This window comes from Metarhizium acridum (genome assembly GCF_019434415.1).
Source record: "Metarhizium acridum strain ARSEF 324 chromosome Unknown scaffold_13, whole genome shotgun sequence".
NCBI lineage: Eukaryota > Fungi > Ascomycota > Sordariomycetes > Hypocreales > Clavicipitaceae > Metarhizium > Metarhizium acridum.
Window position 1 is genome coordinate 463,265 of NW_027094016.1, and position 109,743 is coordinate 573,007.

At 47.3% G+C, this 109,743-nt stretch overlaps 24 protein-coding genes across 25 annotated transcripts; 10 read left to right on the forward strand and 14 right to left on the reverse strand.

The window, feature by feature from the left end:
* The first annotated feature begins 1,034 nt into the window (after positions 1–1,034).
* Positions 1,035–4,899, forward strand: J3458_002758 (uncharacterized protein). Its single transcript, XM_066117363.1, has 2 exons — positions 1,035–1,511; positions 1,567–4,899. Exons 1-2 carry the CDS (start codon positions 1,326–1,328, stop codon positions 4,525–4,527), a joined length of 3,147 nt encoding a protein of 1,048 aa, XP_065977147.1. The 5' UTR covers positions 1,035–1,325; the 3' UTR covers positions 4,528–4,899.
* A 1,300-nt stretch (positions 4,900–6,199) lies between these two features.
* Positions 6,200–9,855, forward strand: ADE3_1 (tetrahydrofolate synthase; the record flags this gene model as incomplete). Its single annotated transcript, XM_066117364.1, has 5 exons — positions 6,200–6,827; positions 6,944–6,964; positions 7,051–7,088; positions 7,162–9,689; positions 9,747–9,855. 5 exons carry the CDS (start codon positions 6,200–6,202, stop codon positions 9,853–9,855), a joined length of 3,324 nt encoding a protein of 1,107 aa, XP_065977148.1.
* A 198-nt stretch (positions 9,856–10,053) lies between these two features.
* Positions 10,054–10,398, forward strand: J3458_002760 (uncharacterized protein; the record flags this gene model as incomplete). The annotated part of the gene is made up of 1 exon (XM_066117365.1): positions 10,054–10,398. One exon carries the CDS (start codon positions 10,054–10,056, stop codon positions 10,396–10,398), a length of 345 nt encoding a protein of 114 aa, XP_065977149.1.
* Positions 10,399–11,110: 712 nt separating this feature from the next.
* Positions 11,111–14,361, forward strand: J3458_002761 (uncharacterized protein). Its single transcript, XM_066117366.1, has 3 exons — positions 11,111–12,129; positions 12,245–12,341; positions 12,412–14,361. Exons 1-3 carry the CDS (start codon positions 12,009–12,011, stop codon positions 14,147–14,149), a joined length of 1,956 nt encoding a protein of 651 aa, XP_065977150.1. The 5' UTR covers positions 11,111–12,008; the 3' UTR covers positions 14,150–14,361.
* Positions 14,362–16,518: 2,157 nt separating this feature from the next.
* Positions 16,519–16,941, reverse strand: J3458_002762 (uncharacterized protein; the record flags this gene model as incomplete). The annotated part of the gene is made up of 1 exon (XM_007815891.2): positions 16,519–16,941. One exon carries the CDS (start codon positions 16,939–16,941, stop codon positions 16,519–16,521), a length of 423 nt encoding a protein of 140 aa, XP_007814082.2.
* A 730-nt stretch (positions 16,942–17,671) lies between these two features.
* Positions 17,672–19,359, forward strand: J3458_002763 (uncharacterized protein; the record flags this gene model as incomplete). Its single annotated transcript, XM_007815892.2, has 3 exons — positions 17,672–17,969; positions 18,293–18,523; positions 18,648–19,359. Exons 1-3 carry the CDS (start codon positions 17,884–17,886, stop codon positions 19,357–19,359), a joined length of 1,029 nt encoding a protein of 342 aa, XP_007814083.1. The 5' UTR covers positions 17,672–17,883.
* Positions 19,360–20,792: 1,433 nt separating this feature from the next.
* Positions 20,793–23,205, reverse strand: J3458_002764 (uncharacterized protein; the record flags this gene model as incomplete). The annotated part of the gene is made up of 2 exons (XM_007815893.2): positions 20,793–22,662; positions 22,724–23,205. The coding sequence occupies 2 exons, from the start codon at positions 23,203–23,205 to the stop codon at positions 20,793–20,795; spliced, it is 2,352 nt and encodes a 783-aa protein (XP_007814084.2).
* A 2,522-nt stretch (positions 23,206–25,727) lies between these two features.
* Positions 25,728–27,393, reverse strand: J3458_002765 (uncharacterized protein; the record flags this gene model as incomplete). The annotated part of the gene is made up of 2 exons (XM_066117367.1): positions 25,728–26,760; positions 26,858–27,393. 2 exons carry the CDS (start codon positions 27,391–27,393, stop codon positions 25,728–25,730), a joined length of 1,569 nt encoding a protein of 522 aa, XP_065977151.1.
* Positions 27,394–28,402: 1,009 nt separating this feature from the next.
* J3458_002766 (uncharacterized protein) lies at positions 28,403–29,878 on the reverse strand (the record flags this gene model as incomplete). The annotated part of the gene is made up of 1 exon (XM_007815895.1): positions 28,403–29,878. The coding sequence occupies one exon, from the start codon at positions 29,876–29,878 to the stop codon at positions 28,403–28,405; it is 1,476 nt and encodes a 491-aa protein (XP_007814086.1).
* A 345-nt stretch (positions 29,879–30,223) lies between these two features.
* J3458_002767 (uncharacterized protein) lies at positions 30,224–31,361 on the reverse strand. 2 transcript variants are annotated; one of them, XM_007815896.2, is made up of 2 exons: positions 30,627–31,361; positions 30,224–30,571 (listed from the first exon to the last, which is right to left on the reverse strand). In XM_007815896.2, the coding sequence occupies exons 1-2, from the start codon at positions 31,294–31,296 to the stop codon at positions 30,396–30,398; spliced, it is 846 nt and encodes a 281-aa protein (XP_007814087.2). In that variant the 5' UTR covers positions 31,297–31,361; the 3' UTR covers positions 30,224–30,395. The 2 variants fall into 2 exon arrangements, with proteins under 2 accessions (XP_007814087.2, XP_065977152.1); XM_066117368.1 differs by having other exon boundaries at positions 30,224–31,361.
* A 1,910-nt stretch (positions 31,362–33,271) lies between these two features.
* On the reverse strand, positions 33,272–34,150 carry J3458_002768 (uncharacterized protein; the record flags this gene model as incomplete). Its single annotated transcript, XM_007815897.2, has 1 exon — positions 33,272–34,150. One exon carries the CDS (start codon positions 34,148–34,150, stop codon positions 33,272–33,274), a length of 879 nt encoding a protein of 292 aa, XP_007814088.2.
* Positions 34,151–34,252: 102 nt separating this feature from the next.
* J3458_002769 (uncharacterized protein) lies at positions 34,253–34,702 on the reverse strand (the record flags this gene model as incomplete). The annotated part of the gene is made up of 1 exon (XM_066117369.1): positions 34,253–34,702. One exon carries the CDS (start codon positions 34,700–34,702, stop codon positions 34,253–34,255), a length of 450 nt encoding a protein of 149 aa, XP_065977153.1.
* Positions 34,703–44,189: 9,487 nt separating this feature from the next.
* On the forward strand, positions 44,190–46,408 carry J3458_002770 (uncharacterized protein). The gene is made up of 3 exons (XM_007815898.2): positions 44,190–44,462; positions 44,516–45,073; positions 45,136–46,408. Exons 1-3 carry the CDS (start codon positions 44,195–44,197, stop codon positions 45,333–45,335), a joined length of 1,026 nt encoding a protein of 341 aa, XP_007814089.2. The 5' UTR covers positions 44,190–44,194; the 3' UTR covers positions 45,336–46,408.
* A 6,412-nt stretch (positions 46,409–52,820) lies between these two features.
* Positions 52,821–53,570, reverse strand: J3458_002771 (uncharacterized protein; the record flags this gene model as incomplete). The annotated part of the gene is made up of 2 exons (XM_007815900.1): positions 52,821–53,369; positions 53,424–53,570. 2 exons carry the CDS (start codon positions 53,568–53,570, stop codon positions 52,821–52,823), a joined length of 696 nt encoding a protein of 231 aa, XP_007814091.1.
* Positions 53,571–57,846: 4,276 nt separating this feature from the next.
* On the forward strand, positions 57,847–58,230 carry J3458_002772 (uncharacterized protein; the record flags this gene model as incomplete). The annotated part of the gene is made up of 1 exon (XM_066117370.1): positions 57,847–58,230. The coding sequence occupies one exon, from the start codon at positions 57,847–57,849 to the stop codon at positions 58,228–58,230; it is 384 nt and encodes a 127-aa protein (XP_065977154.1).
* A 3,216-nt stretch (positions 58,231–61,446) lies between these two features.
* On the reverse strand, positions 61,447–63,206 carry J3458_002773 (uncharacterized protein; the record flags this gene model as incomplete). The annotated part of the gene is made up of 4 exons (XM_066117371.1): positions 61,447–61,754; positions 61,808–61,926; positions 61,990–62,747; positions 62,808–63,206. The coding sequence occupies 4 exons, from the start codon at positions 63,204–63,206 to the stop codon at positions 61,447–61,449; spliced, it is 1,584 nt and encodes a 527-aa protein (XP_065977155.1).
* A 4,965-nt stretch (positions 63,207–68,171) lies between these two features.
* J3458_002774 (uncharacterized protein) lies at positions 68,172–68,882 on the reverse strand (the record flags this gene model as incomplete). The annotated part of the gene is made up of 1 exon (XM_066117372.1): positions 68,172–68,882. One exon carries the CDS (start codon positions 68,880–68,882, stop codon positions 68,172–68,174), a length of 711 nt encoding a protein of 236 aa, XP_065977156.1.
* A 4,419-nt stretch (positions 68,883–73,301) lies between these two features.
* On the reverse strand, positions 73,302–73,673 carry J3458_002775 (uncharacterized protein; the record flags this gene model as incomplete). The annotated part of the gene is made up of 1 exon (XM_066117373.1): positions 73,302–73,673. The coding sequence occupies one exon, from the start codon at positions 73,671–73,673 to the stop codon at positions 73,302–73,304; it is 372 nt and encodes a 123-aa protein (XP_065977157.1).
* Positions 73,674–76,898: 3,225 nt separating this feature from the next.
* ABF1_1 (Alpha-L-arabinofuranosidase) lies at positions 76,899–78,542 on the reverse strand (the record flags this gene model as incomplete). Its single annotated transcript, XM_066117374.1, has 1 exon — positions 76,899–78,542. One exon carries the CDS (start codon positions 78,540–78,542, stop codon positions 77,004–77,006), a length of 1,539 nt encoding a protein of 512 aa, XP_065977158.1. The 3' UTR covers positions 76,899–77,003.
* A 6,872-nt stretch (positions 78,543–85,414) lies between these two features.
* On the forward strand, positions 85,415–86,130 carry J3458_002777 (uncharacterized protein; the record flags this gene model as incomplete). The annotated part of the gene is made up of 2 exons (XM_066117375.1): positions 85,415–85,480; positions 85,528–86,130. 2 exons carry the CDS (start codon positions 85,415–85,417, stop codon positions 86,128–86,130), a joined length of 669 nt encoding a protein of 222 aa, XP_065977159.1.
* A 199-nt stretch (positions 86,131–86,329) lies between these two features.
* Positions 86,330–86,821, forward strand: J3458_002778 (uncharacterized protein; the record flags this gene model as incomplete). The annotated part of the gene is made up of 1 exon (XM_066117376.1): positions 86,330–86,821. The coding sequence occupies one exon, from the start codon at positions 86,330–86,332 to the stop codon at positions 86,819–86,821; it is 492 nt and encodes a 163-aa protein (XP_065977160.1).
* A 4,191-nt stretch (positions 86,822–91,012) lies between these two features.
* J3458_002779 (uncharacterized protein) lies at positions 91,013–92,879 on the reverse strand (the record flags this gene model as incomplete). The annotated part of the gene is made up of 2 exons (XM_066117377.1): positions 91,013–92,640; positions 92,702–92,879. 2 exons carry the CDS (start codon positions 92,877–92,879, stop codon positions 91,013–91,015), a joined length of 1,806 nt encoding a protein of 601 aa, XP_065977161.1.
* Positions 92,880–93,907: 1,028 nt separating this feature from the next.
* On the forward strand, positions 93,908–97,238 carry J3458_002780 (uncharacterized protein; the record flags this gene model as incomplete). The annotated part of the gene is made up of 3 exons (XM_066117378.1): positions 93,908–94,785; positions 94,855–95,421; positions 95,489–97,238. 3 exons carry the CDS (start codon positions 93,908–93,910, stop codon positions 97,236–97,238), a joined length of 3,195 nt encoding a protein of 1,064 aa, XP_065977162.1.
* A 1,010-nt stretch (positions 97,239–98,248) lies between these two features.
* Positions 98,249–98,617, reverse strand: J3458_002781 (uncharacterized protein; the record flags this gene model as incomplete). The annotated part of the gene is made up of 1 exon (XM_066117379.1): positions 98,249–98,617. The coding sequence occupies one exon, from the start codon at positions 98,615–98,617 to the stop codon at positions 98,249–98,251; it is 369 nt and encodes a 122-aa protein (XP_065977163.1).
* Positions 98,618–109,743: the final 11,126 nt, after the last annotated feature.

Sequence of the window (109,743 nt, forward strand, 5' to 3'; positions counted from 1 at the left end):
AGGTAAATAGGCTAATAAAAGTAAATTAAAATTATTTTTAAACGTGTTTTTAATATATACTTATTATAATTATATATAATATAAAGACTATATTATTAGCTATCTTTTAAGTTAATATACTATTATATTATATTATAGTTTTAAGTACTATAAATAAGATAAATTAAAGGAGTACTAGTAATTTAAGAGTAATTAAAAAATCTAATAGAATTAATTTAAAATTAATTTTAAAGTACTTATTATTAAATTATTTAAGATAAATATAAAAGTACGTAATAAAGAAGGGAAATTACTTAATATTATAAATTAAGAGTAATAATTAATCTTACTTATTAATTAAGAAATCTATTATAAGCGGTTATTAATTAAAAGTTTATAGTACTAGCCTATTATTTAATAAGTTATTATAAATTAATTTAAATTCTATTTATAATTATTTACGCGTAATTTATTTATTTAATAAACGTTAATTAAAGTTAAATAGCTTATTATTAAAATATTAAGTATAATTAATTATATAATAATTATAAAGAGATACCTTAAATAAAAATTTTTAACTCTATAAAAGTAAATAAGAATTAAATTTTAATTAATTTTAAAATAATATTACCTAATTATAAAGTTATTTATTAAAAATAAAGTAATAAAATAATTTATTAGAAATAATTATAACTTTAAACGCTTATATAAGTAAATATATAAATAATAAGAATTAGTTTAAGAATAGTTTAAAAATAATACTATATTATATCCTATAAGTAAAAACTTTATATTAGCTAAGCGAGTATTTATTTCGTACGCTTTATAAATTAAAGACTAATTAAATAGGATAATAAAAGATATAATAGTAATTATATATAATAAGCATTTATTTAAGCTAAAGGCGTCTTAAAGAATTAATTTAAAATTACTTTAAAAGTAATTTAAGAAGAATATTTATGTAAGAAGAAGATTTTTTTACGAGAGGAAATTTTTTTACCTAGTATACATATACCCCGCACTTCGTAAAACGAAATTTCGTAAAATCAATTTAGCGGGGTTTTGCGGAGCTTAGCTAATGTGCCACCGTACTCCTGCACCCAGTCAATAGACCACTTCAGCCTCACGCTCTCAAACTGCGGAATTTATGCGCCCAAACGGGGAAATTGGGCAAAAACGCCTCGCGGGTCCAGGGGTCGCCCTTGTGGCGGTCAGGCATGGCTGCGAGGTTAATAGTTTAAATTGATGCTTGACTGCGCTTACATCGTGGGCTCGACGTGGAGTGCCGCATCGAGACCGGGGGTGCGGAAACCGTAATTTCCTGCCTTCTTTTGCTCATCACGACCATGGATTCCTTCGCAAAAGCATTCCAGAGGGGCCTCGCCAAGACGGTCGCCGCCGGCCAGCAGCAGTTGCAGCAGCGACTGTCCAAGTACGACCAGCAGGATACGAGTGCGAACGCGGCTGGGAACACGTACGGGACAGGCCACCAGGCCCAGGCCCAGTATGCATACCACGAGGGCTCATATCAGGTAGCTATGAAGTCGGTTTCCCACTTGTCAAGCCTGTTCTGATACCATCCAGAAGCCGCCCGCGGCCCAGCAGACGTACCAGTCGACGTACTTCCCGCCGCCGCCGGGAACATCCCAATCTCAACATTACCAGAACAGCTCGTCGTATGGGCAGTATGCGCCGGCTGTAAATAGTTCAACTCTGTCGGCAGCACAGCCTTATAGTAGTCATCTGGGCACACCTGCTGCTCAAGCCGGATGTCATGGATACGGGTATCAGCCTCCGCCGTTGCCTCCCCGGACCAGCCAGCAACCGCCGGTGAATGATGGCCGTCCGTCGGATCATGACAAGACTACATCTTATAGGCCCCAGAATACAAATGCTGACGGGCATTTTTCTGCGGCGACTACGCAGCAAGCATATGGCACGCCTGATCAGCAAACCGCTCATAGTAATCCTGCGCCTCCCGTCTCATCCGCGACACGGTATCCTCCTCCGCCGCCGCCTCGAGTGAATCAACAACAGGGGAGTAATTACCCGCGTGCAGACCACGGTCAGGCTGCAATTTATAGACCCTCGGAGCATTCCGTCAATGTGAATCAGGGGCATTCTTCTGTCATACATGCCGAACCGGTGAATAACCCGAATCAGCACGGCACGACTTATGCTGTGTCTTCGCCTGGGGTTCAACAGCAGCAGAATGAGACCGTGTCTTATTCAGCGGCGAATGCTGCGACTTGGGCATCACTAGCGAACACGCAAACTTCGCCCGTGGCTGCAAATACACCGTCTCTCCAGCAGTATCAACCCGTGGCCGAGACAAGATCGAGCGCTCCGGTTGTTCAAATGGACCAGAACGCATATGGGACTTCAGAGAATGCGCACTCGCATAATGCGCCAACGACAGCATTTATCAACACATACACTCCACTGGAGAATAAACAGGGCTCTCCTACGGCGTCGACCACGGCCCCGGCTCAGCAATATCAGCCTGTACTGTCACAAGAGCCAAGCCTTCCTGTCAACAACACGGGCTACAACGAATACACACGTCCAGTCACTACTCAAGCCCATCAGCCACAGCCTGAGGTCAAACACGCTCTGACACAAGGCCCAAACCCGGACAGCACGGCTCAACATGACCAACGTCAGAATGATGCGGCATCCATTGCTCAGCAGATGAACAATCTCAGCATAAACAGTAACCCGGCCGCCTCGCCAGAAAATCCCCGTGGTCCATTGCAAAGCCCGAAACCTAAACTCCCTCCAGTAGTAGCCAGCGGCTCACCAAGGGACATAGTTCGGCATTGCCCCGAAGATCGTGTCGTCGAGTACTCCCTCTACTGGTACCATCTTACCGAAATACCAGGATTCCTCATCTGCACCAAATGCCACGAGGAACACATCCGAGACACGCCGCTAGCGGGACAGTTCAAGAGAATCCTTGCCGAGGAAGGATCCTCGTCTACCTGTCGATTCTGGTACCCGCGCGTCAAAAACTACCTGTGGAAACGAGCCCTCCAGCGGAACGACCTAGATGACCTGCGCGCCTACGCGTCTCGTCGCCTCACGATCCCCAACTGCAAGGGCAAAGAAGCGACGCTTGGAAAAGAAGGCATCAAGTACTACGGGATGCGGAACAACGAGATTGACGGGTTCGTCACTTGTGAAGCATGCTACCAGGACAAGATCATGGGCACCGCTTTCGAGTCCAGTTTCACGCCGCGCAGCGGCCAAGGCGCCGAGGACAAATGGATCTGCGACACAAATTCAGCGTACATGAATCGCGCTCTTGCGCGTTTCGCCGAGAGGAACGACTGGACCGGCTTCATCGAGGGGGCCACGCGCCGGCTACGGCTGCCAGTTTGCGAGGGCGCCTCCAAGCCCGCCAGCGAAGGGCCCTGGTACGTTTTCCGCCGGAAGCTGGACAACTTCCACGCCTGTGCGACGTGCTTCATGGACAAGCTGGCGCTGACGGCGTTTGAGGGCGAGTTTGACGCCGTGAACCAGAACGTCGGGTTCGACGCGTGGATGGAGATGCTGGGACAGCGCTGGACGTGCGACTTCACCAACTCCTCTCTGCCTGTGCTTGTTGCTCTCGAGACGGCCCTCTACGACGACGACTTTGGCGGGTTCTGGGAGAACGCGCGGACCATTAGCAAGCTTGTGCCGTGCACGGCCAAGGGCATCATACGCGGCAACTGGTGGACGTTATCCGGGGGTTGTGACGATTTCGACATCTGCGAGGCGTGCTACGTGGGTGTTTTCAAGACCAAGGGGCTTGATAAGTTCCTGGAGCCGGCGACCCGGGACCCCGAAGCGACCATCGTGTGCGACTTTTGCCCCGCGAGCCCGCGGTTCCGGCAGTTTGCTAACAAGTACATCGAGGTGCTGGACCGCGGCGTCTTCAGCTACTACGCCGACTGCGTCCGCAAGTTCGCCGGCGTGGCCCCGTGCCCGGGCATTAACCACCGCGAGAACGCCAGGTGGTGGGGATACCCGGAGGCTCTGTTCTGCGAAGACTGCTACGTCGGCTTCGTCGCCGACACACGGCTGGCTCCGCACGTTCCTATCAGGGGGGAGCTCGACCAGCGCGCGCAGATATGCCAGGTGTGGTCGCCGCGCATGCGAGGCATGTGGACGGAGGCGTGTGCCGCGGGGGAGCCCGGCTCCAGCGCGTCCGACGAACAGGTTGCCGCGTTCAGGGCGTTTGGCGACAAGCGGCTGCAGGTGTACTTGCAGACGGTGCCGAGGATCAAGTTCATCCAGCAGATGAAGGAGATGAGGATGATGAACGCCATGCACCAGGGCCAGCTGAGCCTCATGTACTCCGGGATGAACAGCATGGCGGTGCTCTCGGGCACGACGGACGGCAATCTGCATGGGAACAGCTCGCTGGGGTGGTATGAGACGGAGAATGGGGCGACGGGCGCGCAGATGTTCAACAATATGCAGTCTGGGTTTGCGAATGCGAACAGGACAGATGAGTGGATGGAGGTTATGAGGTTGCAGACCTTGTGGTGTGAGGTGGAATGACGAATGACGATTTGATGTGCCGCCCCCCGTCTTGCACGAATCTGTGATGAATGGATTGGATACGGCTCGTTTTCGTAGTTGGCAGTTCGAATGGAACGAGGTCTCTTTGCTTCTGGGACGTATTTGCTGCGTGCCGTGTGAGATGGAGTCGTGTATGAGAATCCCAAGATTGAAGCTCAGGTACTCCGTATTCGACTGGCAAAAGTGTAGAGGGGAGTACAAATGACGAACCATCAGATGGAGCAAAGCTGCGTCCAATGACAGAAGTGCAGAGTTACCGTTTTGGCAGCGTCCAAGTGGCAGGCACCACGCAGAGTTACTTTCCGTTTTGTATCTCGGATGGCGGAACACGTCACATGCCCCGAAAGAACCACTATCAACCAATGTCAACAGCCTTTGATGAGATGGCTACACAAGCGGTTGGAGACTGCCCTTCCAGCATCCACGTCTGATGCCAGCATTGACATGGTGTTGCCACCAGTTCCACGCCAGCATACCACTGCGAAGCGTCACCCACGAATCGGTTAGTTCCTGTTAGCTAACAGCTGCTGCGGCTCCCGACGCCACCTCATAGCGTGGCGACAACCCCTCGCCGTCGTGCTTGCAAGCGTCAGTTCGCGGCCGAATTGGCACCTCACCTTGGCCTAGTTTTGTCTGGATGGGCCGATATGGCCGGCAGGTTTGGTAGCTGGATGAAAGTGGTGTGAGGGGGAGAGCTTGGCTTGGCTGGCAGCTCCTTGCAGACTGGAGGGGTGCCCGGAGGGTAAGGGGATCTGAGATATTCTGGCATCTCAGATCACCGACCACGGTTTCATCAAAGGGTTATGAGAACGTGTACGAGAGGGAACTGGGGGGTAGCGCTGCAGGCTCACCGATTTTAAAATACGTAATGAGCTTCCTTTCCTGACAACCATGCGTGGCCCGATACGTTGACAGTCGGCCCATGTCTGGAGAATCTGAGGGAAGTCTCGGCATCATGGACCGTGGACTTTACTTCTTTTGTGCGCCAATGCACTATTGCTACTCATGCGGAGTGCGGGCGGGAGCCTCAGGTCTTAGGTAGTGGCCGCCTTCTCATCATGTTCATGGGCAAAAGCTGGGGTAGTCCGTGGTCGCCCCCGCGCTGGCGATGCGAACTTGTTGGTCATCAGAATAGACCCATTGGTCGACGTGTCGAGTGTTGCAGGCACAGCGTCGAGTATGAGCCAAGGACCTGCCCGGTCTGTCGCTAGTAGATGAAGACGGTCGGGTCCTGCGACATAATATGAGAGAGGGGGGGGGGTTCTGGGGCACTTGGGAAATCGCCAAAGGCCAAAAGCGAAGTCAAAAGGGAGCACTGAGGTTTAAAAAAGGAACCCCAACCCACGACCTGCTTGGAGGAGTACCCGCCAGACCTGGATTGCACGACTGGGCTGACCTTGGCCGACCTTGGCTGAGCCTGGAAATCGCCTCAGGCCAGAAAAAGTCAAATCCCTGGCGTGGCTCCTGTCGTCGTTTGGCCATCTGCCGGGCCGTTAGTTCATAACAGCGTGTCTCTCTGCCCTGCGAATGGTCTGATTTTGCTTCTTGAGCCATAAGTGCAGCATACGGATCACCGAGCACGAGCACATTCCGGCCTTGTGGCCGTCAAACGGCAGACCTGCAGACCTATATGGAAGATTGAACCGCAGCCATGGCTCCTCGGAAGCTGTACCGTGTGTGCTCGCAACGGCACAAGTTGATGCGGTGTTGCACGGTTACGGGGCCACACGAGACGCACTCGACGACGACGATTTCGGCCAGCATGCTGAGCTCAACCGGCTCACAGAGGCCGTTGCAGACTACAGCAAGAGATCTCTGTTCGACTTGCTCGACTTGCTCGCGGTCCTCTCGAAGTCCCACGTGCACATCCGCAGCCGCAGCCGCAGCCGCAGTCGCAGTCGTCCGGGTCACCCAATGCGGTCACCAGCAGGCTGTAGGCCACTCGCTTAGCCCCGGCACCGGCCTCCTGCCGCTGGCTCTAGCACATGTCAGCGGCATAACACCGCTGTCGTCGCCGCTGTCATCGCCTCTGTCATCGCACTCGCGCTTTCACTCCCCGACTTCTCTTCCACGTCAGCCCGTCCGCCCGGGTTCTTCGCCTCTCATCATCCATCCGTCTTTGCATCGCCGTCAAAGATTCGCCACAAGTGCAGCCATGACTGCCCGGATACTGGATGGCACCGCCATCGCCAAGAGCATCCGTGAGAGGATCGGTGCAGAGATTGTCGAGAAGCAAAGGCTCAATCCCCGCTACAAACCTTCTCTCAAGATTATCCAAGGTACGCCCCTGCATCCTGCAGTCCTCAGTCTTCAATCCACCAGACGCTTGCTGCTGCCTCTGCATTTCTCTTCTCAATTGGACATTGCAAATTGGTACTGACTCTGCATTCCACAGTTGGTGATCGCTCAGACTCTTGTTCGTCCCCTCTCACCCGATTTTTTTCTTGACCCCTCCCCCGCCATCGTCGGCTTACAGCTAACCGGGGAATCCCGTTTCTACAGCCACCTATGTGCGCATGAAGCTCAAGGCCGCCGCAGAGGTACGACACTCTTCTTCATGTGCTTCTACATGTGCCGGGTAGGGTACATTTCTAACGCGTTATACAACTTTAGGCTGGCGTCGCTTGCGAACTCCTCCAATTCCCAGTCGATATCTCCGAGCCCGAGCTGCTGGACCAGATCCGTCGCCTCAACCACGACACCACTGTGAATGGCATTTTGGTTCAACTGCCCCTTCCCGCCAACATTTCCGAGTACAACATCACTTCTGCTGTGGCCGACGAAAAGGATGTCGACGGCTTCGGAACGAACAACATTGGCGAGTTGGCCAAGCGTGGCGGCGCTCCAATTTTCACGCCGTGCACCCCCAAGGGCGTCATGTACATGCTCAAGGAGGCAGGCATCCAGATCGCTGGCAAGACCGCGGTTGTTCTCGGCCGAAGCAACATTGTTGGCGGACCCGTCAGCTACCTCTTGCGCCATGCTGATGCCACCGTCATTGTCTGTCACTCCAAGACCCAAGGACTGGAAAACTACCTCAGGCACGCTGACATTGTCATTGCCGCCATTGGACAAGCTCAGTTTGTCAAGGCCGAGTGGTTGAAACAAGGTGCCGTTGTCATTGATGTCGGCACCAATTTCATCCCCGACGCCTCCAAGAAGAGTGGCCAGCGCATGGTCGGCGATGTTGACTTTGAAGGTGCCTCCAAAGTTGCCTCCGTCATTACCCCCGTCCCCGGCGGCGTGGGCCCCATGACTGTTGCCATGCTTCTGCAAAATGTTGTCGAGGCCACTAATCTCTTCTTTGAGAAGGAGAAGATCAGAAAGACGATCCCTCTCCCGCTCAAGTTGAAGACCCCTGTACCGTCCGACATCGCCATTTCTCGAGACCAGAATCCCAAGCAAATCACTCGAATTGCCGCCGAGGTTGGCATTGCTCCACATGAGCTGGAACCCTACGGTGCCTACAAGGCCAAAGTTGACCTTGATCTGCTGAAGCGCCTCGACCATCGCAGGAACGGTCGTTACGTCGTGGTTACCGGTATCACGCCCACACCCTTAGGAGAGGGCAAATCAACCACCACTATGGGCCTTGCCCAGGCTCTCGGAGCCCACGTGGGACGGCTCACGTTTGCCAACGTCCGGCAACCTAGCCAGGGCCCTACCTTTGGCATCAAGGGTGGCGCTGCAGGCGGTGGCTACAGTCAAGTCATTCCCATGGATGAGTTTAACTTGCATTTGACTGGTGATATTCACGCCATTACTGCTGCCAATAACCTTTTGGCCGCGGCTATTGAAACTCGCATGTTCCACGAAAACACCCAAAAGGACGGACCTCTCTATAGACGACTTGTACCCGCCAAGAATGGAGTGCGAAAGTTTGCGCCCGTCATGTTCCGCCGCTTGAAAAAGCTGGGTATTGACAAGACCGACCCCGATGCCCTCACCGAGGAGGAAATCCGACGATTTGCCCGTCTTGATATTGACCCCGACACCATTACCTGGAGACGTGTGCTAGACGTCAACGACCGCCATCTGCGAGGTGTCACTGTTGGCACTGCCCCAACTGAGAAGGGCCAGTCCCGTGAAACTGGCTTCGACATCTCTGTTGCCAGCGAGTGCATGGCTATTCTCGCCTTGAGCACAAGCTTGGCAGACATGCGCGAGCGCCTGGGACGCATGGTTGTTGCTACTTCCCGCAGCGGCGACCCCGTCACTTGTGATGATATTGGTGCCGGCGGTGCTTTAACGGCCTTGATGAAGGATGCCATTAAGCCCAATCTTATGCAGACTCTGGAGGGAACTCCTGTGTTTGTCCACGCTGGCCCGTTCGCCAACATCAGTATTGGACAGAGCTCCATCATCGCCGACAAGCTAGCATTGAAGCTGTCCGGTACCGAGCCTGACGAGAACCATAGCGAATCAGCTGGATTCGTCGTCACCGAAGCCGGCTTTGACTTTACCATGGGCGGTGAGCGCTTCTTCAACATCAAGTGCCGTACATCCGGCCTTGTTCCCGATGTAGTCGTCGTCGTAGCTACCGTTCGCGCCCTCAAGGTCCACGGCGGCGGCCCCCCCATTGCTCCTGGCGCTCCCCTAGACGCCGTCTACACGCAGGAAAATGTAGAAATTCTGCGCGCTGGCTGTGTCAACCTCAAGAAGCATATCAGTAACGCCAGGTCGTTCGGTATTCCCGTAGTTGTCGCCATCAACAAGTTTGCCACCGACACGGATGCTGAGATTGCCGTTGTTCGCGAGGAGGCCTTGTCTGCTGGTGCCGAGGATGCTATTCTGGCTGACCACTGGGCTCAAGGTGGCCGGGGAGCCGTTGACCTGGCCAAGGGCGTTGTCGCCGCTTGCGAAAAGCCCAAGAACCTCACCCTTACCTACGGACTGGACGGCACTATCCAGGAACGTATCGAGGCCATTGGACAGAAGATGTACGGTGCTGCCAAGGTCGAGTTCAGCGAGCTGGCCCAGAAGAAGGTCGACACATACACTAGACAAGGATATGGCAATTTGCCTATTTGCATTGCGAAAACGCAATATTCTCTCTCTCACGACCCTGACCTGAAGGGTGCTCCTACCGGCTTTACCGTTCCGATTCGGGACGTCCGTATGGCCGCTGGAGCAGGGTACCTGTAAGTTAATTGACGAGGATTTTGCCACGCGGACCCAAGCTAACATGAACAATGCAGGTACGCATTAGCCGCTGATATCCAGACAATCCCCGGTCTCCCCACCGCTCCAGGATATCTGCATGTGGATGTCGACACGGAAACCGGCGAGATTGATGGGCTGTTTTAGAAAGGGAAAATATGATCTAATGAAAGGGTGGCTTCATTAGAAGTGCATGGGGTTTTCTTGGGTGCATCATGATAAACACATTGTCTTCAACTCAACGTGGTATGGCAAGCAGAATTACGGACAGCAAAGCAGCGTCTTTTTTTGATCTTCAACATATGGCGCGGACGGGGAATGGGTTGGTGCATTGCACCTGTGTAAATGGCTTTAGATGAGAATCCTCTTACAATAAAGCACTTTGATAATGACCATTACATGGTTGTCAGCTTAGGCTATTACCCGACGATGGAACATGAGGTGACTGACAGTGGCGAAGCATCTAATTTCTTGCGGAGAATGGGAGCATCGCCAGAGAGGGACATCGTGATGAGAGCCAATTTCTCCTTCTCATCACCAAGGCATTGTTCTACCCTCCGTCTCATAAGTAGAGACATGTCTATACACACTACGCCTGTGTGCGTTAAGCACTATGCACCCCCAACTATGCGAAGACAATCTAGTGGAGTATTCTACCCAGATCCCACGGAATATCGGCACCAGGACTAACTGGGATCTGCCGAGCTTCTGGAACCCCTAAATCTATGGTTTTGAACCTATTTTTTGACGTTTTCCCGTGCTATTTTGGTGAGATGAGGGAGACGCGGTATTTTTGTTACAAAACGCTGTGGTCACGGGGTTTTCAAACTTCAGTGCCGGTTGCTGTTGAGAGGTGGAGTCGTTGCGTGGAGCTGCTGAACCAAATTTGCTTTCCAGAGAATGGGCGCTGGGAAATTGGCTTGTCCGTGCGAGAAGGCTGGAGAATGGCAGCAGAAGACGGCGCCGTGTGGCACAAACCAGCTGACATTTGAAGTGAAGGCTTGTGGCATCAAAAGAATAGGGAGCTGCAAAGGCGGTGAAATGCCAAATGTGAAGAAGGTGCCACTGCTAACCCGTGTTGACATCTCTCTCCAGCAAGGCAGGAAGGAACAAGGGACCCCCAAGACCATACATGCGTGCATGTGCCATTTTGACGATGATCGAATGTTTATTCTCCCCTTTTGTCAATGTGGTCACACTGACTCTTGTTGACGGACAGCGCACACGCCTCCATCTCGGATGAGCTGGTGTCCGACGCCAAAGGCAACCGCCCGCAGCGTTTGTCCAATGCCGTGATTCCAGTGACTCGGGCAGGCTGGCCACTGGCGCCGGGATCGAAACCACCCGAGGTCTTTTTTGTGGACGTTGCCATTTTACACGGCGCGCCTCCCCGCGACCAAATGCCGATTCGAGGCCTGCCATTTGTCGGCACGCTCAATGGATCTTTATTGTTTGGCCATGTTGTCCGTCTTTTGTTGTTTGGACATGTTTGGACATGTTTGGATTCGCGGTGAGTCTTGTGCTGTCGACTCTCGGCAAAGCTTACAAGTTGAAACACGGCACGGACGAACCAAAATAACAACAAGAGCCGCTTCGATATTGCTCCAACGAGATGCCTTCCAAAGAGCTTTTCCCATGTGCCAGGCAATTGACAGTGCGTTGCTCATTGGATCTTTACCACAGGCCAAACACCCCGACTTGTGGCCACGAAGGGCTCGGTCCACATACTCCCTCGTAGTACTGCCGACTCGAACCAACCTGTTTACAGGTATCTGTGCCCCGACGATTGGCCCAAGTGGGAACGGATGTTTCCAAACCGAGACCAGTTTCGAGGTCTGGGAAACGCCTCCCCATCGGCTGCCAGTGGCCCGAGGACACGAGTAGCTAGCTAGCTGCTCTGTTTGAAATATATGCTGGCGCGCCCTTGGCTATTCTCCTGACGTTTTGCTGAATTTGGATTTTTCAACTACTTTGTCACGAATTCTCTCGGCCTCTGTTCCTGTATTTTATCAACGCCGAGGTTCTGCTTAATTCTCTTCTAACAGCAGAACGTCTGAGAGATCAACGCCCCTTGACTTGTCGCACACCAATCGTTTCGCCCACTGTTTCATGTACTCAACTTGCCAACTTCTTCTCTTCAAGCTCTCTCCAACTTGAATTGTAGTACTCGTTAAATTTTGCAATTCATAAATTTCATTCGACTCTAGGGAGTTCTTAAATTGGACTTTAAAAAACGAGCACATCTGCACTGGACGCGTGGTTGACCTACGAATTGGGGGAACTGCCTGCGCGCCGTGACCATGCAGAACGTCCTGCTAGTCATTGGAGCCGCTCTTTTCTATGGCATTTTTCGTATTATTTGGGGCCTCAGGCGGAACATTGCCATGGCCAAAGCAAGCAACTTGCCCTATCTTGTTGTTCGTAAGTCAAGACCCTTGTGCTGCTACTCCTTGTTCCCCCATTGTTTCTCGGTCATTCAATTCTTCAATGGGATCATGTTTCTGACTTCAGGCGGCGTCGCTCGTTTGATATTCAGCATGTGAAATGCTAGCTAGACACTGGCTGGTACTAGCTCCCTTGTATGCAAAGCTGATAAGGCTGTTGCCCAAGTCTTGGTGGGATGACTGGCTAGAGTAAGTTTTCAATTTGCTTGATGGATAAGCTTAAACAATTTAGTCTTGATTTCTAACCTGGAACCAACAGCCTCATGATCCCCGACGCCGCTTACAGGCTGGACAGAAAGCGCTATACACGGCATGGCGACACGTTTGCCCTGGTGTCTCCTGGTGCCATTATGATACAGACAGCCAATCCCGAGGTGATCCGGCAAATCCTTGCTCAGCGAGAAAACTTCCCCAAGCCGTGCCAGATTTATCGCATGTTGAGATTGTTTGGCGAAAATGTTGTCACAACCGAAGGGTGCGTGTGGAAAGCTCATCGCAAGGCTACAGCACCAAGCTTCAATGAGAAGAATTCCGCCCTCGTCTTTCGCGAAATCATTGAGCAAACGAATGGCATGATCAGCACCTGGGTGGACAGCTTCGGCAACAGGAGTGAACCCCTGACAACTATCTCGGCTGATATTACGCGACTCACCATCAACGTCATTAGCTATGTTGGATTCGGCCTGCGACTTCTCTGGCCAGGCCAAGTCTTGCCACCTGGGTCAGACATTGCCGCTGCAAAGTATGCCTCACTGGACCCGCCACCTGGTTACTCATTGTCCTTTGTAGACACGCTGGTTCGGCTACTGAACAACATTTTAATTGTCCTATTGTTTCCTCACTGGATGTTGAAACTATCGCCATGGAAGGGTCCCCGCCTGGCTGCGGCAGCTTACCAGGACTATGTCCGATACTCAAACGAGATGATGAATGAAAAATTGGATGCTCTGCAAAATGGGACACAAGCCGAAGAGGGTATGGATTTCATGGGTGCGCTGATCAAGGGGTCATACGGATTGGATGCAAAGGGCACTGCAGACAAGCTTGGAAAGACACTGGTCCTCAACCGAGAGGAGATTCTTGGGAATGCATTCATCATGTTTGTTGCAGGCCACGAGACTTCGGCAAACACAATCCACTTCACCCTCATTAATCTTGCCACGAACCCGGCGGCTCAACGGTTGATCCATAAAGACATGGACGAATTGGTCGGCAACTCGGACCCCTCGACCTGGGATTACGAGCGATTGATTGGGCCCATGACAGGCAGCGCAATCGCGGCGTGTATGAACGAGACCCTTCGCCTTATTCCGCCCGGACCTGCAATCCCCAAGCAGGTATCCCGGGATCGTGACCAGGTGGTCAACGTTGGTGGAAAGGAATGTTTACTGCCAAAGGGGAGCATGATTATGCTTCAGGTTTTGAAAGCTCATGAAGACCCTCGCCATTGGCCGTACGGAGAAAGCCAATTGACTCCAGGACAAGACGACCTACGAGACTACAAGCCGGAGCGGTGGTTTGAGACGGTGCCTGGCCCCCGTTGTCAAAGGGAGACAAACCAGACAGACGAGGAACGGGCGCGCTCAGATTCGTCAGACGGCGGCGACGACGAAAGCGATGAGGGCATCGACCGCAAGCCCGACGGCAACGTGCGCTTCTTCCGCCCTCGTCGCGGCGCATACCTCCCCTTCAGCGATGGAGCCCGATCCTGCATCGGACGACGCGTCGCGCAAGTCGAAATCATGACGTTTCTCGCCGTCTTGTTCCAGCGGTACAGCGTGGAACTAGCGCCAGACCAATGGGCCAGCGAAGGCGAGATACAAAGAATGGGCAGGGAAGCCAGGGCTGACGTATACCGAAAGGCGCAGGCATGCAGCAGAAAGACTCTGGCGGAGGCCGAGTCTGTGATTACATTGGGCTTGCAGGGCAAAACGGTACCAATGCGACTCGTCAAGCGGGGGGAAGAAAAGTTTATCAACTGGATGTCGGATGCATAGTATAAGGTGAAGATGAATTATTATCATGGTGGCGAAATGGGAAAACGGAATAGGTGCATTTGTTTTTTTAACACACATGGGGGCAGAACTTGGGCTAAATGGGTAACTTGGCAATACATAATCAGGAGAGTAACCGGTGTGAGGCAGCATGAGCAGAGGCCAGCGGCCAATGAATAGTGAGCCATGTAAATTGGCTAAAAGGAATACAATGCAGTTTCTGAAATACGTCATTGGTCGAAGGCACGTTGTAAATGGACTAGGCGTGAGGAGTGCTCGTCATATTGGTGAGAGTGAGCTCCAGTGGGTGATGGTGTTTGCGGTTCCATTACCAAGCGTCGAGAGAAACTGGCCATGATGAATGATCTGGCGAGAACGTTGGATGGAGCTGCCGACTAGACACCTAGTTGAGAGTTGGAGTCGGGCACGCAGCAGAGTTTCGGTGTGTCAAACCCTCGTACCGCGTAATTAATCAGCTTTGGCTCTGTTGAGTCCAGTTACCCTATTAGCGGGTGAGACACCCGTATTCTCCAGGTTGAGGCAAACTCGTGGATAATCTTCAATATAGGCTAGTGGATTTTTGACGTTTTTCTTCCCCTCGCGCTTTGCGATGCGTGTTTGCGGTGTTTCCTTTGGTATATCGCGGCGGTTCTCTGGTTTGGGTACGACCAGACACACGGTGTTTATATCAGTAGGCCCTTACCTGGTGTGGTGCCGGCACGAATATGGGACAGATTGAGAAATAGGTTTGTTTTAAATTTTTTTTTTAACCAATAACTTCTCATCTACAGATATTTTACTAAACGTCGCGAGCTAGCTGGGTGGTCTTGGTTGATTTCGTAGCAGAGTTTACATTGTAAATAAGTGCCAATTAAATGACGATAGGCTATGAGGTGACGTTTGTTTTACCCATATGCCACCTGCTGCAACGACGCTCTGTCCTTCGAATACCATCTTCCGAGACCCTGAGTGTCTTGGTATGGAGGACTTGCTTTATTTTTGCGCAAGGGGACGTGCATGAACTGCTGATATGTCGGGCTACAGACACGATGGCAGGCGTGGTCCTGCTCTACTCGGACGGCAGGGAAGCCAGCCTGGGATAGGATCGTTGGGACTGTTCAAGGATGCTGGAGAAGCTGATAGCTGCAGCATGTATGCGTGTATCGGAGGATGAGGATTTGCCCAAGTGATGGAGTTTGACCTGTTCGCTGCTGCGGCAAAGTGATGTGGGGAGCTGGATTTCACAGAAGAGTGTTGGCTTTTTTACAAGACTGGAAAAGGCTGGCAACACGATAGCTAGGTATGCTTGAGATTGATTTGAGAGGATGAGGAAATCGCATTGGGAAGGCTCTTGGCCGACTTTGGGGTACTATCTAAAGACTCTTCTACCGTTTGGTCTTGTATCCGGCTTCTTTCCACTGAGTCAAGGTGCGTTATATAAACGGATGCCTCTCGCATATCTTCCAGTAGATTACCCCCAAATTGATTCCACTGTGATGGCACCTGTTTCGGTCTGGCCACAGAGCCACGCTCGTGATGGTTTTGGACTTGGTGGGCAAGGTTCGACAGACTGAGGGATATATCTTTTCTTCGTTTATGAACCATGCACGGTATGATGGCTCTCAAATACCGAGCCGAGATTTTAAGCCATCTTGAGCTGAAAGGAAGAGATAAGCATGAAGAGTTAGGAGAGGACGTTGATGCCACCTGGACCTACCCATCGGACAGCAAGCGGAGAGATTGCGAAGCCGTTCAAATTACATGTTGAAAGAATAGCAATTGGATAGCATAGCTATAGCGGTGCCGCTTTTGTGGCACGTATTGTGCAAGTGTACAGAAGTGGCCATGTTATCAAGCCGCGAGACTCGTAATTCGCTCCGTTGTATTGTTTCATGGCACGCAGGTGAAGTTCTGCCATAAAGTCGTGGTTCCTATTTGTCCCCTCTTGCCGCTAAACATGTGCGGCATTTTAATTAGCAACATCTTCCTGTCGTCCGGACCTTATACTTGACTTTTCTGGGGGACTCCATTGGCAGTGGTCACGTCATGATAATCGGCAATCGCTGCTGCCTACAATCACGGACGATTGTACCCAAGGGAGGCGGGGGATTTGTAAGGCGCACCAAACGGAAACCTGAAGACACGGATCTTGCCGTCTACTGAGCCGAGGGTACAGCGATCGGCGTAGGTGTTGAAGGCGATTTCTTGGACAAGGTCCTTGTGTCCGTGTTGGAGATTCAAATCGAAGGCTTGCTTCTCTGAGCCATTGTTGAAGAAAACAAAACCCCAAAGAACATGAAAAAGAAGAGAAAAGGGACGGAAAGAACAAGATGGGACCTGTGACGATTAGTTTTGGCTCATATGTCGGATGGTTACTCTGAGAGCGGCCAGAGCTTCAGGGCGATTGTTTCGAGTTTGTCGGCATGCGCTTCAACCTCGATCATACCGTTAGACTTTGGCGAGCCCCAGACGGATAGACTGAGCAGCGACGTCATTTCATCCCCTCGATCCACCAACTCGCGGATAGGTTTCCCGATGAATAGTCCGACTGCGTCTACACTTGTACGAGATAACTTGAAAGTGCCGCCGCCTTTAAGTTCCACATCAGGACCCTGTTCAACCTGTAGGACCCATCCTGTTGATGTCTCTGCAAGAGTACACCCAAATAGTGTGATTGCGAGATAAGGAATTGCCTTTCGCGAGATTAGGACTTTCAGAGAACATTTCGCAAGATCCGAGGCGCGGTATATCGAAACTCCTGCATGGCCATCTTCTTGCTCAATGCGGTCACACATTCTTGGATGGAATATGTGACGAAGGTGCTTCGTACGTGGTGGGCTCATGCGGTTGACATGTTCTGACACTGATATCTCCATCTTCTCCGGAGAGACAACGTGGTTGGGCGCGTCTTGCTGTCCCTCACTGCGCTTTCGCTTTCGACTGTGTGTAGGAGCGTATTCAAAACCAAGCAGCCTCTGAAGGCTTGCTTCTTTGACCCGTTCTGATGCCTGCGTCAGTTTACCTGCACAACTACTCGATATGTTCACAGCGACCCACCTTGGCGCTGCCTACGAGTAAGAGTCAGTCGCATGCGGTCTTTGGTGGCGGCACTAGGTCGCAGCCCTTGAATGGTTTTGAGAAGTCAAGCGTTTTCTGGTCCTCCGGGGAAAGCTGATTGAAACTCGTACGCGCACTTTTGTAAGAGACCAAGGAGCAAATATAGACTGCTCCAGCAGACGCCTCTCGGGCGACTCTTTAGCAATTTCAGATCAGTTTGACTGACGGCTCCTAGGCCCCACCCCGCACCTGATGGCAGATGGCAATGACAACAGCCGCCGCGCCTTCCTCCCACCTGCCTGCACCTGCACCTGCACCTGCCGAGTCCCCCCTGCCGCTGAGTTGACGTTCAATGTTCTTGAGAACCCTTGGCCGCTCCTGCTCCACCCTCGACCCGCCAAAACAAAACATGACTATGTAAACAACACACCTCAGCTGTCACCCACAACAACGCCCCTCTTACATCTCTTGAGAAACACCATAGTCAAAACCCATCTTTGCTACTTTTAATATTTCCTGGTTCCCCGCTACGGCTCACACTTCGTCAGGGCATCAGATCCTTGTTGCTCAAGACAAACAACCTTGCAGGTCTCTTGGTATTTTACGCCATTACATGGTTGCTTTGCGCGCTTGCATCAATTACACCCAACTTCTGCGCAACAACCGAAACCCAGTCCACCATGTCTTCTTCACAAACCAACGCCTGGCTGCGTGCGCAGCGCAAGCTCGACCTTGTCCAGGTCGCCGACAGTGTTGGCCTAAAGAAGTATGTTATTTTCTTTTGCTTGTACCTGGTCTCTTCTTCTTGCGGGCAAAGACTAGTGGTGTTGGGCTGTGGGCGCGTCGGGTTCGCGACAGCTGGAGCTCCCGCGCGCCAAAACAGCTTGATGCGACCATGGGACATTGGACCATGCAGCATCGCATCATTGAGTAAGGGACGAAGCTGCTGTTTCTGAAGCTGCGCGACATGTGCGGCGCCGGAACGCGCCAGTTTTTGCACCTTCTCAGCGTCGTTGCATGTGGCGAATTGAGCAGCAGACAAAACAAACCGAAAATCATGGTGTGCTAACCAGTCTGCGCATTATCTAGCTATGAGAGTCTCAAGAAGAGCGAGCTCGAGGTCGCGCTCGACGAGTTCATCGCCGAAAACAGCAGCCGCCTGGCCAACCGCTCCGATTTGGCTCCGTATTTCACCAGCCGTTCCAAGGCTCTTGGTTCTCCCGTGAAGAAGGAGAAGGACTCTTCTAAGGATGAGAGCGAGAAACCTCTCAAGATTGCCAAGCGCCGTGCCACCAAGGCCCTTGAGGAGTTGACTTCTGAGTAAGTATCCGATTGCTGTTTGGTCACTTCCACCAGGCCGTCCTGTAGAGGGACGCGACAAACTTGACTCTGGTCTCGCAACAAGAACCTTCATCACAGCTAACCCATTTGCTTGTGTCAACAGAAGCGACGAGCGTGGATCCTCCACTGCCATTACTCGTACTCCTGCTCGCAGCCTTTCTCAAGTTGCTGCTCGCATTCCCCTGCCAGCTACTCCTGCCGACGTGGCCAACGCCTTCGACCGCTCAACCATTGCCATGCGCAAGCGCGTCACCTCCATTTACCAGGAGACTGGCATCACGGAAGCCTCTAATGCTACCCGTGAGACTCTTAGTACCGTCACGAGCATCCTTTTCGTCGTCGCCGCTTTCGAGCTGTACTTCATCCGACCCGAGATACTGGCTAACCGCTATGCCTTCACCATCCCCGCCATTCGCGCCATTGGCACTCCCGACTACCCCATCTACCTGCCTGACATGTTCCTCATCTTGACGTCGAGCTTCTGGTCCCCGGCTCTTACCTGGGCTCTGACCAGCGTTGTTCTCCCCAGCCTGTTTGGTTACTTCTTCAACTTGACCGCCACCAGCCACTCGGGTCCGCGAACCCGCTCCAAGGCTGCGCTCAACGACACAGTGGTCGACCCTCTTACGTTTAGCATCGTCAAGGCCTTGATTTCGTACGTCGTCTACGGCCAGGGCGTCACATTTGGCGGCTTCCTGTCTGAGACGTCCATCGAGCGTCTCAACGGCGCCGTCTATGGTGGCTACAAGGGTATCCTTGTTGGCACTGCCGTCACGGGCATCGTAAGTATCTACGAGGCTGTGTTGAGAAAATAAAGGAGAACCTCGACATATTTTCTCGGCCCCCGGCTTGATACATCGTTGGTCAATACATGTCGCAAACAACACCTGCAATCAACTTTTCAACGCCTTCATGTCACGATTTTACTGGCAGCCGGTTCTCTTTATTTTACGCTTATGACACGACATGTCCTATGCTCTTGGTGCGATGACTTCTTTTTCTCTTCTCATGGGACTCTTATGTATCTCTTTCGAAGTGGCGTTCAGGGCGTTGATGACGTAGCGGCGTGGCTTCGATACCTCTTTGTCTCGCTTTTATTTGACGACCAGCGGTTTCACCTGATCATCTGCTGCTAAAGCTACTATTTAATACCCGCCTTTTTCGATTTCTCCCGATGCCTCTACTCGACGTATTCAGGTGGCCTTGCATGAGGTGATGGCCCATGATGGGCTTGTTTATGTTATTTGGGTTGCCACGAACTGCATACGGAGGGACGGCTGGCGCTCAGGGGTGAGCTTGCCAAGCTGGGGGAGGCTCTTTGGGTTGCTTTTCTTTGGAGACGGCAGTAATCACTTTTTTGTATATCGGGGAACTACTTGCCTTTCTTTTCAACATCCCCCCTCCTGCGGCCACAGCCAGCCCCGATCAATTATCCATTGCATTGCTAGGCGATGTAGTGGGTGGAACCCTTTCAAGGTGGCTATCATTGGTCTATGTGATTTACTTGTCGTGCGCTCTACTTGTCTTTTGCAGTGGCAAGGGTAAGCGAGGTGCTTTTGCGTGTCTTTTTGGTCTTACCATGGTGCGGTATTTTGCTTGGGTTGGGGCTGGGAAGGGGGCGAGGGCCACACGGTTGGGCTCGGTGTGGGATGGTAGAAGATACGAGTCAATGATTGGAAAATATGCCTTTCTTCGTTCTGAATATTCGAACGCTTTGACAAGTGGTGCATGTGTCTTGTGCCGTAGACTGTTGAAAACCAATTACAGCTTGTGAGTTGGGAAATCTTTGATTGGCGACTGCGCACTGGTCTGTACCAGATTCGGTCCTGCACAAGGAACTGCACATTTTAGATGTACGCCAACGTGCACTCCCCTGACTGACGATGGATTAAATCTGTCACGTCGACCGAATCACCGCGTCGTCGCTGACAGGCATACGTGGAGATTCGACTAATTCTACTAGAGTACATGATACGACTATTGAGAAAAATACAAATCCCTGGCTTGCCAAAGCACCCTTTTCCCAACTGACGCAACTCTATCACATCGCGACACGAAAAACACATAGGTTCCGAAACGCCCCCCCCCCCCCTCCAATCTACATGCAAGACGGTGCCGACGCCCAGGCCTCCCATAACGAAAGAAAATTTCCACCAGTCGTGACCTGACGGTGGGTGTGCCTACGCCTTGCTGTCTATGTAACGAGCGGTATAAACAAGGAAAAGAAAGGGAAAACTGCAACAAAAGACTACGTTTCAGGACCCTCCGACTTGATCGGGTGCAGGAGCATGCTCCGCAAACACATGCGGCCGCTGCTGTCACTCCGGCTTTCCTCCTTGTACCCGCCGCGAAGGATGCCGGGGCCGCGGCGGCCCCCGAACGGCCCACGGCCGTCCATCTGGGCGTACCCGAGCCATCGTTTCCACAAGAGGGCGGGGAACTCGCTGTGGTAGTAGAAGCTGGTTCCTTTGTGGATGTGCTCGTTGAAGAAGTAAAAGGGGCTGTTTGGCCCGGAAGTCGAGTGGTTCCTGCCGCCGTTGAAGACGGCGTCGACGGCGGAGCCCGCGGGCGCCCAGGCGCGGTCGAGAAAGACGGGATGGGGGGCGTATACCGCCTTGAGCCCATGGTGGAGGGCCACCGACGCGGGAAACATTTCGGAAAACATGGTGCGGTGGTGGCGCCAGACCTCCTCGTGCATCGACATCAGCAGCCTCCTGCTCAGCCGGCCTGCCGTGACAATGGACGACCGCCGCGGGGGATTCTCGGGCGACGGGCTTTTGTAGCCGACAATGTCGTTGGAGAAAACCCAGCCGGTGTGGGCGACGTCGAAAATGGGATTGAGCGTGATGAGGTCGGCGCCTTCGCCGACTCCGCACTGGTAGGGCTCGTGGCCGGCTCTGCAGTTGTCCGGGAGAGCCCTCTCGCCGCGCTCCTCAAAGTAAAGAGACTTTCTGTCGGCGTGATCGACGGGCCCGAAGACGGTCCGTCTGCCCGACTGGATGACGTTGACTTCAACCGTCTTGGTGAAGTTCTCCCACGTCCCATGGTACGACGGGATGTAGTAGCGTTCGTTTCGCTCCCACAGCAATGGCCGAGGTTGGGCGTCTGCCCACCGGCCGATTCTGTCAAGCAGCTCAAAGTAGTTGCCGAGGTGCCGCAGGTCCATTTCCCAATTCCAAAAGTATTCATACTCTGGGTGTTGAGAGGCAAACACTTGGAGGGGGAAGTGTGCGCTGCGATATACACCGTGGATTGCCGCGCTGCTGGGGTTGTCGTAGGTGTCCTGAAAGTCTCCCGGGTAGAAAAGTTCCATCTGGGCTTCGCTCCAAAGAGTGACCAAGCTTTGAAACTCGGCGGGGATGTGGCTATCGAGAATTCGCTGAACAACCCCGTCATCGGCCCAGATGGGTTCGTCGTTGTCGAGGACGTGGAGCAGGATATGGATTGTGTACTCGCCACCGGACTTGAGTGACAGTTCCGTGATGAGAGCTCGGAAGTTGATTACTGCGAGATCTGTCCACCGGAAGCCGGTATAGCAGCGCACGACAACAGCTTGGCGAGGCTTCTTGCCCCTTCGGTCGCCCGCAGACTTGGGCAGTTGTCCGGATTTCGAATCAGGCGCTAGGAGGCGATGTTTGTTTGCGTCGGAGCATTGGTCTTGAGCCTCGCCCCAATCGACGTGGGTGTAATTAATCTTGCCGCTCTTTGCCCAGATTAACTCGCTGTGTGAATCTTCTGTGTCCTGGCCAACACCCAATCCACCTTCCTCTTTTCCATAGCCCAGACCATAAGGGCCAAATCGCCCAAATCGGTCAAAGCAGACATCGTCTCGCATTCCGAATATCTTGTACGATCCAAGTGCCGCGTCAGGCATATGCTGGGGCACACCATTGTATGCATACACGTCGGGTGCCGGGATCTTTCTGCTCTTGTCAAGATAACAAGTCTTGATACCTTTGCCGGCTGTGGTGTATGGGTTGTACGCCGTCGGCCGAAGCAGACGGCCCTTGTTGACAGGAGGCGCGGGCAAAGGCGCTGCATCTGTGGTACTGGGGTACTCTGGGACGAGGTCTGATGCCTTCACCAGCGTCTTCAACCCATGATAGTAGCCGTCGAGGCTAGATTGCGAAAGGTAAGTCTATGTTTCTACCCTGATACTACAACAGAGAAAGCACCTACTGAGGGAACCGGAGCCAAGGCTTTTCCTTGGCCTCCTTCTCAAATTCTTCTCGTTCCTTTTCATCCTCTTCTCGATTGAGTTCATCAACTTGCACTTCCATTGCGGGCTTCTGGGAGCCGTCATTGACATTGATGATGTCAATGTTGGCAGTTGTATCCTTCCCCGCCCCTACTCCTTCGTTGCTAGCATTCTTTGGAGGATTTTGTACATTTGGAGCCTGGCTCTTGGCGTATTCAACCACGTGTGAAAGTGAAACACGCCGGCTTTGAGACAAAAAAAGAGTGACGAGCACCAGGCTCACCATGGCCCAGACCAGAACCCTTTTGTACAGACAGTGGCTGAAAACTGCCTTGATCCTGGGAACCCGTTTCTGAGGCGGCTTCTCAGAATGTGGTAACAGAGGGTCACCGTTCTTGAAGTCTGGGCCGTTGCGGGTGCCTCCGAGGCTGCCCAAGCCGAGTAGAGGTGCCAGACGCTCCATACCAGATGGAGTCTCCAAACAGAATTACATGTACATGAGGATGTAGGATTTGTTCTCGGAGAAAAAGCACCTAATTGTGTATAGGCATGTGTATATAAAGGAGGGCGTGTCTTGCACCTGTCGTGGTCGGAGTGGGTGGACCGAAAACAATGACGCCGTAAGACAAAAGAAGCAGTAAAGGACTTTGCTGAATGCCGATCCAAGGTGGTAGACTGTAAGCCAATGGATGGCAAGAAAGGAGTCGTAGATATGAGGACAGTCGCAGGAAAGAAGACGTGAACGTTAGGGATCTATCTCCTTAGGTCTTGCCGGTAAAGCCATGCGACGCCGAAACGGGTGTCGAGACTCGAGACCCGAGTAGGCAGAGCGACAGGAATGCAAACCTTTCCGGCTAATTAAGGTGAGAAATGAAGAAACTAATACTTGAGAAAAATGAAATGGTATGAAAACCTTAATGCGACAGGGATAATGACCGCATGGTGGAGGTGAAGGAGGGTTGGGGAGAGACGCTTTCAGATGCAGAGCAATAGCCGCCGAGGGACACATGAGACTAACAGGAAAGGCAAAAGGTAAGACACAGCAAGGAAGGAACCAACAAGATTGACTTTGCGGTCCAAGGATCAACATGTCGTAAAAACCGCCTTTTGGTGAGAAAAAGAGTGGAACTTGATGGCCATGACAACGCCATGATTCGACAGAGGCCTAGCAATGCCCCGATGGATCAGGCATTGGAGGCGAGATTCGTGGTGCCGGGATGGCTGTCAAGATGGCCAAGGGGGGTTAGAAAATAGCAACCGAGCAGTAGGTAAGAGGGCATGGAATGGAGATGGGTTCGTCCTAGCAAGCACAGCAGCAACCAGTGCCCGAAACAAGGTCGATTACGGTCGACAGGAGTGTGGCCGAGACCACTTCTGCCATATCTACGACACTCAGACGTTTGAATCCTATTATTCCTGGTGGCCCGTCAGAAACATACGCAATCCTTTCACCTGTCGGTGCCGTACTACGGTAATGCCGCAGAGCGCCATGTACAACACTTCTACCCTCTCCACACATCCCACTATGCCCTCATGTTTGTCGCTGAGGCGCTTAAGAGGTACGGCCGTGGCTTGAGGCTGTCCTTTGAGACGATTGGCCCTTTCGCTTCTGATGGAGGCCACGACCATCGACCAAGTATCACAGTAACCAGAAGATCCTTGTCTCTGACTAAGGGATCGACTCAGCGACTGTGTTTTTGACGCACAACAGTCGCCCAGGTCTGACAGGAGTGGCCGGAAGCCCTGCAACCGTCTTTTGGCCCTCTGATAACGGCAAACCCGGCCACAGTCCATTGTTAACTTACCCATTCGTTCATTCCTGTTGGACCTCTTGTGGAGCCGCCATTGTACTTTCTAGCCACGCGGCCTTGAACTCAAACGTCATCACAAGGCGTTCGCGCCCCGGACACTAGAAATGACCAGGGGATGGTCATGCCGCCACCTTGGAATGTTCAGACGAACAGCAAATCAAGACGATTATGTGGTATGGCAGTGGCCCGCCAATCCCGACGGCGAAAATTCCAACGCTCTGAACTACTGGTGTAGCTGAAGGGAATACTAATAGCCATCCATGTGCGCATCCATTTGGTTCGGCACGGCATATTTGTTCAGGGTGGTTGTGCCAAGAGGCAACTGGAGCATCATCCGCATGTTTGTCTGCTGTCTGTATCTGCTATCGGTGCTGAGATGGTGGCGAAGAGAAAATACGATTGAGTTATTTCATGCGAGTAGTTGCTCGCGTCGTCATCGCCCTAAATGCAGTGAGTAGTGGAGCGAGGTCGAAAGATGGAGATTGTGGGTACCAAACTACCGTCCATGGTTAATGCAGAGCAAATGTGACCGACTGAATGAAAGACTATCTGCTGGTCGTGAAACTCTAAGGTATGACTCCGTAGGAAATAATATACCTCGTCCCCTTTTTGTCGCATTTCTCCCTTATGCTCGTTCGCCTTCTATGATTCATAGGAGCCAGGCCCACAATTACCCACAGTCGCCAGAACTATCGACAGGGGAGCAAGGAACAGCGTTCAGCGGGAGCCAAGAGCCCATCCGGACCACATGGTGGTTTGTGGTTGCCTTGTTGCTATACCACATGCAGCCAAACGTGACGAAGCCACCGTTGCGTCCCATTGTACCTCGAAACTTACTGCCGCCCCCGAATTACCGTACTATCCGATGGGAAGAACATGCAGGAGACTCGTAAAATGCAAAATGTTAAAAAAAAAGAAAAAAAAAAAAAGAAAAAAAGGCCCGATAAAAATTTGGCTCGGGCAACGTCTAAAGTCTGCTCCGTCATACACACATGTGCACGTGTTCCCCCCTTCCCCTTCTGCCCGCTCCTGCCGCAGGCTCGTTTGTTGACACGTAACTCTTGATGGCGTGGAGCTCTGTACGCCCCATACTCCCTCCGTTCTCCGGCCGTCGGATCCTCAGTGTCTCAACTTCTAGGCTGCATTGAAAACCACCGCAATTCACTTCGACTTGCTATGCTGGCTGTCTGTCATCTAGCACGCCATTCTTTGCCGGCGAATCCTTCTGTTCACGCTTCGGCTCTCCAAGCGCCTGTCCTCCTGAGGCATCGTCCTTTAAGCTCTTTTCCAACTTGGCATCAGTCGCCTTTCTCCACGACTCTCCCCATCTGATGGCCGCCATGACGCCGACGGTAGATGCACCCAGAAACAAGGCCGAAATGGTAGAAAACCAACCGACTCCCACACCTTGAATCGCAGGCAGTACCACGCCTGTGCCCATGCAACCCGCCAGATATCTCACAAAGTAATTGGCTGCAACGACTTCAGCTCCCTGCCCTGGCATCACATCGAGACAGTACGTGTTCAGTGATGGGAAACTGAAGAGTTGCGCGATCCCCTGCACGAACAAGGCGATTACTGGAACGGGAATTCCTCCCACAGACTTTTCCACCGCCCAACCATATATCAGAACACAAGCGGGCATCACAAGACCCATGAACGGAACGGCTGAGCGTAGTCGGTCCTCTGGAACACGAACTCCATTGCGCTTCTTAACCCACATTCTAACCGTCCGATCTGCCCATCTACCGCCCATGAAAGTTCCAAGTATATATCCCATCCCGGGGGCAAGATAGAACAGCCCACCCAACAATGGAGAATCCAGGTGGAACCGTGGGTTGAGGACGTATCGAATGGGTGTAAGCAAGCTGTACATGTTCCAGAGCAAGGCGGAACTAGCACATGCCACGAGAACCTGGTTCCAATACCGAAACAGTTTCAGCACGCGAATGGGACTAATCATGTGCATTATTGCCCTGAGCCGTTCTTTTCTAGACAAATGTTCCAACTCGGTAATTTTCTTGTGTTGCGCAGTCTCGGGAACCAGGAAGAAGACGCCGAGGACGCCGGTCCCCGCAAGAGCAGTTTGCAGCCAGAATATCGACCTCCACGACGAGTATGTGACGATGATGCCGCCTATGAATGGACCCATGGCCGGCCCAATGAGGGTACCAGACAAGAACCAGCCCATGGCTGTCCCTCGTTCGCTAGGACGATATATATCGCTTCTCAACATTAGTCCATCACATTCCATACAAAACAGCGGGGCTCGTACAAGGACCAAAACCCGAGCGATGAACTCACCCCAGACACGCGCTCCCTAGTAGAATAAAGGCCGTTCCCTCAAATGCCGAGAGTGCGCGAAATACGAAAAACGATGCCAGATTTGGCGCCAGGGCCGTCGCTAGACTCAGAAGGAAAAAAAGCACTGCCGTCAACATGATGACCGGCCACCGTCCGAATACCTGGCTCATAGGACCCCATACGATGGGCGACAGGCCCATAAAGACCATGTAGCCCGCGTTGGAGGCGTTGATGACGGACCCTGTCGTGTTGTATTCCTTTGCTACTTCGGGAGTAGCAGCGAGGACGGAGGTACTGGAAATGGGGGAGAGGAAGGCGCAGAACGAGAGGATCGCTACAATAACGGTTTTGCGACGTGGCGAGAGGCGATTGTAGAAGTCGGATGTGTCTTCGTCAACAGTTGCCGTCAAGGCCTGGGGTTGCAAGTCGTGGCCTGACACATGAGAGATGGAACGGTATACCTCTGGCGTGTTGTCGGATTGGTGTGCTATCGACGTGGGACGGGGTGTTGGCCCCGTTGTTTTTGGATGAGCCATTTTGCAGCAGTTGCTCATGAGTATGCCGTCTTGTGTGAGGCCGAGTGAGGCTGGCGCCTTGGGTTCAAGTATTTGGCGGAGCAATATCCGCCACAACTAAACAACCTCATCGAAGTTCATCAAAGTCTTACAGTTCTCTCGTAGGAACAGCCCACTGCAGAACAAAGGTGACTCGAAACACCAATTGAGCGGAGCTAAAGGCTAGAAGAACGGGAGCAAAGCGTAAAAGCGGACGCAGTAGAGGATTTAAATGAAACCCAACTCGTGGACCCCTTCCCCCCGGGTCCTCAACCTCCCAATGGGAAGCACAGCAACCCAACTTCCCCCCCATCGTGGCTCCATCCATGGATGACCAAAGTCGCCGAGCAGTAGATTCGTCCGTGCCGTCTCCGTCCCTCGGCCGCCCGTCCGGAGGAATTCGTCACAACTCCTCGGAATGGGGGGACGGGGAACTTCCGATCAATGTACCAAGGTCTCGACGTGAAACACACCATTGTGACGTTTTCCCGTGTCCGGCTACAGGGTGTTTCTACGGCCGTGTTATATCCGGCATTACCGAGGCATAACTGCGACTTCCAACCGTTGGCGAGGGACCAACATACTCTGACTACCAGGTGTTTTTGCGACTTGGTTTGGAATTTGGAGAGTATGGTCATGTTAGCCTGTGGGTAATAGCCGATTTGGCACACTTCTTGTTCATCGGCGCACTCATCACGGATTTGGCCCATGATCGGCAATCGGAGAGCGGATTGGACCCATTACACAAGGGAACCTGGATCACAGGTCATGGGTCCGTGGAGTTTCCGCGGCTCACCGCCGTTGGCACAGCGATGCAGCTTTACAATTGTTTATTCAACTATATTCGTCCAGACATGAAAATGCGCCCATGCCATGCGATCATCCAACGCCCTGTCAAGTAAAAATGCCTCCTTGTTTTCCCCAACCTCAAAGTTCATGTAAATGCCGCGGGTATCTTGGTGTAGTAACTTGTGTAATCATGCATGTTTGCTCACGCAGCGAGCAATTTCTGCACACGCTCGTGGATGACTCGATCGATGGGCTGGCCGTGTCGCTGGATGACGACGTTTTCTCGGCCGCCAATGGCCACGATTCGCAGCCACTCGGGCGCGACTTCTGTGGCAATGAGGCGCACGCAGGCGATGCCTTCTTCCGCGGAGAGAGGGACGCGCAGCGAGTCCCTGAGCTTGTCTGATATGGCCAGCATGGTGAAGGCCTGTCGGGGAAGAGACAGCGGGTTCGACAGGCTGAGCATGGAGATGGTGGCGGCGACGTCGACCACGCGGTTGAGGGCGGCGCGCCGCTGGAGCTCGGGGCCGGAAGGCGGGAGGGGCTCGTTCGCCTTGGCGAGCTGCTTGTGTCGAAGGCGGTCCAGGAGACTCATCTTGGTGCCGTCTGGGTTGAGCAGCTGGGGTTTTTGTGCCTGCGGCTTTTCGTGCTTCTCCTGCTGCCTGGCTGCGATGCCGTTCTTGAGCTCGGAGAGCAGGCTTTGGCCTTTTGCCATGAGAGGGTTGGCTTTTAACCCGCTGCCCATGGTTGTGATGGCCGCCTGGGGAAGATCCGACAGCGACAGGCCCTGCAGGGGGACATGCACGTCTGTCATTTCGTCCATGGCCTTTTCGGCACACAGGGCCCGGATGTTGTCTTGAAATTGTTTGTTCAGGAGGTCTTCCTTGATGGACGCTGCTTCGACGCCGTTGGCCAGCTCGACGCAGACTCTTCCCCGTCCGTAGTCGGTGATAATGAATGGTGACGCCGAGTTCTCCTTGCCGTAGGACTGAATCGCAATGCACCGCCGGAAGTCCTCCACGGTGACTTGTCGTTTCCCCCATGTTCGTGAGACATTTGGTGAAATCACCCTGATATCGATGGGGGCCGTGCCGCCACTGTGGGCAATCTGAATCAGAATGGTCTTGAGGAATGCCTTGTTGAGGGTAATTAGGTCGGCCAGCTGCGGCGGCAGTGACTTGTCGTCTCCATTGGCCTTGGCTCTGTCGGCTTTCTTCCGGTAGAGGGCATCAATCTTGGTTTGGACCTTCTTCTCTTGTTGTATGGTCTTGGTGATGACAGTTGACTGGCTGGGTCTGTGGGCCGTCTTTGTCCTAGACGGCGTGGCCTTGGCTGTGCGTTTTCCCTTGCTGGGGGTAGAGGCTCGAATGCAGTCGGCGGCGGCAGATGGCTCGGCCCGTCTCGGACGCTTCGAGGAGGTGTGTTCTTGCTCGTCTTCGTCACTGCTTGGAGGGAAAGAAACAGTACGTCGTGCCAGTCGTCTGTCGCTGTCCTGTTCGATGGAGCTTGCTTTTCTCTTGCGTGACGAGCTGGGGGCAGGTATTTCCACGACGACGGCCTTTTTTGCGGCTCCATCGGGCAGTGTTTGCGACTTGGCAACGCGTGTGAAGTTGGTGATGGGATTGGCAGAAGGCACGGGTTCGACGGCCTGCCGCCTTCTGATTGCCGGGCGAGGCATCTTGCGAAGTCGAGGGATGTGCGTCAACTCGTTCGCGAGAAAGGTCGGCAGCGGTGTGCTGGGAAGGCTCGAGGCAAAATAGATGAGATGAAGGCGGCCTTTGTGGTTGTCTTGCCTCAAAAAACGAAGATGCGCGGAAAGTACAATGTGACGCGGTGCGGTGCAGTGCAAGAGCAATGGAAGTCGTGATTGTGCAGGGAAAGGAAAGATGGGAGGTCAAAATGCCCAAGGGCGCCTAGGTAACGGAGTGGAGGTGGGACAAGCCAGGGTCAATGAGCTGGGACGTGCAGATACGCGCCATCGACAATTGCAGACGCGTTTTTTGGTGTTGAGCGCGTAAAGAGCATCGACTGGAGGTGGCACGCGCTTCCGCCCCACCACCTCATCACCATTCACGACCATCATCACGGCCATCATCGTCAATCAACACTCATGGGACAACATTTGTGTATTCTGACTATTCCTATTTCAAGCTCCATGACACCTGACATTGGTAGCTAGATGCATCGGCAATCCGTCAAGCCTTGCGGATAATTGCTTCACCATTCATGATGCCCAAAACTGCATCATCCGTCGCTGCCCACGTCTTCCAAGCATCAATCATTTCCTCAACCTCCTCCCTCTTCACAGTCCCGTCTTCCAGCGCCTTCCTCCACACCGGACCACTTTGCAGACGCTCCACCATGGAATCACCTGGGCAAAAACATATTAGCGGCCAAACTCGATCTACATTGTGTGATACACTCACTCCACGGCTTCCGATCTCCGGCCGAGCCATAACACCAGGTTCCAAAGCTCATCTCGACGTTTTCTCTCTGGGCGCCAGCCTTCAGCGCCCAGGAAAGCAGCTCCCGCCCCGCAGTGCCGCTCGCCCCGTTCGAAATGTGCTGTTGAACGTTGAGCTCGTGAAACTGCTGCAGAGCCGGAATCTCTGGCCAAAAGCACCACATGCGCATATCGGCTTCCCGAAGAGACACAATTCCACCTGGCTTGGTCACCCTCAGCATCTCGCGAATTGCGTCGACCGGCGCATCCAAATGCGTAAGGACCTGATGGGCGTGTGTGACGTCAAAGCTCGATTCGGGAAAGGGAAGCTCATAGGCGCTCGCCCTTTGGTAGCTGATATTCTTGACGCCCTTCTTTTCTGCGTGAAACCGTGCCCGCTGTAGAATGTCATCCGAGATGTCTGTAGCCGTTATTTGGCCCTCGGGCATGTAGTTTGCCAGGGAGGCGGTGATGGTGCCTGACCCAGCACCCACGTCGAGCATTTTGAGATGCGGATTCTGGGACGCGCTTGTTTTAAGGTGCGGTATGAGATGGGCAGCGCTGTTCTCGGCAGTTCGCCATTCATGATGCTGCACCTGGGGGAGAGCATGGCCCGGGCCGTAGGTGTTGTGCTGTGTAGGTGCCATGGTCATTCGTATCCCTTGGTGTATTCTAATTGCTCAGCGTACCAATTGGTGATGTATTTCACTTGTGTGAGTATCTTCTAACCTGAAAATCTTAATAAAGAGGAGGAGGAGAGGAGACTCTTGCAGTTGAATCAAGGGATTTATACTTGGCAGGTTCTTGAGTGTAAGTTGTGGCGACACCCCATCATGGAAGACGCCTTCAACCCTCATTGGCTGGTGATGCCGGCATTGACGGAGTTGAGCGGAGTTGAGCGGAGCTGAATGGCGTTCACGATCAAATCTAAAAATAACCCGCAAGGCAAGCATGGGAGTCATGACGAGTAGTAATAGAATAAAAAAAGTGTAGTTACTATGACACAGCTTATTATTTGAAGTACTTAATAGAGCCTGCTGATACCTCGATTTATATGAACATATTAAGCCTGGCCGTATAGACGCTCGGGTGGGGGTCTATTTACGAGCAATAGCATAGGGAACGTACACTACTCTGCACAGGGTAATGTTACGCTTTCTAAGTATTACCGAGGTACTTGCGCCTATTTATCTAATATTGTTAGAAGCATACAATAAATAGTAGTTTCCTAGTATAATATGCTGTTTTATTCAATTGTTTCCCAACCAACTACTAAATCCACAAGGCACTGTCCTCAGCCAGATGCCAAGTCTCATAAAGCCGCTCAAATATAATGCCAGATCTCCGCAATGCGTATGTGAAAATCAGACTCTTTTCCGATAATGTCTAGTTTCGGACCTGGATCAAGCCATTTGTCTACACTTGCACTGCTGATTCAGCATGGTATGGATTGTGGCGAAGAGATTCCAGAGCTTGAATAACACTGTCAATTTTTTGAACGCCGAATGCCGCCATGCTGAGATTGAATAGTGTATTTGAACGAAGATTTACGTCTGTGCTTGCGAGGGAACCATCTTCGCGCCATGTGGAATGGGGACAGGATACAGTCGGGCACAAATATAAGTGTATCCGACATCCTTATACCTCTTCAGAAGCTCGGGTATCACCATTTTTACATCTCCAAGCAGTTTTCGAAACACCCATAATAATGCCCCCTCGTCTCAAGCCACTGTTCCGTCCTCTTCGTACGCTGCCATTGCACTACAATCGAGTCTTTCAATATCGAGCATTTCATGATGCAAAGAAGTACATCAAGGTCAACGTAAAGGGGTCTCTAAAAACACAACACCTTGACACTTTTTATCAGGGAACCCCATGAGGCCTATATTATACTCCATAGAGGAATTACCTTGACCATGAAATCAGCTAGCTATTATTCAGTAGAAAGCCTGCGCCTCTCTTGAGATCCCGAAAAGATCTCTTTAATATTCTTCCATGAAGACTTTATATTTTGCGTATAGTGAGTAGATTTATTTTATATTAATAACCGCGCTCTTAGTCTCTTTAAAGCCACGGTACCATATGCGCGTATTATTATTGACCGGGACCTTCCACGGCAGAGTGCAACCAATATGGGCCTTGCAACGCTCTGGCTATAAGGGACATCACATTCTACTACCGTGGATGGCACAGCCGATCGTGAGTCCATTGGTGTTCGAGGTAAGATTACCAAGCACTTATTTCAAGTAGATTAGTTTGAGGAGTCCTCACGAGAGAGCAACAGAAGATTAAAAGGAGTTCTCTGAACTCTTGCCAAACAGATACTGCATGAATACATAGGGCTAGTACTCAACCGCATTTGCTGCATCGCTGTCCTCGGCGGCTACGTCATCGAATCAGCTGCTTTCTGCAGTGCCCACCTTGTGCCAGCGCTCTTTAACCGCTTGCAATGCTATTTATCTGGAGTGATTTCCTTACACCATCTTTGAAATATAAAATTTATAGTAAAGCATCAGCATGTCTGCCAGAATCGACGAGAGACGAAAACGTGTGGGGAGACGAATCAATGACACTACAAATGAGATTTCGGAGAAGGAGCGAGGATTAATAATGCACGGCTGCTGCGATTCAAGACGTCTTGCTGCATTTTCCCTGGCTCTTCAAGTACCCCGTGTACTGGAGGTTCCGTTCCGCTATTCCCTGAGCCTCTGAAGCCAGTTGTGGGTTCTGGAAAAGCTTGGCCTCGGCCTCCTCAAGCTGCTTTGCATCTTGTCCTCTGGCGTAATAATTCTGAAAAACATAATTGAGGTCAGAAGGGCAACGGATAATGTGAGCAACGTGAAAAGAGGTGCTTGATGGGTCGCGCCACTCCCGCTTGAGCTGTTTGGGGAGTTGGTCATCAAGAGCCAGGGCGACAGAAAATTGTGAGAGGAATAACTTGGCATAATTCGTCCATATATGGCCGGTGACCCATGCTGGCGGCGTGCAAAGCTGGCGAGGAACTGTGCTTGTAAACTGCCAATCAATAAAGCCTACGATCTTCATCTCTTCATCAACAATGATATTGCTTGGCCGTAAATCTGGGTGGCTAAGGACAAATGGACCATTGTCAAACTCGGGCTTTATAACGCTATTGAAGCAAGGTTTCATGCTGTTGATGCAAAACATGTCGTAGCGAACCTCGTCCTCCGGGTGATCACGTCGCGGCGCAAGTAGATAGCTGGAAATGAGGTCGAATTGGGACTCCACAAATGCCTTGGCGGACACGAATCTCGACAATTCTCGGCGAGCATCGTTTGAGGATTGTGTAAGAAGACGGCCAACTATCGGCTGCGACGCATCGCCGCTTGGCATGAGAGAACCGATGGCGGGCAGCTCTAAAGACCGAATCTCTGCTAAATAGCCTAGCAGTTGGCGGTAGAAATTGGTCTTGATGGTGCTGTGAGCGCGGAGCAGCTTTTCCTTGGCAAGAGGCTTGCCTGGAATGTAGTCCAGGATGAGAAACATTTGCGTAGCCGTGGGACTGGTCGTCAACTTTTCCCCTTTTCCGTATGCGTGGATTTTGGCCACTGGTATACTTGTCTTGATGCGGATGAGACCATGGGAGGGTTAGCTGATGGTTTTGCTGATATTGACCAACACGTACTTTATAGTCGCTACCTCGCTGAGGAGTGTTTGCCATGGATTATAGAGAGCAGGTTCAATCGGAATTCTCACAACCCACTCGTCGTCATTATCAAACTTGACGAAGAAGCAGGCATTATAGCTACCCCTAGCTTGACCAATGATGCGACAAGTCCTATCGCCGTTGTAGCGTGATGCCAATGCCTCAATTTTTCTCGGCAGCAGCGATGCGACGAAATTATCACTGGCCTTGATTACTTCGTCGTCAGTCAACGCAAGGAATTCGTCATTTGGGGCCGTGTCCCCGGCTATGGTCGCGGCAGGCTCCTGGCCTGTGTAGGACGCATCGCCCAGAGGAATTAGGAATCGCCATAAACGAGAGACTAACTCATTGATCCAATGTCGCAGATGCACCAAGAGCTTACGGAGAGACATTTGGAAGAGGCTTCATTCCGCAAAATTGTAGATTAGATTGGAGGGAAGCGTGCGCACGACAGGCTTGCCGAGTGCATTAACCCAGGTGTCACGTGTCGCAACGTCACATGCAGGGTTCTGGTAGCACAGAGTCGACAGACAAGGCCAGCACCAGACAGGACCAAAAGATTCCAGTAGCCGCCCAGGGCACAGCACTAGAGTGTAAAAACGGGTACCCGTGGGCACCCGTGGGTATCCAAGTTTTTCTTGGGTTATTCGTGGGCTACCTATTTTATCATGTAGGTGGTTTAGGTATACCACGGGTAATCTAATAAAATACTACGCCACCCCTTGCACGTTAGAGCTGTGGGTGCAAGGGGTACGATCATCCGAAGGCTGGGAGTCCTTGGGCCAAGCAACTATTAAGCCATTACATTTAGCTAGCTATCTAGTTATGCAGAGCCGTGGTCTGACCTATATGGATTCCGTGTAAGGACCTGTCGTCTTCTATGCCGCTCATCCCTCATCTTCATCTTCATACCCTCTGGTGGAGACTCGTAAAACAGGTGACCACGATCAAAGGGCGCATCCAGCATCAAGCCCTGGAGCGTTTTTACGCGAGAGACAGCTACGTAGCTTAAACCAGTCTGAAAGTCCCGACAGGAGAGATCTGTCACGATGACATCTTCAGTGATGCTCTGCGACTTGTGAACCGTAATGGCGTAGCATACGATCAGGGGAAACTGCGTGCGAGTGCAGAGAGTGCTTCCGATGAGGAAGTCCCTGTCTACTGGGAGAATCGGGACAATCTTTCTGCCATCAGCGGTGGTCAGGAACACAGGTCCACTGTACTTGTCAAACTCCATCATGATAACACAGGGAGGGTCTTGGACTGGGTCAGCCCCCGGTGCCCAGCCGATATCGTAAACGGTACCGCGAGCGCCGTTGCAGAGACCAACTGGCTGCCAAAGGTTAGATGTCAGCATCAGACGGGCGCCAATGCATATAGGGATCTGCTTCGCAAGGTTGCCCGCCTTGTCATCAGGCGCCGCAGCCGCGCCAAGGCCGACATTCTTAGCCTTGACCTGAATGACTGGCCGGCCGAGGCGGTCGAGGTGGTAGTGGTTATATTCGTTCACCCTATCTTTCGTGGCGTATACTCGCAAGGCGTTGGCGAACCTGGCGACCTCCAGATCATCTAGCTTCGCCTGTACTCGACCGGAAAGGAGTTTCCAGGACTCGACTGACAGTTGGAGGAGCCGCAATTCCTCGAGAGCTGTGCGAAACGCCTTCTGATCGTCGCCCCGTTGCCGTTGGACAACCTTCAAGAAGACTGATTTATCGAAGCGTCTATATGCGTTCCTGCCTTTGATCTCCACTCCCTGCACCTCTTTATCGTAATAGAGCGGCTTCTGTAGCACGGGTGGAAGCTGGAAGAAGTCGCCAACCAGAAGGATGTTAAGACTACCAAAGAACTCCTCATTCCTACTCGGGAACGCCTCGCGCAGGCGGTCATCGATCCAAGAAAGCTGTCGCAGTCCCAGCATGCTCTTCTCATCGATGATCAGGTAGTTGATGTCCTTCAGCTTCTTCTGGAGCTGGGCCATGTCAGTGGGCGAGAGGGGCTTGAAGTCCTTGTTGATTGGAAGGTGTAACAGGGAGTGCAAAGTAGTGCCCGATATCTGATTTCCCGCGACGCCAGTGGGCGCGGCACGCCAAACAGGTGTCCCTCTCCCGGCAGCAGCGGCTTGGAGGTGCGCGGAGAGCAAATTAATGAGGTATGACTTCCCGGTACCACCTCCACCATCCACATGGAGCAGCAACTGAGAGGGTTCCTGATTCAGGAAGTGGTCCATCACGGTATCGTATACTAAGCGCTGATCCCGGTTTAGGGAATCTCGAGCTTCCAAGGGCTGATGATCCACATCAAGGTCAAGGCGGTTTGCCGCCTTGCGTTGCTTCCAGTAGTCGCCCTTGAGAATACCGTCATCAGTATACCGTCCAACGTGAGGGGTCCAATCATAATTGATGTCGATGTCTCGGCGGCCGAGCATGTCGATATCCTCTTCCTCCAGCGGGCGGTCGGGAAGCATGCGGGCGAGTTCATGCCAGTCTTCATCCACAATGGGCTCTTCATGGACCTCAAGCTCAAATTCGTCGTCCTCAGCCCTCAATTCATTTGTATCTGGCTCCCCATAATGATCGTCCGCATGGGTGTCACGGTGCTGCTCTCTGCAAAACCTGTACGCAGCCGCGAAGGAATCGAACCGCTGCCCGCCCACGGTGAGCAACTCCTCTGGAGAGCGATGCGGATGAGCCATCATCAATTTAACACGGCAGAAGTCACCAAACTGGGGAGATGCCTCCACGGACCTGTATCGAGGAAAGTAAGACAGGACTCTCTTCTTCGCGTTGGCAGCGAGTCTCCTCCACGTCTTGAGATTATACGATTGCAGGTACTCGAGGTAAGTTGCATCCTCGTGCTGGTCATTTCTCTCGAGATACCTCCTGTAGCTGCCGACGGTCTCGTTGACATCTTCATCCACGCGATACGAACGTGCATGTTGCTCCAAAGGACGGCAGTCGACAGAGACCACCATCCGCGTGCCTTCCTGCAGAGGAATGTTAAGGAGAAGATGGGAAATCTCCTGCGCCGAGTAATCTCTCTCGGCAATCAGCTTATTCATCAGGCGAGAGGAGAAGGATAATAGCGGCTGAAGGTGTGCCGTGTGCGGCAAAACCTGGTCTGCAAGCTTACAGTAAGGCTCAGTCTTCTTCTCAGATTTGCTGCAATACTTGGCAGCGTACGTAATAACCGCCTGTAGGCTGGTGCAAGGAGATATGTCGATATTGGCTAGCCAGCCTAGTATAATGGCGGGATTGAAGTGATTCATGAGGTTGTCATTCCGCGCCGCCTCGAAGACATAGTACGACTTGCCTTCCTTCCTGATCACTGCGGCCAGCTCCCGCAAGGCACGAGGAAAGTCAAAACGACACTCCCGCTCTGGATTGGCCGCATTGGCCGCCTCGATATCTGCAGCAGCGCCTTCCATATCCCTCGCCAGATCAACGGTTCTCTTCCTTACGCGTAAGCAGTATGTGGTATTGCATCTGTGGCGCTGGCAGCGGTTGACGATTTGTGAGAGACGCAGGAATGTCAGTTCTGTACTCAGTGGATCTACGCTCAGGGGGTTACCCTCACCCTGGGGCATAGTCCTAGTCGGCTCAGGATTAATGGCAGTGATGTGGAATCCCCACGTGCGTGCAAAAACATCACGAGCGGCTTCATCCACCATGTCGACTCTTGGGCAATTCTCCATCCAGTACAGGCCATGGTTGTGCGGACTGCCACGCCCTTGCCATTCATACCGATCCCAGTAATCCGTAATGTTGAACTTCTTGCTTAACACGATATCTCGAAAGAAACAGTATCGGCGGTAGAAATGGAAAGCAGCAATGTGAGGATTCTGACGCAAAAGTTGGCGCGAGAGACCCATCCTCTCGGACTCGGACGCAGCCAGCCATTCATCATATCGGGGCATGTGCTGGTAGAGACTCCGCCAGTGTAAATCTGCCGGGCTGAATGTGATGAATGCACCAGGACATCCAAGGTTGTAGGCATAGGCCTCGAGGTCCTGCCTCTTCCTGTTCCAGAAGGGGCGCGTGCCGCGAATAGGTACCGCATGTCTTGTGATTGAGTTGATTAGCACCTGCGCCTCAGGGTCCTCGCTGTGCTCCAGTGCCTGAACAAGCTGCTCCCGTGTGAGCGGTTCATGACTACCATCGTGTTGCTTCACGAAGAATTTGGACCGTGCACGGGCCTGTGACCGCATCAGAGTATTGAAGGCGACGAAGCGGAAGGTCGGGTGGCGTGCAAAACGCCCGTCATGCCAGCGCATCGCGTGCTCGATGTAGTCCATGTAGTCGATTGACCGTAGCCGAGGCTCAACAAAGTCGGCTCTCCCGTCAGGAAAGAGGCAGGGAAAAGCTAAGGAGAGTAGGGCATGAGAGCGATTGAACTCATTAATGGGTGTGCGCCGTATATTCGGAAGCTGCAGCTCGTGCTGCACCTGCTCCTGGAAGCTTGTGGAAAGCCTTGGTTCAGCTTCTGGTTCTCCGGCAAGAATAGACCGCAGAGCATCGAGCTCCGTGTCCTTGGCCAAAAGGTCCGGCACCGCAGCCTCGTCCTCCAGGTCCGGTTCTGCCTCCTCATCTTCCTCGGGTCCAACTTCGGCAGCCTCCACCTGGCTCTGGGGGATGTCGTCCAGGACATTGCCATCTTGAGGCAATTGACTCAGCCGCTCTTCGTCGATGACGATGCATCGATAGCCAGGATGATGGCGCCGGAGGTAGTTAAGCCATATGGCAACTGGCTGGCGGCGTACACGGAACTGGCGGGTGAATTGCCGGCTAAGGTTTGCATGGGACGACGTATTGGAAGGACGGAGTAATACAGTGTTCAACTCCCGCGGCAAAAGCGGGAGTTGGTTGTACACCAAGCCAACCTCGCGGAGAAAGTGAACAACATGTCCCCGATATTTGTACTGCTGGCCCCGCACAAGCATAATATTCACGTGGACGTGAACACGGCCTATTAAAGACTCTTCAGTAGGTGTAAGCTGAGGCAATTGAGTCGGTACGGAGCCAAAATCCAACTGGTTGTCCACAGAGAAGAAGTACGGCTCTTCAGGGCCGCGTTTATCATCCTTTCGACAGCAACGCGCACAAATGCCATCAGAATCGATCTTCATCTGGAACCAACGCTCTTGACATCGACCACAAAATTGCATTTGGTCATTGTCCAGCTTTGTCCAGAACTCACGGAAGATTGCTTTATCACGACAGGTCAAGGCGCAAGCGTCCAGGTCCCCATTCCACACCGGATCTTGTGCGTGAAATACGGCCGATTCTTCAGGTGGAATCATCACTGGACTCCGGTACCGTCGTGGCGGCCCCGACGATCGAGTTTGCCTTTGAGATTTTTTTGGCCGCCCTCCTGTACCAGGGGCAGGACCACGGCGAGCACGGCGACGAGGCCCTGACTTTCTGGAAGGCTGCCGCGAGCAATAGCGAAGAGGGCTTTCGTCCAAGGCATTGCTATTATCGTTCCCGTCTTCGTCCCCTAGATCGGAATCAGACTCTACCCCTAGGTGTTCGAGGTACTTCCGTGGTCGAGCAGGTGAAAGCAGCAAGTTGAAATAGTCCTCGACGTCAACATCAGATTCAGAGAACTGTCCCCTGTCATCCGCTTCCTTGGTCATTCCATCCCCATCTGGGAGCTCATTTGCCTGTAGTCGATCTTGACTCCCAGCTACGTTCCGTGGTTAGCTTGAACAAACTGCCGGGACCACAGCACAAGGATACCTTCTCCAGGACCATCAGAACCTTCAAAGACGCCGAGTTGAGAGATTGTGGGAGTTAGTGACACAGCCTCCCCTGCACGGCGTCGTGAACGATGGTCGCGCCGAATAGTGGCCTGCTTGGCCCTGGCGCCGGCCTTGGAGGCATCATCTTGCGAGTCCTTCCCGCCCTTGTGGAACCTAACAGCCAGGTAAGAGTAGTCCACACCAGTCGTGCTGCTTCGGACAGTAGATGGATCAGAATGTGAGGCGACAGGATCGGTCGAGGGCGGCACAGGCGGTGAGGGAGCTAGAGCCCGGAAGAGCCGCGAGCTCGCTTGGGTTGGTGGGATCGGCGTCCCCAGCACTATCTGCGGCTGGCTGCCTGGCTCTCCGAACAAACTCCTAGCTGTATGTTGTTGCCGTAGCTTCTCTGGCGATGTAGGTTGGGTTCCAGATCTCTGGTTAGGAGGCGATAGGCCAGCGTCTCTGTCGGTTCTTTTCGGGGCAGATCTCTCAGCTGAGGTAGGACGGACAGCCAGCTTTCTCAATGCAAGGACGGCACCTTTGGACCTGGCACGCTTGATCAGGTTAGGGAGGCATATATAGTATATCAATGGTGTCAGTTACCTCGGAATTGCGGTGGTCCCGGCATTCCAGACAGGTTGTAGTTGGATTGGCAGATTTCCTCCTGCTAACGAAATTACTTGGTGATTTTGTTCGGTCGCAAGACGGGCAATGGACTGCCAATTCAGATCTAGGACTAATATTACCCCTAGAATCATAATCCATACCCAACCATGCGGTACATCTGTTTCAATAATGGAAGAAAGGCTGCTGGCCAAGCAAACGAACAGATCGCTGGGCAAATTTAGCGATTGTAAACGATTGTAAACGATTGTAAACGATTGTAAACAGAGAAGTAAACAAAGAAGCACCGACAGACGGTGGCTGTCCTTTACCCACTTTTCTAGAGCCACCAACCAATCCAGCCTTCTTTCGCGATTTCCCATACAAAATTTGGACCAATAGAAACTTATTTGTCAAGCCTGCACCAAACCCTCATTATTCGGAAAACTTATGGATTAATGTAGAGTCAGCCTTCGGCTGAATAAAGATAAGTACTTTATAAATACCTATAAATATATAATAATATAATATAATAATGTAAATTAAATAAATAAATTAATTATAATAATTAATTATAATAATTAACGTTAACCCTTTAATATTTAATTATATTTATAATAAGTCTTAAGTTTTTAAAGTATAAAATAAGTTATATAAGTCTTATTTAAGTATTTAAAAATACTTAATATTTTTAATAAATAATTATAGGTAACCTATTTTCCCCTATAAATCTATTTGGGTCTTTTTTTCCTACCTATACCTACCTAAAGCCCACGGGTAAGCAACCCACACGGGTACCCGTGGACCTTTTACACCCTACACAGCACCAGACACAACAGAAACCAGACCAGACTGCCTGCATACATACCTAGGTACTTACATAGCATTGGCTGTATATAGGCTACCAGACCAGAAATATATACGTGTATGTACCTAGGTGGTCAGTGGCCGCACTCTACAGGCACTACATGCAATTGAGCCTGCATATGTGCCAATTGTGACCAGCAACCCCTACAAGTGCGGTCTGGTGTCTACATATGTATCCAGTCTAAGCAAATATTAAATGGACATGGACGAATTATTAGCAGTTGGCCTCTGCTGGCCGTACATGCTTGACCACGATGCACCACCGCTACTGCCAATGCCATGATCATCTTCGCCTATTCGTATTCTACCTCACTTCTCCATCCAGCTCGGTATTGGGGCGGAGCTTGCTTTGTTTTCTTTCCCAAACAGCCTGGCCAAATTCGCTAGCAACTAGGTTGGGTCAGAGCCGCAAGGGCTTCTCAGATAACGTTTGTAGCTTGCCTGAAGCGCATCAACGAATCGCTCGCCATACCACGGATTTGAGGGAGCATTTGGTCTAAAGCTGGCTTAAAGTGTCTCAAATATCAGCCGCCTTTTATCCAGCACAGAATAGTAAATAGCTACTGGCATATATAGTATAATCTCACTTGCATATGGCTACTTGTGAGTTAAAAGAGCAGCCACTAATAGATCATTTCGTCAAGGAAGATGAGCAGACAGGTGAATTTCAGGGGCGAGGCAGCTAGCTGGTTAGTAGAGAAGTTGCGGATCTAACAAGCTACGTGGGAGGAGTGCATAAACAGGGTAGCGAGATAAGAGGACCTGTGTAGGTAGGGAATCGTAGAGTGTAGAGATAGGACAGTAAGTAGATGGCAAGAGAATAAAAGCATGAGTTGGGGAGAAAAGCGAGTTGAAGAGCAGATGGACAATATAGTGCGAGGCCTATGTATATATATATATACTGCGAACTACACAAAGATGTTTTTTTTTTCTTTTTGTTTTGAGGCAAAATTGCATTGTTAACCTTCCCCGAGTGGATTATACCGTCAAATACTGCAGAGGAACAGCCCCTCCCAGAGTATAATACTTTGATTGTTCACAGGGTTTTATATTTGGCTAGGATGAGTGTCAACTAGGTATATTGAGGCGTTGCAACGGTCGTGAATACGTAAGTGATGCCGTCTTCAAGTCCTGGGAGAACGCCGGATCAGACGTGCTGGCAATAGCAGAGCAGTAGCTTTATAATTTGCTCCACAGAGTACATTTTACATAGAACCTACATATCAATAGATCTATTACCAAGTTCTATTCTCTCTTGTATTTGTAAACGAAACGGACATGGTCGAATACTAAGCAATCTAGTGCTGCCCACGTTGCTTAATGACACTATATCTTGGTATTTTAGAAAGCAAAGCTGACGAGACTTGGGGAATCGAAGGGATCAATTAGCATAGAAAGGTAGGAAGTTATAAATAGACTTCAGCCGGGGAGAGCCGGTGTTCCCGAACTAGTGATGCAGCTTGTACAACAGACCTGGAGTGTTATATCCGACGGCTTCAATAATGTACACATGGTCTGAAAAAAGGTTAAAGAGAATAAAGTTGTGCTTTATCAGCCTCGGAACCGGATTACCATGCTTGGCGAGGTCAAAACGTGCGGTTGCGTGGATCTGCGCAGCCCCATGTTTGCGCGTCGAATTCTTGGTACCAGACAGCTAAATGCAGCAAAGGCGGCCGTGAGGTCACGGAATCCACAACGCCCCTGCCAGCGGCCGTAAACCTTGAGTGACATTGATAGTAACTGTATCAGGCCTAATAAAAGTATAGCTGTGATAGTGGTGTAATTTCTTGTAATATGGAAGTTTATTAGGACTTTTCTTATCATTTAAATTTAAGTATAAAATCAAGTACCTTTAAAATACTAGCTTTTAATTGGCTCAAAATCCCTGTCACAACCTCGATGCCGCCTTCGCTGCATTTAGGGGATGTACTCCGTACCCGAGAGTGAATTTCTCGGCGCAGGACGCCCCACCACACCACCCGTCTTGGGCTAGCGGCCACGATGTCGCACCCCCGTTGCATTCCCGGTACAAATGGGTACCCAAATATGGCACTGATTGCCCTCAATCAAGAACGATGTCAACTACATAAGTACCTTTACGTGATTACGTGCACGAATTGCTCAACAACACAGCGGCGGGCAGGCTCTAAACGCGATTACCGTTGCTGACTCACTCCATGATACTGAAGGAAGAAGAAAGGCCAATATCAGCCGTGGCCGCGTGCGCGATTTTTGGCATGTTTCCCACGCAGTTACTCGTGAAAATGCTTACAAACGTAAACGTGTAGCAACGAGGGTGTAAGCGTATAAACGTATGGGTCACCACGGCTCCCATCAGACTTACTCCTGAGCCCCGAGCAAAGCAATTCACGCCGGATAGTACGGAGCACTGTGGGCAGTCATACGAACTGATGCGGATTTTGCACATGCGGAATTTTGCGCACGCTCTGACTCTATTTTGCAAAATTGCCAGCTTCCTCATCTGAACTAGTGTCAGCGCATTCTTGGAACCAAATAAGTCCGCCCCTTGGATATAATATTAAAATTGGATACGAGTGTCTTTGAAAGGGACCTCGGCTTAATTGCTCAATGCGCCTGCCGAAATTATTTAAAGATGAATCATGATCCGTATAATGTGTTTCCCGACATACATAGCTTCTTGTTCTAACAAGGAAACATGATGCTTTCCGTCATTCTCGGGCTGCCTTTGGTGGCGCTTGCCCTGGCAACTCCCGTGTCGAATAACGCCAACGATGTAGACGGGACATCAGGCGGAACATCAGACGGGACACCGGACGATGTGGCGAGGGTGCTGGAAAGGGGGTTTCTTCCGACAGACCTGGCTGGGGTGGTCAAGGTCCTGGAAAAGGGTCTCCCTCCAGACATCCCAAGCGAAGTGGCTGCGATAGCGGCTATTCTTGAACAGGGTCCCCCTCGAACACAAGGTCAGGCTCCTCGGTACTTTTGAGAATTTGAGCATTGCATTAACAATGCACAGTTTCATCTGGCGTGTACGAGAAACTGAGCTACTATGCACAATTTCCAGGGTCCGCGACTGTATGCGTCCACAAGCCTGCGGAGGGCATTGTCGAGCAACTCTACGTCAATGAAACCACCACGGACACCCAGGCCATGATTTACAGACTGGATTCCAGAAAGGAGTTGATTCTAGCTATTCCAGGGACCCAAAGCGGTCGCGACTGGGATACAGATTACAACTGGCGTCTGGTTGACTACAAGTCCTGCGAATCCTGCAAAGCACATCACGGATTCTTAACTGCATGGGATTCAATTGCAGACGAGGTGGAGCGCGGGTTGGAATCAGCTCTGCGGTCATACCCAGGGTACTCGGTCACCATCGTGGGCCACAGCCTCGGAGGTGCTCTCGCGGAACTCGCCTTTGGCAGCTTGAAGCCAAAGCCGCTGAGTGTCTCGCAGGTCATCACCTATGGCGCGCCGAGAGTTGGGAACACGGGGTTCGCCGATTACATTGACAAGCTGGCGGGCGCGTCAAACTCGGATGCTGGCATTTCATATCGCGTGACTCACTATGATGGTAAGTACTGGCCGCACACAAATCGTGCAAACCGGTGGAACGGTAGTACTGACTTGAAGTAGACACGGTTCCGCACCTTCCCCCTTTCTTCTTTGGGTTTACCCATCCTAGGACCGAGTACTGGCAGTCTGCTGATAAGCCCGCAGAAGCCTCGACATATAGGTGCTACGGCCACGAGTCGCTGGACTGCATCTTTGGCAGGGTACCATCGTCAAAATCAGATGCACATGGCACTTATGCTGGGATGAAGCCTTTTTGTTAAAAAATTGATGCGTCTCTTGAATACCAAGAAAGCGAAGAGTCATTTTTCTGGAATTGCGCACACCTTGACTATCCACGTGTACTTGCCGTCCTATATCTCTTGATGTGCTTCGAAAAGTTCCTGCCAAAGAGGGCATGAATGGCTGGTAAAATCGTCAATGTTTGGCTGTTATGCGGTGCAACCATCTTTAGCCTGAGCTGCCCAAGTCGAGGCTTGTATATATTATGATGGTGGCCTCAAAGTAGTGTGTCTTGCATTGTGCTCCGGTATCGCCCCACGCTGCACAATTTCTCATGTGCCTATGAGAGTAATGACTGTTGGTTCGATAAATTAAAAATCAACGTCTACCATTTGCTCTTATCTTTTGGCAGCGCCAGTAAAAAGGCACGCCTGCGGTGCAGGTGCTCTTCGAGTCATCATATATCTCCCGACGGCTATATTACTAGTCGCCGCAGCTTAGAAATTTTGTGGAAACTGTATTTCCAGCTATATGTGCTAAATGAGCTATTTTATCTACTGCGGAACGACACATGGATTCGGGATCATCGGGACAAGTACTCGTGTAGCTTATCGAAATTCGGTTTCTATTATTAGTCGTGGACGCCAGGGTCCCAGCGAGTTCTAACTCTTTCCGAAAAAAGCCTTCCTCCACCACCCATTAACCCCTAGTCTTTCATGCCCATGTCAAAGACCGGACTACAAGACGCAGGCGAAGGGGAAGCGTCGGGTGAGGATGCCGGGCCCACGCGGCAAGGACTCGGGCGCCATACCAAATCTGGACTAGCGCCAGGTCCGGCCTGCGGCGGGAGTAGTCCAGGGTTTGAGATGACTTGCAAAGCATAGGAATCTTGACTACATTAATTCTTTGGTTATAAATTATCGAGAACTAGACAATTATGCTTGGAAAAGAAACATGGACAATTTTTTCCTTAGTAAAGAAAGATTATACGCTTCCTCTGCTTCTGGACCTTTAAGTGTCAAGACTCGACGGGTGTATTTGTTGGAATAAACAGGACATCTTTCAGCGATAGTTGCTTTTTCTAGGGCTCGGGTCAAAGAGAGCCCTAGCAGGGGTTCTCAGGAGCCCTGACTAGGTATTAAAGGGGTCTAGTAAAGGGGATATTAAAGGGCATCAATTCAATCCTCAACATCATCGATAGCTTCCTTTTCTGCTATGTAAATTGCTGTCATATTCAAGTAGTATGAGCCCGTATCATCCGTCTTTGTGAAAGTGTTGACTCTCACACGTAACTTATACATCTTGAGTGGTGTAGCATGCTTGTTTAACATCAGCCTTGTATTTTCCGGAGGCCTATATTTTCAGCTAGCTTCTTCGACCTCGTGCGGCGTGTACAAAGTTAGATTGTCGTTTCAGATTGTGTTTTTCCCTACCTCTTTCTGACAGTAGCTGTCCTAAGAAACAGGAATATGCTGTATTAATTAATTCGTCATCAATCTCCTCGCAATAGGCCTAGATCCTGTAGTGAATCTCCTAATTCCGTCGACGCCCTAGAGAAGCAATAGACAATACAACGAATGTGACACAGGTACGGCAAAGATATAGTGTTACTAGATGTCTTACATGATTATCTGGCTCATTTCTTTTTTTAAATTCTTATCAACTTAGTAACGAATAAGATAATAATTAAGATAGATCTAGTTTATTTCTGAAAAGGATTTCTCAGTTTTATGTACTCCCATTTGAGTAGTTGTGAAAATCCTGGCACAGATGACAGATTCAGAACCGTGGATGCCGCACGGTTATGCGTCTCCTACTCACCATGGGACAAACGGCATCGCAGGAGCCTGTCGAGATAACACCAGTTTCTGGTTAGTCTGATTTCATCGAGTAGCTGGCCAGCCTTTCGAACATCTATTTGATATTTTATAGCATCCAGAAATCACGTCAAGTCTTCTTAAACAGACAAAGGCAGTCTTATCCCGACACATATTTTGCGACTCTCGCCAATTGCATAGCTCTTATACCAGCGCCGTATTGCTTTTGTCGCACTTCCGCGAGAGACGGGACAAAGACCAAAAATAGTCACAGACCACGGACAACAGATAAGAGGCCAACGTGAAGCTGCTAGTAGAAAACAGTACCAAGTTTTGTTACAAAAGAAACGCGCTATAATTGAACAGCAACTATACCCACTTATATTTCTGTGACAACTTTTGTAGGCAAATTGCCCGGAACGCAGCGCCGTGGACATTCTAGTGGACTTTGACGTTTTCAACGGCAAAAGCCTACTATTACTCTGTATCGCCGAATAAAGCCACCAAAAACCTCGTAAAGACTCACGCCACGGCCCGGTTGAAGCCGTCGTTTTTGATACAGAAAAATCCGTCATTGAATGACTCAACGGATGGCCTACCAAATTTATAACAAGGATCTAACCTACCTAGCTAGATAGCTTCAGTCAAGACCAATCCACTGTTCAATTCGATCCATGGCTTTGAATTGTGATAGACGTGGAGCCAAATTCTGCTTTTGACGCGCACCACCAACCAACCGCCACTGATGTCTGCGTAAAGGAGAAAAGAAAAGATAGTTAGCAGCGTAAATTTCAATGTATTAGCGACTTTGAGCCGTAGCTTGCTATGCGACTGTTTATTACGGATCGAAGGCTGAACTGGATCCTCAACAACTGTTGATCACGACTAACTAGTTCAAATTATGCATAAAATTAATCTAAATCTCTGCAGACTAATGTAAGGTCAAACTAATTAGGCTAGGCTTACTATAGCGCCTTGTTGCTAAGTAATATGGGAACTCTTCCAGCAAGTTCCCCCGCAGAGAGCTGTAGCATCTTGACTCGTTGAGAGTGGAAAGGTGTGAGGGCACCTGAAAGACTGCTAAAAATCTATTCAGAAAAGAGGAAGAATACTTGTGGCACCCCTCATGACCTACTTCATTCTTCGTGCAACGTGCTCCGCCATATCGGGTACAAAGGAGGTGTCTTTGTGCAATCTTTTGTCGAGATTAGGTGTCAGACCATGAAACCGTGCGTCATGCAGGACAATAACCTGACAAAGTAGCGGCCGACAAATGAGGCATAATTCAAGTGCTGAATACGTAGGTTGACAATGAAGGCGACTTCTAAGAGCAACTACTCAAATGCCGCTTGCCTGCCGTTCCAGCCGTGCTTTTATATTTCAGCTGCACGATTGTCGTGAACAATGACTGCTAGAATTGCCGTCAGAGTGGCAACTGGTGCCTCGTTACGCTTCCTTGCCCAGGAATGGCTTCCAAGCTTTTGACTTATCGGGCCAGCTGAAGGAAAAATTACTGGGGGCAGGGGACGCCACGGAACCTTCAATCTCGATGCAATGGGAAGTCCTTCAAGCCTAGAGGACGGACATTCATATGAAGCGTAACCATCACGCAGATAAAATCATTCCACTGGTTACTTGTTATCTGGCCTTACCGGTATATTGCCATATTAACAACAAAGTATGGCAACAATGTTGGTGGTATTGGCATTTCTGAAACTGGTGACGTGCTGTGAGATGACTAACTAGCTGGTCACGAGGTTCGGTGCACAAAGATGAGACTTTGGCGTCCCAAAAATAGTGTTACTCCAGATGTCGAGGGACAAAGACCGTGCTGTGAGGGCCGGCTCAGATGGTCCATGCATGACTTTTGTTCCATTTTCGCAAGTTTGCTGGGGTCAGAGCCACTGCCCCGAGCGGAGCTAGAGTATTTAAAAGAGACTCGGCTCTGTTGTGTATCTAAGACACATTCCTCTCTCGAAAGCGACGACTGTGGAAAAACTCAAGAGTGGCCGCAAGTCACTTGCTATCAAGCAACGATGCGTGAGTAGAACCTGATGAAACCGTCTTTTCATTCTAGCATAATTGACCTACTATCTCGTCTAGTTTTATTTTTAAGCGAGGCGAGACGGAAATGGATAACCAGCTATGACCGCATGAAAGGATTCCCCGTATACATCTCACCTGCTGAGATGCGGCGTCTTTGCCTGCAGCTTCTTCGACAGTATGCCAGTGGGAAACTACCAGAAGGCTTTTTTTTACGCCATGTCGTCCTCTTGGTAGACCACAGCGGAAATCACAGCCTAGAGTGCTTTGGATCGTCAGACTACTTGTTTGATCATATGGAATATTTTGAAAAGAAGAAGTGCAAGACGGCTTTGTCATGGGAACTCAAGGGTTTATTGGAACTCTCCTTATGCCTTGCGTCTCAGTACTGCCAGAATGAAGTTTTTGACTGGCAAGGTCATCCTATTCCTTGGGAGAACCGAAGGGTACTGGACCCTGATTACCTTTCGAGAGCAATCGATCGGCTGGAGCGAGATTGCCTGCTGACAGTGAGCCAAGCGCAACATTTGTTTCAGACCGCGCCGGAGGAGCTGTTGGTGCCTGGTGATTGGAGATTGCGCTCGGGGGTAGTTCGATGGCAAACCAAGTTGAATTGGTGGCTCAAAAAAGACCATGACTTGGCTACGAAGCCTGCAGTGGCCCCGGAGTCTACACCATCCCCTTCCGAAAAGCTGTTTATGAATCCAGCTGTCTGATTACGTTCGAATATTAGTGACCTACAGGCTACGTTTAGTTATTTCACCGAGGTATTTAGTTCGTTCATGGATTCTTTTAGTATTTCTTGAACAATTTGTTACAACCACGGTGACTGAGGTGGTGCCCATTGCAAAGCCGGTCCCATCACACTTGTCGAATTCTTCATTCTAGATGCCCTATTTCGCAGGAGTGTCGCATACAAGGTAAGTACTACCCAAACCACGTTAAATGGACGGTAGTCAAGCCCATATCGAAGGAAGGTTCGGTTCCACCTGGAGCCTGGAACGGTTCTCGCAGTCATTAACACCGGGCGTTTGAAGTTAAATGAGACTCTGGGTTTACTCCCTTCTGTTGGTGCCATTTAGGAAATAACATTTCAGTCTAGTATCGTCGCCCTTGCCCATGTCGTTGAGCGGTTTATTGCCTATAATGTTTTGGGGTTTTCATAGGGGGTCCAGTCCACGTCTGCAAGCTTGCATGAGATGCCAAATGGTTTGAAGCTCCTGTTGAGCACCTCTATCTGACTGTTCACATCGTTACGCTAAAATTGTTAAGACATCTTGTGGAGTTTATCAAGTTGTCAGAGATGGCCTACCGGGAGGAGAAATTCAGTCTGGTTGGCCTTTGTTTCCTCAGGCCTCCCAAGAACGTGCACGTAAACGTCAAAGCTAATCTCTTTGGTCCCGTCGGGCTGTATGCGAGCACAAATAACAGGGGGGGTATCGTTTGAAATAGCTTGAGTACCGCAAGATTTGGTGATATTGTTTTGAGCGGCTGGGTTTTCTGGGGCTGCCGCTGCAGCCAGTAAAAATGCCAAGATGTGAGGGCGCACTTTGGAGTAATCTTTCAGCGAAATAAGAAGGAACCGCTCGGTTCACAAGGCCATGGAATGAGTCCTGTTCCAACTGGTCATTCATAAAAAAGTGAATTTCCACCTTTGAAAATCCAAGTGCTGCCACATGTCATGGTGCGGTGTTGGAGAGTATCGACCGCATTACCGCCACCAAGGTATCGCTGCCTTTTATTTCTCACGTCGTAAAAAATTTGGTGACACGCCATAGTTCTTAAGCTTCAGATCAGTCTAGGGTTCATTTTGGATCTTGGGAATATGTCAACTGCCATGTTTACTAACATTGACTCATTTACTTGCACCTGCTCCGCCGAGAGGGACATACGGGGACATCAATGAAGCGGAACTATATGGACGATGATGATTGCTAGGCTTTTAGTGTCTGTCGTGCTCTCTGCGCGAGTTACTACATACACTTGACATGACACTACACTGAATTGTGAAATTTAGTTACGAAAAGAAACACTGTGAGGCTGCTCTGTTCCACGATCACGCCGCCGTGTGTCTTGGCTTGCCAGCATAGCCTTAAAGTCTTTGACAAGGGCTCTATGAGGGCTTGGAGCCAATAGCTCAATTCATATAATAACAGTCTTTGGCATCAAAGGTCCTTCGTTTTCCAAGCCCTTGAGCGACCAAAGGTCTCTATAAATACAAGAAGTCGGTGAGGGCCTTCTGCCCTAGGTGCCGTGCTCATAGCCCTCGTGAAACCGTGTGACAAGGGCTCAGTAGAGGGATTGGAGCAACATGACTCAATTCATCAATACTAATACTTTTTGGAACTACAGGGCCTTGGTTTCCCTAGACCTTGTGAGCCAAAGAGGACCTATCTATACAAAGCGGTGAGGCCGCCAGGCCTCGTGCCCCAGGCTCAGCTAGGTATTGTAACTGTAATTTTGTGTAATCATGGTGAACTCCAGGTCTGTGTGACACTTGTTAATTAAACCTTGTCTTGCTTTGTTGTGTAGGAGACCGGTTGTTCCGACAGCGCCTGTCCCGAAATATCTTCAGTCACAAGTAAAATAAAGAAATTCGGGCGGACAGCCGACGACTTGATACATGCAGCAAAGCAGGGGTTTATAGCAATAAACTGTGCTTATTACGCTGACCGTAGCAACGCTTGAAAATCTAGCTACCCCCTTTACCACCTGGGCATCTACATATAATGCCTCGGCGCAGTAAGAGAAGATTGAGTTTTTTATGAGCAGCACAAAGCTAATTACACAGAACCACGAGACTGGAGGAGGAGGTGCAAAGAGTGCATCCGCGGAGAAGCACCATCATGACGCAGGCCGTGGCGAGAGTGCTGTACACCCACGCGTGTTGTTTCACACAGTTTACGCCAAAGATGTTCAGTATCTGTCTTGGACCGTGAAATTCTTGGTCGCGACTTTCTATGCCCTGCTGAAATCACCCAGAGGTCACTTTGAACTCGGCAATATTGTAGCATCGAGCATTTTCGCGCCCTTCATCATCATGTCCCAGTACATGGTGTCCTTGCACCGAACCTGAAGCACACGCTAGCCAACCTGCAGCCAGTAGGCATTGGCAGATTCCTCACGTCAACAGGTTGGGCATCTTGACAATAGCGTCTGTCAAAAGCCCAAGCCCAGCTACTTCTGCCTCGTGACGTGCGGCGTACAGTATGGCAGTAATTATTATCGGTGCTTGGCCAGCCACAGTGTCCGATGGTCATGCCTGACTGCATTCCTTTCTATATATAAGATTGTCTTCCTGCTTCACTACATCTCAACCTCACTGCGGTTGTACCGTCAAGCCAGATGTGCCTGGATAATAGATTATGAATTCTAAAGACCCTCGAAAGCCGATGAACGCGCCACAGTATACCAGACAACAAAACAGTGCTCCCGACACGCTTAACCTTTAACCTGATTCCTCACTGTGAGGGTCTAAGAGCACGAACGAGGTCTAGTGCGACATGAATAAAGCGATTGTTGAAAAGTAAGAGCTCCCGAAGGAAGCTTTAGCTCGAGCCATTCAAGTCCTGAAAGGCCGTTCTCTTACACGAACCTACATGGCCTTCTCGACCTCTTCAAGCGTAGGGAGAAACTTCAAGTTCGCTTCCCAACCCATAACCACCATTAATTCCTCCACGCAACCTTGATTCCTTGGACCGTCTCCTGATCTAGGCCTAGACGGCGGAGCGCTCGCAGGTGCCACAGGCTTTCCCGCGGCATGCCCTGCGTTATAAGGCTACTGGCAACAATCATTTCGCTCTCAATATCACTGATCTCGCGGTGATTGGAGATGTGTAACCCATATACCACGTCTAAAATCAACAGCCAGAAGTCCGGATCAATAAGTGACTGGAACATGGGGACATCATTCTTGTATAACTTTCCCAGCCAGGCGTTTGCACGACTGCGCGCGTTATCAGGCGACCAATCCGAGCGACCAAGGCAGGCATCCCCGTCTTCAGTGGCAACTGCATTTTTCAACGCTAGACTTGCGTCAAGAGCCTTGGGGGCGCCCGAAATTGAGACCAGATGAAAAAGTCGTTCGTGGAGCCGCTTGCGCAGGGTTGCACGTTGCCCCCTCGAGGAGAACTGACTGGCTCGACTAGCCAACAAGCGATGGTAGAGAGCCGGAGCGGCTGTCGATGGATACCTGCCGCTTGTCAAACTTGAAAGCTAAACACGCGGTGGGATTAGTCTTGAGGCTAAGTGAGACGGGAGGCGACGTACGACACACAGGTCCCATGAGTCCTTGAAACGAGCGGGAAATACAGCCTCAACCTCTTCAAATATAGCTGTAAAATCAGGCGCCTTGTCAAATTCCGCAGCGGCAGCGACAGCAAAGTTGGAACATTTGATTTCTGAGAAGCCGGCCATGGTTTTGATTCGACGGCTGATAATGTGTGGGACGTAGGAGACTTGTGACGGGGGTGAGTTATGCTAGTTAAAGGAGAATATTGACCTTGATACACAATGTCAAAGATTGCTTTTAAAGTTTGCATGTAATTCTTGTGCGGTAGAATGCTTTTATTCAGCCAGTCTGGTAAGGCTTGCATCATCAATCGGAGTTTTTGGACATACACCAGCCTGGTGTAACATGGCGCGACTTACTAATTGAGCAGAGACTTGGTGAGCCTATTAACATCAGGGAAAAGCGGCAACAGACTAATGCATGTAGACTTCAAGCTGGAAGAAACGTGAGCCCAGTCGCGGGGTTGGCATTTCACCAAAGAGTCAGATTTCCCCTCGAGTATCGTCACGAACTGGTCTGCTCTTTTCTCCATGTCTCCGAATCCAAAACTCCTGCCAAACGCGTTGTCCCCGGCTGGTTCGGTCGGTGAATTGCCTAAATGCTCTGAAAGCGTACCAACTTTGCTCTTGCACCGTTCAACCACGCCTGAAGCGACCAGATGCAGCTCATGAGTAATTAGAAGGATTGGGGTCATGTAGCTCTCTCCTTGGCCATCTAACAAATGTGTAACGAGATGAATTAGCTGCTTCATAGTTGCAAGATGACTCTGTACATTTTCTTGCCGGGGTTGCTGTAGAATACAGATGAACAAGGCCATGATTGAGTGCAGAGGAACTGGAGCAATCTCCCTTTGAGTTATATGAGCGTGGCACCCGTTTGGCGAGAAGGGTCGCAGAATTGTTTTTGCTGACTTACCAGATAAAATTTGTGCTCCCTGCAGAAACCAAGGACAGTAAAGTAGAGGTATTATGTGCTGAATGCGAGCAATCATGTCCGAGCGGAGATTGCAAGCCGTCCTCGGGGCCAAACGGGTTCTCGGTACTGCCCGGGGTTGTTTTCCAATGGCCGTGCCAATCTAATGTGTGCATGGTAATCACGATGCAGTGATAGGTAAGCAAGAGGCCCAGTATCTGGTTCATCTCATGCCGTTTCCAGTCGTTGGCCACTAGCCCAGCTGCATTTGGCATATCATGGCTTATACTATCAAGCTCAGTGTCAAGTTGGGCAATACTTTCCTTTCTAGCCTTCACCGTCTTCCGCAGTGCTGACGCAGAGAATAGCAGATCGTACACCCTGCCCTGTAGAACGGAGAGTTTTGGCTTGATACGAATAAAGTTGAGCGCCCTATCGCCTTTGCCATTGATTAGCATGCCCAAGTTATCTTTGGAGAACAGTGGCAATGGAACTCCAATATCGCTGATATTTAGCGAAGGGGCCGCCCCCGGTCTTTGCTGTTGCGTAGGCATCTAAGATGATGGCGATCCAGAACACTCGCATCCTTTGTTCCCTTTCACCAGCGGCCAGCAACTGGCCAAAGTACGGCCGATGTATCCCAAAAGAGCACGCGAGCCGCACTGCAGAAGCACTTAGAGCAAAGAGCGGCTTAAGATTCGCGGTGCCTTGGAAAAAAAGACAAATTGTCAACAGGGCCTGAACGAAAAGGAGACTGACACTACCCAGCAGCACGAGCGTGATATCTTTGATGGCGCAGTTGACGAATTCCCACGCACAATTCACAAAATCCGGGATAAGTGGTGTTTTCTCTGCTCGTTTTCGCGAGCGAGTGCAAGCGCCCCGTAAACGGCGAAAGAACAAGCTGGATCAGCGGGAGGAGGAGCAGCAGTTGGGAAGGAGCGTGACGCATACTTTTCTGATAGCAAGTTGAAGGGACTGGGCGGATGAAATATGGGCAAAACGATGTTGTAATCGTCGAGATACTCCGTCATGAGAGACGAAGCTTGGTCCCACGGTGGAAGTGTAGGCTTGGAAATTGCGCCCGACAAGGCACTCTCGAGACGAGAATGAGACCATTTCGTCCAGCTGAATCCACTCGTGTACAGCGGTAAGAGTCTGTGACAAATGCAATCGTCCGTGATGCGAGACTCCAACCACTTGAGGCCGTTGGGTGATAAAATGAACATGAAAGATGATGGTCCTCAGCACAGCTGTAGAACTGGCCTTGCCGAGAACTCCTCACCAAAGTATCGTAATTGCCCTGAATTTTCGACCACGGTTATGCCCGAGCTATCGTCGTCCCCAGCTGCAGTAGCAGTCTCTTGGACACGCTGGTGGTCATCGGCAGTCTTCTTGTCGCGGTCTTGGAGCTGTGCCTCGACATGACGGATTCGCTGCTGTAGCAGTTGACAGCGGCCATGGGCACTATGCAGAGGAATTGAAAAGTTGCTAGCACCAGGCTCAACTCCCAGGGCTATACCTGTCCGTTGAAAACGTGACCGGCGGAGAAGCAACGGACCTCTCGGTCCCGGGTGACGAGTCTCTTGGTCTGTCCGAATAGTGACAAAAAGGGGAACTTTGAGGCAATGAATAGCTGATTTTGCCAAGTTGATATCTATTGCGTGATCGAGTACAGACACCATCCCCCGTAGCTGTAAATGGGGCGACTGCTGAGCTGACCAATAGAATAGTATGATTGGTCGTTAACTTGGTGATGGAAAATTAGTTAACAACTTGTCCAGTCTTTTTGGAGCTCATTTATCTGGTCTATCATAGGGCTTGCCAGCTGCACTACCAAAAGTGGAGGACTTTCCTGGTAGTGAATGGTCTCTCTCTCTCTATCACAGGTCCGATTACAGATGAAGTGTAGAGAATAGAATCTATTTTGTATAATTCATTCCCTGTGTTGAAAGGATTTATCGAGTGTTTACTCGCTAGAGTGAAACCTCATGTACGACGAGTCTTCATGGTGGAAACCTCTGACACTGAATCAGACTTTCTTCCCTGTCCATGAATTTCTTGCACCAATCCACTGCCGTCCCGTCTTGTGTCTTTGCCACTTGGTGCGTGGTTGCTGTGTTACTGCCCTGGGGTTAAGGGACCATGATACAACGATGTTCGATAAGCGGAGGCGAGTACCTTGTGCTGAATTCTCACTGGGTACATCTGTCAAAGTTGGCGATGTCGGATAGTCAGATTACGACTTTGGCTTGTTTGTGGGTGTTAGTTTGGACGGTTGGCCCGTATACTAGCTAGACTGGCTTTGGGTTACCAAGCTTCTGTTTTGTCTCTCCCCAGTCAAATATTCATAGTCAATCTACTGCATCCCAAAGCTTCTTGCCATCCCTTGCATTTTGCCGTGACATTGCATCGCTGGGCAGGTGATCCACGCTGTGACTTTTGACTGCGCCTCGACAACTTGCTTCTTAAGCTGGTCGCAAACGATGCAGCATAGTTTGCCAAGACGCTCAAGCAAGAACTGACAAGCCGGTGGCTCAAGGCTTAATATATGCTTGGTCCAAAAACTTCACATAGCACCGAGATTGACTGGCGACGAGATGCGGATAATGGCATGATCATGATCACCGCGTTCGCCACCACTATGATCAAAACGTCCCGCCGAACCTTCCAGGCGTTGAGTATCATGTTCCTCTTACAACCTGATAACAGTAAGACCGTGTCGTGAGAAGCATCGGATGGACTTCGTCAAGTATATCGCAGATTTTGAAGCGGCCGCTTGCCCCTTTCATTACAGTCGACGTCTCGGCTTTTCAGCATAACCATGGAGGAGGTACTGGCACCGAAATCCCCATATCAATCGCAACTATTCATGAAGTGTTTCTCAAGAGAATCTATTCACATTACAATCCGGGTCGAACGCTACGTCCAATACGCTAGACGTCCCTACAACAACACCAGCAGGTAGCCCGAGGAGCTCGCTTAAGCCCACGACTGCTGACGGTAATTCTAGTAACAGACGTACACAGGACAATTTGAGCCTTTCGAATGATGTAAATAGTTTCAGTGCCTCTGTTCTGTGGCCGCATCCAGGTGAAGAAGCACTGTTCAATATTGAAAATATTCGCGTTCTGCCCAGGCCAGCCAGGCAAGCTTATAAACCCAGAAAGTCTAGCCGCTTTCGTGGCTCTGGACGGGCTTCCTGGGCTAGAAAAGGGTCTTCAGAGCCATCGCCGAGCCGGGTTGAGCGTTGTTGGGCGACATATTTCTAGCCCGATCATGTTCGAGCGGGCAATGTCGACTCTCCCACGACATGGCTCACCCAAGTTTGGCCAATATGGCCAGAATCTACCGTTTGTTCCACCAACTGGTGGACCGGATAGCGCCTTCGCCGACCGGAGGCGAGTATTTAGCGAAAACCGGCTGTCGCAGCGAAAGTCAAAGTAGTTTCTTCAGCTGGCCTAGATTGCTTTGCAAGACCGGGTGCTCATGCTTCTCTGCATCGCAGTTGTTGTCTCTCTTGCTCTTGGATTATATCAGACATTTAGACATACGGAACATCAAGGTGCCAAGGTTGAGTGGGTTGAAGGAGTAGCCATTATTGTTGCCATTACCACTGTTGTCATTGCCGGCGCGCTGAGCGATTGGCAGAGAGAACGCCAATTTCGGAAGCTCAATATGAAGGAGGAGCACCGCCCTGTCAAGGTAATCGGCTCAGGTAGCCTCATGACCATGTCTGTTCATGACGCGGTTGTCGGTGACGTTATGCTTCTGGAACCAGGCGATGTCGTTCCAGTTGACGGCGTCTTCATCGACGGCCACAGTCTGAGCTCCATCCTAGCACCAAGCTCAAAGACAGGAGAAACTCAGTAGCGTCTTCAAAGTTGCAGCCAGCTTCGCCCATGTTTTCGGCAGTTGGAATGCCTGGTATCGTAGCTGTTAGCGTTGGTTGTCTATATCACAAATTTTATTTATACCTATTATTCTACTAATAGCGCCCCCTATTCGGCATTCCGATGCTAGAGTTTAAGAACTATTATTACACTGACCTATCATGCTCTAATATAGACCAGCTCTTATCGCTTTACGCGTCAACGTGTGTAGCAGGAGGGTACTAGTGACTTGGGCGCTACGATTTATAGTATCACGACCAGCGTCGAGATGGCAGCTAGCTTTAGTTTGCGCGTCTGCCTATAGGTCAGGGATTCTTTATCACGAAGCAGACAGACATACGTCTCCTCTAGGCGATTGGCTTAATAATCCTCCAGCCAATTTCGCGCTCCGTCCTAGAGCCAAATATCTGGATTAGAACGCCGTAGCTGTGGTCACAAATACGCCAACTTCCCTTGGCCGTCGCGGACTATGAGGAAAAGCCCTTTATAAAGCAGCTTGACCTGCAGCCTTTGGCCAGCATTTGCAGCCAACCATGGATGTGCGTGACTTGGCATACTTCCGCGTCGAATTTGAGTCGACGAATCTCGAACAGTATTGACGTTTTAAGTGCGGTCCATTGAAGCTACTTGAACAGCATGTTGTAGCAGTTGAACCACATGATAGGTAAAAAAACGGAGCGAATAGGTTACTTGTTAATTATGGCAATAAATTCGGGCTTAGAATCACTCAGGGATAAGCAAGCGAGGCCATGTAACAGAAAAGAGTCATGACAAAAATTATGCGGCCGAATATCGGGGCAACCCTCATCATGATTGGTTAATGTATGCAAGTATTTGCAGGCTTCCTAAATGGGAATCCCATTTTTCTTCAAATACTTTAGCGTACAAAGATCTTAAAATTGATTTTGTGATATTCTTACAGACTATTCATTTAATTTTGCTATTTCAGCAGCTTTTAACCACATTACGATAGTATTTGGGGCCAAAAGCTCGCCGTGGGCGTTTGTTGAGGCAGTGTCCGAATGCAAGGCCAACCCCGTTACCAAATCGCTACTCTGATGTAACGCCCTCCCTTTGGAGCATCCGGATATCTTTCATTGCTCGTTTGTCCGTTTCTATACATGTCTTGGCCTCTTCGAGGACGATGGCTGCATAGATCCAGGAGGTGGTAAATTCGGAGCCGGCTTGTTCGTGCTGTTTCTCCAATCCTTTGCCCGCCTCGGCGGCCACAGCTTGGCTTGGTGCAGCATTGTCCGGAACCTTACCTAGTCTGGTTTCATCTTTCTCTCTTCTCTTGCCTTCTTCATCCATGCCCCCTTCCACTTCCATTGCCTCCCCCTCTTCTTGCTCTAGTGGCCCGTCTTCATCCTCTTCGTCATTAATTTCGGCGTCATTCTCTTCATCTTATTCATCTCCTTCCTGGTCATCCTCATTATCAAAATATCTCATGCTGTGCAGATGCCACAGGCCGAGTTAAACTTGGTGACGACCAATATGTGTTCTGATCAGTTCGGGATATCGTAACTCGTCACAGCATATTGGGCACGTCGATACCTTGGCTGTCGCTATCAGATATCCCTATTGGTACAATGTTATCCGTGAAGGTATCCGGAGAGAAGGGCGGCTCGATTGAATGGCGGCTGTCAATAGTCATCAATGCCAGTGCGGAGATTCATCCCGTCGGCTGTGAGCCTGAAGACAGCCATGACGGTTGCGGCCAATAAAACCAGACTGCGTAGGTCCAATTGCAGCTTGGAATAGAGGGTTTGATTCAATCTTGAATAGTCAACTTGAAGGTATTGAAGGTCTTTATAAATATAAGAGATCGGTGTATGTTTAAGGCCCGAGGCAGCGCTTGCTTAGGTCTGACTTCTTGGGTTCGTGATATTTCCTTTGTTGTTGTGTGACCGTTGTTGGCCCAACGCTCTTTGTTGTGGCCTAAGCGTGTGACATCACCATTGTTTACGAGGGTTAGCAATCCGAATCTGCTGCAGGTTCGACGGAAGGGCTGTGCTCCTTCCGGCAAGCCCTCACGTGAGAGAGTCGGCGAGCTCGGTTTCCAGAGGCGGCTTCCCTGCCAGTCCTAAGACGTAGACTTTCGCCAAGCTCGTACTCGCGGCTATCCCTTCGACTCCCATCTTTTCGTAGCTGATGCAGCATGGTATCAGCTCAGATCTCTCACAACCGCAGCCCATGCTCTAGCATCCAGGCGATGGAATATCACGGTGGCGCCTGAAGGGGGAACTCTCGGCGTGGTTCAGATGTTGACTGTCAGCTAGCTTCCAATGAGTTGACGGGTTCATGTTGACGGGTTCAGGCGAGGATTGTTCACCACTCACTCCCACGATTTCCACTGAGGCCGTTGCTCCTCTCTGTTTATGGTTGACATCCAGCACAAGTTTTATGATAGGAAAGGACCAGTTATAAATCCTACGGAACTTGATCCAGGATATAATTATAATAATAGCTTTATATTTATAATTTTTCATCTCGGTGTCACACAGTTGTCAACGGTCACACAACAGCAAAAAAGGTATCACAATGCCGAGGCCGGACTACAAGCGAGGGCTGCCTCAGGCCTTCAGAAGAACCTTTAATACCAAAGACTGTTATTAGATGAACCGAGATGCTGACTCCAAGCCCTCTTTGAGCCCTTGTTACACGTTGCAGCAGGAGTAACCTAAAAGAATACTCACGAGTATAGGGACTACGTGTTTCAGCCGTGGAAGACTCACGGCGATTTCGAAAGGCTACATTCGAGCCAGTTCTAAGTGAGGACAATTCATACACCAAATTTAATTGAAGCCACCTAGCCAGGAGTTGAGACATCTATAGCCGGTTGTTGAACCATGGATCCCAAAAGGCTGGCCAGAGTTTTATGTGCTGATGAGCTCGATCTGACTTGATTGATCCTGTAAATGAGAGCATATTCAAGGCAGCTTCCTTGGCACATTAGCGTCTACATAGCAACTAGGCAGGAATAAAAAGGCTCTAATGTCTATCTTCTATAATTCAAGAACTCTAGAAGCTACTCTCTATTTCTAGATATTGCCCAAGACTTAACCTTTCGCTCATTGCGTGTTACAAGCCCAGTAGCTTCCATTCTCCGAGTAGCTTCCCAGGCGCCATCCTGGCTACACTCAGGCAATCTGCAAAGGGAGAATAGAGAAGAGGAAAATTCACCCGCCTGCAGTGTTTAGTTTCCCAAAATTTCCTTCAGCCCTTTGACATCCCTGGGCTCAAAGATGAGTCCGGACTGCTTCGGGGCCATGGCCTGGTGGGCAGCATCAAAGCACCCTGTGATGGGGTCGGCGTCAACTTCTGTGCTCGCGCCGATCTTGAAGCTGGCGATTATGCGCAGTAAAACAATGTAAATCTCTCTGTTGGCAAGTGTGTAGCCCGCACACATGCGGTAGCCTAGGCCGTAGCTGAAAATTGGAAGATCGGGGTTCTCGAGCCAACGCTCAGGGCGGAAGTTGAAGGGGTCGCCGTATACTGTAGCATCTGGAGGGAATGTGAGCTCATGGTCTTATCGTGATAAACACTACTATACTGACCTCTGTTGCATGCGAACGTGTTCAAGATTACCGTATCTCCCTCTGAGATAGTCCTGCCTTCATGCTGGATGTCCTGGACAGCTAATCGAGGAAGGGCGAGTCGCGATGGGGTGTAATATCTGCGGTAGGTTAGAGATGGCCATTATGGTAAACACCAAAGTTTCCCTGGGAGACAGTCGCACCTTAGGCACTCGCGAACCAGGGCCGATATGTATTTCACCTCTTCCGTGTCTTTGTATACGGATTCAAAAAGCTGTTTGTTGTCAGGGTAGACTTCTCGGATAGCTTTATAAGCAGTTTCCTGAATTTCTGGTCGGGCAGCAAGAAGAATCAGACTCCAGTGCATGGTGTTGCTTGCTGTAGCCAGCCCACCAGACAGGAAGGTGAGCAGCACGGTAGAGAGCTCCTTTGTTGGAAGGGGATGCGGGCTGTCAAAGTTTTTGGTGTACAGGCACTCTTCGTGGCTGCCATCCTTCATCTTCTCCTCAATCTCCCGATTCAGCCTACCGACGTATGTGTCTCTGCGTTCACGGAGTGCGGTAGCATTCTTGCGATAGGTGTTGAAAGGCCATACTCGGAATATGGATATGTAGTCCTGGAGGTTATCCGTCATGCTTCGAAGCCGGAGGATCTGGTCCTCGACGTAAATGATCTCCTGGGTAAGGGGGTCGCCGAGGTACATTCGTCGGCCGTAGCAGATGCCCAGGGACAGACTTAATGTAAGTCTCTTGATGACTTTTGAGACTTCAACCGGGCTATGTCCCTCACACCCGTAGCACATGAGCTCGTCAACCAGATGCCGCGTCTCCAGGTCAATCTTGTCCAGGTTAGCCTTCACGGCCGGTTTGCTGAGCTCGGCTGCTGTCGCCTTGCGGCCTCTTTTCAGGGCATCTCCATATCCAGCAGTTCCAATAGTGGGCCCCAGGGTTCCCGCAATGAGCTAAATTCTCTGTTGTTAGTCGGAATGTTGGTTGTAGCAGGATAACGACAAGCATCATACCTGGTGGAATGTGTGGAATATAGGGCGTGATGACAACGCCGCCGCACTGCCGGTGAAGATGTTCTTGGCCGCTGATGCTGTATTCACAACAATCACCGGCAAGGATCCAAACTGCACTTCGATAACATCGCCGTATACGGCTGACCATTCAAGGAACTGCCTTTCGGCATGTTGACGATAAATTGACGGTAGGTTGCCGACGATTGGCCAGGCAGGTGGACCAGGGAATTTCCGCGCCGCTGACTGTCTTATCCACAGGATATAGCATATTGCTGAACCTATCAGCAGGAACAGTCCAACTCGTGAGGGAGAGAGTTCTATCGAGGGAGTGTTATGTAATTGAGTTGAAAACTTGGCAACGGATGCAGAAATCAATCCAGTTCCGTCAGAAAACCCCATGGCCACGGCTTTTGCAAATGATACCTAGGGAAAAATGATAATACGCGGTGAGTCGTTAGTTTTTCATAGCTCAAAGATAGCTCATCAACATGAAGGACGAACAGGTTTTATAAACGCCGTCTGAACTTCAAGTTATGCTCGGCTGAAAAAAAAAATAAGGGACTGTATCTTCAGCGTTACATTCATCCCACAAGTCCGAAGTTCAACAGAGATTTCCCTGAATCAGAGTAGTATTGCATATTGACGACCATCAACGAGAATGCCTACAACAAGTCTTCGTTTGCAAGGCCAACAGTTCCCCACCAAGGTAGCATCACGGCATCACACTGAATCCGCATGATTAAACCAATCTGAAGAGTGAGTTGCATCATGGACAAGCATGTATGTCACAAGGGCATTGGCGAGACCGAAGTTTGGGCTATGTACAAGAATAATGGGCTGCATATGGATCTTTCTGTGCCAACAGCGGAGCTAGAGTTTATGCATGACAGTTGATTAACACCGACTGACCGATGCCAAGGGAGACCGCATCGGCACAGCAGGGATATACCCCATCGGATGAGTCTTGCTGACGCGCGGCTTATTAATAAATAGCTGCCAATTTATCCATGGCAGGACAGGGGGTCTTGTTTCACAACGTGTAAGAACCTATATGGTAACCCCAACCCGAATGCTAGGCGCTCAGCGCGCTGCTGGCCGTCCGCCTTTTGGTCGGGGCTAGCCTAAAAGTCCGCCCGCAGCAGAGAATTCACCTTGATAGTGACGTAGTTGATATGGCCGAAACTAAGTGGCAAGTGGTGCGTAGTTCAACTCCGTGAACCTGACTCGACAGGCCATACATCAGTGAGGTATTGGAAGAACTAGCACTTAAGCTTATACTAGGAGAAAAAAAAAGACAACTAGAAGGATGAGGTCTGTGTCTGTGCTCGCCCTCTGCAGAAGAAACTAGAGATTAGACCGACAATTTGACAACTTGTGGCAGTTCACGGTGGGGTCTTTGTACGGAAAGCTTGTTTTTCACAGCACCAATCTCAACCCTCGTGTTCTACGCAGATGGATATTACTCGGTGTAGATGCTGGCGGCTCCTAATAGAGTTTTCCCGACCCGTAAACGCGAGCGAATGACGAATGGCACGGCGTGGGATTATGAAACGCCAATGGGCCACCATCCATGCCGTCACCCGTCACTGATCTTACATCTCGGCAGCTAAGAGAAGCAAGATTTATTAGCTGACGTCGTAACAACACACGAGTCAGATGCTGCAACGCTTCTGCTGCATGGTAATGATTCACGACATGGCTAAGTGCGACGGATCGCGATGATACCCAAACTAGATTACTTTCCAAGCGGGGACAAGATTTTGTGATTGCCGCCTTTCCCCAGTTTGAAAATCCCAAATCCCCGTGCTGGAAAGAGAGATACTCTTTTGTGTGTTTACCACCGGGGTGTTTGAATGCGGTGTAGGTTTTGACTTTTCTATCCAGCGGCCGCGGTATTATTACAGGTGATGGCATCCTACAGCCGCTTTGAGCTCGACAATGGCTTTAGCCGGAAAAAAATTGAACATTATCAGATGGAAACAACTGCACAACCGCACATGTTATTATTCTTTTGGTCATTGTAAGGTCCGAAGCCCCGAGCCTTACGCAGACCTCGTTCGCACGTCCACTCTTAGAGTGGACACTGTTCCCTCGTATCCTCTCGGAGTGGCATCGCCGGTCAAACAAGTGGAAACATATTAGTAACGGCGGTGAAGTCTTAATGAGGCATTAATGCAATCCCTGGCTAGCGTTGTGTTCTAAGACCAGGGGTAGCTTGCTTCGCTTATCAGGGAAAAGGCCTTCGGATCTGAGTCTGGTGGCATTTTCTTATTTTTATTGCCTTAATTTATCGATCGCCTGAAGTGATGTTATAATACAGTGGATGACGCCGTTAAACTCATGAGCATTGTCCATTTCTTACCTGGTGTCCTATTAGACGAGGGGTCACACAACCTGATACAAGGTCGGGCAGATAACCTGACGCTAGCCTCGCTCTTTAGTCCAGCTAATATTAGCTTCACGTAGTTTTAGCATTAGTTTATTTAGGAGTTAGTGGTCAGGGTCAGGGTTAAGATAAGGAGTTAGGGTAAATCATTTACTTAGGGTTAGGGTTATCAGTCAGTAAAGTGGGGCTAGTTAGTGTAAGAAACGTTGGCTTAGCTTACTGTCAGCTAACGCGAGGCCTTTATTGGATGAGCCTTTGCGATTTGGGACTATAGCTGGCGATATCTCGATATCTCGAGCTTCCGAATGGGATGACACGACCGACCCACAGGGACAGCTTAAAGTCGATTCAGCTTAATCTGGCTAAATTTTGCCAAGGAATCTCCCATGGAACTAACTATTTGGTACACTTTTCAAGTTTGAGTGCAAATGTACGTATATTATGGTGACTGAAACATCACCGGCTAAACGAGCTGCCTAGGTAGGTATTTCACAGTTAGGGGGGTCATTTGAGTCTAGTATTCACATGTGAAGTTTACCAAACTAGTATCAAACTACTCCATACTGCTTGCGCTTATTTGCGGTTCATAGACGTTTTGATGCTTAGGGTTCATGCTGCTGTCCCTGCTGGCACGGCGGCGGAGAGGGAAAGGGTAGACGGGGGGGCGAAGGCAGGGTGTGATTACCAGGTAATGACCCCTACAGCCAGTATGCGAGTTGAAACTCTATTTATAAAAGCGAGCGCTGGATTGGTGTGCTGTCGTGGTGACAGGATATAATAATCCGTATAGACCAGTGTCGGGGAGCTTACCGACTCTTACACCGTCGGCTAATGTCAAGGCTCCAATTATCGTCAAACTTGGTTGCTTATCTACTTGAGAATAGCTGTGTCTTGGGAGCAAAGCGTGCGGCTCCCAAAACCACAGGCTACGTAAAGAGAGAGCCATTCTTAAACGGGCGGCACGTCTGTTGCCTGGGATACTTTACCACGCTTTCATTCGATTATCTCGTGGTACAGTGGGTATCAGAAAGTGCCAAGAACCAAGCTCCCTTCAATAAACCGGGGAGTCTCCATGTCTGTCCATCATCGCGCAATTGCCAACTTGGCTTGGATGTCTCCAACTGGAGGAACTATATTCCCACTCTCGACAGAGTCCGCACGTCACATGGAATACGCTTGCGTCTCGAATCTATGAGAAGCGCGAACATCGTAAATTCTGTGAAATGGCTCTCTCCTCATTCAATACTTACTGATATCGCACCCGTGGATTGGTGACAGTCGCGCTGAGCAGCATGGAGCCCATCGATATTCCTACAGTTGCTAGAAGGCCCAATGAGTTCGCCAGGTTGTGTACTTGACGAAGCTTGCCAAGGCACTGGGCCGCAAATCACCCCTCATTAAACAAATGTACATATATCCTGCCGATGCTGAATCCCCTGCAGCGGCCATGTAACCGCATAACCGCGGTTCCACGATCAGCGCGTTCCGGGTCAGCCGGGTTTAGCGAACACTGGACGCAGATTCCCGTGGCCATGCATGGTGCAGAGAAGTTACTTAATTCCACTATGAAAGCTCTGTTTTCGGATAGAGGCGGAGCGGATGCGATCCTATGTACGGGCTTCAGTACAGTGCATGTTATATAGGTTCGGCTTCCCAATAATGGTCATACAGCCGGATGTATCCTCAATAACATGTTGTTTTCATCCCACCATCGGCATCCTGTATCCCACCGCTTCAAATCCCACCCGGGGTGCAAATGAATTGATTGTGACAACAGAGTTTGGAGTCGCTCTTCAAAACAATTATTGCCATCATGCTCCTCGCTACCTACGTGCAGCAGCCGAGGTATCCAACTCACAACCAGAACTCCCGGTGGCGACAACGCTGATGCTTGAGAAAATGTCAAGTTTCCTGTTGCCGCTTCGGGCTGAGACTTGGTCTCTGGTTGAGTCAAAGATTAGTTGTCGAAAGCATACTTTTAGCTAACGCTACAAGCTACCATAATCGGTCGGTGTATTGTTTCCCAGGGCCTAATACCGCTGGAAAAATCACCCGGCATTTCAGACTCAGAAGATTTGACGTTGGCGAGGGTCGGGGCCTGTGTGTTCCACGCCGAGGATAACCGATCATATGGTTGACCACATCCATGCGTGCGGGTGGTTCTAACTTCTCTCCCCTCCCATTATGAAAAAAGGGAAACTAAATCATGCCACTTGGCTGACAATCTTTTATCAAACCGACGTCCCGTCTGTCCACACGGCTACACCAGGGCTACGATCACGGTACCAAGGGCATATGGCTCTCACTGACTTGTATAAATAAAGCTCTTTGGTCCATCCGGGCGTTAAGGAAAACCATGGACCTTTAATACTAAAGACTGTTATTGGATGAATTGACTTATTACTCCAAGACCTTACTGAGCCTCCGTCACACAGTTCTACAAAGCATGTAAATACAAACAGCGAAGATCTCCAACTTGCCGGCATGGTACTTGACAGGTTCAGTCCACACCCGCTCATAAATTATGGGCGGTGAGTATATGCTCACCTTTACATCACACAGCACAGCCCTGGGAAAGGTGGCGATGAATGACTGGGTGGGTAAATATCTACGAACTCGCGCTGCAACAACCTGTCCTGTTTCCTAAATTCTATACTACACATGGTTCTTCAAATTTAGGTGCCTGCTTCTCGCCCTCCAGTGTACATATCCACAAGTCGGAGCATATAGATTCCTGTTGCCTTGTGAGTCCAAGTTGGCATAGATTAAGTGTGTAGCCACGCTCTGGGGTCGCAATTCTTACCACAATATTTACCCATTACCAGACTATTACTCAGTTACGGGGCGTGTAACAGCAGAAGGGATAAAACCTATTTGGTTCAAAGAGCGGCATTTGCCACTCCGCCATTCCGGCCCTTGGAGAGTTCGGCCGGATTATTTCTGTAATCGAAGTGCATGCAAGATGGATCAACACATTATCATTGTGTGTACTTGGTGTAATACATCGGAACCCTGGGAGGGTTATCTGCGTCAAGCTCCTGCGGCGGCGACCATTCCACTCCAGCCGGCGGGTGAGTGTCGGCCGTGGACGCGGCGTACACATACGGACCATGGCTGGAGTAGCTGTCATGCCGGTTACCGCTGTAAGCCGACTGAGGCGGAAGCCCCGAAGATCTGGCATCCGACATGTCGGGAGCAGGCGGCTTCTCCGCCTTGGCCCGTCTTTTACGCCGGAAGAACAGCCACATGCCGGCCGTAAATAGGGAAGCGGCCGCAGCGCCAATGGCAATGCCTGCTATGGCACCCCCGGATAAGCTTGAGGAGGATCCGCCGGCGGGAACGGTAGGTGTCGGAGTGGTAGATGTCGCAGTGGACGAGGTAGATGAAGCTGTCGGAGTTGTTGGCAGCACCGGTGTCGGAGTGCTACTCTGGGTCGAGGAGTTGGTGAGACCATATGGCTGTATGTTGTTGTACGCGTCGCACTGGGCGTTGGGTGCAGCAAGAGGGCATTCATTTGCGAGACAGATGGAGTAGAGTTCGCCATCGACCGGCGGTGCGCATCGGATATTGTATCTCGCATTCATAAAGGTGGAAAGCGTCGTGGCATCGGTATCTAAGAAGCCATAGTACCTGCTGGCGGAAATGAGCTGCTCGATAAAGTACCCAACTTCGGTTTGATTCAAGTCCATAAATCTGTGGACGTAGGCTGGAGTCAGGGGAGTGAAGCTTGTGTCTAGAAAGGTCTTGTATTTGCTGCAGCCAAAGATTTTCCCAAAGACATAGTACCAATGTGTGAATAATTTACTAGTTACGAAGAATAAGCAACTTGTATTCTAGGTGGAGGGAGAGGTTCAGAGCAACTCGGAGGGATTCGCAGCCTACTATTGATTTGTTCCATTTGTAATTTCTGCAGACTGGGTAGAACCGTTTAAAAAAGCAATCAGCGGTTCAGTGCCGCCTCCGTCAAGCCAGTCGACCCCAACGGCTTGGCTATTAAGGTTCGTCGTTGCCTCTGTTTGATGCCGTCAATTGGGACTCGTTTGTCAATGGAATGGGGGGTTACCCTACTTGATCCGTCAAACCATGGTCGTAGGTACACAACATAGCCGTTATACTGTCCCTGGTTGAAAATACCGGTACTGTTTGTTGAACTGTTTGAGAGTGTATTACCACCAGCGTAGGCATAAGCAACGATGCCCTGCATCAGGCGCAGCTGTGTCGTGCTATTACTCGCACCATAACGCTGGCTGGCATAGTAGTCACAAATAGACTGGTCATTGGGCCGATCAGCCAGAATATCTCGTCCTAGGAGCAAGGATAGGAGGGCGATAGCTCGTTTGCGTAGCATTTAGGGCATGGTTTTGCGGCCAGCAGTTATGGAAAGGTATGCGTCAACGGCGAGTGTAATATGGATGGCAGAGAATAGAAATAATTTTGACTATTAGGGGAGATTCCCATATTATAGATGGGAAAGACGCCATGTTGGAAAAACAAGATAGTTATCGAGCCGGCAACAAGCCTCTCATGGACTCGATTCAGCCTTCCACATCGCCACGGGCCTCGATCCAAAAGCTATGGGCGCACATGTCAGAACCGCACGAGGAATCTGCACCACGAGTGAGGTACAAGAAGGGCGCATTCATTGACCAATCTCTGCCTAAGCAGGGTCGCAGCCTATACCCCCGCCCCAGACGAGGCAATGCTGGCTTGCCATCGAGGGCCGTCTATGAAACGTTCCTAGTCCATGTCGGTGCAGATGACTTGAGAGGACCGTCAGCACGCGTCCATTAAGGCCTTGTTTCAACGTGGACAAGGCTCTCGTCCCACATCAACTCGGCATTCATGGGGATAGTGGCGCCACAGTTCAATCCTGCACGTAAGAAGCTCTTGATGGCTTGGCGTGGCTTGCTGGCTCAAGGCGGTGGAACTTGCCGACTGTCAGACTGTCATGCGAAGAGCTGCAATGGCCTGTTATTCGCACCTTGGTATTGGGTAAAACTCAAATCGAGACGCCTTGGCTCGATGGATATTACGCCACCTCTTCCGTCTCAAATGGACTAGACTGTTCCGATTGATACGTCTACAGTCTTCGGCTCTTCTCAGACCGTTGCATGGTTACCTGGATGCTCAAAAAGACTTGGCGTACCCAGATGCGAGCCGGTAGGTACACGGAGGGCCTACGATCTTAAGGAGCTTAAGGATTACATAGGTCCCGAAAGTACAGCCATAAGATACCATCTATTAAAGCGACCGGCGACTGCGCCAAGGGACACCACACCAAGAACCGGCACAGTACGGATCGTGGGATCCAAAGAACGTCAACCACCGCGAGAAGCTTAGTTCAACTCGATTAATGAAGGTGTTACTGGTTGCGGACATACATCTACAACCGGTTGGTCAACCATTGAGAGGAATGTTGACAGTCACCTCCTCTAGCGATAGATCATGACGGCAGCTAGAAACAAGTTTAAATTCCTGTCGCAGAATACAGTGACGGGTTCCAGTCTGGGTAGCAAAAGGTGAGAATATTCAAAACTTTTCATTAGACTTTTGGGAATGTAGATGTACGCTTTGTTGTGTTTCGTCGGTACGATCCGTGGATCTGCTTACGTATCTAACGCTGCCACGGCTCAATTTCTCGAAAGGCACCAACGTCTGTCATTTGCTAAAAGATGACCGAAGTAGCACTTTTCACCGCCGTAGACGCTTTGAATAATGCTTCCGCTTCATCCAGATATTGGAACAGAGACCATGTCATATGCGCTTTGACGTGTCCAAAGCTCTTGATTTGCTTCTTGTCTTCGAGCTTTAAGTGTTAAACCCACATCAACGTGTATATCCACCCAAGTATATTCTAAAAGCCGCGTACTCCTCTATCAATATGGGCTCAATTGTAAGCTCCATTGTGAACATCGAGAATCAAGAGCGGCATCCATTTTACTTTCACGGTGGAATATTCCACCGTGCCCTGTGTAAACACGGATATTCTGATTTCTAGCTTACTGCTCTCCAAGTGTCCTCTCATATTATACAAGCTGGCATATATCATTGCTGCAATTAGCACTGGATGTGAGACTCTATGATGTGACGTCGAGTCCTGCCCCCTCTTTTCATCAAATACCATCAACCCACCGTCGGAATCACTCAGGACGCTGTGGGAAATGACACCTCTCAAAAACTCAAATGTTTTGTTACAAAGCCGCTAGCGCAGATCAACGCAACGGATATTTCCGGGGAACTCCCGCCCGGAAGCTATCACTTCAACAGTCCCTCGGACATGTTGAATCCGTCGGAAGAGTGGTGAAAGGCTGTTGCCAAGCGTGCAGAAGGGGCGTGGCTGTCTGTACGGGATCTTATAGCGGCAGGAGGGTATGAGCCTTAAATGGCATCACTTGAAGCTACAATCGTGCCTAGTTACGTTGCCAAAAGCTGCATCCTGCCGAGTTTGCCGAGCAGATCCAGGTGGAGGCAAGAGCACGACGCTTGACGCCAGGCCGTCCTCAACCCTATTATGCGGCTGACTCCTGCGGGGAAGGGCGCGTTTGGTTTAGGGTTAGGGTTATGTTGGTTCTTCTATCAACAACTCTGCACTTCACAGGACCGGACAGATTGCTGTCTGCATTATTGCACGACTAAGCCTACGGTCGTTTAGCAGCCGAATCGCAGTTTTCGACCTATCTATATGCTCATCTACCTCGACCTGCCATAAGCAGAGGAATAGCAGCTGAATCAAGTTCGGGTTAGCCAGCATGAAATCCAGTTAGCCAAGTGTCCGTGTGACACTTCAGCCACGTATATACGCTTGTAATTACTGGCTGGCTCTAATCTATCTCCGCCCATGTCAGCTCCCTGCCTTCAGCTTCATTTTCCTATTCAAAACCATCATGATTCCTTAGATTATCCAAGACAAAAAAACTTCCAAGAAGAGACCATGTCCGATATCGAAAGCATGACTCTCGCCATACGCCATCAGAGTCACGGCGATGCTTGCTAGAGCTGGCACTAGGCTGGCAATCGAACTCATGAATGTTTTAAAGGAGCTACCCAGGGTGTAAAGACCTTTCCCTAAAGATGAAATCAGTAAAATTACAGCAGGAAGTTTTGTTGCGGTATAAGCTTACCAATGATAACAGCCTATAAACTAGGAGCTGCTGCCAACACAGAAAACCCGAGCGGAAGAAAAATAATGTCAGTACCAGGTGCATTTTTACTATGCCCCCAAGGAAATTATCAACCGGGGGTAAAAGCAGAGTGTTCAAGACAATAGCCGCCGCGGCTCTAATATGATTGAGGAATTACAAAAGTTGTACGAATTCGGGGTCGAAATTGACTTTCTTGAGGATAAGGATGAAATAAGCAATTGCCTCCAGTCATTGCACGCATTGTTTCAACGATCTAGTCAGGCCGCCATGGCTAACAATTGAGATGTGGCAGACTAAAGAAGAATTTGGCCTTGTTGCAATTTACGGCCCAAGGGAATAAAATCGAGATGTCTTGGTTGGAGCACCACTTTTGACCATGACGTCATGGCCTGGTTTTTCCTGAGGATCAATAGCCAGCTAGGGTTTCAGATAGTAGGTATACCGCGAGGGAGTATACCTACTAGAAGAGAGAGAATTCTTCATCAAACAGTATATTTAGTCGGACTCCAAGGATTCAATTTTATCCAGTCACTGTGTGTTAATTGCTTGAATTGCCTAGCTAATTCAAGATCTTATAGAATAAACAGATAGTTGAAAAGATTTGATTCATTTCTTTTCGCACGCCATGGCCGGATTTCAAATTGAATTCTTGGAAAATACCTCTTTCTAGGCGCTTATCGAATACTCTCTAGGTGAATCTGTACGGATAATTAGTTCAGCACCCCATCGTTTCTTCCCCCCGCAAGACCTGTATTGAAAAGGGCATGGGACGCCTGAGACAGCTTCCACGGAGGTTCGCCCTCCGAAATGCGCATTTCCAGATATTTCCTTACGTCGTAGATCTGGGTATTGTGATGCCAATCGATAAAGACGTTGTAGTCGCGACATTCCTTGTTCACGTCGAAGTCCGGGAAGGGATGTAACTGGCCTTCTACCCAGACATTTGTGACAATGTCGCCGTTTGCATTACACATCAAGTTTTGCAAAACGATATGAATGCAATGATCCGTATGTATTCGATGTAGTTCTGGAAACCTGCCATAGATAGCGGTCGCCAAAGTAATGGCGCCAATGGACATCGCGACGGCGAAGGACGGCGTTGAGGCAATGCACCGTGTGCACTATATCCAACTCGGCGATGTAGGTCTCTGGCCCGAATCCCCATTCTTCCTGCCATCTTACCGTCTTTGAGGGGTCTTTGCGCAGCCGGACCACGTCTTCCCTACTGGTGGCGTGAGGAAGTTGGTGGGCTATATATTCCCACGCTGCATTAACCTCTGAAGACGGAGGTTTCCTGTATATGGATGTTCCGGCATCCAACAATGAACCGTTGATCATGGTGCCGATCAATGACACTGGAACTTGATGGTACACGGGCGCTTGGATATAGTTAGCACTGGTTTGCAGAAGTTGTCTATGCGTGAGGGAGAAACTATAATAAGGTGCTGTAGCGTACAATAAGCGTCAACTGTCTTTAGTAACATGTTTTTGTCGTTTTTTAAAAGTTTCTGCCGCTGCTTCCACTCAAAGGCTACTGATGTGACGGAAACAAGTAGCATGAGCATGTTGAGGATCGTAAGGGCAGTCATGATACGCCGAGGTCTGCCAGACGACCACATTGGCGTCTCGACGCTACTTGACGATGTCTTGCCAAGAAAGGAATCCTTCCCATCTCATCTATCATCTTGAGAAACTAGCTCAAAGTCAAGGCTTTCATGTCACTGGCTTTTCTTGGATGGAAGCATGATGAGGTACGCAAACAAGTCCGCCCGAAAAAGAAGAAGAAAAAGATAATATAGCGCTCAATGCGGCTGAACCACAAGGGCGTTACCATGGAGAAGAAATCGTGCTAATTAGGGTGTCTTCTAGGTTAGCAGCTTATACATGGCGTCAATTGCAGTTCAGTGCGCAATTTTGCGTGCTGGTCTTGGGCTGGGTGACTATTCTACTTTGAGATGAGCGACATGATGCGTGAGATGACTGGTGAGATGATGCGTGATACAATGCGTGTACTGGGCAATAGCGTCAAGAACTCTGGTCATGTTTTCTGCACCGTGTTCCATTTCCTACAGCTCCTCAGGCATCAAGCTAGTTACTTGTGCCCTTTACCAAATACAAGTACAAGTTGATTTCGATATCGTACCACCAAGCCTTTGAATCATCCTTTTATATAAACATGTCACAACAGCCAGTTCATGTACAAACTCGCGAGTCTACCAACCATCTACATAGCCTCCTAAGTTGTTTACGCTACACAGAAACGTACACCATCCCACTCTTTCCCAAATGCACTTCATCTCCGCGGTCAGCCTTGTCTTACTTGGCGGTGTTGCTACTGCCGCCCCAACACAGTACACTCACCCGGATAGCGTCATCACCGACAGACGGGCTGTTTAGTACACCCATCCTAACAGCATCATCACCGACAAGCGCTCCAACTAGTAGCAAACTCACTCTCAGAATGATGCAACTTCATAGGGCATTGTCTGAAGATGACATGAATAAGAACTTATCGTGGATCAGTGCGGTATCAAATTTTACTTCGCAACAGTTTGCACGGACAACATTCGCATTTTTTGACAAGTGAGCAACGAGTACAGCAACACAGCCGTTCCTGCTTCACATGCACGACAATCGACTTCAAACTGGCAATCACTTTCTTGAGGCTACTTTTCTCTTGAAGCGGCATATGGAGGACAGGATAAACGATGACATTCGTTCCTTTTGGCTGTTTGTTCCACAGGTAGTTCTCGCACAATACAATTGTTGCTTTCTGGGCATTCACGCTTCAGTATATGAACTGAATTTACATGTGTAATTCTCAAATTGTATTCAACAACGGGGAAAAAGTCAGAAAACGCCATATCCCCAAGGACAGCCGCTACACAAGCCGTTTAAACGGAGGTTTGAGGCCTTTGAAGGCCCTTTAGAGGCCTCTAAAGATATAGGCTATTCGGGGTCATCATCACCTACAAAAGAGGCCTCGAATCCCTGATAGATAGCTTCAATCAAGGTCTAGTCCACTACTCAACTCAATCCATGGCTTTCAATAGTGATGGTGATTTATCATGGCATGTTCATGCTGTTCAGTATTGAAATGAGCTGCAGCCACATTCGGCAGTGTTTACCTCATAAAAAAGAATAGGTTGGCTTGCGAATTCCCTCACACCACGTCATAACAGAGACAGTCTCGGAGATGGAGGCTGGACCGTTGAATCGATGACGAAGATCTACAACTGTATAATGAGACTGCCTCGGCGGTGGAATTTCCACAGTGCGAGATGTCATTGCAGTTGCCGCCGGCACTTTGTCTGCCGGAGCTTCGGTGTAGAGATGAGCGTGGAGGTTAGTCAAGGGATGGAGAAGGCTAATCAAGCCCAGAATTGCAAAGGCCATCAATATCACGTCTTTCAGAGTGCCGTATGAGGGCTTGAAGCATTTTCGAATCTGTCTATGGTGGGTTTTTTAGAATTGCTCCGAAGAAACTGAATAATTGTCGTAATTTTCGGCCATGAGAGACCAGTCTTCGCCGTCATTCTTGAGCCTAAATAATGGATCAGTCACGGGTTCATCGGGAGATTTCATCATTTCAAGTCACCATTTGTATTTGGTGCCATTGCAAATAATGCCCAAGATCAACAAAATGAAAGGAGAATGTTGATCTAGAGGCTTTGACGCGCGGGATCTAGGCGGGGAGAGCATTCAATGTTGGATTACACAGACTCAAATATATTGGTCAGCGTTTACGGATACACACGAAAAACGTGCAAATGGCTTGCTTGTCTCCAGATGTCCCTTTCTGACACCAGCTGAGCCTGGTGATGTGAGGCAACATGTGCCGCCCTTGGTTGTGTTGCTTGTGGGACTTGACTAGACTAAGCTCGGTCGCATAAACATGAGCTAGGTAACCATGCAGCTGTATTGCCTATATTGGTGGTACGTTGACAGCTTGGATATATCAATTGACGCTACTGGCACTGGACTCCAAAGACCTGTGCAACTTTGCAGGCTGCGCGCACCCGGCATACTCGGGCCAAGGCACGTATTCGGCGACTTCTAAGCGGCAACGTCTCAGTGCTACAGTGTTTGCTTGAATGTTCCGCTGCACGTGGGGCTACGTCATCTCACCGTGCATGAGGCAATCTAAGAGATAGTAATATCATACTAGTATATCGCCGTCATTATGGATGACTTCGAACATGGCCGTCTAGTCGCAGAGATTTGCAAATTGCGACGTAGGCTATCCAGAACATCAAGATTGTCCTTTCACTGCCTTGTTGGCACTCTACGTCTAGTGTGCGAAAGCGCGCCTCAAGAACATGTGTCTTTATTCTTTCCTCCAACATGTTGGGGTAGATATGATTAACCGCTAATCTTCATGACGGCTTTGGCATCTCAATATCAGCCAACTCCACGTCCACGGGGGTTGAGAGGTAAAAATTGCCTTGTAATGCAGTTTCAAAACATTTACATTCCCTTGAACGCCGAATAGTGATGACCTCTGACACATCACACACAAACTGGACAACCACCCGAAAAGCCATCAACTTCTATTACAGTATCTCGTCAACGAATCTGGGGAATCACGGTACCTCTTAACCAAAGCACGCTCTATAAGCAAGAAACCGAATCTCCATCTTGAATGAATTCTCTGACAAACTTGAACAATTAGGCAAAGCCATCGCCGGCCTCATAGGTCACATCCTCATTAAACACCCACTGAGCATCAAAGTATTCAGGGCCACCATTCCTCGAAGCATACATGTCGCCGTTGAAGTGCCGCCAATAGCGGGTAGGATACTTCCACGATCGAAACGAGCTGCCCTTGCCGCCGATCCCGGCCTGTGGGCAAAAGGTGGCGTCTTCGCGGAACCCCTTCTTGCCGTCGTTGGCCTCGACAACGACGCGAAACTCGGGCGACACGCGTATGAAACTGCCAGGCGAGTCGACAGACTCAAAGGAGAAGCAGTCGCCGGGGCCGAGGCCGGCGCGGACGACCCAGCTCGCCTCCCGCTTGAGCTGACTGCTGCTGGACGACGACACGACCTCTGTCTTGAGCGAGGCGCCGCTGTGGGAAATGTAGCGTGCTGTACAGCAGGGCGTCGTGGCGCGCAGCGAGACGTGAGAGCCGACGGTGAAGCCCGGGCCGCTGACCAGGGACGTGACGGCGTACTTGGCCTTGTTGACAATGTCGGCCTGCACCTCGGCCTCGGCCTCGTCAGACGGATAGCCTGACACCATGGCTCCTTCGTAGAAAGTGCCCTGGCCGCGGTTGCTGTTGTCGCCGCCGATGCCGAGGAGAATGGCGCCCTCTCTGTGCATCTTTTCGTACCCTTTGGGCCGGTTGCCGCTGTAGAGGGTCGACAGCGTGCCGGACGCGCCGTTTCCGCCGCGGATGGCAAAGTGGTTTGGCCTGCCCTTGACCGCGGCCGTGACGAAGCGCGACGATATGGTCGGGTTCCCGTCATTCTTGCCCGCCGTGCCTCCGGGGAAGATGCCGTTCTCGAGGTCGGCCTGGACCCAGGGCCCGCTCCCGGAGCCTTGGTAGCCGCCGTCGCCAAAGTAGATGGTCTCCATCTTGCCGTCGCCGGTATCTCTGTTGTCCCGCTCGGCATTTCCATAGTCGAAGCAGCAGCCCGAGTTGTAATGCGTGCCGTCGAGCACGGCGTATATGCCCTGCGGCTCGTCTTCCGAGGCCGTGCCTACGGCTGCGTTGTTGCGGTAGCCGTCCTTGGGCGAGATGAAGACGCCGTATGCCTTTTTGCCACGGAGCGTAACTGGCGCACCAATGGCGCTGGATAGGGAGTCGTGACCCCCAGCTTCCGGGCCACTCGCGGCACCGCCGGGCGGAGCCTGGGTGAGATGGTTGTCATGGCCGGACTGATCGTAGATGATGGTGATGACGCAGGTCGTACGGGCGCAGAACCGGTCTTGGTAGGCGGCATTGGCCACGCCGCCGGCTGAGATGGTCGCGATGTCGGTCGTCGCCTGGTCGGAGTCGCGCCTCACTTGGTAAAGTTTCCCCGAGTATTTGGTATACAAGGCGCGAGTGGTGCTGTGCGCCGCGGTACAAGGCGTGCCGTGGGATCCGTATATGTCACATGGTCCGGCGGCCACGAGGGAGCCGTATATGGCGGCAATGCTCAGGGCGACGAGGCAGCCATGTCGCACTGCTCGTTGTAAGAATCCGCCGCCGTGTGTAAACATGTCTCGACGACTTTTGGCGTCTGGTTGCCACCGTCTACGTGAATGGGACTAACAATGGCGCTGGCGGACATACAAAGACACGCCGGTTTGGTTTCGCGATACTACTGAATAGTAACCAGCAGAACGGCTAGACGGTCGTCGATATAGTCCCGTGAGTGAGCTCTTCCTCTCACTCCTCTCCCTTGGCCTCGTACGGCGCGTCCTCGCCTACTTAAATGTATATCTAGAGATCGGCGCTACAATGAATGTGCTTTAATTATGCCGCATGCCGGTCACGCACGCCCGAGGTCACACAGCTCCCCAAGAATTCGAGGCCCTCTCGCTTCGGGAGTTCCCTCATGCTCCCTGGCTCCGGACAAAAGCAAAAGATTGCACTGTATCCATCCCTTGGCTCCGCCGCCAACGACCACGGACGCCGCTTTGGCTCATGGCGCTGCTACAATGATAGACGAGACAAAAGAAATCACGGCCGCCGCTGTGAAGCCATGTCCAGTTTGGAACTAGGACACTTGCCCCTGGTGGATGATGTACGTAGGTCCAAGATACACTAGTCACATCCACGGCCGGCTGTTGAAAGCCGGCATTTTGCCTTCCCACGGTGGTGGCCCTGGTGGGAACCCCTTGGCGGGGCGGCTCTCCCCTGATGGCTCCGTGACATGATGAGTTAATAGCCAACTAAGACGCCTCTAGAACATTTCGAGTCAAGCCCGGCGTTGGCCTTGTGGACCGGGCGCTGAGGCGTCTGGTCGCTTTGAGGTGGTTGTTTGCCCGCCCTGCGCAGAAACTATCGTATCAGATGGTTCACATATTGGAATAGACCTCGTCATATTTGGTTCCTTGTTTGGAGATCAGCGCCACCGCGGCCAAAGCTTCCCGATTGTTGCACTTGGAAAACCTGAATCACCCGATGAGCATTGAGGACAATTTATATAAAACACAAAGACGGCCCGTGCTGCCCGTGCCAACAGGCCACATGATTGGCGCGACGTGATGGGCGCATTGTTCGTCTGCCTTGAACTGCATGTGCTTATACGAACCAGACCGCTGGTTGGGTACACGAGTCGTCCCGTTCAATGCCCCGGCCTGTGGGCTTGACCCGGTGCACCGGTCATCACCAGCCGTTTTCGCCGTGGCGTCGTGCCATCCGACGCCATCCGACTCGAGCGCGGGCCGCCGTTCATACGCGACTCTCCCCAGGTTTCCATTCCTTCTGTCGGGCCGCGTTCGGGACTGATACGTCCAGGTCCCCAGCAGTCCCGTTTCTGGAGCTTTGGACGAAACGGGATTAGACCAGACGAGACTGGAGCTGCAGGGATGGATGGGTGGCCAAGTCGCACAAGGTCACATGAACGCCGGCCGCAGCAGGACATCAACCCGAAACACACAAAAGAACAAAGGGCTCGTAGTGTCAAGCCATAACGCTGAAGAAGGGACATGGAAGCATGGGCGAATTTCCATGGTAGCATAGCCCGTATGCACGGTTCGTCTGACGGACCGGGCCTTGGAACAAGCCAACTTGAGGCGTGCCCTTTTTTAGAATGTACCAACCTATTGAATCCAGAAGAAAACATCAATTATGGCTCCTACCTATTCAACATGCTAGCCTCTCAAAAGGTTCTATAGTATAACCGGCTACGTCGCAATGTCCCTTCTTGTAAGCTTTCAGGCTCCTTTTAACCATTTCAAGTGTAGCCTGCGCTATAAAGCTGTAGACATATGCTCACAACAAAGCAAGCACATGGGTCACAGAAATTTACCGCGTGGCCGTACCCATCACTCCACACTGCGGCTATATTTGCGCTCTTGAACACGTGCCATATTGCAAATCTAGTTGGTTAAAAAAAGCTCTACCGTGAGATGCAGCGTTGTTCTAGTACAGTAAAGTGCGAAGATGGGCCGCCCAGCTTTGCGTCTTTATGACAAACCACCTCTGCCGCGCCACGACAATTACAAGCCATATATAGCTCAGACTAGACTTACTATTAGTAAATACGTCCTTGGATTTCCAGTTCTGAGGTCATTGCCCCCGGCCGCCCTTGGAGATGGAAATTAAAATAAGCTCAACGAGCTCCAATTAATAGCTTGGTTCACACCTATGCCGAGGCCCGGGCATACATTGGCTGCCTCCTCCCTGAAAGCCTGCAGGATGTTTCTCACGCCGGCGATCTGCATGTTCAGCAGATTACCCAAGTTGCTATCCCAGTCACCATTCTCGGTAGTCTCGGCAATTGTGCTCAAGCACGGCACCATGGATTTCATGACAGGCACGACTACCTTGTTTACAGATGGAGAAATCCATTTCGGCCGACTAGCTGTCGGACAAGGCCTCGACCAATAAAGAGACCAGCGAACATGCCGTACATGGTAGACAGCGCGGCCAGGTCATCAGTCGCAGCTGTCTCAACCTCTGGTCCTGTATATTGGGCAAAACCTAGGGACAGGATGACGTGTGCCAGACTGTTTGTGAAGATTTCTTCACTTTCGCCGCTGTATAAGATGAACGATTGCTCGGTGCCAGCTAGCTAGGCGGAGCCATGACGGCCCGACGAAACAGAACCCTGCTCCACGGGCCTTGCTTTATTCCTGCATTTTATGAGCCTGTCTCGGGGTGCCGTTGGTGACTTTGGCTGTAGTTTTGTTGGAAAGCGCCGACGTAGACGAACTGATTGGTTCCAGGACACGGTAGATGGTATCGTAATCAAGCACGCAGATGACGATGATATCACTAGGGAGAGCGGTTTTGACGTTGAGCTCGAATGCTGCTCTGACGTTGACACTTGCTTGTACTTGTGGTCGGTTGGCAGTTGGGCTCCAAAATCTGTCAACGGAACATAAGGGGTATAGTTTCTATTCGATTAGAGCGCGTTCTTTTTTCGTGATAAAATGTCATCTGTAGGATGTGGTCTTGAGAAGAGTCTCAGCGAGGGCCGTGCCCATGTTGCCAATGCCTATGAATGCGACAGAAGACGTGGCGTTGAGGTCTTTGCCCATGGGAACTGACTGGTGAAATGATTTGCGCCGCTTTGCTGAATTGGATCCTTATCTGCTTCTTTTATTGACATGCTAGCAATCTCATCAAGCGAGTTTCAATCACCATTTTGTGATTACCCCGTGCCGCCAATCAATTATCCCTTTTCCACGGATAGCCAGCTTTACGAATCTATTCGAAGGCAAAGTGCACGAAGCAACGAATAATTCATCCCCGGTCGTGGCCGCTTCATCACCGATTGGCAACACCCCGATCAATAAAGCCATTTCGTATTTCACGTACACAGAGTTGCGACGGCGTTCAAGCCGCTGACATAAATCCGTTCATCCACTCCCAGGCACACCATAGCTTGCGTGTCAGTCCTGGCACGAGTTACTACGGGTTCAATTGTCTTTGCTTAGCAGTCCAATATAATGCCCTTCGCAACGTCGTCTTGTGGAGGGAAGGGGGTTTGCGGAGTTGCGGAGCTTTTGCAGGCCGCTGTCAGGGTCTATTATCCGTGAAAACTTGAGAGTACATACCACCCAAACCATTGCTCTCCTACCTACCCTGAAACGACCGACTATTGCTCTCCACTATTAGGGTCATCTGATATCCAGCGACAAACCCTAACCCTAGCCCGTGGCACCCTAAAATTAGTAACTCGACTAACTGGACCTGGGATCAATAAGAGCCACGGTTTATTTCCATCCGTCAAGAGTTATCGGGCTTTGCGCTGAATCTGGAATTCCTTTGATCAAATTCTCTGCAATTATTGCAGCTTCGCCTATAACCCTAACCCTAATCATAGATGACCGCTCGGTGCCGTCTTTGAGGGTTAGATGGGACTAGGTACGGCTGCGCGGCAGACCCAACCAAGTGCAGGGTGACATGGATATATGCCACTAGTCCGAATTCGGTCATTTACCAAACCATCCTTTAAGGGGAGTCTGGTATGTTTTGTGACATTTCAATGATCTACGTTCCCACGTTACTGCCCCTGCAGGAAAAGCTTTTAGATTTGTTGAATGCTCTAAAGTTCTTTTGACTGTCATGCTTTGTGGATGATGCTGAAGGAAGCGCAGTTGAACGGCCTTTAATGGGTTCCAACGCTTTCTTCCCTGGAGCCTCGTTGGACTATCGAGCCCGACCTTGCATCCATGAATCGAACAATTAAAGACGAAGGCCTGTCACGAGGGCAACAAGTTACTGTGTCGCTCCTTACTTAAGGGGCGTTTGGCAAGATTTGCGACATCAAAGTCGGAAATCAAGCATTCATCCTGCGCATGTCCTTGCCAGTCGATCCCTAGCACAAGACCTTAAGCAAGGTCGCGACGATTGACTGGACACCTCTTCAAGTGCCGGAAATCATCGCCCATGGCGCAACGCGCGACAATTTGATTGGATTCGAGTGGATCCTCATGAGGAAGATATCGGGGCAACCATTAGTAAATGCATGGAAGCACTTGGAGTACTCTACTAAAGAGTAGCTTGTTCGGCAACTAGCAGTTTATTATGCCCCCTTGTTCGTAAAATAGCTACTCGGTGTTGGGAATACCTACCCAGACTCACCGTCATTGCCGAAAACAAGTCGCCTTCCGGAGGTTAAAAGGCTTGTTTCGATGCAGTTCTTGTGAGGTGACACATCCAGCTTGACGTCCCTAGCTTCCAAGCCGAGCAATGACTGGATAATTTCCCATCCATCACTGAGTGAACACGATTGCCACTCTGCCCTTGCCAAGTACGAAAAGACAAATGGCTCGGACAGTGACGATGAGAACGACGTTGAGGATGCAGAGAGAGAGGACATTAGACATCATGTGACAAGGGCTCAGATATGAGGGCTTGAAACAATATTTATTCAGCTCATAATTCGCTTTAAATATTAAAGATCCTTGGTTCCCTTAAGTCCGTAAGGGGCTAATGACCCCTATTTATATAAAGCAGCGGTGAATAAGCGAGACTGTGGCCTGGTGTCTCTACTAAGTCTCGAGCTCTAGTGTAACTATTTTCGGGTTTGAAGGTTGGCCCATGCCTTTATTGCTACGTGACCTCCGTGCAACACATCATTAGGAAACTCACGTCGCAATTCTTCCCTGATAATACCCAAGATTCTAAACCCTCTATGCTCATCCATGACGACATCTCCCGGAACAACATTCTGGTTGACGACAACGGCCATCTCGCAGGGGTGTTGGACTGGGAATGCGTCCCGGCTGTGCTGCTGTGGAAAGCGTGTTACTATCCCTTCTTCCTAGAAAGTCTACCCAGATATGACGAGCCTGTGCGGACTGCATATGAACATGATGGCACCGGGGAGCCTGAAGGCTTGTATTGAGAGCATCTGATGGAGTATGAGTTGACAGAGCTACGCTGCTTTTTGCTAGACGAGACGCGCAAGCTAAAACCAAAATGGATTTGGAGTTTTTGAATCGAGCACAGCAAAACGGGACATTTACCTATCACTTCAAATCTACCAAGTAGGAAATACACCTGTTGTTTTGTCCCGAGCTAAACATCAGCCACGGAGGTTTGTTGACTTTAGTCCGTCCCAGAATCAACGAGAGGCATCGAGGTGTGCTGACCGTTTGACCGTTTACCGCAGGATTCCGGTTGACCCTGACGTTCCATTCGGCCGGGGTGCTTGTTTGCCCATTAAGGGTGTATGTGGAGTAAATGCAATTGACGCTACTTTGCCTATTTGCCTGTCATTGGGACCGGGCATTTCGATGGAGATGTCTAAGAACACTCTCACGATGGCTATTGGGTTTGACCGTTCAGCCATGGCAAAAAGATGCATCAATAGCGGCCCTTGGCCGAAGACGTTCCCATCCGGCTTATAAGTGTGCCCGTTTGGCTCTCCCTCTATGACACTGAAAAATAAAAAGTTGATAGTAGAGCTGTTGGAAGAATTCAGTAGGCCTACATGTTGGCTCTTTCTAACGCAACACTGTAACGGTAGAGCAACTACTCTAGGGTCCATGGCTCTCTGGGTCTGAAGGAAGCCAAAGGCGAACTTCAATAAAGGTGGATGGGATGCTGAGCGGGGGAAAGTGGCCACAAGTGGCTGCAGATTTGCATTCTGTCTACAAGCTATCTCTGTCCAGTAGAAAGTTTGTTGTTTCATGTTGTGCCATTTCTATATTGTGGCCAACGCATATGAACAAGGCCTACTCGCCCAACCCCTCAACCCCTTGTCGCACTTTGTGCGTCCGTAATTTGTTTTGATTACTGATAAAGAACCATGCGGACAAACCACGTCGGGGCAGATGACCTATCTCGTCCCACGCTACTTGCCTCGTCTTTACACTACCCATCTCTTGTCATGCCACCCATCTATCCCATTCAAAAGGGATGACCGTAGAGGCAAGCCCAGGGGAAACTTACTTAGTCGGGTGTTGTCTTGATTGCCTGCTATAATGACCTGGTTTCTTCTCCTTTTTTTGTCATGACAACCCTAATAATGGAACCAAGCCGAGAAAGTCCTGCTACTTCTGCCTTGGAGAGGTTGAGACGAGTGCGAACGTTGAGTTTTAGTGTTCTATTTCCTGACACATTCCTCAGTATCCGATGACAAGCATAATGAATGCGGGTGTAGAAGACGTTGGCACCACTGATGATACTTCGTCTGTGGTGGCGGTGGCGGCGAGCCGTTCCGAAGAGACCAAACGCTCGGCCTTCAACCACACGGATGTCTGCGTCTTGTTCGCGAGAGCGTCGGACGTTCCTCCCCTTCCTCCGGTCCCAACTTAAGCCACCATACAAGAGACGACGGTTTCAACCGTGGCAACAGTGACGCCCCGCGACGGTGATGACCATGTTCACCGTGGGTTGGCGTATTTGTTTCCACTCGTAACTATTCCTAAACTCTCTTGCAGCTTTTCTCTCTTTCCATCGGCCGTCGATGTGGCCAAATGGCTCTTATATCCGCATTCTCCTTCATGGCGGCACGCCGGACCAGAGGGCTCTAGTAAGTACCGCGTTGGGCTTCGTCTCACGATGCTCACATAAAGACAGGTTCACCAATATGCCGTGTGGTGGACTGCTCAGCCCAACATTACATTTGCATTCGTCGACAGCGGACCTTCTGAAGTACGCGTCACGTTCGACGCCAACGGAGGTTCCTGGTCCGTCATCGGAACCGTCTGCTTGCATCGCGCCCAACACGAACCTACCATGAACTTGGTCATCTCCCCATCATCTATCGATCAAGCTCGCGCCACCATTCTTCACGAATTTGGTCACGTCCTCGGGGCCATCCACGAGCACCAGTCGCCCTTGGCTCAGGTTCCGTGGAACAGGCCCGTGGTCTACGCTCATCATAATCCCAGGGGTTTGAGCAATGCCTGGGTTGACCTTAATATCCTCAACCAGCCGTTCCCTACCCACGAGATTGACGCCGATGCTGATCCGGTCTCAATCATGGTGTACGCATACCCGCCCACGTTTACTCTTGATGGCTCATGGGTCCCCTGGGCGCCGACTCTGTCCGCTAGAGACTTTGAGAGGATTGCAATCATGTATTCTCGGAGCCAATATGTGGTGTCGTCGTTCATGACGAACCAGACAATCTCAAGTCCCATGGAATGGCACAGCATCACGTTTGGCATATCGCCCTAGCAGCCCGCTCCGCCCCGACTCTCTCCATGATTGACATGTCCAACCGCCAACCGCGACCGCAACATTCGTGTGCGCACAGAAGTGACGGACATTCGGGATTGACCGTTACGCTGTTGGCGTGGGGACCTGGGAAAACAGAATCTTCTACAATGGCGGTGTCTCGCTGCTGAGAATTCCTGCTGGCGATGCCACTTTCCGCATGGGCACCATCGTAAGCGCCGGGCCAAACAGCTATAGAATCAACTTCGTGCCCCCCTTCCCGCTAGGCGTTATTCCAAGCGTCTTCGCAGCCTTCAGCGGCATCGACTCTGGCGATAACTGGCGCGGCGCGCTCGAAGTCGTCAACGCGAACTTCTCCCACTGTGACATTCAGGTCTCTACCTGGGGCAGCTCTAACCTCTACCAGACCAACGTGCAGTGGATTGCGTGTCCTCGTAATCTTTCCGGCGTAGAGATGGGAACCTTTCATGGTGCCGGGGGACACTCTGGAGGCATCCGTCTCCGGAACACCTTCTTCACCGCTCCGTCTCTGTTCTTGGGCATCCAGCGCTTCGACATCGGGCCGGGTCAGAATGCGCGTCTCCGTCTTCGGGCTACGTCGACTCCAACCTGGGTCAATTGGTCCATTGACACCTGGAGCAATAGCCTGGTTTATAACGTCATCGGTGTGTACTTCGCCATCAGCTCTTGAGGCTGAGAGTCCCGTTGGTATAGCCTTTTTCCCTGGTAAATTGTTGGGACCTATCTAGAGATGGTAAAGTGCTTAATACTTTGTTGATACGTATTTTAGTATTTTCATCGTTATTGGGTGCAGCTATATTTTGCAGCCTTGAACGCCGCCTTTTCGCCCCTAATACCATGTAAGACATTGCTCGTTCGAATCACATTTTTTTAACAACCCTACAAGCGACTTCTAATAAGTAGTATGTCACTCACTCAAACAACATCTCCGAGGTGTTGCGCCAGAGGACCATCTCTCTCACGATAGGGAGAAGAGAGTTGGCGTAATCGCCCTAGAGGTGGCGTCTGATACCAAAAGCACATTAGTGACAACAATGGTCGAGAACGGGGCTCTATGCTTCGAGGTTGAAGCTGCCAGCTTGATAAATAACCCATCTAGTTATTCGCAGGATCTGTGCTTATTCTGATTCTCATAAGAATGAGTGCCAGCGTTTGTTTATGCAAAGGAAGTGACCTATTCCTTCCCGATCCAAGGCCTTCATGACAGCATTATATCACGGTTGTAGAGAATGCAAGCAAGTTGGGTACTCAACAAGGTTCTGAAGCATAATGTGGTATACCAACCATTCAATAAGTCAATTGCTAGGCAATAGCTTGTCCGACCTTGGCTAATCATTTCGATCCATGATCAGCTCCCATTCCAAGTATCTAACCCGGGTGACGGCCGAAAGACAGAAGGCAAATATTTAAAGATTGCCGACTATGGGTGGTACAGATAGCAGAATGCCCAGCAGTCACGGCACTACTGACCGATCAAAATACTTGAATGTATTGGGATATTGCGACAACCGAGCCTGTTGTGTAAAGGGTGGCCTGCAGCCTTCTGGAATATTTCCCTGCAGCAAAAAATAGCACACTCTCTATTTATTCAAATTACATGGATGAGCTCCAGTTGGAAAGTTTCAAAACGCGACTTAATTCATTTATAGGGATAGGCACGGAGCAAGGAAGTTTTGCGAGTCGCGGCAAGCAGTGAGGAGAGACTTTTGAAAGGTTCACTGAGATTCGAGGGAGCTCAGCTTGTTAGATGGGGCGACAATTCCTAGTCAGCTAAATATCATCCAGCTCGTTAAAGAATTTAATGGATTATGAGGACACGTTAGCTATCGCTGAGCTGCCCCGGAGAGGACTTTCCCTACCAGTAAAATGTTTGAACTAGATGAGACTTGGCTGCTTCTGCTTCAAAATGCAAATGCCCTATCCATAATACCTCCTTTGCGACCAAGCTCCGAGCGTGGTGCGGTGCTTATGCTTATGACCAGCCGAAACCGAATAACAGCTGGCCTGTACAGGCATAGAACGCGAGCCCGTCCCCCCTTGAAGAAAGTCAGCCTACTTTTGCGGGCAGCTTGTTTGGAACACAGTTTATAACGACGAGGCGAGTAAGATTACAGAGTCCTGCAGGTACCACACCCTCACACTGCTCACTTCCAAGCGAATAGCTTGCTATATAAGGCAGATTCGATACTCATCTCTCTGTTAAGGACGCATATACGGATGCTACAAGGCCACGAAAACGTCTAGTGACGCTGAATAAGGTTTCAGCATGACGGCATTCCGGGTTACATTCTCAAAACTAGGCATCGATTCCCTGTCCCCACTCGGCAATCTATTACTTGCGGACCGCATAGAATTCAGAAACCCCTTTTCAAAGCATAGAGAAGTGTGTCCTTCTTGTCGCATTATGAGCCGCCACCAAATTATGCAAGACTGGGTTGTTACTCCCTGGGGAAAAAAAGCGAACTTAAGACTCCACCATGAAGATTGCTACTGTCTTCGGCAGCTGAGGCTGCGATTCCCATAGATGATACCTGCGACACTGATGACACTTTGACACAGTCGCAGGTAACACCAGTGACACCGACCTTGGAATCAGGAGACCAAGTAGTGTCCTAGGTGCAAGTCATACAGAGGCGACGAAGAGCTCCATGGCGCCAAAGCACACTGCGAGTCTTATAGCGACGGCCCTGGCCAGAATAGCACTTAACCTGATTATCAAATACTTCTGCCAAGGAGTGCTTTGATTCCCACGTGCGCGAGCCCGTCCAGGTGCGGTCCTACCTGACCAATGCTACATGTGTAGTTTGCTATTAACGCTTTGTAGGACTAGCAGATCTACCAGGTAAAGCCTGTGGCATCGAAAGCAAACTTGCAAGCCTGGTTCGATCCAGACTCAAGGCCGACCAGAAATTTGCTTCTTTTCAAAAGTGTACCTTATGAAGAAAAGAACGCCTCGTTAGGTTTAGAGCGTGCACTATAATCGGGGACGCAAGGCCATGTTATTTCTGGATTGTGTTGCTAGATCGTCTTTAGCTATACGGGTAAAGAGTATGTCAGGTCAAGGTAGAAACTCTCAGTGGGAATAGATTTACTTGTACTGTTAGCTTCTGTAGGGTGGACGCAATTAGCTTTAGAACAGGGCTTCTAGGTGTACTCGTAACGAATTATAAATAGAATTAGTAAGGCTTGTAGAACCAGGGAAAATAGCAGATTAATAATACGATTAATATTCATTTGCTGCCTGAGCCTAAAAACCTCAAGGGGACTTCAAGGGAGCAGTTCCTCCATCTCCCTTCGCTATCTCCTTACCCGCTAAGAGAACGGACAAAACGAAAGCGAATACGCCGATCAAAGACAAAAACACAAAAGACTTTTTTTTGGCTGTGGAGGGGCAAAAAGAAAACATACAACACCAGGTATTCGCTGGTCGTCACCGATCCAGCTACTAATCCGGCACTCGCTAGGTTATCCAACGGAGTTCGAGACGGGATCCAGATTTATCCAGCGGCTATGGTCGTATGTACTAGGTCTAGCGATAAAATTGGTTTATGATAGCCTTTTGGACCATCTTTTCGAAGCATACCAAGTCACCAGCACTGCTAAGAGGCCGCTGCATGTCTAGCTTCTGTTGTTGCTTCGTCCAACATGGGGCGAAAACGGGAGCTGTATGGGACCTGAATTTGGCAATTGAACTATGAGAAGTACGACGGGGAATTGTCATGGAAAGTTGGCACAATATAAGCTGACACTATTCCAAAGATAGCGGGGGAGAGTCCCACACCGCATTTTTTAATCTTGGTCTGTTACGACATCTATTGGTAGTTGGCTAGACCTGGTAGCTTATGCCTCAGTGTCGCGGGGCAAGATGTGCTGCGAGTGGTCCAGCCGTCCGTCTAGGATGGAACTGAGGAAGCCAACGTGTCGCAATAGGCTACTCGGCAATTTGCGGTCGTGTCCGGAACTATCTTATGCCCATGCAGCTTGCCTGCGTGGCCCAAACAAGTAGTTTTGCCTTAAAGGACTTCTCTTCTGAGGAAGCAGCATCTAGTCAGACTAGAGAGCTTAACATATACCGACAGCTATACATGTAGGTCGACGCTCCTTGGACCGCTTGAATCCAAAGCAGGCGCCGATGTAATGTGTTATAATCGCACGTGGTTTCAAGTCCACACTGCCCCGCGTAGAGGAAGTACGTCATCCCCGCCAAGGTAATCAATGTTCTGGCGAGGCTTTCGACACTTGAATCAAGAGCTTTAGACGCCATGTATCTTAACAAGCTTGGATATCTTATTGCAAGCGTATAGAGCAGCGTTTTACAGAGATAGAAAGCCACAAAAGGGGCACCGCACCGAATGGAAGAATAAAAAAGACCGAGTTGCTATAGATGATTCAGAAAACGAGAAGAGATTGCTGATCCCTCTTGGGTTGAAGTGATGGTCCCGGCGGGGAGAGACGACAGCGCGGGCCCAGCCGTTACTTGCTTTTCAGATCTTTGCAGGTCCATATTGATACGTATTAAAAAATACAGGTTAATTACAAAATTCTTGTGCCTCGTCAAAGACTACATCTTACTTTTATTTCTCATCAAGATGAGTATTGTGCCCTAACATTAACTGAAGCCTGTCGTAATCCTCTACTACCCCCCTACTAATATCATTATATAGTCAAATAAAGAATTAAAACATCTAAACTTGCTATATAGTAGTTTTCGTCTTCTTACGTACCATTCTCGTCCTTATTCAAACATGATGGCTTATTCGAATCACTTCGTGGTCCCCTACGCTCAATCCAGGGGCTATATGCCGTCGTGGCATCTTGAAGAAGGCGTGGTATCAACTTCCAATACAAATCAGCGGCTTGACTAATCCCCTGCCCTTGAGTCTGTCTGCTTGCCTGCCTTGTCTCTCTTTACCCATATTTCGCCAATAGCATCACCGGGCTCGTCAACGCACACCCAGTCTCCTATACCATACTCCTTTGGTGCTCGTCTCTTGCCTCGGCCGCCTCCGCCCATAATCAGGTTTCCTGGACGGTACGTCTCGTCTTCGTTTAGTCTCCTGATGACACTGCCGTGGACGCGAACGCCGTCAGGAATATCTCGCACCTCGCCACGGGGCAATGGCCATCTGATGGGCTTCCAGGACCCGTTTGGTTGGAGGTCCATCCTTCTGAACGGGAGGTATTCCATCAATTTCCAGGCCGTCACTGCCATGGCGCCCAACCCACCTCCGTACACCAATGAATCATGGAGACGGGAGGTATGTGCCTTGTGCATCACGTCCCGCAAGCCGCCGTCTCTCTCATTAATCTCGGACACACCAGCTTGCGCGGCATCGCTCTCGTCTTGGACTCGAATATCTGGGTTTGGACCGCGAGACTGAACGTCGGCGGGTTGAATGTAACATTGCATATTGGCGACTTTTTCCATGTCAAACGTCAGCCCGGCCTTTATTGCTTCGCGAACAATCCATGCCAGGGGCACGTGGCTCGCGCTCTTCCGGTCATCCAAGGCCTCCCATCCACCCCCTACGTCACCGTGGCCTCCTGCGAACCACACCTCGTCTATGTCTTGCTGGCCATCCCCGTCGTCCTGGTCTCTTGGGTTTCCCTCGGAGCCTATCAGGTGTGCTCTGTCGTCTTCCCTGGGGCGTATCTCTCGCGTTCGCGACCGTGGTTTATACAAAGTGTAGCGCGGGGAATCAGTAGGTTTCCGACTCGGTCGGGACTGGATATGGTCGTCTGAACGGAGGAAGTCGTGATGCTGTGTATCACCATTGGTGGCTGACTTGGTTGTGGACGACTGCTCAAGTGGCCCGTCTCCGTCCTGGCTTCGTCGGAATTGACCAAACCATTGCTCGACGTGATGGCGACGGGGCTTTGCGACTGGTTTGCGCTGGTACATGAGGTCCTGCCGAAATTTGGCCCGTCTCTCGTCGATGCTCACGGCATGGCGAATCACTTTTGCGCTGCTGCGCGCCGTGTATGGGAACTTGCTGCGCTGCATCCAGGCCGTCTCAAACCGGGGAACTGAATTGACCGTGTCAAACAGGCCGAGGAATCGAATTCTTCCAACTGGCCTGAAGAAGGTCTCGCGGAAACCCTTCATGTACTCGTACATCTGGTTCGTCTTGAATTCTGCCTTGACTTTCTCTCGGCCCTCAAAGTCTGTGCTTCGTGGCCTGCTCTGCCATTGAGCAAACGCTTTCCAAGCGAACCTTACCATCTCTTCGTTCCCATGTGGCAGCAAACCTATGTGATCCAGCATCTGGGCCAGGAACCTTGCAATGTAGGCCCCTCTGCTGAAACCAAATATGTAAATCTCGTCACCGCGACTATAGAACCTCATAAGGAAGCGATAGCCGCCAACCACATGCTGGTCAAAGGAAGTGCCTATGGCAGAGTCTTTTGCCTTCTGGTACCATGATTTAAAACGTGCACGGTAGCCGTTGTTAGTGAGAGATCTAGAGATGGCATATGTGCCGATTCCAGCTATATTGTCACGTCAGCCTCGTCATCGTAAATAGTCCCGGGGGGGCAATAGTTGGCTTACGCTGGTAGTAGTGGTACTGGTCGCCCGCTGATCGATCCAGCATGCGGAAGATTTTGAGGATGTTGCTGTCACTGTCGTCGCCGTGAAACTCGTTTCCAGTACCATCAAAACAGAGGACCAGCTTTCGCGGGCTGGGGCTGCCGTCTCTGGTGACACCGAAAGATTTGTCGGCGTCCATTGTGCTAGTGAAACCATGTGCTTGTGCTACCAACTGAGGCTTTTGGTTGATTTGCTTCTTATCAGTCTGTTGGTAGATATTATATGAGTTACAGTTGATCTGATGACTGAGAGCTGTGGTATTGCGTGGTTGATGGCTTTATGCTCTCTTTTCGCAGGTTCAGAGATATCCGGGAAAGCCTGGTTCGTAAGAGGCTTGCAACTAGCCCAGTACTGGCTCAGAGCTATGATTTGTATGAATAGGAGATAAGGCGCGGAGCGATACCCAGTGGCAGGCTCCGGTAGAGAATGTTTATGCGCAATAGCTCGCATCTTGCACCGGCACGGTCGGCATCGTTGTGTCCTGCTAGAGTTCGCAATCTCCGCCACCAGTGTCATACGTAGCACCGACTTGGAACAGACTTCAAAAGTGTCTCCGTCAACGCAGTCAATCCATCCTGTGTAATAATATCAGCTAGCTTACTGAATGGAAACTTTTTAACAGCTCGTTTAATTGCCCTTTTGTATCTCTGGTGGCCGGCCTGAGCTTTCCTGCTGGTGGTGATGTTCAATGATGCCCGATATACCGACGCATCGCCGCAAAGTAACAGCACAGCTGCAAAGGTACATGTCAACTGGTGTTTGTGTCACGGCTGGATAAGCTTTATAACTCCCATGCCACCCACCACCAACGACACGGCCGATTGAGCACTATCGGCACATTCAAAGGTAACTTTAGTCGACACAAAGTCTATATATGCCACTCAGCCGCATGAAAATCGTGCTCACGCCATAATGTCGTCGGCGGCATGATATTGAGTGACAACAGTTGCTTCGTATCCTGTGCTTCTAGCAATAGAAGCGTTTGATGATTTAAGACAACACGTGGGCGTCGCTGGCAGTAACGCTATGCAAAAGTACAGCCAAAACTAGTATACAATTTGGCTAATTTTCCACCTGCTGCGATCTCTCCTCCGTCTTCCTTTCAACCATTTAGCTGCTAGTTCTGAACAAAATCGCCGGCCAAGAATTACCAGATAGAGCATCACCATGCCTGCTAAAATCCAGACATTAATAAGCGCCATCAGGCGAAAACCTGAAAGGGCCCCAGATGGAAAATCGGATCAGGAAGCTTCTGGAGAGGTCGAAATGAAAAGAACCTCGATCGGTCATGACCTCGCCCACCTCAAACCCAAACAGGCCATGACAGTCGCACATGCTATTACAACACTTGCGTCGGGGGAGCCTCTAGATGACAAAGACCTACTACTCGAAAGGGGAGTTTCGATGCTTCAGACTCTGCCACCCAACAGCGGCTTGAGCAGCACCTTCTCGGACAGTTTCATTACCATGCTGTGGAACGACCTGCCTCATCCTGCCACAACGACGGCTGGCATCACGGCAAGATATAGGCAGCATGACGGTAGCGGCAACAATCCTTGGATCCCTGAGATGGGCAAGGCTGGATCACCTTACTCTCGCAGCGTTCCTCCAACAAAGCCCAAGGGCCCGAATCTTCCGGACCCCGAGTTAGTCTTCGACAAGCTCCTGCGGAGATCCGGGCCTTTCCGCCCACACCCGTCAGGCCTTAACCGCATGTTCTTCTCGTTTGCTACAATTGTCATTCACGAATGCTTCCAAACCTCTCGGAGTGACCAGTGGATCAACGAGACGTCGAGTTATGTGGACCTGAGCACGCTGTATGGGAATACAGAGAACGAACAAAAGCGTGTGAGAACGTACGAGAACGGCAAAATCTTCCCGGACTCTGTGGCCTCTGACAGGGTTATGATGATGCCACCAGGTGTAGTTGCCTTGTTGGTCATGTTCTCGAGAAATCACAACAAGATTGCCGAGGATCTGTTCTCAATCAATGAAGACGGAAAGTATAAGCCCTCGGATAGTCTCAGCGGAGAGGAAAAGAAGTGGTAAGTCATTCAAGATTCTCCATCGCCACATCAGAAGATGGTACTCATGTATTCACAAAAACAATTCAGGCAAGACGAGGATATCTTTCAACTTTCCAGAAACATTAATGTCGGGTTCTTTGCTTCCGTCGTGCTAAAAGACTATGTTGCAGCTATTCTCAACACTCCTCGCGCTAATTCAACCTGGACACTCGATCTTGGGGCTGAAATCAAAAAGTCTGGGCGGCGCATGGAGCGTGGAATTGGAAACGCCGTGTCAGTCGAGTTTGCCGTCCTGTATCATTGGCATGCTGCTCTTAGCTCGGCCGACGCCAAATGGATGGAAGACATGCTGAGGGCCCATCTCCCAGACCTGCAATCGCTCGACGACATCACGGTGGAGATGTTTGAAAAGGCCGCAACGGCCGCGGGACACAAGCTAATGACCACGCCACCGAAAGAATGGACGTTTGGGGGCTTGCAGAGGGGACCATATGGTAGGTTTTCTGACGTCGATCTTGCCGAGATTATCAAGGATTGTATCGAAGAGCCGGCACACGCCTTTGGAGCACATGGAACCCCGGAGAGCCTCAGGATAGTGGACATCATGGGCCAGTTGCAAGCCAGAAATGTGTTTAATGTCTGTACCATGAACGAGTGAGTGCAAATCTTGGGTTCTGCTTCATTGGCGAATCAAACTAATGGCGGCTGCTTGCGGCTCTAGGTTCCGTCGGTTCCTGAACCTGAAGCCATACAAGGATTTTGAGGATTGGAATCCAGACAAGGAAACCGCGAGGGCCGCGGAGCTCTTGTATGGCCATATCGACAACCTCGAGCTGTATCCCGGCTTGATGGCCGAAGTGACCAAGCCCTCCATGCTAGGAAGTGGTGTCTGCCCCGGGCACACTACGGGCAGGGGTATTCTTGATGATGCCGTCGCCCTTGTGAGAGGAGATCGATTCCTTAGCTACGACTTCAACAGCACCACCTTGACGAACTGGGGCTTCTCCAAGCTTCGCACACTTCCCGCCGGAGCGTACGGCGGTATGCTGCCTCAGCTTCTGTTCAGTGGTCTTCCGGGTGCTTGGACTGGCACCTCTGCATACGCACTGCTCCCGTTTTATACACCCATTGCGGCGAAAGAGATATTGACCAATAATAAGATTGTTGAGCGGTACGATCTGCAGCGGCCGGCCAGCGGGAGGGACATCATTGGCATCCATACGCACGAAGGCTGCAAGAAGGTTTTTGAAGACAGGGAAACCTTCCAAGTCATGTATCAAAAGGCAATTCGCGAGTGCACAGATGGACATGACTTCATGATTGGGTGGGATGATGCCGAGCGACACAACCCTCGATCAAAATTACTCCACGCAGTATTTTTCGAGGAGAGTTTCGAGCAAAATGTCGCCAACTTCTTCCGCACCCATGCCGCAAAGCTGATTGCCGAGCATTCCGTGACGTATTCGTCGGGTAAAAGAAGGTCTATTGACATTGTCCGCGATGTGACCAACGTCGTGCCCATTCTCTGGCTGGCGAACCGGTTTGCCATACCCCTCAAGAGCAAGGACCACCCCCACGGACTGTTGACAATACCCCAGACCTTCATGGCTTACCTTGTTCTCTTCATGTATCAGAGCTTCAACATCATTCCTGAAAACGAGTGGGCGCTGAGGGAGGGAGCTACATCAGCGGCACAAACTCTCCGGACGGTTTTCGACGCCCACCTCAAGACGCAACGAGGCGTGAGGGAGCGCGTTGTGGACTGGCTTGCCAAGAACAGCGCATTCGAGGTCAGTCCAGACGCCCACCGACTATACCATGCTCTCAACGAGTCCAAGTTGCCCATCGGCGATTTGGTCGGCGATTGTATCGGCATGGGAGCCCCGGTTGCCGGCAACATTACCCAGCAGGCCTCTCTGCTGATTGACCTGTTTCTGAGCAAAGGATATGAAGAGTACAAGGCACGCATTGTCGAGCTAGCCCACAACGACGACGAGGCGTCGGAAAGAGAACTGCAAGGCTTTGTGTTTGAAGGCATGAGACATGCCGGGGTCGTTCCCGGACTACCGCGTGTTGCAGCCAGGGATGTCACAATCGAAGACGGCGCTCGCGGACCGATTGATATCCAGAGTGGGCATACGATTCTCGTCGCCACTTCCAATGCCGCCATGGATCCCGTCGCCTTCCCCAACCCCGACAAGTTGGACCCTCACCGCCCCTTCTCGGACTACTCTCTCCTTGGCCACGGCCTACACTACTGCTTCGGGTCTAGAATGGTGGGAGCGTCGCTCGCCGCCACTCTCAGGGAGGTTTTCAAGCTGAAGAATCTCCGGAGAGCGCCAGGAACGCAAGGGCATTTCACGGTTGTTCATCATACGTTGGCCGGGGTCACAATGAAGAAGTACCTTGATTCTAATGCGAAGGAGTCTCCGATTCCGAGTTCTCTTACTTTAGATTATGATGCCGAGTAAGCTATCTAGTAGCGGCATACAGAGATTGGAAATAAATTGCCACTAGCCACTCCAAGGGTCCGCATCTCAACCACCTACGTCTCTTTCATAACTGGGCAAGTTTGCCTCACACACTCCCAACGCATTTTCTCTCGGCCTTTGATTTCCGCTAGTGATCATTTTAAATGAACAGGAAGCTTTCAAAAACCTCTTATCGTATTCCGCTGTGCTCTTGTTTCCCTATTAAAAGGGCCCCGGGCGCTGATGATGGAATCTATACGCGCCAAGAGGTTATGAGCTGTCACGTCTGATAACTTTGCTAAATGCCTCCTAGCTGCGAGTGTTACAGACAAGAATCAAGACGGCAGGGTATTGTTGACGTGGGTGATGCTCCAGTCTCCCGCTGTCACACGGCTGAGACCACAACAAAGGCGTTGGGCGAACAAAGATTACACAATAACAAAGAAGGAATCACGGGGGCCTTACGTCGGACCTTGGCGAGGGCTGCTTTTAGGCCCTTAAGGCTCACTGACTTCTTGCATTTATAAAGACCTCTGATCCTCAAAGGTCTCTTGGAAGATAAAGGACCGTTGACCTTTGATACCCCACAGTTGTTGACTGCTAAACTGATTATTGAGACCACGCGTTCCAAGCCCACTTATACATCCCTTGTCACACCCGCGGCTTTGAGAGCCTTCACAAGGACTTTGGGGGACTTTGTTACTTTTATAGAAGCCACCATTGCGTGTTATCCGACCTGCGCAGGTGGCGCTGACTATTTTCAGAGCCGTAATGCGCGTGTCGGCCTGTGCAATGTACACCTTGCCCTCCAAAGTGGTCAGTGGTCAGTATGTAACCGTAGCCTTGTTATCCTTGACATTTTGGTGGGGGCTTCTTACGCCCACGGGGCTCTGTTGCTTTCACCCAGCTGTCTTTAAATGTCAAGGCGTAGAATCCCGCTGAATTAGTGTTCGGGGCTTAGTTCCGCTGCGGTCTGGTCTGTTCTTTGACTCCTATCGTGGGATGGCTCACTACAACTTGCGGTTGGGGGGCCTATTGGCGAGCTTATAGAGCTCTCCGCTGACGGTGGCATGAATGATGGAAACGTGACCTTGATCGGTGGAAGACGTGGTTGAGGGTTGTTGTTGATGAATGGATTGAGTATATTCCTTGAAAGTGCTAGTTGTGTCTGCTAATCTTGTCAGCCCGTTGCTGCAAGTCACCGTCCATGCGTCTGAATAGCTTGCTAATACCGCGGTGGATAATAGAGTCCGTCGAGCAGGAGTTTGCCTTGGCGGAGTGGCCCGAACATTTCGGACTGTTCGGGTGATCAACACGACGTCTTCCTGAAGTGGTCGGACACGATGACGTGGCCTGCCTCGATAACCCCGCATGAACATACTGGAGATGTTAATTTTACTCTGGCCATTTGAGGAATACTATCTTTTCCTCCTCGAACTAAAGCTGTAAGGGAAAGGGGCCGTGACGTTGTGATAGCAGGAGTTGGGCATCAAGTCATCGCAAGAGTACCTGAAAAGTGTGCAGCCTTTCGACATTGGATTTCCGAACAACCAGACGTTATCGGGCCCGATCCTCGCGTCACGCGTCAGTTCACAAGGCTGGCTATCGCAAGCGCAGCCCTTGAAGTCGAGCAATTCCCCAAGCCAAATGGCCTTGCATAAACAGGCTGTCGCGCAGGACCTAACTCGACTCAAGATGAACATGGTTCTGAGTAGAGTGTAAAAACGGGTACCCGTGGGCACCCGTGGGTATCCAAGTTTTTCTTGGGTTATTCGTGGGCTACCCATTTTATCATGTAAGTGGTTTGGGTATACTACGAGTAATCTAAGAAAAAGATAAGTACCCTAAAAATACCTATAAAATATATAATAATATAATATAATAATATAAATTAATTTCCTTAAATTAATTATAATAATTAATTATAATAATTAACGTTAACTCTTTAATATTTAATTATATTTATAATAAGTTTTAAGTTTAAAGTATTATCTCTTAATACCTAATATAACTTTAATTATTAGGTTTTAAAAAGTTAATTAAAGAGCTAATAGAATTAACTATTACTTTCTTTTCTTTTCTCTCTTTTCTCTCTTTTCTCTCTTTTCTCTCTTTTCTCTCTTTCTCTTATTCTTAACGTTTTTTACGCTTAGCTATTACCTTCTTATTTTCTTTTATACGTGTAAGTTTAAGTATTTTTTCCCTTTTAATATTATTTAATTTTTCTTTACGTCTTTATTCTTTATTTATTAATAAACGTTTTATATAGGCTTTATTTTTAAATTCTTTACCCTATTATAAACATTATAATTACCTATAAGATAATTAATATAAATAATTATTATAAATAATTTATTAGCCTAAATACAACACACATACATACTAGTAACTCTATACGCGGTACCGCGATCTAGTTACTTTCTAATTCTTATAACTTACTTTTTAAGGCTAATAAGGTCTTTAAATAAGTAGTAAATTACTTTAAATAGAGTAATTAAATGCTTTTGAAATACTTATAGTTTTAATTACACGTATTATAGGCTATAGCTTATTATAAGTATAAATAAGTAATTAAATAACTTAAATAATTTAGCTATATAATATAAGCTTATATAAGGTTAATTAAATAACTCAATAAAATATTAATAAAAGATCTTATAAACTTAATTATAAAGGTAAAACTTATTAAATTAAAGACTTATACGTATACTTATTCTCTTATATTAATAACGTAATTATAATTAAATATATTATTTAACTTTCTTTAACTTATAAACGTAAATACTATTATATAAATTCTTCTTAAATAAGTAAAGCCTATTACTTTTATAAGTTAATAATAAGCGGTAATAATTAAGTAAATCTATTATATAATCTCTTAATTTATAAACTAATTATTTAATTATAGTTTTAGCTCTCTTATCTCTTTACTTAACTTTAAAGTCTTTAATATTATTAGCTTAATCTTCTCTTCTTTTTTCTTTATAACGTTAAAACGTTCTAGTCTCTTAAAAGCAGAGCATTAACAAAAAAACTACACTACATGTAGTTTTTTAGTGTAGTTTTTAGTGTAGTGTAGTTTTTGTAGTTTTAGTGTAGTTTAACTACACTACAACTACATTTGTAGTGTAATGTGTAATTATAAGGGCTTTAAAGGTAGACTTATAAGCTTATAAAAATAACCAAAAAATACTATAATTTTAGCTCATTATAATGCTATAAAAATATCCTTTATAAGTTAGTTAATAAGTAAGATATTAAAGTTTAAAGAATTCTAAAAATAAAGATATTAACTTGATTTATTTTAAGTATTTAATAAGAAATAAATGCTTTTTAAATGTTATTTATATATATATAGTATATGTAATTAATATAAAAATTTAAAATATATTTTCTTTTACCTTAATTATATGTAAATAATATTTTAAAATATTTTTAGTTTTTATTTATATTTTATTTAATTAAAATAAATCTATAAAAATAAGTAATAAGTATTTTTATATTCTATATAAGTTATCTTAATAGCTTATTAATATAAAACGTATAACCTTATCTAATATATATTTAATAAAATTTATATAAATTATTTTATATATAATTATATATGTTTTTTAATTTAATTAATATATATTATTTATATTAAAGTAAAATTATATATATTATTAATTTATATATTATAAAGTATTTTATAAGCTTAAATATATATTTAATATAATTAATTCTATATATATAAAGATTAATATAAATATTAAAAACTTTATTCTTAAGTTTTTTTTATTCTATATATTAAAACTATTATAACTTTATGAAAAAAAGGAGTTTAAAAATAAGAGTAGTATCATTTTAAAGCTTATAATCTTAGCTATCTAAAAATATTAACTCCACTTAATTTCACCCATTAATTATAAAGATAATAGCCGTGGTATTTAGTGGGGTAAGTTAACTAGGGTAAAATGCTATAGCGTTTTACCCCACTTTAATAAAAAACGCCATAATTTCTATTTCCTAAAATCTCTACGAATACTTAACTAAAATTTATAAGCTTATAACTAATTAATAGCCCTTAAAAAGCCCTTTAATTTAATACTAACTACATAATTATAAGTTTAATATTCTAGGAGTTATATTCGGTTAAAGTTTTAAGATACAAAGATTTCCTATAAGCTACATATACATGTTTTAAGTGATAAAACAGCATATTATCACACAATATAACGCCTTTAATACATTATAAGCATACCGGCCTTTTCAACTATTTTACTATAGTTGCATTTTCTCGTAAAACTATTCTATTATTTTCCACACGAATATGCATGTTTAAGGGGTAAGTTAAGCATTAAAAAAATGCCTAAATTCTAAGGTTTTTAAAACCGTTTGTATTATAAATTTATTCTATATATTAACTGTGTTCTCCCGCTTTAAAGTTTAGAACCTTTCTTTTTTACATTAATCTTCTTACCCTTATAACTCTACGAATACTTAACTTTTATTTAAACTTTTCTTATTATTAAATAGCCTTAAATTTAGGCTATCTTATAAAAACTTTTTATTATTTAAAACCTACCTTTATAATGGATTAAAATTCTCTTGGAATTACACCTCTTATTATTACGAATAATTCAAGCTTTTCTCAGTAAACTTTAACTAAAAAAGACTATATAAATAATAAAAGCTATTAATTTCGCATAAAATCATATATTATTTAACATAACCTTTTTTCTTATAAGGTTTTAGCAGTTAATTTAGAAAAACCACGAGAAATCACCTTTTTTTGCAGCTAGCTAAGCTGTAACTTTACTTTTACCTGCCTAGCTAGCCGTTTTTAGTTCTCCAATGGTTTAGTATATTATAGGAAAAAACATTCTACTATTATAGTATTAAAAGCCGAAGAAAACGATAAAATAACTAGTAAGTTACTTCTTTTATTATTTTATATCTTATTATATTATTAATTTATATATTTATAATATTATAAATTTATAATTTACTAATATACTTATAAATAGCCCCTACTATTACAGAATCACCTTTAATTTCTGACTTTTCAACCGAATCTAGCTTTTCTAGCTTTTTAAGAAGCAATAAAAGACCTAGAAATAATACTATTACTAGTAGTAGTAATGGATTTTCTAAGGATACTACTCTTATATTAGCTCTTAAATTTATGCTTTAAAATAACCTATCTTTTGCTACTATAACTAGTGAAAGCTTTAAAAAGCTTTTAAGTTATTATTATAAGTAAGTTTATATTATTATATTAATATATAACTTAAATATAATATATTATACTAATATTAAGTTATTTTAGTTATAATATTAGCTTTTTTCATTATAAAGGCCTTATATCTCACATGAAAATATTATATTCTAATATAAAAAAGAATATAATAAATCAAGTTAGAAAAATGGGTTTTATATCTATTTAACTTAATATTTAGACTTCTATTAATTCTAAATTATATTTAGGGGTTATAGCTAATTGGTTAAACCCCTAATTTGACTTAGAATATTATTTAATTGGTAAGTATTCTTATATTTATATTATTATTATTATTATTATTATTATTATTATAATTTAAAAGCTAATTATATATTAAGGATTTAAATATTTACCTACTAGCTATACCAGCCATTTGATTAATTCAATTTTCAATGAATTATTAACTGAATATAATATAAACCCTAAAAAAATTACAAGGTTAGTAGTTTATAATTATATATAAAATAATATTAATTTACTAACTTTTTAATTATAGCTTTACTAGAGATAACGGTTCTAATAATAACACCTTTTTATCTTCTTTTTTAAACTTATATTCTAAAAGGTATAAAAAGCCTTTAAATATTTAATATACAGCTTATATTTTAAATATAGTAGCTAAAGATATAATATTTATATTTATTAACGAAATAATAAATACTAAAAATATCAAAGATTATATAAATAGCGAATTTTTACATTATTCTACCAAAGAATTTAACGATTTATCTGCTAAAAAAAGAATAAAATTTAATAATTTAATTCCAGGTATTTATTATAACTTATATTACTTATTTTAAGTTATTTTATATAATTTAAGCTAATTATAAAATAGGAATTATTGGAAAAGTTAAAAGAATAGCTATTTTTATTAAAAATAACTAATAACTTTATTTATAATAGTTAAAAGCTTTAAAAGAAGCTAAAGATAAAGGATTTATTACTAGAAATAGTAATCTTACAAAAATACTATTAGGTAAGTTATTAATTCTATATAATAAATATTATTTAAAGCTTTAAAAGCTTATAAATATTATTTCAAGCTTTTAAAGCTTATAAATATTATTATTAACATTAATAAGTTATAATAAGTATTAATAACTAACTTTACTTATATTAGTAAACGCAATAAGATAGAATTTAACCTATAAAATGCTTCACACAGCTATTTTATTAGTAGAACCTATTAAAATATTATAAAAAAAAACGAATTTAGTAGCTTTTAAAGATGCTAGCTTAACTACGTAAGAATAGGCTAATTTAAATACTTTAACAAGTATTTTAGAGATTTTTAATTAGCCTACAATACAATTATAAAGCTAATCTTATAATACTATAAGTTTAGTATGTTTTTTTCTAATAAGAATTTATACTTTACTTTAAGATATATTAAAAGATTAAAAAAGTTAGCTTAAAAATGTAAGTTCTATAATTTTATAATTTTATTTTAAATTACTAATTATTTTATAGTTAAATACTTATAATCTATTAGTTAAGGTCTTTATTTTAGCTTTAGAAAAAGGCTTACATAAATTAAATTACTACTTTCCTAAGGATATTAATAGTAATTATAATTTTTAAAAGCCTTATTTATTTACTGCTATATTAGACCCTAGACTTAATTTACAATCAATTAAAAATCAATTAAGTATTAATTCTAATACTATTAATCAACTATTAAAAGACTTAAAAGCCGAATATAAAAAGTAAGTTATAATTTATTATATATAATATAAATTTTAAATTTCTTAATAATTAATTATATAATAGAACCTATTACGAATATATAAAAGACCCTAAAAATAAAGCAATTCCTTATATAGAATTAAAAGAAATTTCTTTTAATTCTAAAAAATCAACTAAAAATACAAATAATACTCAAATCGAAGTTAATTTACAATAACCAGCTAATTCAGCTTCTTATAATAATATTAGGCTTTAAAAAAAGCCTAGCTTATTTAATAACTTATTTCTAAAGCAAAAAACTAAAGCTATTAAAAAAACTAGAAAAAATGAGATTTCTAGTTATTTAAAGCTTAATTTTAAAGAAGATACGGTATTTTTTATCTTTATAATATTATTTATACATTTATAATTATAAGCTAACTTTTAATAGTAAGATATATTTATTTAGTGGGCTAATTCCACTGAATCTTTCCCAATTCTTTCTATAATAGCTCGAAAATATTTAGCTATTCCAGCTACTTTAAAAGCTATAGAAGGGAATTTTAACCAGGGAACTAATATTATTACTAAGCGAAGAACTACTTTATTACATGAAAATATTCAAATTATTTTATTATTAAAAAACTAGGTTAAAAATAAGAATAACAGAGTGGAAAATAAGAGATATTATAATTTATTTTAAAATTCAAAAGAAAAAGAAGAAGAAGAGGAAGAAGAAGATTAAAATAAAGTTTTAACTAATTCTAATAAAAATAAGGATATTTCTAAGTCTAATTATATAGATATTAGTGAGGATATAGAAGAAGAAGAAGAGGAGGAAAATATTTATGATTCTAATACTTAATTTAATATTAAAAGGGTTTTTTTATTATTATTTTTTATTTTATATAAAAGAGTGAAATTTTAGCTTTATAAAAGTTTAAAAAGTAATATTTAAAGTTAACTATATAAAGAGTTATTTAAATTTATATTTAATATTTTTATATTTAAGTTATAGGGTAATATTTTTATATTTAAGTTATAGGGTAATAAGTTAAATCTCTTTTTTTAAGAAATATTTATATATAAATAATAGGATTTTTTTCCTTTATTAAATTAAGTAAATTATAATTATAATTATAATATAAAATAATATTTACTTACCTAATATAAATCCCTTAAATTTCCCTTATACTTTCTCTTATTTTTATATTTTTATTAGTTTTTTAATCCCTGTTTTTAGCTTATCTAAGCTAGCTAATCCCTGCTTACTAATACTAATATTAGTAAGCAAATTTAGCTCTATTTTAGCTTACTAATTATATTAGCTAATAATAGCTTATAAATTAATTAACACTACATATTACACTAATTTTTAAAATATAATGTAGTGTAGTAAAACTACACTATACTATACTACACTAAAATTCACTAAAAACTACAAAACTACACTACTTCCAATGCTCTGCTTAAAAGCTCTTATAAAGTAATGTTTTATAAATTTAATAGTTACCTCTTAAAATAATTAATAGCATTTAATAATATTATATTAGAACTCTTTTTATATTAGTTCTTTTAAAACTAAGTTTATAAAGCTTATACCTATAGGTAATCCATTAATCTATTAGTTATTCTTATACGTGCCCTTATAAAAGGTCCGCTATATTACACGTAGTCTCTTAAGCTAAAGGGAGGTAATAGTACCTTACTTAATTTATGAGAGCTTTACTTTAATTAAAGGTTATTATATTTAAAATTACCTTTTAGATATTTTCTTTACGATTAAAGTATTTGTTTTTTATAATTAATAATATAATATTAATTTTTACTTCTTTTTTAGCCTTTTTAATTTCTTTAAGGTTTTTTAAGTAATTAAAGAGTTATTTAATAGTTAAAAGCTAATTTAATATTATTATTTTCTCTTCTTTAATTAAACTTTTATAGGATAATAATAAAGAAAAAGATAAACTAATATTAAATAATAGAAGTTAATTTATTAGTTTTCTTAATATTAATTTTAAAGGCTTTAAAGTTATAAAGCCTTAAATATTATTCTTTTTATTATTATTCTCTTAATTAAAGTTATTAAAACTCTATTATTAAAGCGTCTTTTTTAGGTCTAGTATAATAGTATTCTTCTTAACCTTTTTTAAGACTTTTATAAGGTTAATAACCTTTTTATTTATTTAATCTCTTATAACCTTAAAGTATTTAATAGTTATATTAACCTTATACCTAATAATTAATTATTATAGGTTATTATAAGTAATTAAGTATTCTCTTAAAACCTTAAGCTACGTTCTTTTTATATAATATTATATTTTAAATATAACTATATTCTTATTAATTATAATTTATTTAATTAATCTTAAATAATTATATCTTTATTAGCTAATATAAGTGTTTCTTAGAATAAAGTCTTTAATTAATATAATAGTATTCTTCTTTACTATAAGTACGTGTAATTTACCTTTACTTTTATAAAGACTTTAATTTAAGAATCTAAGGTTATTATCTTTCTCTTTTATTACTTTAAGATATACTTTAAGCTTATTTATAGTTATATCTTATAAAATTTATAGAACTTTATTTACTCTTTTATCGTTTATAGTATAGCTTTTCTTTAATAAATATAATTAATTTCTTAAATATAGCTTATAATTACTTCTAGCTAGAGTCTTCTCTTTAAGTATTATTATCTCTTAAGTATAAATATTCTTTAATTTAACTTATTTTCCTATTATTTTATTTAAGTAATAGCTTATAAGTTCTTTAAAGTAATTAATTAAGAATACTAGATACGTATAATTATATTTCTAGTTTTTAGTTTATAGTATATATAATATTAGAATATAATTAAACTTATAGGGGTAGTTTAATAGTTAAAGTACTTATTATTATCCCTTAATAAACTACTTAAAATATTAGTTTTTATCTCTTATAAGAGAGTTAAATACGTATAGTATTTTACGCTTATAATTAAATGTAAAGTATATTTAATAGCTTAAAAAGTATATAAACCTTATAAAGAATTATATTTTCTTTTAGTATATATAAATATCCTATAAATTATATTAAACGTTATATATAATATTTATTAGGGTATTATTAAGTCTCTTAACCTTATTATTAATTAATTTATATAGTTTTTACTTAATAAGTTACCTAGCTTATATAATAAATAAGTGTAATATAATATTAAGAACCTTTTTAATTTCTCTTCTTATAATATAACCTATTATTATTAGTTTAAATTAATTTAGCTAATAATCTAACCTTTTTTTAATATAGCTTTTAGCTATAAATCTATGAATTTTTATTAAGTAATTATTTTATAACTCTTTAAATATTATTATAAATATAAGTAATAGTTCTTTATAATACTTATTAGAGATTTTTAAGTTCTTATAAACTTTACGTTTATAATTCTATTACTTTTAAAGTTAATATAATAATAGTTAAAAGAGATAAAGGTTAATAAGATTTTACTTAATAAGCGGTTTCTCTCTTTTTATATAGAACTTATTAGTATATATAAAGTATATTCTTTTATATATAATAATAGTTACGTTTTTAGTCTTTAAAAATAAGTACACTTAATTCTTTTTTAGTTTAGTAATATTAGCTTATACTTATATTTAAGCGATTATAATTAAATGCTTTATAAGTTTAATTTCTTTAAAGGTACCTTTCTTAATTAAGAATACTTAAAGAGCTTAAATACTTAATTCAATTAATACTTAAATATCTTCTTATAAGGTTTCTTATATCTTATAAGTAAAACTTAAAGGGTAAGTAAGCTAAAAGATTTAATCTTTAATAGCTTAAACCTAATACTACTTAAAATAATAAGTAAGAAAGCTTTATAATACTTTTAATAATAATAATATTAAGGGTTATAAAGCTTTAAGAAGAAAAGATATAAAAGCTATATTATATTAAAGAGAAGAAAAGATATTAATATATATAAAAGATAAAAAGATTAAATGCTTAAGAGGTGTAAAGAGCACTTTTTTATATTTATAATATATAGTATTATAATCTTAAATAATTTATTTAAACTTTATAGTAAATTATTATATAAATTTTTACTTAATACTACTTAATTATTAGTTTTTCTCTTTTATAACTCTCTTCTTTTAATATCTCTCTTTTTTTATCTCTTAATTATTTAATTATAGGTAATTAAGTTTATTATATTTATAAGAACCTTTTAAACGTTATTTTAATTATCTTAAAGATAATTCTTAAAGATAAATTTATATTCTTTATTACTATTAGAATTTAATAAGATTATAATAGTAAGCTTTAAGTTAATTCTTTTATTATTTATTAGGTACTTTACTTCTCTTTATTTAATTAAGGTTTCTTTTAGGTATATATTAACCTTCTTTAGCTTAAATACACCTTTTACTTTTAGATTTATAGTAGGTATAACCTTAAATAAGGTAATACTCTTATATATATTAAAATAGCTATTCGTATAAAGCTTTTAAAGAGTACTCTCTTAAATAAAGCTAATTATTAGGGTAAGATCAGAGCATTGGAAGTAGTGTAGTTTTGTAGTTTTGTAGTTTTTGTAGTTTCGAATATAAAAAATTATATTAAATCTAATAAAATACTTATAGAACTATAAGTTTTACGAATAACTAGCATGAATCTAAAATTATAAGCTTATAATAAAAAAAGTGGGTCCTTATATACTATTATAAGCCTAAAACTTCAAAAACTACATTTTGTAGTTTTTATAGTGTAGTGTAGTGTAGTAAGTTTTTAGAAAACTATATAATCTAGTTTTTAAGCTTACAAAAAGCTAAAGGGACCCACTTTTTTAAATAAGCTGATTGGCTATAATATTAGCTATTTTATGTATTTATTATTATAATTCAAGTATTTTATTAGATTTATTATTAATTATTTAAGCTTTTTTAAAAAATGAAAATGTAGTTTTCTTGTTAATGCTCTAGGTAAGATAAGGCCCTTTAATTATTTTTATTAGTTTATTTTTAATAAGCTTAAAGATAATAATCTTTTATACTAAAAAACACTTTACTATTAGCCTTATAATACGATTCTTATTCCCGTTAAAATAGCCTATTTAAACGGTTAATTTCTCTTAGCTATAATTAATTACCTTAAGCGCGTTTATACTTTACTTATTTTATTATATAAAAGATTAAATTATATTCTATACTTTAATTACTTTAACTTCTTTAAGAAAACTATTATTATATTTAAAGAATACGTTATAACTTCTTTTTATAATTATATATTCTTTAAAATATATTTATATAGGTCTTATAATAATTATATTTAAAATAGCTCTTATATTACTTTTTATAAATAGTATTTATACTTAGCTTATAAGCCTTAAAATTTTAATTATAGTTTTTTATTTAAGCCTTTTCTTAGAAAGAATTACTTATTTTTAACTATTAAAGTATATATTAATTTAAATATCTCTTCTTATATTACTTTAAAGAACGCTTTACGTATTATAATTAATTACTCTTATTCTTATAATAATAAGAGACTTATTAAGGCTATTACTTATAAGATAATTAAAAAACTTAATAAAAA

Excerpts from the sequence above, each read along its gene's own strand:
- J3458_002758 (XM_066117363.1), top strand. The coding sequence starts at position 1,326 with ATGGATTCCTTCGCAAAAGCATTCCAGAGGGGCCTCGCCAAGACGGTC. Across the intron at positions 1,512-1,566 it reads ACCACGAGGGCTCATATCAG|CCGCCCGCGGCCCAGCAGAC; the intron begins GTAGCTATGAAG and ends ACCATCCAGAAG.
- J3458_002761 (XM_066117366.1), top strand. The coding sequence starts at position 12,009 with ATGCAGAACGTCCTGCTAGTCATTGGAGCCGCTCTTTTCTATGGCATT. Across the intron at positions 12,130-12,244 it reads CTTGCCCTATCTTGTTGTTC|CATGTGAAATGCTAGCTAGA; the intron begins GTAAGTCAAGAC and ends TTTGATATTCAG. Across the intron at positions 12,342-12,411 it reads TGGTGGGATGACTGGCTAGA|CCTCATGATCCCCGACGCCG; the intron begins GTAAGTTTTCAA and ends TGGAACCAACAG.
- J3458_002767 (XM_007815896.2), bottom strand. The coding sequence starts at position 31,296 with ATGACCATGGCACCTACACAGCACAACACCTACGGCCCGGGCCATGCT. Across the intron at positions 30,572-30,626 it reads CGGAGATCGGAAGCCGTGGA|GTGATTCCATGGTGGAGCGT; the intron begins GTGAGTGTATCA and ends GTTTTTGCCCAG.
- J3458_002770 (XM_007815898.2), top strand. The coding sequence starts at position 44,195 with ATGATGCTTTCCGTCATTCTCGGGCTGCCTTTGGTGGCGCTTGCCCTG. Across the intron at positions 44,463-44,515 it reads GGGTCCCCCTCGAACACAAG|TTTCATCTGGCGTGTACGAG; the intron begins GTCAGGCTCCTC and ends AACAATGCACAG. Across the intron at positions 45,074-45,135 it reads TCGCGTGACTCACTATGATG|ACACGGTTCCGCACCTTCCC; the intron begins GTAAGTACTGGC and ends GACTTGAAGTAG.